Here is a 121,453-nt window from a genome sequence, read left to right as displayed (position 1 = left end):
CATTGTTAATAGTAAGATCCTGGGCATGATACTAAAAGGATTAATAACAAATCCTAGCATGTCACTAACAATCAAATCAAAGCGTTATTCTAAACATGATACTAGAAATCATAAAGAATTCTAACATGATACTGGCAATTAAAATAACGTTGTAAGCATGATTTCTACTCCAAAATCAAAAGAATAAGTAAGAGGGTAATTGAATTACTCACTTCGATGCCTCAACCTTCTTGCTATTAAAACAATGCACACGTTAGTAAATTTTAAGAAAGTTAAATCAATAAAGTAAATAAATCAAATATGAATTGAAATATAGATTTGGGACCAAACCCTCAGAACTATTAACCTTTTACGTCGAGGTCGAAGGCAATGTCGAATATGGCTAGGAGTATTCGAATCTCGCAAAGGAGGTATTATGTTTGATTGGGTTGTATCGAGGATGTATTTAGGCTAAGGCTAAGAATATGGATATTTGATGATTTGATCAATGATGATGATTGGAGCTAGGTGGTTATAGCTTATGATTGATGGTTCCAGCTGATTTGAAAATGGGGAAAACGACCTGTATTTGTAAGGGGAAAAAAAAGAGTCTGGACGATTAGAAATGATTAGAATTCGAACGGAATAAAACAGGTTTCATCGCGGGACGACAAGAGTATCGTGGCGCGACAGAGTCCATCGCGGCGTGATGGTTCTATCTTTCTGCGATGGTTTCAAAGATGATTAAGCTGTACGGAGTTTTATTTGTAATAGAATTGGGTTAACGAAATACATCCGTGCGTCTTTGAATTTGATCGGGACAAGGACTATTAAAAGAGAAGTTTTATTCGATTTCGAACTCTTTTGATCTTTATCTTTTTCGGAAAGGATATATTTGAATCTTCTAGAGACCTAGAAGCTCCTAAACAATCCTAATGGGTTTAGGATTGGGAATAAGGTATTTGGACCCTCACATGATCATTGGGTCATAGGTAAGGTGGACCTAGGCTTGGTTTAGTATTTTGGCCATAACCTATTTGCTATAAGTTGGATTTGGACTTATAATATATCGTTGCAAAGCTTTTTTCAAGCCCCATCCAACTAAACAATAATTAGACCAAGATAATTTGATTTGGACGTTTTTATGAATTGGACACGAAATGAATTATTTTGGGTCTAAATACACGAAATGAATGGTTTTGGATTTAAGGACATGAAATAAATAATTTTGATTTAAAACATTTTAAGAAAGGTTAGAAACACAGTCAAGGCTTAAGGAACTTCCACGAGACTCAGCTCTTCACCGAACTCGTTAATCAAAGGCGTGAAAGGTACTCATCACTAGGTTTGGTTTTTGGGGAGACACAATCAGGTGTCTACAGAGATCTTTATGGAATCTTCTTAATGTGAATTTAAAAATATTAACTTTTATAATTAGAGATATTTACGACTGAATTTATGCATTGGCAAATGCGATGATAAAAGAATCGTGTCATTTAATTTGAAACTAAAGAAATACTATTTTAGAAAATATTTTAAATGGTTATCCTAAACTCTGGGTTTGTCCATGTTATAGAGTATAATTGCTAATTTGTATAAAATTTTTGTTTTATTGAAGTACTCCCTTCGTATTTAAATAAGTGAAACATTTTGACTATTTACACTATTCATCGAGCTAATTCACTTTTACTAGTGTTTATGATTTAAACATAAGAATAAATATAGTTGTGTGGGTTTTCATTGAAATAGTCTCAATAAATAATTTAATTCAACTGTTATAATTTTACTTACTGATATTTAAAGATATTATCAGTCAAAATTTTACATTAACATATGTGCACAAGAAAAATGTTTCACTTTAAAATACAAATTGAGTACAACATTACAAATTTGCAATAATTGTTGTAAGATAGTTTTGGTTTACCTTTTGAAGTCATCAACCACCAAATGTGATATTGACTTTGCAAAAGGCCAATAAATATCAATATCATTCTCCGTATCATAGTTGAAAGAAGAATGGAATGGAGAGAAGAGCATTTAATTGTACGTAGTATTTACTAGAGTTGAGTCAATGGATTGATGTCCATTCATTTCGAGAATTGGCGTATTCCACGGGCTACGAATCTTGTCTTTCTATCAAAGAAAAATCCACCCCCATTATAAATAATATCCACCATCTCAAAAAAATTACCCATTTAATTTTAAAATACAAACTAATTTATATACGTAATTATCAAGAATTATACTACATCTATTTTATATTATTTACAACGATTAAAACACTTTTTATTGACATTTTACGACTAATGATTCAGAGATATCAATAATTGATGACACAAATCAAGAAACGTGAAAAGTCAAATGGACTAATTGATTCCATAAGTGGACGAAGGTTATAAATAAAAAACAATGACTATTCAACGCATATGCCACATGGAATAATAGAGATGAGAACAAAAAAGTCAAACTTAGCATTTAATAACATCCCCCACCATTACAATTACAATTACTGAGAATCAATTGACCAATTTCCACCTACTAACCTAACCCCACCACACTCCTCATTTCACGTCTCTCTTTTTTGTCTTTTACCAAATTTACATCAATACCCTCACTGTCCTATCCCAATTTTACCCCTACACTGACTATATCACAGAACCTAACCTCATTGGTCATAGCAGTAATTTACACATCCACTACTACAACAAATTTTAAATCAATTAAATTCCTTTTTCTTTATTAATTAATCAGACAAAGTCAAAATAGGGTGATGAGCCTGAAACCATGCCGGTGCAGCGGTGGTGGGGACCAGCGGCAAGTTGTGATGATGTGAGCTATTATCCTGTGTTGCGGGTGTAGGAGAATGACGGTGTTCTCCTTCGTAAGTTACAATCAACATCGTCGGATCATCTGTTGCCCTTTCTACATGCTTCCTCGCCGGACATCCTCTTACTGTACTGCACTTGTAATATCCCCTGTTCATCCAGTTTCCATCATTAGTAACTAATCAATTTGACGTTTTTTAAAACAAAACAAAAATATCTATATTTTTATTAATTAAGGTTGATTAAGAAATAATACCGTGGGTAAGGAGATCCTTTGACGGGTTTCTGGCCGTATTTTCTCCAAGAGTAATCATCGGAAGGAATATCGGCGGTTTTAGAACTAATCGCCGGAACTCTCATTGTCTTTTTCACCCTCAACTTCTTACGCTTTGACGAGCAGTGACACCGAGTTGACCCGCATGCTTTACCGGAAATCTCATCGGAAAATTCATTGTGTTGGTGGCGATGATGATGGCAGCTCTTGTTATGATGAGAACACGATGAGGTGGAAAGCGGAGGCTTTCCAGATGACGAAGGTGGTACAAACATAGATCGAGCACCGCTTCCGAACTGCTTACCATTTGACACAGTTTCTTCTCCGGTTATTGAAGACAAAAACGACGACGAATTCGCCGACGATGATATGCTAAACGACGCCGATTTCGAAACCGATCCACACTGTTTCGGGTTTGGGTTTGGGTTCGGGTTAGGTTTGGAGAAATCTAGAGTAACAGGGTGGTGACGAATGACCCTCAAGGGAATGGGTTTTTCTGGCTGTTGTAGTTGACAAACAGGTGGTGGAGTAGGAGTAGGAGTAGGAGTGAGATTAGGTGTAGGAGTAGAAGGTTTGGTGAATTGGAAGGTAGAAGAAGGAGGAGAGTCAGAGGAGTTGGAGGAATCAGAGGAGAGAGAAAGAGTAGGAGCACGGCGAAAACGAGCATGACCAGTACGATTAAGGACAGAGATGAGTCTCTTAAACTTACCAACGGTAGCTTCGGTAGCTTCTCTACACTCGAATTCCTGTTGTTGTTGTTGTTGTTGAGGTTGTTGTGTTAAGAGGCGCAGGAAATGTTCCATGGATTTCACCCCAGCTGATGCCGCCTCTTCGATTGCTACTTCTTCTTCCACCTTCCTCGATCTATAATTGTAAACCTCCATTTTTTTTTGATGATTTAGAACAATTTCTGGGCTAAGGGAATTTAGGAGGGAGAAAGAGAGAGAGTAAGGAATGAAGAAGGGGGAAGGAGGAGAAATTACAGATATAGAGGGAGGAAGAAAGGGTGTGACCGGGTGAGCCGGTAATACACACACCCCGACACATCATAAAAAGCCGTGTGCTGGGGCCCACATTGCTATTACTCTACTTTATTTCTTTTGTAAGTCAAATTGTTGAGATTGCCATTTTGATTTTTTTCTCTTTTTAAAAGTAGATGCCTCTCTGCTTCGCTATTTTCACTTATTGACTAATGTATATATATATATTTTTTTATTCAACAATTTTTCAATATGTTTATTTACTCAGAACAGTTAATTTGACAAATTACACTGTCTTCTCGAACCTTTATTTTTATTTTTTCCTATGAAAGTCTTCTCGAAGTTTTGAAGCATTTGTTCCTTTTAACTTTTTTTTTTTAATACAAATTATTATTTTTTAATTATTTAATACGTTTCTTTAGTCACGTTTATCAATGCATGCATTTCATTATTAATATCTTTAATTATCAATAACCAAAAAAATTTAAAAATTGATATTTTAAAAATATGTATCGTGATGAATCTAATAAGATTTCACATAACTATATTTTTCATTACATATAAATCACAAAGCACAATAAAAGGAAAGTGTGTGAATAATTCTTAGTCATAATGTGTCGACTAAATAAACATAGAAAGTATTTCTGTAACGAAATTTGAATTTAAAGGTAATGTTTAATCATGCGTAACTTTTACTTTAATTAGATTATGTATATTGAATTGGGAAAAGGATAATTTGCTCCTTTTACTTTTGAATTATGGAGTAGTTACATATGGTATACTTCCTTTATTCCACATTTGATGACCCAATTTGAATTTATGCCCTATACACAAAGCTTTGACTTTGTTTTGTAATTTCGTGTTGAAAAAAATATAATTGTTAGGAAATATAGACGAGTATCGATTGAATTAGGTTATGTGTTTGATATGTGCGGAACATAGACAACAATATATAAAAAGTAAATTTGAGAAATAGAGTAAAATATAGATGGGATAAACACATAGATATACGTGATTCGGTCAACATGAATTACGTTAACAGGTTTCTTTAGGATTAACTAAGTTTGGGTTAACAAAATTCTTAGGGCTGGACTTTTTTTTTTCTTTTTTTCTTTCTTCTTGACGGGCTTTAGGGCTAAGCCTTGAAAGATCTTTCACTGACCTAAACTATATGCACAAAAGAAAAATAATATAAATAAAAGCCTAAATTAAGAATAAAAAATAAAAAATAGAAAAAATAAAAAGAAAGTAAAATAATTAAAGTAAGCTGACCAGAAAAAAGTGGCGTTCACGTTGAGTCATTAATTTTCTATTCTCCAAAACTGTTGACCAACTTTAAAAAACTTTGGGTCATGGATTCAGGAAACCTGTATAATCGGTAGCTCTTCACTCAATCGTTGGATCACCCCAATGTAATCCTACGGTTGTTATGTAGTGGACATGGTTGACTATGCTTTTTATTTTTTATGCAGAATCTCAATGTGGTAGGACCCACGTATTCGCTGCCACTCTTGGCATGACCTGGTTCCCAATATTAATTAACCATTAATTAATAAGTAATCAATCACTAACTCTTCTCTCTTTGGGAACTTTATAAAAAGACAGTATTAACAAGATGATTCTTTAAATTTACAAATACCAAGTACAGTACTACACTAGAATGAGAGTATGAGTGGTATCATCTCTCGTTATTATCTTGCACGTAATGGAATTAAGGGAATTGCATTTATATGGGAGCTTTATGTCTAGAGTACTACCTATTTTTTTCATTACACAAATATTCGTGGAGAAAATTTGTGTAAAACTCTCTTATTCTTGTGAGTTCATTTTTGCGAGCCGCTAAAAATATGTGATCCTATACCCTTTTTCTTTACGTTTAGCCCAATTCACATACAATGTGTGCTTATTATGACGATAAGACGACACTTTCTCTATTTTTTTAAGTCTCCCATTGGATCTTTATAGATATGTTGATGCAGAGCTTTGACCGATAATATCTTTAATTACCAATAATTATAAATTATAACAATTGAAATTTAATAATGTATTCATTGAAATGATTTTAACAAGTACTCACAAGTCTTTCATTTTTCTTAGGTATAATTCAACAACATTGGTCAAAGTGGGTCAAGTGAATAATGCAAAAAGTCCCAATAAGGTATTTAAAACAATGAAGGGAGTATTATTTGAAAATTTTTGCGCTTCAGAATATTTTGACCATGTTTACTTCACCTTATAAAATAATATTATATTTGTCAATTTAATTTCAGTTCAATAAACATAATCCCAATTCAATAAATAATAAGCGCAGTTCAACAAAAATAATTTCACTTCAGTAGAAATCAGTTACTTTTAAAAGCAAATCATAGTGAATCTGTAAAATGAGTTTTAACCAACAAAGTAATTTCCATTTTGTAAAAATAATTTAAGTTCAAAAAAAAGAATTCCAATTCATTATAAATAATTCAATTTATCAAAATTAAGGTGAATAGAACAAGGCCTTAGCATTACAAAATTTTAGAGATGATCACGGGTGAACTTAGCTTCGGCCGAAAAAAAAGGTGGCCCATTTTAGGCCAAGGCTTAATTTAGGAAGCTTAATTTTAAGCTGCATAAAACCCAAATCGTTTTGCATGTGTTACGCAAATTGAGGTATTTTTTAATAGGCAATACGATGCATTTGCGATATTTTTTTTGTCAATTCTGACCTCAAATCGGATTCAAAAGGGCTAAAATGGCTCTCAAACACATTAAAGAGCATTTTTTGGCACAAAAAATCGAAGAATTTTTTTATTTTCGTTTGATTTAATGATTATTTTGACGGCAAGTGATGAAAAATAATTTTTGATTTTTATTTGTTGGTAAAATAAAACTTTTAGAAGTTTTGGTGACAAAAAATAATTTCTTTTTTTTTATTTTTTTTTTGGTTTGTGGTAAAAGTCAAAATTTCCTACAATAAATGAAAAATGTTTTGTTGGTATCACAAAGATGGTTAGAGTTAATAATGACTCAAATTATTAGAGGCATTATCAAACAAGAGTGTATAAATAAATAAATAATACTCCTTAAGACTTTGTTCTTTTTACCTTATATTTGCTTAATTGAAATTTCTCTAAGCTAAAATTAGCATTGTTGAAATTGAATTATTTTTTTGAACTTGAATTATTTTTATTGATTTTAAATATTTATTTATTTATTTTATTAATATTTGAAGTTACCAATTTTTATTGATTAAATCTTATTTTTACAAAAGTGAAATTTTATTTAATTAAATTATTGTTATTGAATATGATCCGTATAAGAAGAAAAGAACAAGGCTTAAACAATGTAAGGCTTTGCTATCTTCACTTGTTTTTTAACTTAAATAATTTTTACTGAACTTTAACTAATAAACCAATATTTTTTTTTATTGATTCTCTATTATACCCACTCCGTTTTAAATAATTGTTGCATTTCCCATTCTCAACTATTGTTTAATAAGTACCTCATTCCTATTTTCGGAAAGTTGTAATATATTTTAATTCTTCCTCCACACTAATGCCCCCCACCAATGCAATTTCATTTTAAATAATCTTCACCCTTTTTCCTCCCCACAATAACCCACCAATGTGTTTTCCTGTTTTATTTTTCAACATACCTCACTTGAATAATAAATTAATGGATTCAACTCTTTCTCCTAGGATTTCTTGAAAGTCCAAGCAGAACACTTATTAAAAAATAACGGGAGTATTCGTTCTTTGTAATTACTGATTTATATTGATTAATTTTTTTTTTTAACGAATTAAAATTATTTTTAATGAACTAAAATTATCATTGAACTGAATTAAACTGGAGATTTTTTCTAATCTTATCTTACTTCATTTGGAAAAAAAAAAGAAAAAAAGAAAAAAGAAAACTAAACTCATAGAAAACATAGCCTAAAGCTCTAAAGATTTTAACATTTATGGAAGAAAGAATAATACACTTCTATGAAAGGCTACACGCAAATTTAGCATTGGTACAAGATTTCGCACGACGAGGTCAAATGTTTGACCCTTCTCTGTGGCCACCGTGGGACTTATCGGACAATGTTATTGGGCTTTTAGCCTTCATCCGTCTAATAGTGCTCTAATTTTTATCTAAGGGACTTAAAAGTGTTAAGATCTTATTTTAAATTCATGTTAAAAACTTTAGTAGGTCCACAACATATAACCCTAGTTGCTTTCATTGATTTGTTCTACGAGTAAAGCATTTAGCAACACATGAAATTATAATTACTGATAAATTTACATGTGTTATTCCTCACCTTTTAAGTGAAAATTAAACGGACAGTCTTAAAGCATGCACTTTAGGAAATAGATTTAGAAATCTAAATGGACAAATTCATTAAAATGATTTTCACACATGTTCTTTAAAAAAAAAAAAAAAAGATTTACACATATAGTACCTAACTCTTCCCTATTTCTGATGTTAAAATTACTTTGATAAACCGTTTGTTTATCTTCTCTAACCACCTACTTAAATTACATGCCATGAAGGTGTGTTGCATGAAAAAGAAAGAAGTGTGAGTTGGTTTTCAAATCAACCCAAATATTTAAATTTTTATAACCTAACATCCATTAAAAATTGAATGGGTAATCAAAAAATGGTAAAGTAAAAGTGTAAAACATATTAGTATAATCAAGGCAAAATAATATATTAATGATTAGGCATAACCCAAATTTATGGAAAAACACCACTCTGCATTCTCGACCCATCTTATTATCATGAATAGTAACGCCCCGTTTGGTTTGATGTAAAACACTTTTAATGAAGAATTAGTTTTTAGGAAAAACATATTTTCAAGGAAAACCAAACCACAATTGCAAATTAGCTTTCCTTTGTTTGGTTCCATCAAGATAAATCATAGAGAAATTAAAAATAGGGGTGGGAATGTGAGGATGGAGAAGAGGAAAGTTAAAAAGGTGGTGAGGAGGAGAGAAGGAAAATGTGGCCTCACTTGTTTTATGAAGGAAAATGTTTTCCGTCCCTTCACAAGCCAAACAAAGAAAATAAAAAAAAAAAATTTTTATATGAAAACATTTTACATTTAATCAAACGGGACCTAAGAGTTGATTGTAATGACTCGAGATCATAAACTAAATTTTTTTCAACACCGAGTACATGCTAGAAATGCACAAAAGTGGACTGCGAATTATCTTAAAAGTTAAAAGGGTTGACATGGAGTTGGGCTAGTGTTGTATACAATCATACATCCCATAAATAATATTGTCATTTTACAGTAGTATTAGCCCAATACATCTGGGCCAAAACAAGCATGTAATATTGTAATCCAAACAAACCAAACGACTCAAATCCATCTCCTCGTTTTTCATGTTGATGACCAACTAACAACATTTGCACATCAAATTTTGGTTGCATCTTTCGTCTTCGTCTTCTTCTTCTTCTTCTTTGATGTATACCAGAATTTGTTCATTTGCGTCAGATCTAAGACACACACCTTAAGCAACCGACATCCAACACCAACCTTACAACTCATTCATCTTTATTCCTACACTAGATCTCCTCTTACTCCTTTAATTCAATCCAGGTTTTCTCTACTTTCTCTCTCTTCGATTTCTTTGCAATTTTAGGTTTTCCATCTTCAATTTTTCACTTTCGCCAATTCAACTACTTACTATGTACATTTTGTTTATAGTTCGATTAATTTGTTGAATTAGATTGCAAGGAATTATTCGACGATTGATTGCGTTTGAGTTTGACTATTCAATTGAAATTGATTTTGAATTTGTGATTGCTAGTGATTGGATGTTGCTGATTGAGCCCTGTTCTTAGACCTAAGCCCGGTTCGGAATGGACAAAAAGCCGAACCGGACCGATCTTCTTACTGCTGGCCGCAAAAAGGTTCCATTTCCTTTCCTTTCTCTCTTTTTACTTGTGTAATTTCATTTTATTTCAGCTTATTTAAGCAATTTGGCTAGGAATTATATATAATTTTCGAATCTCGATATTTGTTGTTCCTAATATTTGATAGTATATAGCCCTAGAATTAAATCAAACATACTGCTTAAACCAAATCAAAGAACTTGGAAGATGGGATGCGAAATCTGTGCGGGGAGAACCAACTACCTCAGCTCATGGAATTGTATGATGTAAGAAAACAGCATTTATCGATATCGAAAATGAGCTTTACCGGAATTAGCATTTGAAGCTTAACGACCATAACAAGCTTGTCTAAGAATGTGATTATACGCTAATTGATTATAGTTATGGGAGGGAGATCTTGTGCTATTTTTAAGAAAAAAATTGTTATCTTTGAAATTCATCCAACTATTTGAGATATTTATTCTTAGCCAATGGTTGAATTAATGTCCAATTCCAAGGATCATGAGTTAACCATCATATTGATTGTTATATCAGAAACCATACGGAACTTCTGACTTTTGTTTAGTTTTTAATATTATATTTTTAACGAATTTCAATAATATCAACAGAAATAGAATAATGTGGTTATCTTGGATATTTTATCCCTTAATTATTTTTAATATACATCAGCTAAGCTGTTTGATAACAAAGTTTGGCTCATAGCTGAGTGTATCGGTGTGAGAACACATAAATTGAGGACTTGAGCGTTTATTTCTTTAAGCATGGTTTCTTAAATTTGATTCACAACCCTTAAACGGACCTAAGTGTGTATTTTTTTAACTGACTAGTGGTATATTAGGTTTGCTTCCTCCGCACTTTTCTAGAAACCTAGCAGTTTTCTGATTTTTGTGGAAACTTATACTTCTGTTATCTTAACAAGTATACTTAAGCATGTGCTACTTAACTTTTGTCTTGGGGATATTAATTGGATTTTTATTTTGTATGTATTTTTCCAGCTACAACAATACCGTCAAAAAAAGGATAATAAAGGGAAGGATGGGAAAGGAAAAGATGGAAAAACCAGTAATAGGTCCACCAGTAAAGTTGCTAAATCCGAACAAAATGATGTTGATGCCAACTTGAACTCTGTTGCTAATACGACAGATGCAGAATCATCACAAGTTCCTGGAGCGGAAGTAGAATCATCAGCGCATTCTTTAGATTCTACCATTGATACTCGGAAGCCTTTGGAGAATTCACAGGGCACATCTGCTGATTCCCAGAATTATGAGGACTCACCAGGCTTTGTATCTGCAGAGACTGCATTGGATCACGAACTTGGCTTTAATACTCCAAATGAAGGAGAGGTTGAGATGACTTGTGAGGCTGAAGGGTCTGGGACATCAAGCTCTACTGAATCCAACGTTGTGCATGTTGATGTTTTGGCTCCCAGTTCTGATTCTGCCCCTAAAGCAGCATCTGATCCTGAAATGGTTGCTGTTGGTTCTGTTGAAGTGAAGGGCTTGCTTGAGGGAGATCAGGTATCAGTTGTAGGTTGTGCCTTCTCTCTTATTTTTCCTGTTGTTTTTTTTATTCCCATCTTCATAGTTTTATTATGATTATCGCCATCATCGTCATTATCATTATGCCCCTTTACATTTCTAATAATCTATTGACACATTAATATCTTGCAAATTTGATGTATAATTTTATTCTCGTTTGTTCCTGGGTAGGGGCAATGCAGGAAGCTGAGAATTTTGATCTGAAGCATTCTGATAGAAATGTTGAGCTGGAGGTGGGAAGAGATGAGATTCCACCAGCATCAAATGCCATCTCAGAAAAGTTGATTACTCCTAATCCTGAAGCGGAGCTTGGTATTTCTACTGCTGCAGTCAGTGGGTTCAGAGGAGATCATGAAACTATTGAAGTTTCTGTTCCTGCTGAGACAGTCAAACTCAATTCACTTGATATGCAATCTGCTAGTGATTCAAGACATTTTGAAAGCAAAGAAAATCAAAGTCATTTTGATCAGATAGCTGTTGAAGGGTGTGATGAGACCAACTCACTGGAAGGATATAGTGTGATGGATGGTAAAAGTCACAAAGATGTTGTTGAGAACAACCTTGGAGACTCTTCTGGGGACCGATCTTTTTGCTCAGGTGTACAAGGCAACTTCTTGGACCTGGTTCAACTTGCTGAGGTGCTGAAGGGGCTCTCTGAAGGTGACTTTAGGTACTTGATCAAGTCAAGAGAAATAGCACATCATGACAATCTAGCTGTGCCCAAAAATGAGATTGTTGTTCTTTCTGAGACAATCCAGGAGCAGCTTTACCTAGCAAACATTTCAAAAGACTTTTTATACTTGCAAATTCATGAGCAGAATGAACAACAAACTGATCGTGATCTTAATGAAGCACCTGCTGATACTGCATTGCTTAGAGATGTTCAAGAAAGCAATAAAAGCCTCAGTCTGGAGCTTGCTCAGTGTAAATCTGAATTGGAGGTTGTTATCAGCGAGAAATTGAACTTTCAGAACATGTATCATCATGCCAAAGAAGAGAGAGTGGAATTTTCTGCCAAAGTTGATGAGCTGGAGATAAAATTGGACGAGTCTGTCACGCAAATCTCCAGTCTTTCTGCAGACTTGGCCAATTCTAAGGTTTTATTTGAAGCTTCACAGGTAGAGAATGAAAAGCTATTGAAAAGTTTAGAATTAGTGTCTGAGCAACGAAATAAATTTGAGGAGGCGATGGAACAATATTCTCATGAAAATCAAAAGCTCTCACTGGATATTTCTAGTAGTAGTACTCAATTGGATGTACTAGAGCAGGAAATTACCAACTTGAAAATCACCCTTGCTTCTGTGACTGATGAGAGGAAGAAGTTTGAAGAAAAAAAGGAAGTTCTTTTTCATGAGAAGGAGATGCTTTCAGGAGATTTGGCAGATTGTAGGGGAGTCATTGCAACTTTGCAGCATGAAAATTCTGGTTTGAACACAAGCCTTGCCGTCTTAATTGAAGAGAACAAGGAGCTAAAAGACCATGATGATTTCCTTGTCCAGGAGTTTGGAAAACTCTCCACTGAACTTGTTGTTTACCAAGAAAAGGTGTCAATGCAACATCAGGAGCATGTGCAGCTTGAGGCTGAACTGAGAGAAGCAGTTTCACGTCTTGAACTAATGGCTGAAGAAAACATTGCTCTCCATAGCAGCTTGAACATTCATAAAGCTAGAATAGATGAGACTGATACCAGGGAAGTTCAGCTTTCTTCCGTGGGGATTGGTTCCAGGCCTCCTTTACAAACAGCCGATACTGATAGTTCTGCTGAAAATTTTGCAAAAGAAGACCCTGAAGCTGCATCACCGTCAGTTGCTCCTGCAGCTGGAGACGTGTCTGATGCATCTCTTTGTGAGATACAATCTGGGTTCCGCGAGGATGCTATAACCATAAAGGGATATCTGGAGGAGGCTGAAAAAATGATGCAAAAACTTGAAAAGGAAGTTGACAGCATGCATTCTCATTCAGTATCCCTTAGTCGGTCATCTGGTAAAAATGCAGCTCCTGGAGTTTCAAAATTGATTCAAGCTTTTGAGACCAAAGCTAGTGTTGATGACCAAGGGCCTGAGGAAAGCCCCTCAACTGAAAGTATAGGGCTTTTTGATCCCTATTTTGCTGCAAAGAAGCAAATAAGTTCCTTGGCAGGTATATTTCAGGCCCTTGCTCAGAATGTTGAACATGTGGATGCTCTGATCATGGAAGAAAGTAGTCGATGTAAAGCTGCTGTCGTAGCCCGTGGTGAGCTTGAGGATGAAGTTGAAGCTCTGAAGGCTATCAGTTTTAATCTTGAAGCAAGAAACATTGAGCTGGAAGTATTTTGCGAAGTTATGAATCAACATGCACATGATACTGAAGCAAAGAAAACTCAGCTTGAAGATTTATGTGAAGTTCTGGAAAGACAGTACGCAGATTCCCAGTCGCAGAATGTCAAACTTGATAAGAAGTTGACAGACACTCAATCTACAATTAATGTATTGCATGTTCAGCTGAAGGAACTACGAAAAAGGTCTGTTGAGGTGACTTCTATGGTTCTCAATGAAGTTGAAATGATAAAGAGGGAAATGAAAGAGAATATATTATCAGTTGAGAAGGAATGGAATTCTGCCTTTGCTGAGCTTGTCCCGATGGTTCAGAAGCTAGATACAGTTGTTAGATCTGCAGCTGCTTACCCTCTTCTGTATAAGGTGAGCAATGACATGAACATTTTTGACCGATTCTCTATCTCTCTAAGCGCTGCCTGTGACGTGATTCAGAACTGCAAGTCGAGGCTTGATGCTCATGATAAACTTTCTAGCTCATATACAGAATTAGAGGAAAAGTTGCGTGCTGTTAATGAAGAACGCAGTGTGGCTATTGGTCTGTTGCAGAAATTTTCTGCTGATGTGGCTAATTTGCTAAATGTCAGTGTTGAACAATTTGAAGATAGTAACATTTTTCACCAAGAGAACAACCAACAGGATCCGATGGATGTTAGTTATTATGAGGCCCTTGTAGCTAAATTGGGAAATTTGCTTGGTGACATACTTCAGCTTAAGGAGTCAAACAACAAATTGTCCTCTGACTTGTTGAAGAAAGTGCATGACATTGAGGAACTGAACAAAAGATGTTTGGACACAGATGCATTACCGAAGCTTATTTTGGATGTCAAAGAATTGCTGAAGGTTAATGATACAGAGGTGAACTTAGATGAATCACCTGTTTTAAGCCTGCAGTCTTTAGTCTTGTTGCTTATTCAGAAATTTAAGGAGCTAGAAAAGCAGGCCAGCTTATCAATTAATGAAGCCAACTTTAGGGCAGTGGAGGTTGATGAGCTGCAGAGCCATGTAGAGTCGTTGAACTCTTTGATTATTCAGCAGCAAAATGACGTCCTTGTTCTCAGGGCGAGCTTGGTTCAGGCAAAGGACGGCTTTGATGTTATGCAAGCTGACTTACTGCAGAAAGTGAAGGAGCTTGAGCAGTCAGAGCAGCGGGTTGCTTCTGTTAGAGAAAAGCTTAGTATTGCTGTCGCGAAGGGAAAAGGCTTGGTTGTGCAGCGTGACAGTCTTAAACAGTCTCTGGCAGAGATGTCAAGTGAACTTGATAAGTACTCGCAGGAGTTGCAGTTGAAAGATTCTAGGCTTCTTGAGGTCGAAGAGAAACTGAAGGACTATTCAGAGGCTGGTGAACGTATGGAAGCTCTGGAATCTGAGCTGACATATATTCGTAACTCGGCAACGGCGCTGAGAGAGTCTTTTCTTCTAAAAGATTCTACCCTTCAGAGGATCGAGGAGATTTTGGAAGATCTTGAGCTGCCTGACCATTTTCACTCTAAAGACATCTTAGAGAAGGTTGAGTGGCTGGCCAAGACAGTTGCTGGCAATTCATTGCCGCCAGCTGATTGGGACCAAAGGAGCTCTGTCGGAGGAGGGTCATACTCAGATACTGGCTTTGTTGTTGCAGATGGAGGCAAGGATGATGGGCAACCTACCTCAAATCTGGATGATGATTCAAGAAGGAAATATGAAGAGTTGCAGGCAAAATATTATGAATTGGCTGAACAAAATGACATGCTGGAGCAATCACTGATGGAAAGAAATATTTTGGTGCAGAGATGGGAGGAGGTTTTGGATAGAATAAATACACCTACTCAGATAAGATCTATGGAACCTGAAGAAAGGATTCACTGGTTGGGGACTGCTGTGTCAGAAGCCGACCACCACATGAGGTCTCTTCAGCAGAAAATTGAAAACCTTGAGAATTATTGTGAATCACTGTCGTCTGATCTAGAAGAATCACAGAGAAGAACATATGAACTCGAAACAATTCTTCATGAGAAGGAAAGTGCGTTGTCTGTAGCTGATGTCCACACAAAATCTCTTCAGCAGAAGATTGATGAGTTTGAAAGTTGCCGTATTTCACTGTCAACTGACCTAGAAGAATCTCAAAGAAGAATATCTGAGCTTGAATTCTCTCTGCAAGCAGTAATTCAAGACAAGGAGACTCTTTCAAGTAGATTGGCGACTTCGACTTCTGATCGTGAAATAGCTTTGCATACCATTGAGCAATATGAGCTTGAGCTGGACAGTTTAAGGAAAGAAGTCAGCGTTTTGCAGGGGAACTTGGCAAAGAACCTTGAAAATGTGGATCAAATGAACCAGATTGAGAGTACCTTAAAGAGATTACAGGGCTTGATTCTTGATGCGCTTCAGGATTCTGGAATTGAAGAAGAGTCTTCTGATGTCAGTAGTATTCAGGTCTTGGAAAGATTGATTGTAAAACTTTTGAATCATGACAGAGAAGTTGATGTAGAAGGTCATGATCATAAAGTTGGGGTACAGGAACACACTTCGGCGCATACTGCAAAAGCATTAATGGTGACAGATATGGAGAATGAGCATCTCTATGAAAAGGATGTCATTGATTTGGATGATTCCATGTCCAGGAGCAGAGTCCATGAGGGGCAGAAGGTTGCAGATCTGAATCGAGAGCTTGCTGAGGCTTTAGATGAAATTGTAAGGCTCAGGGAGGAGATTAATTTATACATGCAGAAGAATCAATCTGTGGTGAGTGAACTGGAAGAAGTAGATAAGAGACAGAAGGAACTTCTGGAGCTTGTTAATCAGGAAGAGCAGAAGTCAGCCTCTCTTCGTGAGAAGCTAAATCTTGCTGTTAGAAAAGGCAAGTCACTAGTCCAGCAAAGAGATGGTCTGAAACAGAACATTGAGGAGATGACTGCCGAAATAATTCGATTGAAATCGACAATAAATAGCCATGAATCTTCTCTTGCAGAGTCTAGTCAGAAGATAAGCGACTTTTGTCTCCAAATAGAAACTTACAAAGCATTTGAAGCTGAAAATTTATCTTTGAAAGATCGTCTCTTAGAAGTTGAGCAACATTTACAGCAAAATAGCAATACTTTAAGCTTGCTGCTTAGCAAACTAGGTGAGATCAGTGCTTTTGGAGGAACTATTGTTGATGATCCACTACAAAAGTTGGAAGAAATTGTAAAATCGTACTCTGATCTACAAAACTCCACTGCTTCTTTTGAGCTGGAGGCAAAGAAATCCAAAAGATCAGCTGAGCTTCTGTTGGCTGAGTTGAATGAAGTTCAGGAAAGGAATGATGGTCTGCAAGAAGAGTTGGAAAGAGCTCATGTTGAGATTATAAATCTCTCAAAGGAAAGGGATCTTGCGAATTCAGCCAAAATTGAAGCTCTTTCTCATGTAGATAAATTGTCTGATGAGAGAGAGAAGCAACTTGCTGAACTGGAGAGGTTAAAGTCCAGTGTCAATGGAGTGAAGAAAGTCTTCTTTGATATATCTACTCTCAGTGATGATGTGTTCGCAAAGGATTTAGAGCTTTTGCACAATGTGAGGGCTCAAATGGAGTCTAACATGGATGTTGGCACAAATCCAGTATCTGCTAAAGATCATGCTGGCCTGGTCTCTGTTAATTCCAGATTCAAGGTACTACATTTCAAGCATTTATTGTTGTCTAATGATGAAAATTCTAGGCATTTGTTTTTGTTTATTATTTCTTTCCTCGGATAATAATTTGGTTATCGTAGCTTTTATTTTTAGAGAAATCATAAGGTCTGCCTTCATATTCCCTTATCCTCTCTCTGCATTTCCTGCTTTATTGGTGATTGGAATGTTGACATAGGTTAATGCAGTGTTGTTGGAATCTGGATTCCTGCTATTTCATGACATATGACCTTATATTGTCAATAATTTTGAATTACAGTTTTTATATAGCTGCATTGCATGCTTCAACCGAGATTTAGGAAGCAAAAACTTGTTAGAAGAGAGTATAGGAACTAGGAAGATACCTTATGTTTTAGACTCTGTATCTTTACTTATTGCTGTGACTCTTTCTGGCAGTAGATGAGTTATTTAATTCACTTAAGTTTCCATTTGTTATTTGCTGGTAACGATGATCGTTTGAGCAAAGATTGATACTTGTGGTGTTGGTATTGGTGTTGTCCGTCTCTTTTAGTTTCTAAGTTGAGGCTTTCCTGTTACAGGATTTCTGGTCAAGAACTTCGTGGGGCAATAAGATCCCTGATTCTATGGATGAGAGTGCTGGCTTTAAAGTCTGTGAGGTTATTGAACAGCATCTTCAGCAGCTAACAGAAACTATTGGTGATTTTAAGGAGAGATTACAAAGTCATTCTATGTTGTTGAGAACAGAGGCTGAGTGGTTATCTGCTGTTGTTGGCACCATGCTAAGAGAAATTGCTTCTCAAAGAAACTCCTTGGAATCCATCAAGGGTGACAACATCCGTTTAGAATCAGTCGGGAAAGAAAAAGACATGGAGGGAGTTGTATTCCGTAGAATCTTATCTCTTCTATACGAAGCATGCATTAGCTCCATTATGGAGATTGAAAATAGAAAAGCCCAATTGATTGGAGAAAATTTTTCTGCTGAGGATCTGAGAATCAACTTGCCGGCTTTGCCTACAGCTGATGGCGTTAACTTCAGTGGGGTTGCTGTTTCGTCTTCTGAGGAATCTGTAAAATTTCTGGCTGATAAGCTTTTGGGGTCTGTGAAAGATTTTGTTGATTTTGGAATCAAGGGTATTGAAGGTCAAAGCAAAGAGATGAAAACTACAATATTTGATTTGCAAAAGGAGCTTCAAGAGAAGGATGTCCAAAGGGAACGGATATGCATGGAGCTTGTAAGCCAAATTAAGGAAGCCGAAGCTACTGCTGCACATTGTTCCCGGGATCTGCAATCAATGACGAATTATGCTCATGATTTGGAGAACAAGTTGGATGCTTTAGGTAAAGACAGGAGCTTGTTGGAACGAAGGGTGGCCGAACTACAGGAGGACTGTCTCAGTTCAACTGAGTTAGGGGAAAAGGTTAAGTCACTGACTGGTGTGGTGGCTGCCAAAGAACAAGGTTTAGCATTTTATCATTTCAATCTTGATATATTTTCTGTATTTAGTGACTCTGCCGAATCGACCATGAGTTTCCCTGTAAATGTGTTTTTTTTGTTTGGCAGAAATTGAGGTTCTGATGCAAGCACTAGAGGAGGAAGAGAATCAGATGGAAGCCCTGAGAAGTGAGATTGAAAAGCTGGAAAAAGCAGTAGAACAGAAGAATATAGATTTGGATAATGTAGAAGCTTCTCGTGCCAAGGCCCTTAAAAAGCTCTCTGTTACTGTGAGCAAGTTTGATGAGCTGCACCATATGTCTGAAGGTCTTCTCTCTGAAATTGAAAATCTTCAAACGCAGTTGCAGGACCGAGATGCAGAAATTTCCTTCTTAAGGCAAGAGGTCACTAGATGCACTAATGACGTCTTAGAAGTGACAAAGATGTCAAAAGAGCGATCTTCTAGTGAGCTTCAAGATTTTTTAACGTGGTTGAATACTAGCTTTTCTGGTGTTCTGAAGCGCAATGTCCATGCTGTTGATGGCAATGTTAGTCCTCATCCTGAGTACAAGGAACATGTTCAGAGGGACATAACATCCATTATATCCGAATTGGAAGACTTGAGGCTTGCAGCACAAAGTAAGGATACACTTCTACAAGCAGAACGAAATAAGATGGAAGAATTGTTACACACAAAAGCAGCACTTGAAGCTTCACTGCATGAGAAGGAGCTACATCTAAAATCACTCCAGGGTGTTGGGGTCTCTGGTTTAGGAACCTCTGAAATCGTTGAGGTTGAACCAGCGGTATGTGTTTTCTATTTTTATATATGTCAATATCTTGTAGTTTTGCAAAAGAGCAACTAGTATCCTGTGTCTCTCTGTTTAAGTTTTTTCTGTGATACATGTCTTGCAGGTAAACAAATGGATATCACCAGCTCCTTCTCAAGTTCGGAGTTTACGCAAAGTGAACAATGACCAAGTTTCTATAGCTATTGATACAGATGCTGAAAATTCTGGTAGAATTGAGGATGAAGATGATGATAAAGGTAGTATTTCTCCATTTTTTGTGCTTCTTATTTCTGAGTATTGGATTGCCTATTCCCCTTGCTGAGCACATTTGTTTTTCTTCTTCGCTGATTCTTTTCTTCAGTCCATGGCTTCAAATCACTTACAACGTCGAGATTCATCCCAAGGTTCACAAGGCCTGTCAGCGATATGATTGATGGCCTATGGTGCGTTGCTTGGTATTTTCTCCTGCAATGTTATTTCACCAATTTGTATTCTCTTAATGTTTGATTGTTTCCCTCTTTGCTTCTTGCCAGGGTATCTTGTGACCGAGCACTAATGCGCCAACCTGCGTTTCGCCTTGGCATCATGATTTATTGGGCTGTATTGCATGCATTACTAGCCTCACTCATAGTTTGAAAAGGTAGCTGCTTTATGGATGGTAATTACTCTTTTGTTACAAATACTTTTTAGATTTTATAAAAATTTGCTAGAGATAGTATGACACCATTGCCATCAATCATCATCTGGATTGTTTCACTGTGAGTTTGTCTTTTGTTAGCTTGCATTCCTTATTAAGGAGTATAATATTCTGTATCCAAGAGTATGCAACATTGGGAGTTTTGATTGGCAAGGGAGATATAGTGTTACGCCTGTTAGAGTGTTAGCTACAGGTTAATGTTTTATTTGGAGTAAATTGACTATCGTTGATGAACTCAAATCAATTTGTGATGCCATTCACTTTCCTAAGTGGCCTGGTTTCATTTGATTCTTTGAGCTTTGTCCATTCTTGCTAGATCTTTAATGTAAGGCGAACTAGTTAACCTTTTTTGCTTTTACATGAATAAAGCTCCATCTTGATGTATGTAATTTTTTTTTACTTTAGCGAGTCACTGAGTTGTGCTTATGCTTGTCTTGTTGATGAAATGCAGTATCAGAATTAATGTGAAGTGAACTAGTTGAGGGATGCTCTAGCTGTAATGATGATTCTTATTAGATTTCTCCCAGCATACTGAGGTTATACTGCTTCAATATTTAACTTAATGCTAGGTTGGGGAAACTGAGATTTGCTGCTGTTTTTAGTTCTGGTGAATCTCAGTCAGCTTCACATTCAATAAGGAGACGGAGGTTTACTGTAGAATGGATATGATGGTTAAGGATACAGCATTTTTGTTACATGGAGTACAGCTAAAAATTTGTGGGTTTTGCACACTTACAACTTAAAAGGGTTTCTGTAGGCTTGGAGCCGTGTACAATGTACAAATGTATTTAGTTAGCACATGCGGTTCATGTTTTTTTTGGGGAATTTTAATTGTTTGATACACCAATTACATTTGGAATAGAAAAATACTGACATTTATATTTGTCAGGGAGTTCTTTCTAGTCCTGAATACTAGTTTGTAGCGACAGTGTATGTCGGGAAGTCCTTCCGAGTCCTCAATACTGAATTTGTTTTGTATAGGAAATGGGAATGTTTTGGAGTACCCCCTTACGGCCAACTGTCCATAATTTTATGTCATCGCTTTGAAAAGTAGAACTAAAAAGGGCTTGAAATTTACGTTAACAGTTAAACCGATGATTTTTCAGACTCAAATTTTATCTATTTGTAGGATTCTTTCATATTTTTGAACGAAAAGATAGTTCATATGCCCACAAAGCCACAACAAATAGACAAGTACTTGAAGGCTCAGACAATACATTTAAGCAACCGTTTGCCTTGTCTTGACTTCAGATCTAAAGGAAATGAAATCAAACACACACACCTTAAGCCTAGTACTAGGGTCTAAAGGAAATGAAATCAAATACATCATCAACTCATAGCTTGGAAGTGCCCACTTGTACTGCAAACTCCTTGATGTTACCTTTAGGATTCTTGTCGAACCTGGCTAGCTTGAAGTGCTCCATCTCTACCCCTTTGGCTTCTCCTTGGAGCACCAAGTCTGCCACCACCCTCCCTATCACCGGACCCATCTTGAATCCATGTCCGGAAAACCCCCCTGCAATTACCACATTTTTCCCAAACTCGCCTCCTAAGAAGTCTATCACATAATCTTCGTCTGGGGTCATCGAGTACATGCAGGATTGTGATGAGACTGGACGATCATGCTCAACTCGACCCCCAAATCTCTCTTTGACCCACAACTTCAGAAGGTCCATTAATTCCGGATCTGGGATCCATGTTTGTTTATCTGGGTCGCAGAATTGTCCTCCGTGTACCCCGACCTTGATTAAACCAGGATACTCCAAAGAAGGGGTACCATAGATATAAGGGCTCCCATATCCAGCAAAGGAAGGAAATCTCCCATCTATTGAAAAGTCCCTTTCATACTCTTCCTTAATCCTCCAGTAGCATATAGTAGTTTCCAAAGGCTGAATGGGAACCTCACGCCCCGTAACTGCCTTCACTAACTTGTTCATCCATGCACCAGCAGCGACCACACATTTTCTGCCATAAAATTTCTCCCCTGTGGCTGTGGAAACCACTATGCAATCACGACTCGTGTCTCTGCTTATGTTAACGACCTTCATGTTGTCTTTGAGAATGGCGCCGTTAAGGAGGGCAAGGGTTTGAAACATACACACAGCTTTGGTAGGCTTGATCACACCCGCCCCTCTACTAACAACCCCAATCCAATCCTCAGGCACAGTCACCCCTCCAGAGAACTCCCGAGTGACTTGGTTGTGGTCAAGCACCCGGAAATCAACTGAGTTGGACTGACAACTACGAATGACAGCCTGAAGAGAGCGATCATTGGCTTTACCAATGTCAAGCTGGTTAGTAGGGTAAAGGACCCTATATCCAACCTGTGATTGAGCCTCCTCCCAGAGCTTGGAAGACTCGAGGACCATGGCAGAGTAATAAGGCTCAGGGTAGGTGACCCGAATGGTTCGGGACTCACCATGGGAGGAACCCCTGTTGTGCAGAAAGTCAAATTGGTCTAGCAGAAGTGTGGAGTAGCCCCTCATTGAAGTTTGGTATGCAGTGCAACTCCCCATAATCCCTCCTCCCACAACAATCACGTCTAGAACTTGCTCAATTCCTGTTGTTCTGCTATCCATTTCACTCTATACAAATAGGCAAATTGATCACCAGTTGATTGAAATGCAATTGACAAGACAAAGGATATATGATTCAAACAGAAGAACATAAAATTAATTTACATCCCAATTTTAAATAAAAATATCACCTTGATTAAGTAATGGTAGTTTTGTGATTAAAATAACAAAAATACTTGTAATCAACTCAAAATAGTAGTAAAATCAACTACTAAATAATAACCATGAATATTAGTCTATACAATAGAAAAACACCATAAATACATAATAAAAACCAACCGTTTATTTACACTTATATCACTTGATTTACGACTTTGGTTCATCTAGATGATGACAAAAATGAGGATTGCTCTTTTCATTAATATTTTTTCCGAAATCAGTAAACATGAATCAAATAAATCATTGATGGGGCGAAAATAACAGAAACAAATTCACAAAGAGGGAGTAGTAGTATAATATTCTGAGTAGCATCGAAAACTGAAAGCATAAAACAATACCAGAAAGAAGAAAACACAAATTTGAAGGTGAGAAAAGAAAAGGAGTGAGAAAGAAGAGTAGTTGGTTAAATCTTACCAGAGTAACAAGGGTGGATTGTAAGAAGAAAGAAGGAGCACCGTCCAGTTGGATTATATGAAGCTGAAATCTGGAGAATGAAGAATGAAAGAGAGGAGACAACTAAGTTTGATATTGACAATTGTATGAGTCAGTCAATGATATCATATCATTCACTATTATTGGATTCATACTAATTAGGAGTAATAAATACTGTACAATAATAGTCCCTCCTTTTTCACGAGCTAAACTTACTAAGTATTACATACATCCCACGTCACATCCAGCTATGATATTTATCATAGGTTCTATCCACCACCATCATAGTACATGTTTTGGATTTCGGTTTTTGCTTTCTTTCCTTTCATTTGGATTAGATATTTAGATTTTGAGAGTACTGCAACCTCCTTTTCACCACCCTAACTCCGTCACATGTTATCATGTGAGATTTTATATCTATATATCCTTATGTAAATAATTTAAATAATACATTATGGCAAATTGGCAATTCATTTAGATTTATAAATGGCTTAATAGCAACACAAAACATCATAAGATATTACTTTGTGAATCTAAATTTAGTAGAATTGAATGGTAAATATAATTGTGGATCGTGTTGGGACAGATCTTTATTCTTTTGGGATTAGTCAGGCTCATTTCATGGTGAAGCATACTCGCTACATGTTGTGTTGAAATATTCGAAAGGGTGACTTAAGGCTTAAAGCTCCACCATGTTTGTGCTCAAATGCTTAAGTCAGATGCAACTTATTTTAGCATGATTTGTCGTGGTTACGGAGTAACGTTTAGCTAGGGGCAACTAAAGGTGTCAAAACCACACTCGATCCAACCCGATTCGAAAAATATCCGATTCAGGTTTCGACTTGCGTGAACACAATAATTTAGCATGAGTCAATTTTAAAAATTAACCCGATCCAACCAAACCTCACCAAACCCGATCCGATCATCAGAATTGACACATAACACCTAGGGGCAAGGGGTAAAAAGGAGGAGGGCATAAACGGAAATAAAGAAGGGACTTGGACTGGAAATACAAGTAGATAGAATCCTCCAAAACTACTGGGATTTGTTAAACGTCGCCCGCAAATCTCCACATAAAGCCCACAAATATTTTTACTTTGACTCTTTTGCCCTTTTTCTAATTTTTACCGAAACCGTAATTCACTCTCACGAAGAATGTGGAGCTGGAGTGGATCGCCGAGGGACACCGAAGAGCCGTCATCGTCCCCGGAAAGCGAGATAATCCGGGGGAAAAATTACGAAAAGTAGGGGTGGCGTCTGGTCAGGACGCCGCCACCATGGCTGTGGCGTCCTGGCCAGACGCCGCCACCATGGCTGTGGCGTCCTGGCCAGACGCCACCCCTACTTTTTGTAATTTTTTTTTTTTTTTTTTTTTTTTTTTTGTAATTTTATTTAAACTTTTTGTATTTTTTTTTTAAATTTTATTTAAAGTTTTTGTTTTTTTTTAATTAAACATTAACACAAAAAATTAAACATTAACACAAAAAATTCTGATTTTAAAAAAAATATATACATTAGAAATAAAAACATTAACACATAAAACAAAAATATTAAACATTAACAAAAGAATTCTGATTTTCCAAAAAAAAAATATTAGACAAAAAAAAAAAAAAAAAAAAAGTGGTAGGGCGCCTGGCCAGGACGCCCAGCCCCTGGTGGTGGCGTCTGCTCCGGCCGCCGGGACCAGGGGGCTGGCGTCTGACCTGGACGCCCAGCCACGGCGGTGGCGCCTCTGGAAAATGCCACAACCGTGGCTAGGCGTCCAGGTCAGACGCCAGCCCCCTGGTTCCGGCGGCCGGAGCAGACGCCACCACCAGGGGCTGGGCGTCCTGGCCAGGCGCCCCACCTCTTCTGTTTTTTTTTTTAAATTTTTTTTTAAAAAAAAACCCTGCCACCGTGAGCCGTCCTTCCCTCCGCCGCTGTGGCCGCCAAGTCCTTGCCTTGCCGCCTCAACATTGCCGTATTTTCGGGTGATTAGAGTGTGGGTATGGGTTAGATTTTTTTATTTTAGGTTTAGGGCAATAAGGTAAATTCAATATAGATTTGTGGGCTTTATGTGGAAATTTACGAGCCATATTTAGCAATCCACAAACTGAACCCTAAAACTGTAGGTTTCATTCTCTTCTGGGTTTCAAATTTTCTTCGGAGAATACTGGACCTTTGTTTTCGCCTCAGAATTTCTCTTCACTCAGGTACCTCTCTCTCTCTTTCTCTCTCTCTCTATCCTCTCCTTCACTGTCGTTGATTTTATTTGTTGAATTTTATCTTTCCGCCAGATCCAATTCCAAGGTTTTCTCAAACCCTAATTCGTCGTTTTAATTAATTTTGCTGAATTCTTAATCTTTGCAATTCAATTGATCTGAATGTATCGTACATGTTTTTGTTAGGTGTTTAATTCTGCACAATGTCGCGTGTATATGTTGGAAACTTGGATCCACGGGTCACTGAGCGAGAACTCGAAGACGAGTTTCGCATTTTCGGAGTTATTCGAAGGTCAGCCTTCTTCAATTGGATCTTTAATTCCGATTTAGTTTTTTATTCGGATTTCTTTTATTGATTTTGAGTGACATCAGCTAGTTGTTTTCTAATTCCTTGAAAATTGGGTTGATTTGCAGTGTTTGGGTTGCTCGGAGACCTCCAGGCTATGCTTTCATTGATTTCGATGATACCAGGGATGCCAAAGATGCCATTCATTCTTTGGATGGTATTTTCTTTACTTTGTATTTTCTTTTGATGCTTATAAAGAGTATGGTTTTTTTGTTTAATGTATGGTGTTTCCGTGCACTCGAGTATGGTGTTGGACTGTTGGTGGTCTTTCATTATAGCCTTCTTTCGTGTTGCCGTCCTGTCCTTCTGTCCTTCATTGCTTCAATAGATGCGTGCGATTGTATTCCCAATTTTTTTGCAGCAATTATGAGATGGAATTTGCCAGAGAAATTTAAAAGATATTAACTTTTTACCCTCTCTTCACTCCTTAAAAAAAAAAAAGAGAAAGAATCAAGAGATTTAAGTATTATAAAGTATTGATCATTTGACTGTTAAGTGTTAAGGGTCAAATAAAGTTTAAACAAAAAAGTGAAATTTATTGGAAGATAGCCTTTTTCCATTGCTCATCTCTTGGAGGTTATTTTCTCAAGGTTTAGAATACATTTAGTTTTAAATGATTTATTTTGTCACAAGAATCACTGCTGCATCGAATATTGACTATTGATTAGTATTGTCATGTGTACAGCACCGTAACAAAGCTTGTGGTGTGTGTATGAATCTTTATGTAAATCTTTGCGGAGGCCTTTTAGCTTGTTGATGAAGTACATGTTAACCTTTTCTGAATGAAATTGCCCGGTGTCTTTGTAATGAGTATTAGAGTATTGGTTTATACTTTGCGGATAGTTTTCGTGCTATAGTTTGTTTTAAACGTTGTAGGTAACTTGATTTAGCTTAGTGATTTAGTTGCTATTACTATGTAAGCGTGTTCTCTTCTTTGCTTACCTTGCTCTTTTTCTTCCCTCTTTTTTCCAGGTAAGAATGGCTGGAGAGTTGAGCTTTCCCATAATTCTAGAGGTGGGGGTGGCGGCCGTGGTGGTGGGAGAGGTGGGGAAGAGGTGGATCTGATTTGAAGTGCTATGAGTGTGGTGAGCCTGGTCACTTTGCTCGTGAATGTCGTTTGCGTGTTGGTGGTGGAGCAGGGGGGAGGCGACGCAGCCGCAGTCCAAGATACAGGAGGAGCCCAAGTTATGGCAGGAGGTATGGTCATCACAAATTCAAAATTACCAGTATAAATCACTAGGCTGCCCTCCCATCTACTGCAATGATTTTTATTTAATTATGTTTTTATTTTTGGGATGGGGTCATCACTTTATTGATTGAGATAGTATTGCCGGTTACAAATTGTACTACTTTTTTTTTCCACAGGAGCTACAGCCCACGTGGTAGGTCTCCACCTCCACGCCGTCGCAGTCCCTCACCTCGTGGAAGAAGCTACAGCAGGTCACCACCTCCTTATCGTGCTCGTGAAGAATTGCCTTATGCAAACGGGTAAAAGTCCTATATGTTACTTGTTTTGAAGAGTTGGCTTCTTTCTGCTTTTGTATGCTGGCTAGCTGCTACATTTTTTTTCTTTAGAGTTCAGATCCTAACCTATCTCATTCTGTCATGCAATATTTTAAAAATTATTGGACATACCTGTGTTCTATAATTTTACCTTTATTCTCTGTTATTAAGGAATAGATTGTATTTACCATTTAGGTTTACCCTTGTTGTTTTGGCCTGTGACGTGTTGTGGTATGTCATAATGGTTTTGGTAGATCGTGTATAAGAGCAAAGTTAGGCACTTTTTACTAAATATAGAAGATTAAGGCTAAATTTATGTCTACTAACACCTTATTTCTTCATGCAGAAATGGTGTCAGGGAGCGACGTCGGAGCAGGAGCTGATTGGGGTAGTTTACTTTGAAAATACTGATATTATGTCTTTAGTATGCTTGGACATCATTCAACTCTGTTTAAAGCTGGGTGCTGCCTGCAACCACAAATCTTGGATTTGGTTAAGTTCTTATCTTACTGTGTTAATTAGTATTTTTTATGTTGCGTATAGAGGCAATCTGTTTCAAACTCAATGATTGGTGCTTGTTACTGTTAACAATTTGCTCTTCAGTACATTGCAAAATTGGCTAAGTTTTGTACTGTTTTCTTGTGTCGAGGTTGTCTTCATGGTTCTGCTACATTGGTAGTGTGCCTCTTCTGCTTCTGCGTCATTGGTTTTCTGCTTCTGCATCATTGGTTTTCTGCTTCTACACTTCCCTGTGGTTTTGTTGCTCGATGCCTTCCCCAGGATCTTCAATTTTGAATTATTGTGGATCCCGGCTGGCTTCATCACTTGGAAAAGCCTGCTTAATTGAATCTCGGCAGCCTGATGCATCTCCCTCCCTTGGTTTTGTTCCTTGCTGTCTTCCCTAGGATCTTCAATTTTGAATAGTTGTGGATCCCAGCTGCCTTCATCAAAAGCTTACTTGATTGAGTCTCACCAGCATGATGCATCTCCCTCATACGTTATTACGACTTCTTTTTTTGTTTTTGCCTGGATACTTGGATAGACAAGCTGCTTGTTACTCTTCTGGCAGGTACAAGCATTTAAGAACTTGAGGCTTTTCAGGACCTAATTTTTCGCTTGTCCTTATTAGTTGGGTTTCCATGAGTAGGTTATTAAAGTACAACGACCAACTTGTGGAGCAAGTGGCAACTTCGGGGTTCTGTTGCTTCGTAGGCTCATTGCTTCAGTTTTTTTCCTTTGTTTGGGTTGGGTCTAGAGGAGGGAGGGTTGATGCATGGGAGTTTCTGTTTCCACTCCACAAAAGTGTATAGACTCCCATATGCATGCACAATATGCATATTGTGCTATGAAAAGAAGTAACTGCAAGAATTAATGGGAGTTCAAAATAACTATTTTTTTTTTCCCCAATAGATTTGAGGCATGAATATCCTACAGATTTTAGTAATATACCTGGATCTTTCCTATCCTTTTAGTTTAAAGGCCATGATATTGGGCTGGCGGCTAGTTTAAGGGTATTTTTGGGTCAGATTTGATGGATTTCAACTGGAGCTGCTTAGTGGTTTTGTTGAGAAAGAGCTCTTATTGCATTTTGGTTTTGTTTCCTTGTCTCTAATTGTTGGAAAACACTCCAAAATGTAGCTGGTTAGTGGTTTTGTTGTGAAAGAGCTCTTATTGCATTTTGGTTTTGTTTCCTTGTCTCTAATTGTTGGAAAACACTCCAAAATGTAGCTTTAATACTACATTTCAGTTGTATATCTCGAATTTTATGTGGACATGCTTTTAATTGATATTCTGGGAGCGATATTTCACTATTTGATGATCACAGTGTTTGAAATGGTTAGCAATGTTGATGTTTTAACATTAGTTCCTCATGAGATGCTAAGGGTATGTGCAGTGTCCATAAGCTTTTATGTTTAGTGTAATGTTGTGTTGCTTGGGTATTTTGGATGTGGTTGGTTTCTTGGATGGTGTTCATTAATCATTCATTATACAATAATTGTTGTATATGTTTTACATAGCAATCGAAGACAATTGCTGCTGTTGTATTTTATTATTAGTTTTTAAATTTTTTAATTGCAATGGCGCTTTTGACCCAGAAGTTGCTTATGTGTGATCCAAACTGTGTGAAAAGGGATTTCTATTGTTCGTGTCAGTAGTGCAGATGGACATTTTTGTATTGTGAAGGGAAATGCCTTGTATCACGCGATGCTGAGACTGTTTAGGTTATCTTGTGCTCTCCATAACTTGAAATTTGATTATTTTTTTGGGAACTACTATAAGCAGCAATATCCTGCTGGCTGTAATGTCTGGCTGAAAGCTCTGCTTTTGGTGGTCCTAGTCCTATCTTGGCCGAATGCTCGATTACCATAATAGGTGTTTAATAATTCATACTCGTATGTTATAATACTTTGACAAGCTGGTTTGAGCATGACATCAAACGTCTTATTCTGGATTGAGGCAACTGGTGGCTTAGTTTGTTCAATACGTGTATTTATTGCCAATTACGATTTGTAATCTGGTTTCCGTTACATCTTTGGGTTATTATTATTATTATTATTATTATTATTATTATTATTATTATTATTATTATTATTATTATTATTATTATTATTCCACTATATATTCTATTTATCTAAATCTTACATTGAGTCCATCTTTTCATTTAAGATTAGGAATATACCCATCCTTCAAAAAAAAGAATTTGCTTTGTCATGAACTCATGATTGCCGTGTAGGTGTATTCAGGGTGGATATAATGAATCAACATTATATTAACTTTTGTGAGTTGTAACTTGTAAGGGTATCCTAAGAAGAAGCTCTGCTGGATGTGATTAGGAAATTCTTGAATTGAGTTTTTCACCATTTTTTTGACGGAAATACTTTTCAAATACTATTAAAGCTTCTATAATTGCTATTCACTCTCAGCCCGTCTTGTGTGTGGCTGATTACACCGTGTGACCACTAACGAAGTAATCCTTATAATACTGATCAAGTAAACCATGTAATATTGACTGAGTAACCCTTCTAATACTGACCAAGTAACCCCTATAATACTAGCCGAGTAACCCTATAACGTTCAACACTAACGAAGTAACCCCTTTGAAACTAACGAATTTGGCCACACCGCATATAAGAATTTGTGATTCTTTTTTTATTGGTGTGACCAGACACATATAAGAATTTATGATCCTCTTTTTATCACTAGACTATATTTTAATGACATGATAGAAATATTAGTTATAACTTTCAAGTATAAACCATTATTCTACAAAGATTAATTACATTTTGTGTATTTTTGGCACATCTTACAATAGTATTCGTGATATTAAACTTAAGATGAAGTATGACTTGTATGAGTACTACATTAAAACACTTTATAGAACTAAAATGGATTATTATTCGTGATAAACCCAATACAATGAGCTGTGTGGGTATTGTGAGCACGTGATTACATTGAATTCCAATAATGTCAAGTGATATATTTATCAAATCAAATCATCGTACTCTGAAATTAGAAATTTAGGGAATTCATGTGTATTTTATATTTACTGCCTTATCTCCTTGGACATATTCAATCACTTCATGCTTTTGTTTGTTGTAATCCTAGTACGAGTATTAATCATCATTAATCCTTATTATCTTTTTTTTTTTGAAAAAAAAAACCTTGTGAAACCACTCTTATTGAATAATAGAAGCCGTGTCGTCTTGTTAGTGTGACTAAGTGTAATTTGTTGACCACTTTTTATTTATAAAGTCACAATTAAGTTCGGGATCTGATCCACCTATCTCAAGTATATAAGCATGTACTTTTTACAAGCTCGATTTGTGAACCAACGCACATGTGCTAGCGAGGTACTCAAACCAATTAAACACAATACTATTATGCTCTAAGATTTCTCTTTAGAGTAGAAAGTAGAATCGATCCATCTGGACCATGGCTTACCTAGTCCTCACGTTCATTATCATAATTTTATAGTCTATTAATTAATATATTTAATTTGGGTATTGAAATAGTCAAATATTGACTTGTTAAGATTTAGAAACTTTGGGTAATTAATTATTTTTAAATTTATTTTACCAATATACATCAAATATTATTCGGAGTACAATCAAAGTAGCACATTGAAGACCGTAAAATAACAAATGATGCAACTAGCCAACTACGAGTATTTAATCACGGATGAATTATAACACTATTATTGGTGTTCACGTCTTCAACCAGTAGTTCCCCATCTTTCTTTCAACAACTAACCAAGAACAGGTAACAGCCATCTGAGCTGTACTCAGTCTCTTCTTTGTTTCGTGTGTGTGAATGTGAGTTTTTTTTAATTAAAATTTAAATTATTCTTCTGACTTAGTTGCCAGCTTTCCGCTAGCTGATTGTAGTCATAAACTCATACTATTGTTCCTTAAAAAAACTTTGGTGTTTTTTTGTTTTCTTGAAGAAAGTCAACTGATGCAAAATCTCAAATCAAAAACAAATCCTCCTAATCTTGTTTCATTTCATCCCCATTTTTATTTTTGGCCTTTTCTACAAGAATTTCTTACCAAAAGAAGTTAATTTTGATTTAATCCTGTTTGAGTTTCCATGAATTTGACTCATATAATCATCTCAAGTAATAAGCATGGATTCCAAAAGGCATAAGCAAGTAAGGTAATCAATTAATGCTTCTATCTAATTTATGTCAAATCAATGTAGTTTAATCTGTGTCAATTACCTTATAGATTGATTTCATGTTTTTTTTGGCAGTTTTTATGAAAATGGAAAGCAGAGCTTCAATAATAGTTATTCTTCTTGGGGAAGAAATGACTCATTCAGATCAGAAAAATCATCAAATACAGCAGCTTCATCAACATACATACAGACTACTCCTTTACTTAGCAGCCGTGGCGGGTTTGGAAGCATAAACAGAATAGGAAGTGGCATAAACAGAATAGGGGGAGCTTTCAAGCTGCCTACATTCAGAGCTTTTTCGAGAAATGGCGGTGATGGACCTTGGAAACAAGATGAATCATGGTGGAACAGGACCTTGGATCCCTCAAGTGAGGTGGTCTTAATATGGAACCGTATTTTCCTGGTTGCGTGTCTTGTGGCACTCTTTGTTGATCCCTTGTTCTTTTACCTTCCCGAAGTTGATAAACCCAATGGTTCCTTCTGTATGTCAAGGAATGTGCCCTTGGGTGCTGTTGTCACCTTTGTTCGTACTGTCGCCGACATTCTATACATGTTACATGTGGTTGTGAGGTTCCGCACAGCTTTCGTAGCACCTAGCTCTCGGGTCTTTGGAAGAGGGGAACTTGTAAGAGATAGAAAGGAAATATCAAGGAGGTATATCAGATCAGGTTTCTTCATCGATCTCATCGCAGCATTGCCTCTTCCGCAGGTAGTATATCTTGATTAGATCAATTTTTTGTCTGTCCAGTAAATACTGAAAGGATGGTGGAATGGTAAAAGGCTTTGTGTGAAATTATACGAGTTTTTAGATACCTTAATGTAAGAGCTTTTTTGAGGAAAACTATATTTTTTTTTCCTGCAGATTGTGATATGGTTCGTTATACCAGCAATTAAGCTCTCTAAATCAAGAAGCACCTATAATGCGCTTCAATTGATTGTTTTCATCCAATATATTCCGCGATTTTATCTGATTTTCCCTCTGAGTGCTGAGATTATCAAGTCTGCTGGTGATGTCACCAAAACAGCTTGGGCTGGAGCCGCTTATAATCTGATGTTCTACATGTTGGCTAGTCATGTAAGAAACTGATCCCTTTAAGCTAAAGACAAGTTATAGCCTCAAATCTTAAGGAAATGCTTGTGGATAGTTTTGATTTTTGAAATGGTTGATTTCTTTCCTGTAGATCCTGGGGGCAGCTTGGTATCTTGTGTCTGTAGAAAGGTATTCAGCATGTTGGAAATCAGCCTGTAGACATGAAAAAGCTCCTGCTGAATGTCGTCTAAAATACTTGGATTGCAGTACTAAAGATGATAGAGATCGTATCGTTTGGGCAAATAGCACACAAGTGTTTTCTCTGTGTGATCCCAACAACGCGAATAGTACTTTTGAATATGGGATATTCATTAATGCAATGCTAAAAGATGTTGTCTCTGATAATTTCATGGACAAGTATTTCTATTGTTTGTGGTGGGGCTTACAACAGTTGAGGTAACTAAAATGCATTCATGTTATTGTTATGTACTCCGTATATTATTTCCTTGTCAATAAACCGAAGTAAGAGTGCAGCTTAACTTCAATTAACATGGATGTATTATATCTATGTTTCGCAGTTCATATGGCCAGAATTTGGAATCAAGCACATTCGCCTGGGAAACCACATTTTGCATATTGATTTCCATAGTTGGTCTGGTTCTGTTTTCCCTCTTAATCGGTAACATGCAGGTAAGGAACCTAGGTTTACCGGTTACCAGTCATAAAAGAAGCTTAGTCTTCCTTGCAATTGTTCCACGGACCAGTTTAGGGGAATTCACGGCCTTGGGCAAGGGAAATGACCATTAAGTGCTTCTCTTGTGAAACAGAAGAGAATTTGATGCTTAAAAATTAAAATGTTATAGAAGTAAATCAAGATCAATCTCACATAGCTGCTCGTTTTTAAGCATTTCTTTTCTTACCCTTAATTTATCCATCTAGTCCTTTTAGTGAATAACACGGATCAGAGTTACCCTGATATATATGATATGTGTGGCCTTTGACTTCCATTACTTATGCTTGGGAAATTGCAATTTACTTTGTAGACCTATCTGCAATCCATCACCTTGAGGCTTGAGGAATGGAGGCTTAAGAGGCGTGACACTGAAGAGTGGATGAAACATCGACAGCTCCCTCAGCATCTGCGAGTTAGAGTGAGGCGGTTTGTTCAGTACAAGTGGATGGCAACCCGAGGGGTCAATGAGGAAGCTATTCTGACTTCCTTGCCAATAGATCTACGACGTGATATCCAAAGCCATCTGTGCTTGGATCTTGTTCGACGAGTAAGTTTATCTCTTACTTCTCAATTATCTATCTAACATTAAAACTGTATTTCGGATGATTTATAGATCAGTGAAAAATGCTGTTTGAACATGCAAACCAATGCAGGGATATGATTGCTCAGAATTGACCCTTAAACATTTATGGTGCATATCCTCATACTAAGGCTGTTTGGTATCATTGCCAATTTTTTTATTTTTTTTTGGCTTTGTTCATTTAACAGTTGAATTATATGAGTTGTATAATATACTCAAAATTGGTCATACCTACACTATTTTGGTTAATTCTGTAAACTGAACAAAAGTTTAAAACACTGGAAACTACTATTTCAAGTTTCCAAAACTAGTCGTGTACTAAAAATGCATTTCCTTTTTTCAGGTCCCTTTTTTTGCTTCAATGGATCATCAATTACTTGATGCCATATGTGAGAGACTGAGATCTTCTCTAAATACAGCAGGCACTTTCATTGTTCGCGAGGGTGATCCTGTTACAGAAATGCTCTTTATTATAAGAGGGAAACTAGACAGCTCGACTACAAATGGAGGGCGTTCAGGGTTTTTCAATTCCATCTTATTAAGACCAGGGGACTTCTGTGGTGAAGAGCTTCTTGCTTGGGCCTTACTTCCAAATGCTTCTAATTTTCCGTCTTCCACTAGAACTGTTAAAGCACTAGAGGAAGTAGAAGCTTTTTCATTGCAAGCAGAAGACCTCAAATTCGTGGCAAACCAGTTTAGGCGTCTGCATAGTAAAAAGCTACAGCACACTTTCCGCTACTATTCTCATCACTGGCGAACATGGGGAGCCTGCTTTATTCAAGCTGCTTGGAGACGGTTTAAGAAGAGGAAGCTAGCTCAAAGCTTAAGCTCAAGGGAGTCATTCTCAGGTTCTTTAACTGCATCAAGTTCATTTTCCCAATATGATAATGTTGAGTTTGAAAGCCAAGAACAAGCTCCTGATGACAATAGTGGTGAAACAGCGACGCCATCTCAGGCTATACAACAGCTTGGAGTCACTCTTTTGGCAAAGAGATTCGCAGGCAATGCACGAAAAGGTGCACAAAGAAACAGGGATATTGATTTACCTAAGATGATGAAGCCTCAAGATCCTGACTTCTTTTCTGAGCCTTGAATACCAGTAATCCAGATGTAATATAGGTCATGCAATCATTGCTCCTTAGTCCTTGCTGTCCAAAAAGCCGAAATATGTAGATGAACTTTACTTTTACCCCTCCTTTTTTGGGTGATATGTTACATGACTATAGCTGTACATTTACATGAATTGTCCTAGTAAACCAAATTCGTAATTTTGACAGAACTTTCATTGAAGCAATCATTCTGCTCATTGACAACATGTACACAGAAGACGACGTTTTGCGCAATTGAATACTGAATTACACATTAACAAAAGTTCTAAAATTTGCAGTCTAATTTCCTGTATTGCTCTTGTGTTTTTTTACATGTTTTGATTCTTTGTTGGAGCTAATACGCTGGCTTTTGTAAAGTTATGCTGGAGCACAATTGATCTTTGCCATCCTAGTAGTCGTACATTGAGGTTTTTCCAAATCACTTGTTTCCAGAGAAACTAAAAAACACATACCGTTGATACCGGTGATTTTCATGATAGCAAAGTGATTCATACCGTTGATCCAACACCTTTCAGAACTCTAACATTAGTGGTCGTCAGAGCAGAGTTGATTATCGTACAAAGGAACATGGTGAAGTTGAGAGCAATGCCCATGATTAGAGAAGCAGCAAGGATCACCAAAAATGACATTCACAGTACAGAAATAACCAAGGATTAGGCAGTCAGATGCACTCAGCCTTGCCCCATGCTTACACACAGTTCCCAACTTGAGCACTGATTAACTAACTAAAAAAGGTCCCTGCATATACACCTAGCTCTATCTTTTAAGACTAACTCATATCATAATGCAGAAACATTTGGGGCTTGACATCTTCGCACACCAAAACTGCGACGAATACATTTTTATTTTTTAACAAATGTTATCGAATATATCCCATACGAAGGCTTTAAAAGACATGCTGCAGCAAGTTCACATTTGGCACCATAACATAGTTTCATTTCCAGTTTGTTCATACAGTAGCATTAAATGATAAGTACACAAATCCAAGCTTTTTGCAAAAAAATTGCAACTCTGCTGACAAAATGTGAATTCTTTTAGAATGGATTCATTTTTCATCTCTTGCCTTAGCACATGTCCATTAACATCAGAATATCAGACTAGAGTAGCCTACAAAAAAAACTCAGACAAGAAGAATAGGTAGTGGACATTCCAAATGAAGAGGAGGAAAAATTTTATATTCGTAGTGGCATATATCATCAGTAAACTCGAGCTTTTTAGGCCTTAGCAGCTTCTGCAGGAGTTGCAGACCTGTTGGCAACAATCTGCTTGAACAGGTCTCTGATCTTCAATCCAATGATTGTTTGGAAGAAACAAGTTCCATTGTTATTTCCAGGAAAATCTTGGTGATTCAACATTTGTTGGGTGACTTCACCATAAAACTTGGTTGATAGATTGTTTAAGTGGTTCTCGACGTAGATTTGTTCATCTAATCTGTCAAATTGCCCGTCCATCTCTACCACAGTCACCTGCAAAATCAAACAGAAGGTGTCATGGAGATTATATCAATCCTTTACCAATAAGTCTATAATATTGATAGAAGAGGATGATAGATAACTCATCGTGTACGATTATTATTTTCAATTGTAATTAGAATATAAATTATATATCAAGCGTTAGTATATTATCAAGCGTTAGTATTAACAATTGAATATTAATTATATATATTAGTCTATAAACATTTTCAATTATAATTAGAATATATACTCAGAAGTCTTTTTTTGTTCCCTCATAAAATAATTGCATGCTATTTTGATTTTGATTTTGACCCATGCTTGTGTCCTTCTCAAGTACATGCATGCTCTTGTAATGTATGGAAAACATATTCAAGTTAAATATACCATGCTTCGTATATATTACCAAGTAATCAAAGTAGTAGTCAATTTTTTTATTTTTTATTATTATTTTTATTTTTTATTTGTACATCTACGAATCTACAATAAAATGATCAGTTTTTGTACAGTGAAATATTAATAACTGAAATATTAGTGGAATACTAATACATGTAACTAATATACCCTATCCGTCTATTCACTTTATACGGAATACTTTCTATTTAATGTTTTAAATTACATTAATTTTTTATATCCTAGCAAATCGATCTTTGGCGGGCAAGTAGGCAGGTATGAGTACATAAGTCATACCCAACGTGGGTAACAGGTAAGCGATGGATTTGACGTCATACCCATCTATAACCCACCTACCCGCTCAATTACCTGCCAACTTATTACTATCACTAATTTTCTTACATAATTCTTTTTGAATTTGTAATGATGAAGGATTACTTTTTATACAAATAAATTGACTACTTATTACTTGTATTATCTATTTACAACAATTTAGATAGCATAATGACATATTCTATAGGAAATTATCAAACAAATATAATATTATAAAACTTTATATGCATGATCTTTCATAATAATACTCAAAGTAATAATTCTAAAATTTTCAAAGTATATACGGAGAATACATTAGTCCAAATATATATGTATGATTTATTCTAAATATGTGCAGTGGTTAGCATGTATGTAGGTGAATAAATAATTATGTTGATATTGCCAAGGCAAAAAATCTACATCCAAGGCCAAATTATCTACCCCTACCCAATATTTATGAGAATCTATATATATCAAACTTACACTACTAGAAATAGGCCGATTTTTGACGGAAAAATTCCGTCAGAAATACCCTGTTTTCGATGGAATTTCCGACGGAAAACACGTTTTCGACGGAATTTCCGTCGAAAGCGGTTGTCGAAAAAGGTTTTGTAGGAAAAACGACCTTTTCCGCCGGAAATTCCGTCGAAACTAGTTCTCCGACGGAATTTCCGATGGAATTCAGGCATCAGAAGAGATTTTCCGGAAAATGGTGCAATCAAATTTAAAAAAAAAACAGGTTGCACCACCATCGACACGGTCTGTCACCACCTTCAACCACCCAAAAATCCATTGTCAACCCCACCCTCACCCCACCTAACCCTAACGCACCCAAACTAAACCCTAACGCACCCAAACTAAACCCTAACGCACCCAAACTAAACCCTAACACATCACCACCACCACAACAACCCTAACCACACCGCTACCACCCTCACTGAACCACCCTACCACCCACCTAAACCGAACCAGACCCACCTCCTAAGTCCTAACCCTAACCAAACTGAACCCACCCCACCTAACCTTAATGCACCCAGCTAAACCCGTATTCTTCCCGAAAAACCCACCCACCACCCTAACCCGTATCCTTCCCCACCATCCTAACCCTAACCGTAATGCCCCATATTTTTATATGTATTTTAATTTAAATAAGTATTTCCTAAAGTATTTAAATAATTCGAAATGAATTATTTATGGTGTTTTTATTAATTTAAAAAGAATTATTTTAATTAAAGTTTATTTTTAATTATTTAATAATCTTGAAAATATTTTATTTCATGATTTAAAAATATTGGGGCATATTATTTTATAAAAAGTTAATTTTTAAAGTCAATGGTATTTAAGGAAAGTCAAAATACTATTTTGATTAGGAAAGGGATCATTAAGGGTAGTAAAGGAATTTTAAGAATGAGGAATTTGAGAGAGGGTATAAATACCCATTATATGCCTAAGGTGGAGTGCACCCAAAAGTAAACTCTCTCTCTCTCCTCTTATTTTCTTTTCTCCTTAATTTTTCCCCTTCCCCTTTAATTTATTTTATTTTAGTTTAATCACCACCCACACACACACCACACACGCCGGCCAGCCACCACCACCAGCACTCGCCGGCAGCAGCAGCCACCAGGCGGCGGCGGCAACCAGCCTTGGTGGTTTTAAAAAAAAAATTATTATTATTGTTTTTGTTTCTAATTTAATCTAGCCTAAATCTAATTATTGTTTTTGGGTTTGGTGATGATTTTAGGATGTTTAATAATAAGTCTTTTGTATATAAATTTTCAGATTTGGTTTTGAATTAAAAAGCCCCAAATTGAAAACCCAAGGTTTCTAAATTAATGTTTATTGATGGAATTTGATTGTGGGTGATTTAAATTATTGAAATAGGTGTTTTAAAACATAATTACAACAATTTAAGATGTTTTAATAATGCTAGAATTTTTATATATAAGTTATAATTAAGTTTCTTGAAAGAATTTTTATTTACCCATTAATTGGGAATAAAAGTAAGGGTTTTAAATTAAATTTCAGATTATTTTAGAGGGTTTATGAGTGATTTAAAGAGTAAATATATTGTTGGAAATTTGTGTGGAAGAGGTATTAATACTTCTTTGTAATGTTGGTTTGTAGGAGACTTCCAAGTGAGTGATTTTATTTAGTAGTGGCGATTTTGAGATCATATTCAAGGTACGTTCGTGTACTTAGTAATAATTTGAATATGTAGAAGCATGCTAGGCTTTGTTTAATTAATTCCAAGTAGTATCATGATAGGTGTTGGTTGGAATTTTGTTGATTGGATTGATGTTGGTGAATGATTTGTGATGTATGAATTATTTATGATGATTTGGTGATCGGAATTGATTATGTTGGCATGTTGATATGAACCACACTTTTATTATTGGCATGATAGAGAGCATGCTTAATTAAACTAAATGTTTAATTTGGTTTGGAATATGACAAAGGAATTTTATTATGGTTCATATAATTTTTATCGATGCTGTAATCATGAGGAAGGAGCTATTTAAGTGTCTATGTATACGAGGATTAAATTATATTTGGTGCCTATGTGCACTTAAGGTGTTTTAAACACTGAGGGATAAGATTTGTGGCGCATTATACTACTAGAATTAGGCCATTTTCCGACGGAATCGTTCCGACGAACCTAAATTTTCGTCGAAATATTCGAATTTTCCGACGGAATTAGCATCCGTCAGAAAATTCCGTCAGAAAAAGGTACGTTACGACGGAAAGTCCCTCAAACTTCTTGCGACGGAATTAAATTCCGTCGGAACAGGTTATAATACAACATAACATAGGATGCTCAGCCTTGTTATTCAAGAAATTTCAGCAAAAGCAACAGAGGAGAGAGAAAAAAAGAACTAGAAAGAGAAAGAGAAAGAGGAAGAGGAAGAAAGAGGAAGAGTTGTCTCAAATCCGCCGCCACCACCGGGTTCCACGCACCGCCTTGGCCGCCGTTTGGTAAGTGGAGTTAGTTTTGTGATGTTTTTTTTTTCCGGATGTCTAACCCTCACCAGCGCCGTTTCCGCAGCTATCACCGACCACCGTTGCCACCAAAGCAAGGTTCTGCCGCCCTTGACGCCGCCGGTGGTTAGTGTTGTTGTTGGTTTTTTTTTATTCATTTTTAATTTTTTAAATAAAACCCATGAAGCCCTAACTGTAGAAGTTCTTCGCAGCCACCACCGACGCCACCTCTGACCTCCTCCCCTCCGTCGCTGCGACCAGAACCACCACAAATTCCGGTAAGTCCTCCTAACCTCCGACCTCCTCCCCTCCATTGCTTTGGTGTTTGGTGATTTATGTTTAAGCTTAGATGTTTGAGTGAAAGACATTTTTTTTATCTTTAATTTTTGTGTAGGATTTGTACAATTAGTAGGTTGAAAACGTCACATTACAAACCCTAATACAATGCATGTTAGATTATTTAGGGTATTTTAATATAATGTAGTTTAATTTAGTTTAGTTTTATGTAATGTATGTTAGTTTAGTTTAATATTATGATATGTTAGTTTGGTTTGGTTTAGTTTAATATGATGTATGTTAGATTACTTTAGTTTAATATAATGTTGTTTAGTTTTGTTTAGTTTAATATAATGTAGTTTGGTTTGTTTTAGTTTAATATGATGTATGTTAGATTACTTTAGTTTAACATAATGTAGTTTAGTTTTGTTTAGTTTTATATAATGTAGCTTAGTTTAATTTAGTTTTATATAATGTATGTTATTTGGTTTAATATTATGATATTTGATTTGGTTTATTTGAATACTATGATATGTTAGTTTTGTTTAGATTAATTATGATATATTTGTTTAATATAATATATGTTAGTTTAGTTTATATATTTTTAAATAAATCATTTGCATAATCATATGCCTAGATACCCGTACAAGGCATATACAGTAGGAGTATGTCTTGAATAGTACCCGGTTGGAACTGTCCTTATACGCTTATTCTCACTTAGGTGGTGAATGTGCCTTGTTATTGATTCTAGGTAATATCCTCACTACTACAAATACCTTATTTTCTAGACAAGGTTGGCTCGACGCTGTATATGAGGCGTCAACGTAAAAATCAATGTCCGCTTTTGTCCGACGCTTTTTGTGTCGAATTAGTTTCTTGACAAGGGAAAGCGTCGAAAATATTGTATGACTTGCACGTGACTTAAAGCAACCCACAAAGCGGTGTATAACGAAATTTAAAAAAAAAAAAAAAAAAACAATTCATGAACCGCTCCCAAATACCCAAACGCAAAATCGAACCCTCTCTCTCTCCTCTTTCTTCAGCTTTCAGATCTGAAAACTTCATATACTAAACCTAATTGTTCATCACTATCCTTTATTCTTGTACAATCTAAGCTATCTTTTGAAACTGCCTGAAATTTAGCGAGTTGAGTCGAAATCGTGGTAATGTTTTTCCGCTCCTTGTTAATTTTTTCAATTGACGGTAATTTCGTTCTTTTTCTCATCAATTTCCTTACTTGTGTGCTTAAATATCATTCAGATAGACTTTGTTATATTGAGTTGTTGTGAATTTACATTGAATTTTTAGTTATTGTGTAGTAGAAAGCCATTGTATTTAAATCTAGGGTTTGACTGTATGGCGTGTTGGGTGTAGGGGATTTAGTGAGCGTTTTAGCTTATATACGCTTCAATTATTTAAGGTTTTGGTCTAACTAAGAATCTCAGTTGTTGCAGAATTTCATTCGGTTTTGTTTTACTACTCAGATATACCCTTTTCATTTTCTGGGCTGGGTGTTACGCTATGAACTCAGAAATTGTGTAAATCGGGTTTCAAATTCATGGGATTTCACCAATTAGGTAGAATATAAATACAATACCATTTTACATGATTGTTTAGATTTAGAGATATACCGTATATAATACAACAAATGGAGTATTATAGTGGTGATTAATTGGTTTTAGATATCTGAGAAAACAGAGAAGTTGCATACATTTCACCATTCCAGCTTTTATCACAATTTTCTTTATTTTTTATTTAATTGGACTAATCAATCATTTGATGTTGCAGAAGAAAAAAGAACGACGAGCTTTAAAAGCTTTATAAGTTTGCATTGACTTATTATCAACATTATCTGAATTCTGAACCAACTTTGATCTTATTACTTTGGTTAAATAACACAATTATTATAAGTTATTTTCAATTTTCATCCAAATAAGTTAAGATACCAAGCTAAATATCTCAAAATTCTCATAAAAGATGTGTTAGCATTCCTGTTTTGGCAAGGTGATGAATTGCTTGGTTTTGTTGTGTAGTTGACGGTGGCTGGGAACACTTGAGCTTTATTACCTTAATGTTTAAGCTGTAGCTCGGGATTACAAGCTCAGTAAAATAAGAAGTCAAAATGACACTGTAGGAGAAGTGGCCCCTGTGACGAATAAGAAATTTAGTCTTAAAGAGAGAGTAAGAAGACCCCGGGATTGAATAGCCGAGCTTGCTAAGTGTGAAATAGTACTAATTATCCTCTCTAAACAAATTCATCATCAATGAGGTCTGCTGCTCTCTTTTACACATGTTTGGTTTCTCACCTGTCTTTGTTTCCCTATTATTCTGCCTGAAAGTCTGAAACCAAGGTCCTTATGGTGCTTAATAGTAAAATATTCTAAGAAATTTATTGAATCAAGAATGTATTGTTTGGTTCTGTAAATGTGCTGGAAACATTTGTATCCTGTGAAATCTACCAAATCAGAAATATATAATACTTAGTAGCTGTTATGTTCTTATTTTGGGGCTTCTTGAAAATCAGCTGAGTGATTGGCAGCACTCATTTAGAAAACCATACTCTGCTATTCCTGGATGGGAATTTTATTAGGAAGGGAACGATTAATTTGTTAGATATTCATACTATCCGTATTGCTTGATTGCTTGCTACATTGCATCTCTATAACTGTGCTATTGTACTTGAATGACTGATTAGGTCATTTGAACATGATTTAGTGTGATATTTGGTGCCTCTTGATAAAACATATGGACTAGAATTTGCATCCACAAAAAATTTACTGAAGTAGTTTTATTCACAAAAGAAGGCATTGGAGCTCCCCGAAGGATAGAGAGAACCGTATTCGACACCGAAGCACCAACAATATGCCAATAAGATTTAAAGAACAAAGGGCACATACCATCCGGTCCCGGGGCCTTAATCGGATGCATTTGATTTAGTGCAAATTCAACCTCCTCTTTTGTATACTCGGCCCTAAGGATCAAATTCATCTCATCAGTGACCCTATTCTGAAACAGTTGCAATGCTTGGTCTATCATCGAAGGATTTAAAGTACCAAACAAGCTCTTGTTTATATTTAAATTAGGGATTGTTTATTTTTGTCATCCCTATTTTTGATAGGACTTGATGGGTTATTACTTATCTGTTTGTTTCTTGGATGTTTTGTTAGCAATTGCTAATAAGTTATCAAACTCACTTGCTTCTTACATGACAAGTCAGCAGTAGTGTCGTACCAAAAGTAAAGGCTTTTTTTTATTAGTATTAGCACAATTTGTCTGGGAATATATAGAGATTTCATGCCTTATTTATTTAAGTTTTAAAATCGCAGTGGGTGGAAGCCTAAATGGAAGGTGAAGCGGCTGATGCCAAAGGGGGGACAGAAAGCTTTCCATCAATGGTGTATGGTGATGGTGTATCTGTGGAAGAGTGTCAAAAGATGATCCAGAGAAGCTTGCGAACTCCCATGGTGAGATTTCTGATGGAGAATTTGGAAAAATCAGGGTGTAGCATTGGAGATAACTTCATAAAAGCTGTTGATTGTAAGCAGAAAATTAGTGGTGGTTATGTTTGTGGTGGAGGGATAATGGTATGTAGCAATTATATGAACATGCAAGATGAGGTTAACCAAGTTCTGATTCATGAGCTCATTCATGCTTATGATGATTGTACAGCGAAAAACTTAAATTGGGCTAATTGTGCTCATCATGCTTGTAGTGAGATTCGCGCTGGCCATTTGAGTGGTGATTGCCACTTCAAACGAGAGCTATTGCGTGGCTATATGAAGCTCCGAGGTCATGAACAAGATTGTGTGAAGAGAAGAGTAATGAAATCAGTGATGGCCAATCCTCACTGCTCTGAAACAGCTGCCAAGGATGCAATGGAAGCTGTATGGGAGACTTGTTACAATGATACACGACCTTTCGATAGAGCTCCTTGAGATACACCAGTTTTCTTATAAATGGCTTATGTGTAATGTTTGAAGCAAGTTACACAATATTTTGTTTCCATAACTTTATAACAGTTGATTACTTTTCTCTGAAACAATCTTGATTGTTGCATCACTTTATAGTGGATCTCTTTGATAGGCAGTTCAATTCGAAACAATTGTACTGGAATTTGTACGGGCATGAATCAAACAAATAAATCTGGATTTTTTTTTAGCATGATTTCAATCTTTCATCCCTTTGCTTCTCTCCTCCCTTCAAATTTCAATGAGACAGAATCTGCAGCTGGTGCCACTTGTGGTGTCTCACCTCTTTCGGAACAAAGATTTTGGCAGCTGTGAAGGATGAAACAAGGAGTCAGTCATGATCAGGTGAAGTTACCCAATTCATGCTTAATCTGAAACAGAGGGATTTTGATTGCTCTTATGTTGCTTAGGGACCTAAGTCATGGTATCAGATAAAGTGTGGACTGCGAAGATGTTAGGAATGCAAGCTATGCTATATATCGACATAAGATGTGATATGTTAAGCAGAACAAGCATACCTCACGTACAAGGCAGTAGAAGATGAAAAGCAGCAGAAGCAGGAAGATCCGAAAGAAAAAAGGAGGTAATTTTGATGCGCTGCTGAATATGAAACTGAGTGAAGAAGACCTGTTCGACGACGACGGATCGGACTGCGGGCTTTGTTATTTCTTTAAAGCAGGGGGTTGCAAGAAGGAAGTGAATCCCTATTCTAAGGTTTAAAAGCGGAGGAAGATTTCCAAAAGTGCCATGAATAGAAAAGGATTTGGCCAATTGCATGCTCACTAACCCAGCCTATTACGCACCTCTTATGCAAGCGCTACATGCTATGGGTCAGCGTAATCTTTCTTTTTAGTTTAAGTAGTGGCTAATTCACCCTCACTTCTTAGCCCCGGTTTATGTATTCTTAGCCCCTGTCAATGGATAAGGCTAAATCACTCTGAATTCTTAGCCTCGGTTAATTATATTAATAAATTATCTTAACAATGTTTTAATTACCGTACAGTAGATTAGTTTTTCTTATATTGTTTGGCAGTAGAGTACTTGTTTTGGTCGAATTTACTAAAACAAAACATTTTCTTAAAAGATATTGCAGTGGGCCCTTTATCACTTTGATATCCAACTCAGTGTTACGTAATACTAATAAGCTCAAATGCTTTTTAATTAGACAGCTTAGTCGTACAGCATAGTATCATTTCTCCATACAACACACATACCCACAACTGACATAAATCTATAATTTATGTTTTATCAAACATAAACTATAAATACGAAACTAAACCGAAGGCACTCCTTCATTAACATTAACTACTAACATAATTTATTCTCAAACATTAACTAAAATACTACGGAGTACTACTCCATTACATACTATGATACTACTACTTCATTACTGTCATTTTAATTACTTCCTACTTTTTTTCATTTCCTTTCTCATTTTTCTCCTTCTCCTTGTTGGAGGACTCACCCTTGGGTTTTTCTTTGTTTGATGACATCAGTGCTTTCCACTTGTCTAAACAGCCTGGTTCCCAGAGAACAGGTACAAAGACTCAAAGAGCAAATGAGATAGCTAGACAATACCGAACCAATCTATCGGTTCCGTAGTTTTATCTGCTTAGTTTTGCTATTGTCAAAAAAAAAAAAAAACAGCCTGGTGGGCACTTGTGGTTGTTGAAATCAAAATCTTCTGGTTTTGGTGGTGCCATAACTTTTGTTTTTTTTCCTCTAATAATTTGCTTTTTAATTGTGTGAATTTAAACTGATTTTTTGCCTCAATTTATAGAGATTTTTATTGCTAAATTTGACCAACTTTACACTTATATCTCATATACTTATTCCAGTAATTTTTTAAAATAAAATTTATATGTACAAACTATTGTTTGGGGGACTTGCGAATTTTTGGTGAATTTTGATTTTTGTTTATCTATCTCTCTGTAATTTTTTTGTTTTCTTGACACTTAGACCACTTTCAATGGTGAGCAAAAAAAATGTCCACCCACTATCTCTCTACCCACTTTCTCTCTCAACAAATTTGTTTTGCTTAGGGTAAATTTTTTTCACAATTTTTCTCCCAATGGTGAACAAAAAAAATGCTTGCCCACTACTCTCTTTCTCTTACTTTTTCAATACCCCACCATTACTTTCTCTCTCCTACACAACACTTCTTTATTTATTAATTTCATTTATATTTTAACAATATTACTCCAAATAAATAACAACTAGTCTAAATTTGTGTAACTTATTTTTTTTTTATTTGTGTCGTTTTTATCGTTAAAATAAAGAATATGGAGGATTTATGGTATTTCTGAAATTATACCAAAATATACCAAAATGCATGTTTATTTATAGAGAATTAAATTTTATGACCGTTGGTAATTTTAATTTTTTTTTAATAAATATTTATTTCAGAATTTGCATTACAAAAAATATAGCCATTGCAAATTGTGGAGCCCACCAAAGCACTATTCATCTTCAAAAATGCTCAAGTCTTGGGCATTTTCAGAGATGCTCATGAGCATTTTTTGGCTTTTTCTCATTTGCTCACCATTGTAATGCATGAGCAAATTTTATGCCCACCCAAAATGCCCATGAGCAAGTTTTTAGCTCACCATTGGTAGTGCTCTTACATGCATCTTTCTCGATTTAACTTCTATTTATGCATTTACTTGCCACAGTATATTAAAAAAAAAAAAAGGATGACAACATTGGCTATCAGTGGAATCAACTACTACTTCTATGAAATAATTGTTACTAAGAAAAAAATCTATTGAACTTGCAACCTTGCAAGTGACTACTATGTAGAGCTGATCATATGCAGCTCGACCCGATTTTGGGTGGGTTTTGGCAGCCTTTTCTGGCCCGAAATTAGGTTGGGCCCACTCCGGCTTGATTTTTCAAAAAAAAAAAAAAAAAAAAAAGGGCAAACTTGGGAAAGCATTTTTACGCAAATTTAGTTGATTTTTTAGTCCGGCCCAAAAATAACCCGAAAAGCCTACATGGTCCAACCATTTTGGACACGAATATTATTTTTAAAAAAACATTTCATGATACTCTGTATAAATTTGTGAATTTCTCTATCATGGTCAGACTTAGGGTGAGTTTATCCCCAAACTCGAACCCAAACTTCATACTCTGTTACTTCAGCTATCCACTAATTTTAAAATACTTTTTTATTATTCAATTTCATACAAAACTTTCTCTAAATTTACACATTATCTCAAGACTCACTTCAAACTCACTTAATCCTCTTAAAAAAATATATATTTTTTTTGTAAAGAATCTTTAATTATTTTTAAAAAATTATTGTAAACTTTTGGTTGATGAGGTGACCAATTTTCATTAACAACCAACCAAAATATGACAACATTTGTTCCCTTGCAAAGTCTTGACATGAATTTGGATTTTCCAAACTCCATACAAGACTCACATGAGTCTTGACTCTTGAGGGAGTTTATTGCAAGAATCTTGAGCAAGATTCATGTTGAAACTTTGCTCAAGACTTGTTATAAACTTACCCTTAGCCTTGTAACCCTTCTGACAACATGGCTCTGTAACTTTTATTTATTTTTATAATTTTTTTAACGTAGTACTTCACACTCACATGCATTTTCTCTTTTTACTGTAACTTCTATTTATGCATTTTATTGCCACAGTGAAAAAACCTACTAAAACAAGATTAGTAAAAGCAAAAAAATAAAATAATATGGGTGACGGCATTGGCTATCACTGGAATCAACTACTACTACTATGACATAATTGTTACTAATTTTAGAAGAAAAAATATTGAACTTGCAGGTGACTAATATGGCCAATGTTCAGGGTGAGGTCCCTATATTTTTTGCACAAGTAGTTTTATTGAGATAAATAAATGTACTTCGTAGTATATTACGGAGTAAATCTTGAAACATGTTAGATTTATCCAACACATTATACAGTATATTCAATTATTATTACAAATTAAAAAAGTGAGCAAATCACACTAATATAGTGGTCAGAATTTGTAGTGTAATAATTTTTATTTCAAGCAACCATCATTCTTAGGGTATAAAGTCATTTTTTTTTATTTTTTTTTTTTATTTTTACGTTCACACCCTTTTTTATATCCCGTCTCTTGTACTTTTTTTGTTTTTTTTTTTTCCTCTAAACATTCAACTTCCCTCTTTAATTATAGAAGCAAGAGTATACAAGGTAAGCTAGTTCAAGATTTCTAAATAGAGGGAGTATATAAGATTGTTATTATGACTACACCTTCTGATGTTGCTATATACCTACTGTTGGCATCTTATACTTATGAAACTATTTTTTATAAACTCCATGTTATTTTTCTTATAAAAATATTTCATGATCAATTTGTGTTTGTAAAAATAAAAAAAATACCGGATATTATTGCTAAGGTTTTTCTCTATTATAGGATTATTATGGCAAAAAATTATCAATGACTTCACTAGCCTTGTGACCCTTCTGACAAACACGGCTCTACTTAAATTGTCCAATAAATTATTATTGTTATTATTGCATTTTCTCTTTCTTTTTCTCTCCACCAGCCCTTGATCCCCTGACCTTGAGCATACCATTATTACACATGGATCTTTCTCTTTCTACCTTCTACTTATGCTATCAAATTTAAATCTTTAATTCTCAATTTATTTTTATTTTTGTCACATAAAAACTTTAAAAGTATAAAAATAAAGGGCAATTTCACTTTGCTACCACCGAAACACATGCACCTCACTTATGCTATCCCTTTAACATTTTTTTTTTATTTTACTACTACCTAAAATCACATTTGTTAAATTTCACTACCACTTAACGGAATCCGTTAGGGTTCCGTTAAGTTTATTAAAAAAATAAATTAAAATGTTTTTTTAAAAAAAGAAAAACCCAGCCACCCCTCCATTTCCTCCACCTACGCAGCCCACCACCCCTCCCGTCAGCCAGCCTCAATCCCCCCCTGCCGGTGACCGGCGCCTAATGCTTTAGTCGACGCCGACGACCCTACCTCACTGCCTTTCCCCCACCAACGTAGCCCACCCCCCTCCTTTTTCCCCTTCTTGCTGCCCCGAACCCCACCCCGAACCAGAAACCACCCCCTCCCCATTCGCCCCGTCGGAATCGCCCCCCCTCCCCATTCCACCACCAAAATCGTCCCCCCTTCCCCTACCCTTTTCGGTCACCCCTAACCCTAAACCACCACCCCTAAAATACCATAAGCGAAACCCTAAAACCCGTTTAGGGTAGTTTCGAGCTGGTGGTTTAAGGTTAGAGGTGCCGGTTTTTGGGTGGGGGAAGGGGAGGGGGTGTCAATTTCGGTGGGGGAATGGGGAGGGGGGCCGATTCCGGTGGGGCGAATGGGGAGAGGGGTGGTTTCCGGTTCGCGGTGGGGGTCAGGGTAGCAATAAGGAGAAAAGGGAGGGGGGGTGGTTGCGTAGGTGGGGGAAAGGGATTAGGGTGGGGTCGGCCCAAGTTATCGCTCGCTCGCTATAGCTCGGCCTTGTCGCAACCTCGTGTGCAATCAAACTATCGCTCGCTCGCTTACGAGCTATAACTCAGCCTTGTTTTCGTGTGCCGTCACCAAGAGTACGATAGCACTTTAGGTAGCTCGATAATAACTTCCTCTGATTTGCATTATTAATGTCATAACTCCAGCACGAAGGGGGTACATGAGCTTACCGGGTCAGGTCATGGGCCGAATTTTCACTGACCCGAAAAGCGGGTACTCAAATACCCGGGTACCCGTGTTTGAACACCCCTACTTGTGACTTTGTGAGGAAGATATGGTCTTATGACTTGGCTTTAAAATACCTACCCAGTACAGAAGTTAATTACTTAATGCTAGATTTATAATTACACTAACGAATTAGATAATAGCATTTTTGGGTAGAAACGTCCAATTTTTTCGATAAAAATTTACACTAACCTCGAAATTTCTGATCGTTTCACCCCAAATACCCGGACTTTTTTTTTTTTTTTTTTAATTTATAATTACCCTAACAAATATTTTTGTAAAGTTACGACCATCTCAATTCATCAGCATAATAGTATTATGATGTCCTCACTTTCACAAGTTCTAAATTATGTTGGAATCAAGGAAAGAAATGCAAAGTCGACTATAGCCATAAGCCTGATCGAGCTAGCTGTGCCGATCATGCGTGAGAGAAAGATGGATTGCGAGCTGGAAGCTCATCTGATCGGGCGAGTGCTGCTAGAAACAACATTGTTCTCTTTCGCCTTGTCGGGAGAGCCTCGTCCGATCAGGCATGTGTGATGCCCAGTCTTGTGTGGCTACGTATTTGATGCCTATTTGTTTCCTCTTCTTACCTTGGATTCTTCATTTTGTAACCTCCTCTTAACTCCCATTTAATGGGTTGTTTAAGGACCTTAATTTCTGATTAATGTTTTATCTTTTGAGCTTTTTTATCTCTTCACTTACCTTGTTGATTTTTATATAATCTCTTGGTAAGAATAATAAAAAATATATATACATGCTACACATACAAGAAAACACATAAGCCAAACACATTCTCTCTATCTTTGGGCATAAGTTACTTGACTGATTGACTCCAACCTGACCACCCTAAAGTGCCTTTGTGTGAAAGTGGTGTATTAATCTTAGAGAACGTGCTGGCAAATACAATTGAGTACCATGGTTGCGCCGGAATTTCGTTTTCAAGTTAGTGATTTACATCATTGACACACCATTCTTGTTCCATTGTTATAAGATCAACTTTTTGATCTTATTGTTAACTACTTTTGTAGTCAACAAAAAGAAAGATAAAATAAACCAAAAATGGACCTTGTTCATAATCCTGGACTCTGCGCTCCACCTCTTCAACATCTGCAGACTGTCGTAAAATTCCTTCCACTTTATTCCCTGCCACAAAATAGGACACCTTGAGATAAAGCCTTCACCACGACACAACTACAAATACATTCCATTAATATTACAACCAAATGATAAGATGTGCCTTCAACAAACAAAAGCAATCACATTGAACTAGAACATGTTGCAACACTGTTCATATTATGAAGAAGAATTTAAAAATAGAAAAGAACTGGAATTTGGAAGATGATGGGGAATGAAAATGCAATGTTAACAAAATCAGACAAAGCCTCATTCACTCACAAAAAAGTGCCATTAAATTTCCCGAAAGGAATGACCAGTCCTTTATATATATATATATATAATACTCACCATAAGTTTCAAGAAATCGAAGAGCTTCTCCAAAAAAGAGGGTCCACCATCTATATCCTCCAAAGCAAGCAGGATTGGCTGTCCAACGACCAAAGACTTAACTGGGCGCTTGTCCCTCCCTGGAAAAAATTGAAAGGATCCATAGATCAAATGATCCATCAATCATTTTAAAAAAGGATAACTCCCCTCTTGAAGGAAATACCTCAAAATAAATAGGAAGAAACACAGAAAACATATTGATTTTCCAATTACACTAAACAGAAATAACAAATACACACATTGATTAAATGATCCATCAATCGCATCACTTGTGTCATTTCGAAATATGCCATTATGACCCATCAGAAGGGCAGCACTTGGTGCCTGTGCAAGAGCTTGCTCCAAGGCTGTCTGGCTAGGATAGTGCGTTAGTGCCCAATTACCTACTGACCAGGGGAGCGGAGCCTGGCCATTTGCTATAGCCACTCCTGCAAGCTGCTGTCAGATTTCAGGTGTAATGGTTATGACTTGTAAGGTTTCTCATTATGATTTATCCGTAATCAGGTATACCGACAACTAAGTACTGGTTTTCAGATTTTCAGCCTGATATATTCTCTATACTTGCTTGATCTATGATTTAAAAATAAACAAAATGACCTGGTGTAAGAGTTCAGCAATTCATGCTTCTTTTATTAGAAATGTGAAATAGGTATGGTAGAACTGTTGCTGATTTTAATTTCTGGTTTTACCTGTCACAGTTGTATGATGTGGTGCGGAAAGAGATATGGTACCATCCAGACATGTTCTTCTACAGGGACATGCTCATGATGCTTGCAAGGAACAAAAAGGTAGATGAAGCAAAGCGGGTTTGGGAAGACTTGAAGAGGGAAGAAGTCCTATTTGATCAGCACACATTCGGTGACATTATGAGGGCCTTTTTGGACAATGAACTGCCAGATGAGGCAATGGAAATGTATGCTGAAATGAGGCAATCCCCCGATCCCCCTCTTTCACTTCCTTTTCGAGTCATTCTGAAAGGGCTTATTCCATATCCTGAATTGAGGGAGAAGATCAAAGCACTTTGGAGAGCTATTTCCTGGATACTCTGTCTACGACCCTCCTGAAGACCTCTTTGAAGACCAAGACTGGAAAACAGAGAGTGATTTGGATTAGTAAGGCAAGTTTACCAACCTTAGTTCTTTTAGAGAGAGAGGAGATTTTTGAGTCTTTGGGACAGTGAGTATTTATCTTCTTAAGAAAAAAAAAGAAGAAAAAGTTTTTTTGATTGGATGAAACCTCAACTGGAAAATTTTGTATCTATGTTTTAAATGAGAAAATTTAAGCTTAAAAAGCACTTTGTATATTCCAAACAATTGAGACTGTTGTAATCCCACCAGTGTGTAAGTTTGATAATACAATTGAGACTCTCATTTCACATAGATAGAAATTTGGAGTTTTGCTTGCGCTGAAGGGAATTTCATCAGAACCTTCATTCATGTTTTTTGCTTTATGTATACTTCTCTTGATACAATTATGCAAATGTTCTCATCATCAAAGAAAAGAAGGTTCATTTTCATAAGGCTCATGAATATCTTCCTTGTCATATATTTGAAAATCAGATGTCCTTTCGTTGGCTCTCCTTCCTTTCCTATGCCTGTGATGCCGAATCAAATCAACCTGATTATCCAAATGCTGAATTGCACCAGTGCTACTTCGATGCTTGCCGTGTTTGTGCTTGTCTTTATGGACATGATGCAAATACTGATTATAATCGCTTGATCGATGTGCTGCATGGTGATGATCTTGTTCATTGTTATTCTTCCAGTTCCTATGCTTTACTTCATGCACGTTGTGATGATGATGTGCTCGGTGATGGTGAGGTCGGTGTCTCTTGTGATGAATTCGGTGATGGTCATGCTGAATTCTATGCCTCGGAATTTTCTTGTGCCTCGGCGTACCTTCCCAGCAATGATCTTCCCACCAGTCGTAGAGAGGATCAAACAGTCCTTTTTGATGTAAAAGCCATAGAAGCACAAGCGCTAAATGTCAACAGAAAAAGTTGCAATCAAGGTTAATTGTTATTGCATTCAAATGCTGAATAAATGATGCAGAAAAAAAATAATTTGGTTACCTGTGGGAAAGATGGACAAAAATAATCCAAACATGATGACCCAACTCATGCACACATATTGAATGTGACAAAGGAAGTCGAAGAACCCAGAACACTTGCTTCTATTCAGAACAACAATGTAATGGTTATATTCATTAGAACAAGACATGAGAAAGCAGAATCCAACACTTTTGCCTACTGCTACTTTATTTAGTTCATAAAATGAAGCCATCACATTAATTATATGTTCTGAGATAAAGTTTAGCAGGTGAAGTCTACAGACATGCGTTACAGTAGTTGAAGTTGGCAGAACTGTCAACATTTTTCGACCCTCATAGTTCGAAGGTGTGCACAGCTCAAGAATGCTGATACAATTTAGTCTGAAGTTTAAACTCACAGGAGTCTCTTATAAGGACTTTTAGGCTTGCTTTGTATACTTTCTGATGATATTATTTTTGTTTAATGTTAATCAGTCTATGCCGAAGCTTTAGAATCTGAAGTTTTAACTCATAGAGAACCTCCAATATTATTTTTAGGCATTTTCTTGGCTTTCTAACAAAAACTACTAGTATCAACATTTTCATGTAGTGAAGTGTATTCAGTTTGGTTACTCTTTTTTAACATAGGAAACGAAACAACAAACAACTACTACAAAATTATGCAAAATCAGCAAAAATTTAATGGACTCCATACAAATACCTGCAATTCTCTCCTGTGATGAAGTCTAATAAACCAGCCCAAAACTTGTTCCATAAGTCTTTGATAATTCCAAATAAGCTTGCTGTCTCAGACTTTGGTGGCTGAAAGGGGGCTCCCTGTAGTATATTATGTTGCATCAGTTATAATGCAGACACAAACGGTCTATAATGTGTAAACGTAAGTGTGAGTACATAAAATTGGTATTCTAAAGTCATCCTCTTAAAGTGCAGTGTGGAAACATTTACCTGTGTTCCATTGTCAAGCACAGTGGCTGTGGTGGTGAACTGGCATTCAGCTCTATCGACTTCATTAAATTCCGAATCTTTTAAAATTGCTGCATTCAGGGAAACATTTATCTGAAATCATATGTACTACAAATCTAAATCAAAAAACAGCAAAAACTTAAAAGCAAAGCCAATTTAAATCAGCAAAAAAAAAATCTGTACCAGAACATGCATATTTTGAAGCTTGATCAGAAGTTAGATAGATTTTGAATGATCGATTACCAACCTCTTCAGGCTTCATGATAAAAAATTGTTCCTGCAATCATATGTTTGTGAACATCAAATTCTGGAACTCAGGGTAGTCATGAAAATGTAAGATCAATAATCACAATGAAGATTTCGAATCAAGTACCTCCATCATTGTCACACCTTTTGAGCATTTAAACTGTATAAAATGTACAAAAATTAATTTACAAACTGTCTAATGAAGTATGAGAATCCAAAGAGGAAAATTTGGGAACACAAATTATAGCATCATTGGCATACCGTCAAGCTGTATGATGCTTCCACTTTCCCGGTGTTCTTTGTTTTTATATCTGCAGTCCCATATTGCGCAAGTGCTTCAAATGTAGGGACAGTAACACCTAAAATCTTCCCAGGGCTCCTACAATTACATAAGAAATAAACTTTAGAACATTGCAGTAGAAAATTATCATATCAGAATATAGCAGCATAAGACATCAGAACAAACTTTCAAATGTAGCAAGCATATTTAGTAAAAACATATACTAACCTCTGATAAACATATTCTATGTCATCAGCTGCTAATTCTATCACAAGATTAGTGTTGATAGCTTCAGAAATCCCAAAGGAAAACGTACGAGGCCCTGCACCCTGTATGCCTTTTCAGTTAATGACAGACTGACAATATTTTTATAGGTGAATAATGTAATGCAAAATCTGTAAACTTAACCGGGTGCTCATTTATCCTTTCAAACCTTCCTACCACACCATACAAAGGTGGTTGATGCCTAGCAATTCGATTCTGGTCAGCCTGGAAACAATTAGTCAGAACGCTTTCAGTCCCACCAGACAATTTTGAGTTAAAACATGCCAAAATATAGAGAAGAGTATAGATAGAGGAGCACAAAATGGGGAAAAAAAAAAAAAACAAAAACAAAAAAACAAAAAACAAAACAGCTTTGTGCAAACATATTGCCTATATTAACTCAATCAAATCGGAAAAACTCGGGAATAAAGGACATAAGATGAAAAAACAGTATTACAGTTAATTCTATTTCTCAGCTATAGGTACTAACTTCATAAAAATTCCACAGCTGGTTGTGCAAACAGCTCCAGTACGGGGAGGTGCAGAAATCTGGTTGACCGTTAAAAGCCTCATAACCGACTCCAATTTTATTGCATTCAAGGCCATCCAATGTGAATCTCACTCTCTCAAGTAGCATATACATAGAAAAATTACGTCCTAGGTCTGGAGGCTGGCCTGGTCCATGCTTCAGACACCACAAAAAATAAAAAAATAAGGTTGGCACTCTGAGTCGGTCCAAATTCATTGGCAGCATAGCCAAAACTAAGGTTGCACAATGGCAAGCAACATACCACCCTCGGTATCACTAGGTAGAATTCCTCAAATGATGGAATATTAGTGTAACCACCAAAATCACCAACAAGATTCACTCTGAGAAAGCTGTCACTGGACAAAGCTGTTCGGTTATCAGGACCAACGATCACTTCCTGAAGATGAGTCAAGAATCCAACATATAGGACATATGATTACCAATAAGGAGGAGAAAAAAATCAACACATTCACATAACACAAACTTGTTATGATGTGACTTACTGATACTTTAGATCCAGTCTTGACTTCAATCCGAACACTAAATCCTATAATTCTCTGTCCAATGCCAAATACATGGAACCTAAAAACATTAAAAAGTTCATCATGTTATCCAGCTAATTGATTAGGCTCAAAAAAAAGAAAAGTACAACTAGATCACTCTTTTTAGCACATAAATCCAAGACTATAAGATTATAGAAAATAGAAAAACTTGATCTTGAAGCAATTCAGGCTCATCAGCAGGCGACAAGGAGTCAGTTGGCTTACCAATCACCAGGAAATCGTAGACAATGTGCAGTATTCGCTTTCCCCTTTACCAGCTTGTCAACTGATAAACAACACAAATAATAACACAAAAATTTAGAGTCAACAACCCCTATGGACACGAATACTGAATTTGTTTGATTAGTTTAGGAAGCTTACAAAAGTTTCCACATGAAGAAGGTACTCGTCGTCTATCACCACAAGGACAGCAAACCGGCTGGTGTTGGGCATTAAGATACAATTAAAACCAGGACAATAATTTGATTACAAATTTGAAAATTGTATATAAATTTACACATTGGAGCGTTCAAGATCAACAAATAACTATACCTGAGAGGCTTCAATAACGTGACCTTGATCATCCTTCAACCTATAAATCGAATGACAAAATGAAGGAGTCATCAAACTCACATAGACTAAGCAGCTGCATATATTTGTATTTCATAAATTTACCTAAGGAAACAAATACATAAAAATATATATCTACAAGCCACTACATAATCAAAGCTCGAATTATGGGATTAAGGGCAAACACCCCCAGAGTAAGTACGGGGACAAAAGAGGGAGAGAAATTGCCTCTCACAAATCTTCACAACATGAGCATCAGCATCCGGCTCACACTTTCGTGTCTTGACATAATACTCTTGGGGTTTATATGGGACATCCTGAAAATTTAATGCTGAAACATGTCAATTACCATCAAATTTTTCAACAGAAAAACACAAGAAACAAACTTAACATTCCTAATTATACAAGAAAGTTACTTAAAGTTTCAACACAAATAATGTTAGGCCATTGTAAACATAGACTACACTCCATGCCAAAACACACATCAGCAATGACACATGTTATTTCCGAACATCAAGATTATGACAATAACAATGTCATATCAATTTCCTTAAAACAAAACAAAGAAAAGTCAAATACTAGTTATCCATACTCGTATATAAGTAAGATCAAACACGGCATAAGCAACAGATTTGTTGACAGTAATCACAGGGGGCAATCGCAAAGTCTGCATCTTATTCGTCGAGTTTTCCTCCACCTCTGCAACCTCTGCCACCATTGACGCTTCTCCTCCACTCTAAAAAACCATTATTATGTTTCAACAAGACCTATAATATCAACTAGTAAATGTAGGAAATAAACACGACAACAAGTCAACAACTGAAACAACCAACTTACAGAGTTGCTAGGAACAACCATGTTAATGATGATCTTGCGAGTACAATTAAGATTACCATTATCATTAGAACCATTTGCTTCTGTAGGAGAAGTCTTTTCACATTTTTCGAGTTTCGATTTCGAAAGTATCTGAATTGCCTCTCCATATACAAATCCATATCCAAATCTTCCTCCATCACCGCGATTACTTACAAAAAGTGGAAAAATATTAAACAAAAGCAACGTTAACAACATAACCTTACAAACCCTTTGCATTGTTATACCATACACCAAAATTTTCCAAAACTTAAGTAGATTTTCAAGTGTTTTTAATATACATTCAGTTTCTCCTGCAATTTTCAACAAAATCAAGGTAATTAGTATTAGCAATCATCTGCAAAACAATTAAAATAAGCAATATAGTAATGAAATTTAGTATTAAGCAATAAACAAAATCATGAACTAAACAAACACAATCAATGAATTACAAAAAAAGAAAAGAAAGTAAAACTTAAGTGTTAGTAATTCTGAAGTAAACATACATTGGTGAATGATGGGAGGAAAGGAAGGAGATGGAAATAACTAACTGCCAATTTATTTATTAATTAATTACTTCAGTTTTTTTTTTTGGAAAAAGAAAGTGCAATGGTTTTTTTTACAAAATACTTATGTACCCATGTTAATACACCGGATATATCCTAATATGGAAGTTAATCGTAGTAAAAGAAGATATAGGGGGAATTATTTGGTGTTAAATACCTGAAAAGACCTAAAACCTCACTTTGACACAACAATCCAGACACTATTTTGCGGTTTTAGGCACGTGACTTTATACTTATGGGCCGATTTTTTATCCACCGAAAATGGATAAATAACTCATTTAGTAAAACATATACCTTAAATCTTATAAATTTAGGGTTCAATTTTAATTACCCAAAATTTGATTTTAATCACCCAAAAATTCAATTTACAACTAATCTAATACATTCAGATGAGTTTAGATCATCACTTCAATTAAACAAGTTCATTTTAGTAAAAAAAGTTACTCCATACAAAAGTTCGACTTTCAATCCAATCTGATATATGGTTTTAATTTTTTTTTTATCTGATCTAATTCCAACGATGTAGTAATTACATAATAATTTACAAGTATAATAAGTTTAAGATTTTGGATCAATTTTCACTAAATTTAAGTAGCAAAGATTAATAAGTGAACAAATAGATTCCCCAAATAAATCACTCATTACGTCATCATCATATTCATCAAATGTATAAATTAGAAAGCCGCCAAACATCTCAATTCATTTTTCTCCTCTCTTTCCCAATCAATTAATATATTCTCAATTAAAGTGTTTTCGATCTCTTTTGTTTTTATCCATTAAATTAAATTCCCACTTTTTCTTTTTCATTTTTTTTTCTCTATAAATATCTACACTTCTCCTCATTTTTCTTCAATTCCCAAAAAAAAAAAAAGTGAACTATGTCGGCGATTTCCCGACGACTATCCGCCGGCGCCGGAATACCACCACCGGAATACCAGCGATTCAACATGCCATTCCGACAACCTGTAACAACTCTTCGATTATCACGAAATTCGACGACATCAAATGATAATACTGTCAATAAAACCTTGTATTCACCCACACTCTTCTAAACACGGTCCACTTCTACATCAGAATCTTCATTCACACCATATTATTTGTCTTGCTGTATGTTAAGTGTTAACCTTAAACATTCAGCTAAGTCATACTACACTCGATCACACCAAATTAGACCATATTCAAAATGTCGAAAATTACTTGTGAACATGACAAATAACCTCTTAAACCTCTTCAAATTATACCAAAATTATACAAAATTCATGAGAATATACCTCAAACTATGGACTTTCATAAAGCATGGCAAGAAAGATACACTTAAATACTCATCTTCTACTCTTAACTTCTTAAGAGAAACATCAATGAAAATTTTGCCAAAAATCTCTTAATTTACATCTAAAATTCCAGAGAGCTAACATGCATACAAATGGATAGTTTATAAATTCAATAAATTCATCATCTTCAAAAACCCAAAAACCTCACATAAAGAAACCCACTTCAATTATTCATCAATTCTCACCTAATTTCTAAAAATCAACTAATGGGTTATTGAAAAAATGGATTGGAAAAAAAAAACCAATTAATCCTCTTATATTTCTCTTGAATTACCTATTCAACAAGACACATAATTCAAATCCTAGAAGGGATGTAAACCCCAAATTTCAAAAGCATTCATTCAATAAATCCCAGGAAATTTACAGCAAAATTAACATTAAAAATACGCGAAATCACGTAACTCAAAATATATAAATGGAAGAGACTTACATGGGCAATTGGGTACTCAAAATTATCATAGAAATCGTAATCAAAAGAGCAACCAGAATCAGCGAGAATGTTCGAGAGGAGAGAAAGCGACAATCAAAGGAAGAAGAAGACAAGAAGTAAATATGGGAATTTTGTTTTCAAAGGATTAAATGGTGGATATTCGATTTCATTCAATCTTCAATTTTCCAATTACAAATTGAATTTGAAGATCATCCGCCCCGCCCTTTTTATTGGGCATTGCGGTTTGTTTTTATGTTGCTTAACATTTTGTACCACTTCATTTTTGTAATATTGTACTCCGTATTGACTGTATATATGTATTGCATTATCGAGTACGGAGTATTTAAGGGGTTAATGTAGTTACACAAACTAGGTTAGGTCCCGTGTCATGCACAGTAATTCTTAATAACTATATTTAACATTAATAATGAATTTTCTAAAATATTATACAGAGTAATGAATTTATTATAAAAGAGCCTATAATGCATTTAGTTATTATAAAAGAGTTTATTAGCTAGATAGCTATTTTTAAAATGCATTTGAGAATATGTGTTGTTCATACTTTTTTTTTTTTTGATCAGTTGTTCATACATTTTTCATCAACAAATTGGTATAGTTTTCTTGTTGTTAACCAAATGAATTTCTTAAAAACGTTGTACATTGCACTCTGCAGTCCATATGTATGTCACAAATTATGTAAAGAACCTATTTTTTTTTCCCTTAAATTTATAGTTGTTACTTGTTAATATTTATTTGTAGAAGGATACATCAAATCTTTTATATTAACTACTTTTTTTATATTTGAAATTCAAATTACTTTCTTAGAGGTTTTTAACACATAATTAAATAAAAAAAATAATAGGTAGTACATAACATTCTAGCACAATTATGTTAAAAATCTGATTTAATATTTATTTCTTTTTACCTAATTTTATATTTTTCTCAAAAAAAAAAAAAAAATATATATATATATATATATATAGTTGTCAATGAATATATTATGGAAAGATATATCAAATCTTTTATTTATGTATTATTTTGCAATCTTTTTCATTTATGTATAAGATTTGTCAAATATTTTATTTATGTTTATTTTGCTATCTTTTTATTTATGTATAAGATTTGTTTCTAAAGATTATTTAAAAAAAAAAGTAAAATAAGAGACACACCAAAAAATGACACGTGTCATTGCTGGTGTGTCTTTTAGTATATAGTTATTGATTCTCGTATGAATTTGAGATGATATTCTTGGTTGTACCATGTACAGTAGTATTGTACACATGGTAAGCTTTGGGTTTCGGATATTTATAGATTGTGTTTGGATGGAATGTATTTATGTAGGCTTGTAACGCACATTTAGTTGCAATCTCCGTAGATGCTTATTATTGATGCATCATTGAAGAGGCAAATTAGATGATTGTTTGAAGATTTAATTTCAATTAGGTTGTGAGAATAAGAGGCTCATTTAAAAATGTTGCTTATTAAAGCAATTATTATTAGGGTGAGCAAACCGAGTACCCGGTCAAAATATTAGGAACCGAACTTGAAATTGGTTGGGATCGAGTCCTAAAATTCGGAACCGAAATTGGAATTGGTTCAAGTGGGTCCTAAAATTTAAGAATTGGAATTGGAACCACTGGGTACTGGTTCCAGGTACCCACTTATGTATGTAATTGTTAAAATATAATACAAATTATAATACTTATTTTGGTCTATTTTCATTTTTAGCGTTTAATTCTTATATTTATTTATACATTAAGTGTATTTATGTTAGGTATTAATAATACTTTTTCATTATACTAACTAGATACATTCAACACATTTTATTATTTAAAATTTATTTAGTATATCGGGTACCCAACCGGTTCCGGTTCCAAAAAGTTGAAAATTGAAATTGAAACCGGTTGTAACCGGATCCTTAGTTTATTGCCCGAAATTGGAACCACCGGGTCCAATTTTGATTCCGAACCCGCCGATTCTTAACCAGTTCCGGTTCTAATTCCGGGTACCTAGAGTTTTTGCTCACCCCTAATTATTATCATAAAAATGAGAATACAAGCTTTTATTTAGCCAAGAACAAATAAATTCATGCTAACCAGAGTTCGCACAAGGCGATCAAACTACAGTACCAAAGATTGACAAGTACTTCTATACTTCAAATTACTTTGATTACAAAGATAAAAGATACACGGACATAATTATAAACAGAATTATAGCATACTACTCCCGAGCAGTGGCGTCTTCAGGATTTCTAAATAGGGGGTTCGAAATTTCGAAAGTCTAGAATCGTAATTAACAATGGAATGAAAATATAATAATTAAATATTCAGTACATAAGTTTCAATCATGGATTGCAAATAAAATACATAATACAAATAGAAAAAAATAATAATTAAATATTCAATACATAAGTTCCAAAAGGACTCTAAACTCATGGTATATACTCCACAATGGCACAATCTACAATTTTACATTATATATCATTAATTCATTATATCTCAAATTCCCACAACAAACATACATTATCAAGAATTAATGGTATATTCATTGATAATTTGATATTGATTTGAATAACATATATTCTATTTAACCCTATTTCGTTTTTTTGTTTTTTTTTTAAAAAAAAAACTTTTCAATTTTTTTAAAAAAATCAGGGGGTGAACCCCTACTAGATCTGCCCCTGCTCCCGAGTACTCTGTAATAAACTGCAACATTTCCAAAAGCTTTGTATAAAGAGGACCACACAATGAAGAGTTGCATACAACAAATTGTAAGAGAACCATTCTACAATACTTACTAAAATACTAGATACATCGCTCAAGGTCTATTTTTTTCCCTCTTTTTTTGAGTCATTTTTCCATACTTTGATACAAAACAATGATATACATACAATACAAGCTACCATTCTACATATTTTAGAATCAGAAGAAATTGAAGGGGAGAAAAGAAAGAGATACTATCCTTATCTGCGATTCCACGGCCAAAAACTAAAGAACACAAAACTCTCTAAATCAAAGAAAGAGCAAATGCAGAGATCATTTGAGTAGAGCACAAAAAAATTACAGGAGAAGTATATGCAATCAGTAAAAGGATGTACAAATTATAAACACCAGGTTGTGAACATGTGGACAGTGAGCTCCATGACGGCGAAGATGGTCTGTACAAATAGTCTTGGGAGTTCGCCACCCCATAATTCAAATCCAGGTTGTGAAGCTGCTCCATCAGTTGAGATCGCCGCTCCTTGAAAAAGTCAAGCCGGGTTGTTAACTCTACTAGTGTTGATGATGCTGCTGATGGATGTCGGGGAAAATCCAATACCTGCAAGTTTAACAAATGCGATTAAATTAATGTCAGCAAAGTCTAGCTGATAATGGGTCAGGCCGGAAAATTTAAGAAGCATAAAAGCGAAAGAGAATCAGAGGTACAACAGAAGCCTTACCTCCGGTATTCTTGAAGTGGATGGCATAGAAGCAGAATCAACACCACCAAATTCATCAAAAGACATGTTGGCAGATGTTTCAGTGCTTTTTGAATCACTTAAACTAGTCGGTTCTAGGAACTGCTTGCGAGGCTGCCGGCTACTGCTCCCAGCAGCTGATATTTGTCCCTTGACGTGATTGGCAGCGATCCCTCCTGAAGCATAACATTGCAAGACACTTATTGACAAGGTGGAAATAAGTTCTCTGCCAACAGCGTGGAATCAAAACCGAACAAGTACTGGGATTGTCCCATAGGGCTATTTGTGTTCACTCCTTAAGGAGGGACAGATGCTACAGAGCAGAGAAAACACAATCTGCAAGCTTTGAGATCACATTTATTCAAAAGCACTATACCAAACATATGGTGTGATGACCATACTGTTGTAAAAGAAAAGGCTAGTGCAATTAATTAAATCCATTTCAATTCTACCATATAAAGACCTAGATCCAACTATCTGTCTGCTTTACCAGCCATCGCTGAAGGTAAGGCCAATATTGTAAAGGAAGAAGTGTAACCAAGGGTGAAAAAATCAACATAAAAAAAAAGGGAAGATTTAAGAAGCATAAAAGCGAAATAGACGAACAAAAACAAAGAAGGAATAAGATCTTTAAAGGCTCCTAAAAACTAGCAAAGGATCATGTCAGGGAGAATATACCTCACATCGTTGTTTCCCCATGATTACAGAAAGCAAGGGTACTATCAAAGTCTTGCTGAAGAAATCTCCTGCACATAGCATGATTACAGTAAGACTTCTCACTTTTAGATCAGGAAGGAATTGACAGTAAGTCAAATTACACAGCATACAAGTAATTAATAAATCAGACTCTCAATCAATGGGGTAATGTTGACCTTCTTGGTATTTTGATGATTGATAAACAAACAAACTCTGACTAATGGAGTTTGATAGTCAATAATGTATACTGTATTGCTTTTTGAACGTTTTGGCTTTTGGGGGTTCAATTCCTAACTTTGCAAAATTACTCATGATTTAATATGGAGTCCTCTGAAGAATTTTTATAGGGAGACCTTTTATTACACTGAACAGGCGAACGTCGCTTGATTTGTCTTGAATTCCCAAAGCCTTTGGAAATGTATTTAAATGCTGTGGAGTAATACATAGCCCTTCATGCTGGAGCATAATGAAGTATGAGTAGATGTTTATTTTTACGAGAGCATAATGTATGTGTCTTATATGTGGCCATGTGGGGACTAGGGAGAGAGTGTGCAAAAGCAACAGTAGGAATTATTTAGAAAGTGGAAAGTGTAAGCTTTATAAAAACAATGCCTCCGCATTGGGCGAGTGCTGCTAGAAACAACATTGTTCTCTCTCGCCCTGTTGGGAGAGCCTCGTCCGATCAGGCACATGTGATGCCCAGTCTTGTGTGGCTACGTATTTGATGCCTATTTGTTTCCTCTTCTTACCTTGGATTCTTCATTTTGTAACCTCCTCTTAACTCTCATTTAATGGGTTGTTTAAGGACCTTAATTTCTAATTAATGTTTTATCTTTTGAGCTTTTTTATCACTTCACTTACCTTGTTGATTATTATATAATCTCTTGGTGAGAGTAATCAGAAATATAGATACATGCTACACATACAAGAAAACACATAAGCCAAACACATTCTCTAGATCTTTGGGCACAAGTTACTTGACTGATTGACTCCAACCTGACCACCCTAAACTGCCTTTGTGTGCAAGTGGTGTGTTAACCTTAGAGAACGTGCTGGCAAATACAATTGAGTACCATGGTTGCGCCGGAATTTCGTTTTCAAGTTAGTGATTTACATCATTGACACACCATTCTTGTTCCATTGTTATAAGATCAACTTTTTGATCTTATTGTTAACTACTTTTGTAGTCTTGAAAACACATTATTTTACAACAAATTATACAAAGTATTTTTATACAAGTATAATTCAAATAGAAATCATCTTCAAATTTCAAATTCAGCACGAGAATGCTGGAACACACTTGATCTTTGCCATCCAAGTAGTCATACATTGATACATGGAGGTTTTTCCAAATATTGTTTCCAGAGAAACTAAAAACACGCAAGGTAAATCATTTATTCATTTGATTTCAACATCTTATATTTCTTTCGGAGCAATGTGTAACAAATATATCTCTATTGCTGAGGTTCACATGGACGTATACATTAATGAAAATAAATGATGCATGCCATCACCAAACAAAATAGTATCAAATGAAGGCAGAAAAAAAATAAAAAATAAAAAAAATAAATAAAAAATAAAAAAAGATATAATCCTATTATTTTCGATATGCCTCCGCATCAGGAATTGTCTTAGGTAGCTTATTTTTCTTCTCCTGGTATTTGGCGTAAGAATACCAAACGCCTCCTACAGTGTTGATGACCAATCCAGTCACATTCAGAGCATGTATTTCTACTCCTCCCAGCAAGACAAATCCAAGGGTCTAACAGCAGAGAAAGAAGTTATATAAGCATACAGCAGTATTTTAACCATCCAAATAAGCATAGATTACCCTTGGATCATGCAACAACCAAGCACCCCCACCGGGAAAAAGGTAACCAAGTATTGCATTTTCATAATCACAAAGGGAAGTGATTCATACCGTTGATCCAACACCTTTCAGAACTCCAACAATAGTGGTCGTCAGAGCAGAGTTGACTATCGTACAAAGGAACATGGTGAAGTTGAGGGCAATGCCCATGATTAGAGAAGCAGCAAGGATCACCAAAAATGACATGGAGGAACTCTGATTCATAGTACAAAAATGTATTAATATAATCATTCTCATGGATTAAAAGCATTATACAGATACCATCACCAAGAAGGCAAGAAACAAAGAAATTTTTAATATATGCCATTACCAAAAACGATAAGCATGTCTGGGAATTTGCAGATTAGTGATTGGTGGTGTAGAAGTTCACAATATACTCAATGATAATTGCTACGTGCTACTTACATTATACTCTTTTTCCCTCTTATGACTGCTTAAAGTTGAAAAGAACATTCAGATCCAAACAAATTGAAGTTTCATGGTACTAATCTGGCTTTTAATTAGCTACAAAAATGACTTCAAAGACAAGGACGAGATCACAAGATTGAGTATTTACCTTGCCAAACAACAAAGATAGTGAATCAGGAAACTCTTTTGTAGCTAGAATAAGAAACACAAGAACTGGAAGTGACAAAAAGCTGTTATAGAACATTATCTCCACTGATGAGAGTCCATCTTCTGCACCAGACTTCTCAACTAAGACTAGGTACATTGTCTGCATCCAGAAATAGCATTCTATTACCCTCCAAACAAAAATGATGAAACTCACACAACAGTATGCATCTAAACATAGCATTGTCCATTAAGGAAAATATTACCTGAAAAAAGACAGAAGTTAATGCCATGCTGTAACCAAAAAGGTCAAAGGAAAAATCTCCAAGTGCTGCAATAAGTACCCCAACAGCTGTTAGGATCACTGAAAGACTCACCTGAACGAAAACAAACGCCAAATAACTGTTAACATACATGATTATGTAGGGGAGTAGAGCATACATCAAAAGAAGTTAAACTTATGTTTTCATCCCAATGATAAAACCAATCATCACAGGGTGCAAGAGTCAAGAGGTTCATATAGTTATCCCCCCCCCCTCCCCCCACACACACACACCCAAAAAGAAAAACTTTCTCCCAATAAAAACGAGGTCAAAGCCTAAACTCAATGTTACCCAAATTGGTTGGATACAATCCATATAGCCGAGGGTTTGGCAGTCTAATGCACTCAGCCTTACCCTTATGTGCAGAAAGACACAGTTTCTTAGTTGAGCACAACTTCCTAAAAAAGGTCCTTCATACCTAACTATGTCTTGTAATAACTCATATCTTAACACAGAAACATTTGGAGCTTGACACCTTTGCACAATTTTAGCTCTATTGGCATGCCTAAACATCAACAAGCAACTGTCATTTTCTCACTCCCACTAACCAGTAGCAATGTAGATCAGTGAAAAAAAATGCAGAATCCTGATCTAGGATATTTCCCCATTTGTGATGGGAAGAATCATTAGTTAAAAGTTAAAACCCATGAACCAAAGGTTATTCTCTAATCACTATAATTTGCAGTTTCACAATAGAGCATGATTTTAAATTGACTGAAGGCAAATAAAGGACTATGCCTCCTCTTTCCAAACTCCAGTGCTCTGTCCAAAGATACGCATTGCATATTTTTTTATTTTTTATTTTACAAAACTCACTACTACGTAAAATATTTTTATTGTATTTCCCTAGCAGTTAAGACTTCATATTAGTGCTGAGGAACAAAAACGCATGTCATGACTCATCTTCAGTTACAACATTTTGCACAGAAGAATTTTGATAGATCTTTGCTGTGGAACTAGAATGGTAAGTGCAAACCTGTCTTGAAGGTCTTTTCTTCCCTGAAAAGAATCCAGCCACCAACACAGCGAGTGGTGTAAGTCGTTTGATCGCAATGTACATGGGTATATTAACTCCTTTCAAGCTTGCTAAAGCAAAGGCTACATTGGCATTGTAGAAAAGTGACACCCAAAGAAGCTTCTTAGCAGTATCCATGTTCAAAGCCTTGGCCTTTGTGTATCCCATCACACGACCGATGTGAATAAGCAGAGCAGTTGCCAATTGCTAGACATGAAACAAGCAAAAAAATCAATTTGAATGAAATAAAACAAGGCAAACTATTAGCTACTAACACTATGCTAAGGTTAAAAATTACAAGTTTGAAAATTTCATCACGTACCTGGACTGTGAGGAGAGTCATTGAGTACGAGTATTCCATGAGGATTGCCTTGTTGAGGAAGACCATAGCCATAGAAGTAGCTCCATAAGATAAGGCAGCAATTAAACTGTAGGCAAGAGACACCAGTTGGCCAATTGTAAACACAAAGAAATATAACACACAGTAATTTACTGATCGATCCCCAACAAACTTACTCCAAAACCTTAGCTACAACAAGATAATCTTCCTTACATACGAAGCATAATTTTAGTACAGTAGACGCACATTATAGTGGAAACATCTGCTTGAACAAACTTGCAAACCCAGTACTCCACATATAATCAAAATTATAAGTGAAATGTTTATGTGCACTGCTCCAAGCCAAAAGGTTTGCTCACTCCCTAAATTTACTAATTTATCAAAATAATCAACAAGATGTACTCAAATGAGTGGCTTAGTCCAATTCACTCACTAGATCACTATAATAAATTCGACGAATATTTCTTTCTTTTCTTTCTTTTAACAATTTTTATCGAATACGAAGTATATCCTGTACAAAGGCCTTAAAAGACATGCCGCAGCTAAATTCACATTTGTCACCAATCACCATGACATAATTTCATTTCCCATTTGATCGTACAGTAGCATTAAATGAAGAGTACACAAGTCCAAGCTTTTGCAAATTGCAACTTTCTGACAAAATATTGTTGATTTTGCAGCTTTTACCGTCCTATGACACAATCTACATGACAATCAACCTCACTTCTTATTCTTTTACTTAGTTTGGTATTGATTAGTGACTGACTGACAGTCTGACAGGTTCCCCTCTGACTCCGATTCTGGGGGCCCACCATAAGTCCATAACCACTTACCACCGCCCCAACATTATAATGTGAATTAAAGGACAATGCATCTAATCACATACAATACCACTACAGTCTACAGTAGTTAATCATAATTCACAATGTTAGGTACAACAACACAACTATATCACCGCCAATTTAACAAAATAGTATTTGAAAGATTTTGATCCGATAATCTATGATTAACACTTAATCATCTTTTAACATAACATGCATCACTTGTGAACTACAAATATATCCAAACAAAAAAACAGAAATATATCAAATAAGGCTGATCAAGTGACACCCAGATATCAAATAACCCCGAAATAACAAAAGAAATCAAAAGAAGAAATCATACGAACCTCAAATATTGAGTGGCCTCAATATCTGGAAGAACTTCCATTGTTAATGGTGGATTAACCAAATCAATTAATTAAGCTTTCTTCTTAATTAATTGTAAGAGTGATCTCAATAGTTGATCTGACATGCAACTTCACAAATTGATCTGAGAAAACCCAGGAATTGATTTACATGCTTTAATAAAATGTCACAAAACCCAGACTTTAATTTACATATTTGAATAGAATAAAAAATGTAAGATTGAATGAAAACACAGAATTTAGTTTACATGAAATGTGTAGATATTTGGAGGATAGAATAAAACCCAGAAAAAAAGTGAAGATTTTTGTAGGATTAAATGAGTCAAATAGGATTGGAAAATGTAGGGAGTGATGGTGTGAAGAAGGGAAGAACATAGATAATAAAGATAGAAAAAAGAGAATAAAAGAGATACAGGGGTCCTGAAATAATGGGTTCACAAATGATATAAAATTCCAAATCCCGATCTCAATGAACAAAATTGCGTAAAGAAAAATAGCAGAGTGAGTAAACCGCGTTGATTCCTTCTCAAGTGTCAGCGTACTTCAACAGTTAACGGATCCGGGACCCTACGTTAAGGTGGTCAGTCTTCTCACGAGTTGGGGTAATACCAATGGGGTTGCTTGTCACGAGAAATTATAGACGGATGTGGGCCATGTCGGGCCATGTCTTAGACCTGGCTATGCTAATGTACATAGACAATCGTCTCATAGTGTAGAAATTTGAAAGGATGGTCCAAACACAACATAAGGAGCATACTGCACGTAATTAGAGGCGGCTAGTGGGACGAGTTGTGCACAACCCACTCTGACCTGCATGGCTGGTGGATCAACCCAGCACCAACCAACACGACCCAATTTTGGCTGGGGTGTGTGTTGTGTGTCCAGTTTTCTCAACCCAGCCCATTTTGATTTGTAAAACCTGACTTATTTTGCACAATCTACCTGACACAGCCCATTAACACACCAATCTAGCCCACCATACATATGAATCAATCCACTTATTTAACTAAACTTGAACTTGTCGGTGATATAGTTGTGTTGTGCATGAGCTTCATTTTGGAAAGATCGATATGAGTTCGGCATGACCTGACTATTTCATGTCCGTTTGTAGACATGACTACTTGAGCACGAGGCACGCTGGCATGACATGACTCGAGCCTATCTTTTCTATCCAGCCTATGGAGGGAACCTTTACATGCAATGTAATCGTGTTATTTTGTGTATTAAGCATGTATATTAGTGTGATTTATCATGTCGGGTCATGTCAAGGTAAAGTTTTTTAATATCTTCCAAAAATATGTGGCACAACATGGATGATAACAGGTCACGTCTTTGTGCGTTTTTTAGTGTTGGCTCATGCTGTGTCGCAAATTGGACATGCCAATGCCATCTTTATTGTCACCTATTTTGATTTCACTTTAATACATTATTGCTTAAAATAATGTTTTACAAGTTAATCCATATGTCTTGTCTAGAATGAGGGTGTTTGGACTTACAAATTTAATGGATTGTTGCAGAACCATATGTGTGAAAAGTGGTTATATTTTTTTTTACTCGTAGTAAGTGTAATTGTTAACTTTTGAAGAATTCTGACAAAATGTTGTTGATTGGTAGTAACTTTTATATGAAACAATCTACGAAATTAAATCGTCCACTTTGCTTCATTTTGTTTTACTCATTTTGGCATTGATAAGTGATTGGATGATTGACAAGTGCTATTCAACACCAATTAGCGACTACCAAGTGTCATTACACTCTTGTTTGATGATTGACAAATGCCACTAAGAGACAACCATAACCATTTCGTCACTTTCCAACTCAATAGGGTTATGTAATTTTCATGAGTTTGGAGATTCGAAATTATTATTTAAGAAAATAAAAATAATTGAAAGTGAATCGAATATTTGATGAGCTTTATATTGTAATTATAGGATCACTTGAAGTTTTTGCTATATACCAACTCAGGGGCATTTTGTCATTGCTATTGCCTATAATTAATCATGGAGTGATTAAAATACAACACAACCCATGAATCAATTCATCACTTTAAGTGACGGGGAGCTAAAGTATTATGGAAATATTATAAATTCAATATATACCAAATGAAGGAACATGACTTTATTTATTAATACTCTATACAAGTATTAATCGTATTTATAAAGAGTCCCAATTCGCTTACACCCCTCTATCTCAGGTTGGTAGCACAAAGGACTTGTTTTCTTCAATTTGTTTCACATACTTATTACTTAATTCTTAATAAATTCAGATCAGATCAAAACAGGCCAAAGCAGAAACATTAAAATCAAGTCAGATCAAAACTTTAATTATCATTTACTTATTGCTAAATATCGTTAATTGCGAATTAAAATGAATTATGAAAATTACATATTTGAAAATCATAATAAAACGAATCTAACAAGATTCATTTTGATAAGTTAGATTCGTTTTGATAATGTTTTTCTTTATAGATTAGTATTAAAATGAGGTCTATATTTAGTTAAATTATTAAATCAGATTAGATCAGATAATAAAAAATCAGATAAGACTAAATTACACCTTAATAAAATCAGACCAAATCTCCATGTTTCTAAGGAAGAGAACACGCTCTTTAGTCCGATCCATTTCGTTCCCACGAGGCGCATACACTTGCAACCACCAACTAGTCGCACGTAGGATTGACCTGCAGATTTTAATTGAACCATTTCACGATTCCTTTCTTCCCCAAAACTCGAAAACGTGCCTCACTTTCATCGCCTAAACTACTCACAAATTCACAATAATCCCTCATTTCAAAATTCAGATTAACTATACTTCTAATAATCCAGAATTTTGTTCATTTCATCAATCTCTCTTCCCTAATTTTGATTTCGACGATTCGATTGATCAGTTAGCGTTTGGTTTGGGGCCATAGGTGGTTCTCTCTCCTATGGCCTCCGATTCCACTTCTTCCGACTCCGCCTACGATTCCGCCGCCGATATCCAAAATCCTAATCCCTTTCCCGATACTCCAACCAACGATTCCGCCATTGATGATCACCTCAGCTCACTCACATTGACTCCTCTTGTTGATGATGACCTAGCTCCTCCAATCAACGATCAAGCGTCATCGCAATCACATCCCCAAATTGATTTAAGTGAAATTGAGGAGAGTCATCGAACTCCAATACCGGAAATCGATGTTGCACAGGTAGAGGAGGAGGTTAGCATTGAAGTGGTGGTGGAGGAAGATGAAGAAGAGGAGAGAGAAAGTAATTCAGTGAGTGCGAGTGGCGGTACCGGCGTGGCGTGGAGAGAAGTGGAAGGGGAAGCTCCTACAAGCCCTGGAAGTAGTGGGTATGCTGGGGAAAGAGGTAGCAGTAATGCCAGTAGTGCATCTGGGATTGAAGAGATTGGAGAGAGTGATGGAGGTTTAGTCAATGGCATAGCTGATTCTCAACCGCCTTGGGTTCCCGGCAAGCGACATGTTAATGAGGTTTCCCTCCTTAACTGCCCTTTCAGTTACTTCATCATCATACTATTTACTTACTTACAGTATAAAGTATATAATCATATCATTTCAAATAAGAATTTTTCAATGACTATGCATTTGGATTAAGAAGTAGTTATTATGAACCCTTGTGTTGTTCAATAATTGTGGGTATTGGTTAACGTAGGGAATAGTATCAAGTATGGGAAGAAATTCATTGATTGCACTCGTTAATGTTTTGGCTGTGTTAATTAATCTGTTGAGTTATAGGGTTTTCTTATGTGAAACCGTTGATACCAATTGCGGTATGAATATGCAGGACGATGCCTCTGTTTCATGGAGGAAAAGGAAAAAGCACTTCTTCATTCTTAGTAATTCTGGGAAACCTATATATTCCAGGTCTATCTTCTGCCTTCAAGTTGTTATATTGTGATTTACTTATTACTCCGTACTACTTTGGTGGATTTGACAATCATATGTAGGAATCATCGTTTGTATCCGTATACTTTTTTTAAAATGACTTTTGCTGTCTTGTAATAGGTATGGTGATGAACATAAGCTTGCTGGATTTTCAGCAACGTTGCAAGCTATAATTTCCTTTGTTGAAAATGGGTAGGTCACTTGAGTAAATTGCAAATTTTACAGTGTTTTCTAGTATGCAAGCTTGTTATCTAAACAATATGCTATCCAAACTATTCTCACAGGGGTGATCGTGTCAAGTTAGTTCGGGCAGGAAAGCATCAGGTTATTGTTTCATTTTGCTAAGATTGTTGCTCACTCACTTTTCTTTCATTTCCGATTATTGTGATTTCACTGTTAATTGCCTTTCACTCCCAAATGGTTAGTTTAACTGAGAGTTTATTGACTATTGTGGTTTACTATTTTTTAGATCTTATTATTATGCATATTTTGAGAACTAAAAACTGTCATGGTGAAACAAAGGGAGTTATTAATGTACATTGCACCTTTTTTTTTTTTTTTTTTTTTAAATCATTTATATATAGAGCAAACCTTTCCGTTAATTTGGTATATCAATGTCTTCATGTTCTTATTATAGCTATGTCTAGTGTTTATTATGCATGGACTCAGACACTAGTGTTGCGCTTGTGCATGGGTATATCTGACATGGAAACTTTTAAACTTGAGATGTCCGGACATGTTTTCAAGTACCAAAGCTATGTTCGCGACATGTGAATAAGGATGCTTTTAATTGTTATTCATGTATGCATAAGTGAAAAGCATTAAGTTTTTCGTTTTATGCCAAAATCAAAGCATCCAATTATCTATATTTATTTGGAATATCAAGTGTCAGACATGGATATTTGAACTGCAATATAGAGTCCGAGTATCATAGATTACTGTTAGAATATGAATTTTGTTGTTCAGTTGTATTGATAATAAAACCCTCTTTCCTCTATGCTCAGGCTAATGATCACCTCTTGTATGCTAAATTGGCAGAAAAGGCTTATTTTTCTTAATATTGGGGATAGGGTGTATATTACATGATACAATTTATCTTTTGGTATTTCTTTTACTTTCTTCTCAATTGTAGTGGATGTAGCCTAAGAGGGTGGAGAAGGTTAAGGGATATTTTTTTTTTCAGTTGGTTTGGAGAAAGGGAGGAGATCGCTTTGTAAGTTGGAAGTGTCTGCAACCTGAAAACTGCAGTTTGGAGCTTGGTGTTCAAGAACTTGATGGAAAAATGGTTATGAAGCTCCATCAAGATCCAAGCTCTCTTTGGATTGGATCCACTGAAAGCTGGTATTTTGTTTGGGAAATGGATGGGATGTGTCAGCGGGTACTCATAAATCATATCCTGCATAGGCTCATAAAAGCTATCTCACAGAACTATATGCCATTAGTTAGGTACGGCTGAGGTAGGTAGGAAGGATCATATTGAATTTGGGAAGCCTGTTTGTTGTGAACCAATATACTTTCATGGGCAATATTGGGGGCTAGCCTCTAGTGGAAGTTCAGTGAGCTAGCAAGATTTGAGGCTGCTCTTCAGTTGATTCAGTTTATATCATTGACAGATTCCTAGGACAATAAGGACTAGTTTGCTGAGTTTGGCGTTTGCATTTATCATTTGTTCTATGACGGGATACAAATAACACCATTTTCACAACAATTTCAAGTTTCCAGTTTTTTTGGAAGGCTAAGGTTTCAAAGTGTGTGAAGCCATTTGTGTGAGCAGCAAAATCGGAGAGACTAAGTAGTCAATATTAGTTAAACTACTGGTTTAGAGTTTAAATAAAGTGTTTCTCTCACTTGTGCATCTTCTAGTGGAGAGGCAGTTAGTAGGCATTTGAATTTCTTTTGTAAGCTGTCTCCTTTTATGACAGAAGCTGTTAAATGGTGTCAGCATAAGGTGGGTTAGCTAAGAAACTTATTTGATCATTTGCAGATAGGCATAAGGGACATAGGATTTTGTGGCAGTGGCTAGCGTTTTAAGATCATGGTAGGTGTCATGGGATAATTTGTGGACTAGTTTTTTTATATTTTTTTTCTAAAATAGGAACTTAGAAGGTTCTCGTGATGGCGCCTAGACCGAGTCTAGACCAGCCTAACACTCAAGCAATAAGAACATACGCACACAAACAAGAGACAACGCACCAATAGTAGTAAGAACACTTTATTATTTTGTGGCTTACAAATACAAGGAGTTTCTCTCTAGAATCTCTCTCTAGAGCTCCTAAAATTCGCTGCCAAGCAAATGAACGCCTTGGGCTATTTATAGGCACTAACTACATCTCAGGTAGGATTACTACCCACTACGCCCATGATTTAGTAATTGCCCATTACTTGTATGTTTACTTTGATGCATCTAGCCTTGTCCACGTGCTAGGGGGAGTTACCCACATTCAGCATGATCCCATAATTGCTTGGTAACCGTCAAGCCTCACTATGCCATGCTCCTAGATTTCAGGAGACATGCACCAGTGTGCTTATGTGGCGTTCAACCGCCTGATGTGTAACCGCCCACTCTCCCTTAGTGTTCCTATTTTCTAGGACCACTAAGTGAGTGGTGTAACTACCAAGTGACGTGGCATCATCCTCTCATAACAACTACCCACGATCTAGGCCACACCCCACTACTTTGGTGTTCCTATTTTATAGGAACCACCTCCGTAGTGGCTTAACCGCATTCCCGTTTGACTTCGGTCAAAGATCCGATCAAGATAACCGTTAGTCAACCCACTAACATCATGGTCCTATATTTTAGGAATCATACTTAGTCATGCCACTTCAGCATCACCGTCCCTACTTTTTAGGGAGAGTGGTGCAACGTGGGTGGTTATCTTAACCGCCCACTAGCCCCACTACTTAGCCAATCCCTAAAATCAAGGCAACCGCATGCTAGCCACGATGACTAAGCTTAACCGTCAAGGAGTTCCTACTATAAATAGTCCACTAGGGGAAGCTTTAATTAGACCAATTTACAAGCCAAGGCTTTTCCTTAGCATCCATCACATGGCCACGCAAGTCCATGGTTCCAACGTAGGCACCATAGTCATCGTTGACCAGGGCCGCGCTTGATCCTCCATGCTGGAGCCACCATGTTCTCCACCATAGTAGTGGACCATAGAGACGCCTTATCATGATTACAAGAGCAACCCTTTGTCAAACCACGCACCATCGAGCTAGCATGCACCGTACTAAGCCATAGGCCCCTACTGGTCACCCCGCGTCCGCCCTAATCGGGACTACCGAGTCGGTTTGTCCTATTTAGTGTCCACCATAGCCATTCATGTGTGCTATAGTCCCCATAGGCCATCCTATGTCCAAGACTATGCCCAAGGCTCCTACCATAGGGCCACCCTTAGGTCAGACCCTTGAGTGAGCACTCGCCCCCTATAGAGTAATACTAGTGAACACCCTACTGACAGTAACACAATAATGGGCTCTCAAGTCCGATTCTTGAACCCAACCTTGGCCCTATGGCCATGTATGATCTATTAGGGTCCTAATAAGCCCCCTCAATCAATACCAAAGGTTGTTATGGAGTTTTGCTCATCCAAACAATCCAAGGTTCTTTTGGTGCGCGCGCGCGCATGCTTGCACTAGGCCCAAGGCCTAGCTAATCAAGTTCCTGATAACCTCTAAGCACTTGGGGCTATCCCTGATAACCTCACAAGCCTTAGACATGGTTGTGAGCTACCTTAGCCTCACTTGGCTCGTTCTTCTCGAATCGAGCATGCACTTACTCACGTAGACAAGCGAGCTCCCGAAGGCCTTGCGCGCCTATGCGGGGTGGTCGATGGCTTTGCCTAGGTTGGCCCAAATTGACTGTTACAGTAGGCTTGTATTGGAGATAAAATCTTGGTTCATGTAGCCGATCCTATCTTTGGGATTAAGGCTTCTATTCTTGTTGCTTACTATCTTTACTTTTTTGTGGGTGCTTTGGGGAAAGGAATTTTGGCATTGAGTAGGAATGATGTTTGTTCGTGAGTGTTGTGGTTTAAGTATTTTGTGGGTCTTAGCTAATGCGCACTTTAAATTGAGTATCCGAGACGAGTTCAGGTGCCGTACCATGGCTGGACCGGAAAGTAGGAGGACTTGCATCTTTCATTCTCTTTGGACCTCTGGTTCTCCCTGTTTGTACTCTTTACTTCCATTGCTATAGTATTTTCATTTACGAAGCTTTCCGCTCACAAATTGTAGAATTTGTAGCCTTTTGCTTCTGTGTTTCTTACTTTAACAAATCTGTTGCAGTGTAAACTACAGACTATTCTTTTCTAAATAGCTTCTATTGACTACTCTGTAGTATCTTGGCACATGAAAGAAAGTATACGAAGAATTGAACACTGCTTCTGACCATGAATATAAACGGGTAAAAGATCCAGTGGCAAGACTAATGAAAAGTGGAGGGAGTAGAAGTAGAGGGTGAAAAGATTATATATTCACAAAATTTATAGGATGGATTAAGGATTTTGAATCAAAGATGGAGGTCACTGCTGGGGGAATTGAGTTGTGGAAGGTGGAAGCAGCATGAAGAGAAATGGGAGGAAGTAGGATGAATAAGGGGAAGAGACTCCTGATATCTGGCATCGTTGGATTAAAGATCACGTGTATTACAATATTATTTCTTCTAGAGCTCTGGTATTATGGTCAATAGTGCATGGAGCTTTTTTTTTTTTTGTTTTGGGGGGGGGGGTTCTTTTTTCAGTTTGGGCCTCCCTCAGCCTTGGGCTGTGTACAGTGAACCCTCCAGAGTCCAGACTATGGTCAGGGCTTGGCTTGTTTCTGAGTTACCATACATGTAGAGTTGCGTCTTGACCATGGTACTAGAAGTCACAATGTGTCCATGAAATGGTAATTTAATAATAAAATTCAAACATGGAAAATATGTGTAGCTAGAATTGGCACCAATTTGTCATGTAAAGTAATTACTTGTATCCTGTCATCTTTAAGGCACTAAAACTTTATGTTAAATTGGAGTTAAAACTGCTATGCGATTTATCCGTAGGTCGTGAGATCCACTTGGGTTAACATAAACCATGTTAATTTGGTGGCGAGGTTGTAGGGAACGGGATCCTACGTACTAATATGAATTATGGAGGTGTTCTTAGCATTGTAATCCTACTTACTACATCCTTTCCTGTTTTCCTTTTGTGGTTTTTGAATACAAATTTATATATTTTTTATTAGAACTTTGAAAACAAACCTTGTATATATACTCCATTTCATCAACACCTTAACTAGTTTTGTAACAACAGAAGCCAAGGAAAGGAGGGGAGAGAGTGTGAAAGTGGGTACTCTTTTACTTTTCAAATAGGGGATAGAATGTGATTGTAACTTTGTAAGAGAAGGGGGATTTGAGTGGGTCTGACAAGTGAGGCATGGGAGCGTAATAAGGAAAAAACATTTACCAAATTATGAATTAAATAAGGAACAAAGAAACAATAGGCCAGACTTTTTTGAATAGACTGAAACGGAAAGATTGAAGGTCTTTTTGAAATGGAGAAAATATATATATAAAATATTCTAAATTATTATATTAAAAATTAAGTACAACTGTATTCATTATATTTTCTTATTGTGGATCTATATACTTTTCTTGATATAATGATGGTCACAGTTCATAAACTTTGGACAAAGGTGACTTTTATTAAGAAATAAGGGTTGTTGAAGTCAAATTATTCGTACTCAGTATGAGCGTATATTTATGATACTTTTGCTAGCTTATCTATATTTTTTGTTCCCGTAGACGTTCCTTATGACGGTTCATGCTAGCCAACTCTGGATCATGTTTGGACTAAGGCTTTGTTGTTTTTATTGTATGAGCTGACATATATGAATTAGATTTCATATTAGATAGATATTAAGCTCATAAGGTCATATTACTATTCCCTTTACCATTCTTTTTTGTCATTTGTACTAATGAAGGCATAAATAGATATGATTTTAATCAATATAACTTCTAGATTTCAAGAAGTTGACCAGGAGCTTGACACTCATCCATGATGTAGATGTATTGCTGCTTGATGTGGTTGTTGTTTAATGGATTTAATAACACATGCTATCGTACTTGGAGAATTATTGAAAGAATCTGCTGGTTTATAGCATGTTTTTCTTTTTACGCCATCGTTCAGTCACGCATTTACTTCCGCATAACTTCATACCCTGTTAACCTCTACTTTGATTTCAGGTGGTATTTCTTGTGAAGGGACCTATATATTTGGTCTGTATTAGCTGTACAGAGGAACCTTATGAGTCTTTAAGAGGACAGTTGGAGCTGCTTTATGGTCAGGTAGCTTCCTTTTTCTTGGGTTCTCTGCGTATTATTGGTTGATGAATGGAACTTTAATTTTGACTTGTGCACCGTGACATTTTGTATGCAGATGATCCTTATTTTGACAAAGTCTGTGAATAGATGCTTTGAGAAGAATTCAAAGTTTGATATGACACCATTGCTTGGTGGAACAGATGCTGTTTTTTCATCTCTCATCCATTCCTTCAGCTGGTCTGTCTTACTCGTCCCTGTTATTCTATTACTTTTACAGATCTTAATAATTCACATCCTTACTTTATGTGCATTTTGTGCTGATTCTTATTGGTGTCTGGTTAGCAATTTGCAACTTTTTGGAGAGAATGATGACAGTTTGGCTAATGTTTATGTACTTGAAGCATCAGTATACATAGTACATGACAACAATATTTTTTTGCTTAAATATTTTAATCTCTCTTTTTTGAGGCTTTGTTATAATCGGAGACAGTGTTGCACTTCAAGCAGCAATTATCTTTCTCATGATTTATAAGATATACTTCCCCTTTTTATGTTATAGACGAAAACCTTTGAATATTACTATGAAACACTGACTTGAGGTAAAACATAGCCATATGGATTTTGTTAGATTCTTCTCAATGTCTATTTCAAATTTTTATTTATATTTGTTAATAAAAAATGTTTGCTCGTTGATAGCAAAGGTTGAAGTTTGCATTAGCAATTGTGAAAATAAAAGTTATTCATCTAAAAAAGAAATAAAGAAAAAAAACGGAGGAAGTTCATGGTGGTATGAGGTCACGTTAGTTTTATTTTATTTTATTTTATTTTTGGTTGACATTTCCTTTATATCTTCTTCTTTTCTTAATGTAAATTTCATAGACCTATCTAATAGTTTGCCTATTATTCTGAAATTAGACTTTTTTTCAATATTCTGTTAAAGTATGTCTATTCAGCTTACTAATTATCGTTGTTCAATTTGCGTTTTGTACTATGTTATTTAATTCAATTGGTGGATAGTATGATCTTCATTGTGGCTTGGCATAAATATAAACCTTTGTTTCAACTATTATCAGGAACCCAGCTACTTTTCTACATGCCTATACATGCCTACCTCTTGCTTATCCAACAAGGCAAGCTGCAGGTGCCATATTGCAAGATGTTGCTGATTCAGGGGTCTTATTTGCGATATTGATGTGTAAACACAAGGTTTTGCTATATCTTTGAATGCTTCCCTTTTTGTTATTGAATTTACTCCAGATATCTTACTCTGTGAAGCTGCAGGTTGTTAGTCTTGTTGGGGCGCAAAAGGCTTCTCTTCATCCAGATGATATGCTACTGTTGTCAAACTTTGTTATGTCATCAGAGTCATTCAGGCAAGCTTGCTAATATTTTTCCACATTTGTAATCTGTTGACATTAGGGTGGATTCTTATACCAGTTATTGCTAGACTGAGGCTTTAACATGTTTCAATTCCCTTGTCATGCTGTGGTATAGGGGTATATATATGTTACTTGAGGTTTGGCAGATTGTTTTCCAGGGAGTTGAAACTATGTTTGTTTGTAAAAATCTAGTACCAAGTAGCTCGTCAGTAATCTCCAACCCCCCCCCCCCCCCTCAACACACACACACACAATCCATTTTAATAACACATGTAGTTGGAAACTTGAAGTGTAAATCACGGTTAAGGATACCTTGTTTTATTTATTTATAATTCAGTTTTAGTGCTGTAATATTTTCATGGTATATTTTAGTGAAGAACCTTAACCCATCACAAAAATAATATTAATAACCCCAATTTCATTGTATTGATCTTGTTGAAGGTGGCATCGGATTTATGCAATCTCACCTCCAAGCAGTTGAGATTTGAGACCATCACTGCTTTGGAAGGACAAGAGTTATATGTCTTCTTATTTTGTTGAATCATGGACTGAGAAATACACTACTTACTAGGTAAATAGAGATTTAAAGACAAATTTCTAATACGACTTCTCCAATTTGAGCATGATCCAGCTCTGTTTGACGTGTTAAGCTCCTACCTTCCTCTTGACTTTATAAATGACTGGTCTTGGCTGATCTATCCTCGTCTTTTGATCTGTTTCCATTATTCCTTTGTGCCTTTTGGCTATGAAGGTTTCCCTGTTAGTCCATGGTCTACCCAATGTTGTGTCTTGGCTAGAGATTTTGTCCCAGCTGGAACTGAGGGAGATTGGCCAGAGCTCTCTCACTGAACACCCGGTTATGAGGATGACATTTAATATTTGGAAATTGTGGATGGGACTTGGGAGGGTGGGCAGCTCTTACTAACTAATCTCACCTCATTTACGTTTGCATCTTTACTTGCGTGTTGTGTGGGAAGCAAGGACTAACATTGTTTAAGAGAAACTCTTGTGAGTTGTGACTTATTTAGAGCTCAAATCTCAGGGACTACTTAATTAGGTGATCTGGTCTGGTATGTAGGTCCTATGTGTATTGGAAGTTTACACAGTAGAAAAAATCGGAGTCACCAAAAGTGATACTTGATTGAAGATATTCTTGTCTAGGAAATATTTTGGCATTCACTACTCGATAGATTGAATGTCGCTGCTTTCTCATGATGTCAAAGAGCTAATTTGGTCCTTTTGTTGGAGGTGAGATATAAAACTCGAGGGTTAGTATGTTGCTGATATTCTGGCCTGATAGTATTACGGTGCTGGCAGACTGGATGGCTTCCATAGTGTAGAGTTTCAGTCCAGGCCATGAGATGATTCTCTATCTTGTTTGTTACATTGATACCATCACCTTCAATGGCCTTTCTTCTCCTCCCTGCCCAACAAACTAATAGCCTGAATGGTGAAATTTTTTCAAATTCTAGGGTACAGAAAGATGAAATCTGGATTGGATTATCAGTAAACTATAATTCCTCCTTTCTCGTAATATTGCAACAATAACTGTTTAGGAAGTTTCACAAATATTGCAACATTACCATATTTGCACATCTTTTTCTCTCTCTCTCTCCTCATCTTTGTTTTCCCTCCTGTTGCAATATTAGGTGAACCGAGGAAGTATAATGGTCTGTTTTGTGTATGCATCCTTTGTCAACCTGCTATTGCACTTTACTTCACTGCGTCTTGCTAAGATGTCTATATGTGTGTCACAAAACAACCCCTTGGGGATAGCCGTTGATTGGCTACATTTTGTGAATAGAAGTAATCACAGTTAAAAAAACGTTCTATTTAGTCAATTGTGATCTATATATTATTAACTGTCTAATATGGGTATACACATATACTATGATTTTTTCTGCTCAATTATCTGCAAGGACTTATTATGTGTGCTCTCCCTTGCCGATAGCAGCACCCCCCCCCCTGATATTATTATTATTATTATTATTATTATTATTATCTTCCATTTTTTGATTCAGTACAGGCAATTTTTTTTTGTCAATGAATTGCATATGTAACATATTCTGCTTACGATTACGTATAATGCTGCTTCTGCTGCACTAAAATAACTCCTTGTTACTTTTCATGTTGTCTACATGCAGGACATCTGAGTCTTTCTCACCAATATGCTTGCCAAAATATAATCCCATGGCTTTTTTATACGCATATGTTCAATATCTGGATGTAAGTGACATTGCTCCTGCTTTAGAAGTCCAGATTCACTGTTTGGTTTTCTTTGTGCTTTGGATTAGTCCAGATTCACTGTTTGGTTTTCTTTGTGCTTTTGATTAGTCCAGATTTTCACTGCTTGGTTTTCTTTATTTGATTATTATGTTAAGGTCTAGTTTCTACTTTCAGAATAACTTTATCTATGACATAAAAATCTGTTTACTCCCTTTTTGTTGATTTTATGAATTTTAATAGATGCAATAAAACTTACAGATATCAAATATGAGTTTGTCAAAACTTTTAGCATAGTGACATGTTGATTGTGCGTTATGTTTAGACAATTCTGATGCATTGGGTCGTTGCAGGCTGATACATACTTGATGTTGCTCACTACTCGCTCTGATGCTTTTTACCATCTCAAGGAGTGCAGGTACCACTAATGTTTGTCTTTGAATTTAAAGCCATACACGAAGGTCAGTAAGGTGTAATTTTTTGCATGGCTTTTGGGTTTCAGCCAGCTGAGTATGTAAAGAAATCACTATTATGGAAATCAGCTTGAACAGATGGCTTTCTTCTTCTGGATTGCTGTCTTGCGAAATTGGACTTCTTTTCTTCACTTCTGTTTACTTTGATTTAACTTTACTAAATATAAATATTTTGACAAGGAAAAAGGACTATTGCTCCTCCAGTAAAATTTTTGTTTGAACTTTGAAGTACTTTTATGTTTAATTCCAAACCATCCTTGAGTATTTCTAAAAGCATGCACACTGTTTTCCTTTGTAATTTTTGTTTCCTTTTTTCATGGGAGAATTTGATTGCTACAGGGCAAGTATCGAGGCTGTTTTTCTGAAGTCAAATGTGCTTAGTGAGGTCCAAAGATCTATGCTAGATGGCGGGATGCATATTGAGGATTTACCTGTGGATCCATCTTCTCGATCTGGTTCTGCATCTTCCCATTTAGGCCAACATTCTCCAGAGAGATTCAGGGATACATACACTGGTATTGGTGGTCCTTGTGGACTCTGGCATTTTATATACTGCAGCATATACTTGGATCAGTATGTATCTTCAGAGTTCTCATCCCCAATCAATACACCACAGCAGCAGAAAAGGTAAAAACTGTAATCAGATGCATAGAGTTGTTTTCTCCACTGAACCTGAAATGCAGTAATTATTAACTCCAATTTACTATTGAGACAGATTATTTAGAGCGTACCAGAAGATCTATGCTTCCATGCATGATAAAGGATTTGGTCCCCACAAGACCCAGTTTCGGCGAGATGAAAATTATGGTAAATATTGTCTGCATTCTCTGTAGTATTGTCATAGTATACATGAAGGCCAAGAATTACTCAACTGTGTTTATTTTTTGATTAATTTATTTACGAATTTTAATTTAATGCAGTCCTACTTTGCTGGGTGACTCAAGATTTTGAGCTATATGCTGCATTTGACCCCCTTGCTGACAAGGTATAACTGTGTTGTAACATATGTAATATGCTCATCAAATAGTTGGGGTGATTTATTGGTCAATTGTATGTTTATGCAAGTAGTTATTGATAGATTGAAGAGGAAAACAGTTTTGTTACTATGGGGTTGGATTTTTTTTTTTTTTTTTTTTTTTTTTTTTTTTTTTTCTCTTTGGGGGGGAGGGGGGGGGGGTGTTACCCTTAGAAATGGAGTTGTTATTATACCTTTCATACCAAAAAAGTTGGTAGGGGAAATGATTAATTGATCTTATTTCTACCACTTAAAAACACTATATCAAACATGCTGTAAATTTATGCTCCCATGTGGACTAACTAATGTATGCTAAGAAAAAATTTGGTAGAAAACATTGGTTACAGGTCATTTTAGCTGGAGCTTAGAAAAGAATAAGGTGGTTTCGATTATTCTAAAAAAACTCATAAGGTAGCGTCTTAAAATAACTCAAAGGTGGATTCTAACACTATACTCTTATGTGTCTTTCTATACTTTACTATGAAAGTGGGAAGATTATAAAGTTTTTGAGCTGCTGCTTTATTCCTAATGATGTAAAATTTTAGTTAGGCCCTTTTACCAAAAGCTGTCCCTATAATTTGCTCTGATGTTCTACAGGGAGGGAAAAGGGGTAATTAGATAAGTGTTGAGTCTAGTGTGTACTTTTAATTTAGCTGGCAATGACCAAAATCTTCTTCTGCCAACCAACTCAACAAGTAGCTATAATTTAATTTTGTTGGTGATTGGTGTAACCAGCAATAGAAATAATCTTTGTTCTGCCAACATGTTTCACAAAGTTTGCATATTATGTACTGCAACTTCTGCATTTAGTACCATGTCGGGAGCTAAAGATCTATAATTTCATCACCATGTATTGTTTTTAGTTGATGGGACTCATGGGATTATGGTTATACAATGATGAACTCCTATCTCACTGCCTTGCAAACCAAGCAGTCCAGCACAATTCATTCGTTACTTGAGCGTTATTATACTTTTATTAATATTTCTTCATACCTTTGCTGTTTAAAGATAATTTTCATGAATTATATAGTATCATCATACTTTTTGGTGCTAATTTCATTAAGCCTTTTTTTTAAAAAAAAATATTATGATGTGAATCTGCAGGCTTTGGCAATCAAGACTTGCAATCGTGTTTGTCAGTGGGTAAAAGATGTAGAGAATGAGATCTTCTTGCTGGGTGCTAGCCCTTTCTCTTGGTGAAATTTGCCTTGGCATTTTTTTTTTTTTTTTTTTAATCTTTGGGTAACATATCCTCTTCCATATTCTCCCCATCTTGTGGCAGATTTCTTTAGTATATAAATCCCATAGGATATTGTTTCTTTGTTTTCTTTTTAATTTTGTCTCAGCTGTTGTATCTATTGGATGTAGTATTCCTTTTTTGAGCTTATAGTGCGAAGCCAGCGTAGTTCATTAGTAGGGGAGCTAATTGAGTTGAGCAGCTCGTGAGCAATTCGGACTTGACTCGGTCAAAGCTCTGTCAAAACTCGGCTCGAGTTGGCTCGACTCGAAATGTTAACGAGCACGAGTTGAGCAATTTTTAACTCGATAAGCTCGTGAGCAACTCGATAATATATTTTATTAGTATAGAATTTACAAATAAAGTTATTACTATAAACAAATTTGACACTTAATAAGAGTTAATTTATATTATCAAAAAAGAAAGAGTAAATCTTTAATAATAAATAAAATAAATAAAAGAAAACTATATAATTTGAAAAAAAACAATAAAGGCCTATAGTTTTAGAAGGACCAAAACTTTAACAAGCATATCGTGAGTTACTCGACTCGAAACTTTAAACGAGCACGAGTCGAGCAGGTTTTATTGGCTCGAAACTTTAATGAGTATGAGTTCAGCACATGAAAAAAGTTTTCGAGTTGAGCACCCCTTAGCTCGTGATTGACTCGCTTGATTAGCACCCCTATTCATTTGTTAGCAAATGATGTATACTTGTAATTCCAATTTGTAGCTTTCTAGATATGAGATCAATGATGTAATGAGGTAGCTCTTCTTACATAAAGCGGATTTTGTTTTGTTTATTGAGCTGCAGCCAGCTACCTATTTGCTTTAGGCAGCATCCTACATCTCAATTTATAACTATTTCCAAATTCCATATGATTATTGGTACTGTACTATTTTTTTTTTTTTCTTCTGCAGGTGCCCGCTCCAATGAAACTTGATATGCATTTGTTTGTGTTTGATGAATTGTTTTTTTTTTGACACAGATGAATTGTTTTTGGTGTATTATTAAATTGTTATTCTATATGGAATTTATTTTACCCTTGTTTTTTGATAGTCGATAGGGTAAGCAAAAGGTTAACTTGACGAACTCCACTCCCTATTACAACTCGCACGCACTGGTAGACCTGGTCGGGTTTGGTTTAACCCACATATTTACGGTTTAAATTGGTTTTGGGTTAAAAACTTTTGTTCAAAACCCACAAATAACAGGCTGGGTCCAGTTGGGTTTTTGGGTCAGGTAAAAAATTAATGGGTCTAGTCGCACCCTCTCTTGCAGTATAATTTTTTTTTTAAAAAAAAATGAAAAGAAAACTGAGATAGCATGTCAAAAGGCGAAATGGGCTGTGTTATATAGAATATGGTCCATGTCAAAGTGTCTGAGAATATAAACTAAGCGGACACGAAGAGAACGTAGGAAGTAGGCTTGTACAAAACTATTCGAGAATTCGAAAATTCGATAATTCGATTTGTAATTGATCCGAATTTTTGGATATCCAATCCGAGTTTTCATTTTGGATCGGATATTCGATCCGAAAAAATGGATATCGGATGCAGATTATATTGATTTTTAAAATTTTGGATATATGATATCCGAAATATAAAGGTTGAAATAATGAAATATATATAAAGTTTTTAAATTGTTCATATAAAACTGACCCTGTATTATTAACTTATTATAATATTCTTAATATATTTGATGATAATTTTTATTGCAAAAAGACTACTATTTTGTTAAAATATGTTTTACAATTTAACGATAAAAAAGCGGTAAAATGAGTGGATTTTAAAAAATAATCATAATTAATTTTACTTAATATTGGATAATGGATATCCGAAACATCCGATCCGAAAATTTTGGATATCCGAATATCGAATATCCAAAATTTTCAAATTGAATTTGAATATCAGTTTTTGATATCCGAGTATTCGGATATCCGATCCGAAATTAACAGTAATTCAACTAAAAAGTAATTCAAGTGAAGTAACAGTAAAATTAGACATGACGATATGTCATATCAAAGGGTTTTCCCGCGCATCCCAACTCCCAAAGTCCCAAGAAGAACAAACTAGAAACCCACTTACTAGTTACTACTCCATCAATCCATCATCTCTGAAAGAGAGATATAAGTAAGTAAATAGTTTGAGCTTAAGCTTTTACAATTAGTATGATGGAAAGCTCTTCCAAACTCATCCACAATGCTCGTTTTATGCAGCCTCTCCTCTCTGATTTCCTCTACTCCTTTGTTAGTCTCTTTTTAACTCCCTTTCTTTTTATATAAACATTGCTCATTTCTTTGGTTTTAGTATAATTAATGTCAATCATGTTATTATTCATTTTTCATGCACAGTCACTCCCAATGGCATTTGTGAAGCTCTTGGAGAAGGAATTGAAGGTGAAATCAATGGAGAGTATGCCAAGTGTGGTGCTAACAACGGACGATGAGCCTGCCTGTCATTGGTTCGTCAAACTCGAAGGTGGACGTCGTTTCAGGGATGGTTGGACGGAATTCTGTCACCACCATGGTTTAAAAGTGGGTGACTTTCTGGTGTTTTCTCATCAACTTAACTTGATCTTCCAAGTCTCTGTCTTTGATCCTGTCACTTACTGTCAGCGCTATTTTATTGGTCTGTTCTTTTCTGTCATTTTTTTTTTGCAATTTCGTGTTTATATCTAGTCCTAATAATATAACTAAGAGGAATTAAGTACAAGTCTATCCTAGGATTACTCAAAGTTGACCTATGTTTGCATGATTATTTATTCATTAGGGTCAAAGACAAAGAGTACCTGTGTGTCCAAGCTTAACTCTAATGACCAAATGAGTGGAAAAAGAAGATCATCGGATGCTCGAGTACATGACAATTCGTCTGTTGAAGGCCGACAATTGAGCTGTCGGATTACTCTCACTTCCTTTTCCTTTACATCTACAATAGTTGTATGTCTTTCTTTCAAAATTCCTCTAGCTCTTAGCCATTTGTTAGTATATAATTGCTGTTGGTAATGTTTATTATATTGTGTACTTCGAACCTCGTTGGTAGAAAACTCGAGGCTCTTCTGCTTGACTCAACTTAATGGAAGTATTTTTACATAGTGCTAGTTTTACACTAGTACTACTTAGCCTCTTTCAGCAGTGAATTTTGTTCAAGTAAAGGGCTTTTTAGAAGATTGTTCAATAAGGAGGTGAAGATCTTGAACTCCTAAGAATTTGTTCAATAAGGAGGGTAGTTTGAAATAAAACACTTGAGATTAGATTAAACATCAAAGATTAGGATCAGCTTGGAATTCCTGATAGGCTTGCAGCATATAGGTTGAATCAATTTAGTCTATATGAGTCTCTTTGTAATTGTACAAGTAGATGGCATGCACCTAATTAAACATCCTCGATCCCTCAAGTCTGTCCTGCACAGGATTTTTGCCGGCGGTTAGACATAATTGGACTGGTGCCATCATGTTAAGGTTGGAATTGAATAGCCACTTGTAAGCTGTATTGCCTGTATATGCCTACTCCATCAGATTCTTGTGGTGTTGTGTCTTGGTTGAACTATTAAGAACAGATACGTAGCTGCAATTAATTGTAAAAAGAAATTTCCAATGTAGTATGAAAATAGCCTGCAGGTCACTCTTGTAAGGAAAGCAAGATGATATGTAACAGCTTATAGGTTTGACATCCCAATATTTTTAGAGCTATAATCCACTCTCCATGGTTGCTCGCCTGTCACTTCCGTCCACAAGGCCTAAGATTAGCCACGGAAAAGCATAAGCCATGCACACGGAGTAGGATCAAGAGCCCACTCCAATTCCACCCCCATATATCTGCAAAATTGTGCATGGACTCGTGCAGAATGTCATTCATCCTTTGATTAGCCACTACTGATGATATCAATAACTAACATCAAGTAATATGATGTATGCTAAATTGTTAGTTTACTAATGAGCATTGAAACTTGTGCAGTACCTTCCTAAAAAATTTGTTAGATCGAGTGGTCTAGAATATAGATGCTGTGACATGAAGCTTATAAATGGAGAAGGTAAGGCTTGGAAAGTACAGCTGAATCACAGAAAATATGATGGCCAAGCCTATATCAGGGGAGGGTGGAAACAATTCCAGGCTGCTAATTCTTTCAGACCTCAAGATAGCATCTGTTTTCGGCTCCTTGAGTGTGGAAGGTGGCCTATCATGAAATGCTACAGTATGTAGTAATCTTCCCTTCAACAGATCTTATTTTAGTTCTTCCTACTTTACTCTAGATTACATAAATATCTTTAAAATAAACACAAGTATGAATAATGGATTTTTGAGCAGGGCTAAGCAGCGGAAGCAAATCCTGATTTCGCAAAGGATGATGTCTTGGGCAACATGACTTATTTTGGCAGTGGATATGGATCTTGCTTGTTTTTGCTTCCAACGATCCAACTAGTACTTTGGTGTATAAAAAATTAGGAAGTTTTTAAATTAGGTGTAAAATACAAATGAAATGTGTGTGTGTAATGTGTGCGATGGTTGTGCAACTATCTATCTATCTAAGCTAATGTATAAGTTTTGCATCTTGGTATCCCAAATGTAAGAATATAATAAAACAATCAAGTAACATGACTAATTATTTAATAGTTATATTTGAGTTCAATAAACTGTATATGCTTAATTACAGCAAATTCCTAGAGATATATTATCCTCTTAAAGTCTCTTTCTTTTACTTTCAAATGTAAATGGGATGGGTACACAAAAAATTTGTAAGAGAATACATGAACATGATGTACAGCACAATTGTGAGGGAAAGGTGAGAATTATTTGTTACATCTTAAATTCATATCAAAAGGATTATTTAGATGGTCCTGGGATCCAAATAGGCCTTTCGGGTTCTTTGGGAAGTTCGTTATGATCCCAAGCCTACTTTTATGAACCTTGAGCATTTACTTCATTTTTCATAGAAATTTCTTGAAATTGAACTGAAAGTGTGGATCATATCCTTCGTTTTTGAGCAAATTTCAGCTTTTCCAAGCAAGAAAAGGAAAGAGGTTGGGGAGCTTTCCATGGACCCCACTAGACCTCAAGATGGCATTGTCTGGAACAATATATTGTAGCTCCTGATTGCCAAGGCAATGAGATTCAATCGTAGTCGCAAATCTTAACCGAGCTCATTCATGGGGTTCAGAAACCTATTGGAAGGCCTATTATGGTCCCAACACAACTTTTGTGACTCTGAGATATGCCCCACGCGTTCACTTTATTTTTCGCATAAATTTCTCAAAAATAGCTCAAAAGCGGGGATTATAGTCTTCAATTTTGGGCATTTTTTGACTTTTCCAAGCAAGGAAAGATAAGAGGCCGAGAAGCTTCCAATGGACCTCGTGAGACCTCAGGGGCACATTCTGGTATCAGGAACAATTGTTTGCAGCTCCCAACTACTAATGCGACAAGATTATGTTGTAGCCGCAAGATTGAATCAAACTTGTACTCCGAGCTTCATAGACCAACTGAAAGGCATATGGTCTCAAGCCAACTTTTATGACCTTGGGGATGCACCACAAACTAATTTTAGTTTCAAAGGAATAACCCAAAAGCGTGAATTATAGTATATAATATATATCTCTTCTTTTAACTCAAAATATTCCAGGGTATTATTCATTAAATGGCTATGTTACTTAATAATTAGAATCATGTTAGTATTAAGATCATCCTAACATAACTATGATACTTAATCCACACTTTATTTCCCTATTCAATATGCTTGTATGCAAAATGTCTATCCTCTTAAGTTCTTTCAATTGTAGAGGGATCGGAAATTTTTATATACACCTAGGTGCAAGGTGCAACCAAGGGTATTTCTTGCTCATTTTGATAATTATTGCTCAATTATACATCAAATGAGCAAAAAATAAAATTGGGTGCACCTTACGCTCAAGTGTATATGATAATTTTCATGGACGATTTTTTTGACCTATCAATCCAAGTCTGAGTCTTACCAGATGTCATTATTGTGATCCCTAGTCATGGAGACTGGAAGGTGTTTGTTGTTATCATAGTTTGAGGCAGTAAAAAGTTGAGTAGGCCAAGTGTTGTGTGTTTTGGCCTTGTTTTCGGCATGAATACTGCTACAAGAATAGTTACTTCAGTTGTCAGAAACAGTTAAATTTTCAAAAACACTGTTTATTTTTAAGAAATCAAAATATAAAAACTTGTAATGAAGACGTAAAGCTTATTGTTTCCAAAATTCTAGATGCAAAATTTTTCAAGACATGGAAAATTCAACACATGCTCGATTCATGCAGCCCCTCATTGATGGTTTCCTAAATTCCTTCGTCTGTCTTCCTTCTTCTGCATCTTATACTCCCTTTGTTTCTTAAAGTTGTTTCCACTTGTATATTATGTGTCGTCGATGCATATGTTTAACCATTAAATTCCTTATTTGCAAAAACTAAAACAAAATTAACAATATCTATGTTCAAATTTTTGATATATTCATTTTCCAGCACTGATAGTTCTACCTGTATATCATGCAGTCAATTCCAGTGTCATTTCTGAGGTACTTGGAGGAGGAATTGCAAGGTCAGCCACTCAAGAGTGTGGTGCTAATGACTGAGTCTCAACGTCATTGGGATGTGAAAATCGAAGGCGGTCGCTATTTCAAAGATGGATGGCAAGAATTCTGTCTCTACAATCAACTAGGAATGGATGATTTTTTGGTGTTTATACATCAAAGCCAACTCCTCTTCCATGTCGAGGTCTTTGATCCCACTACTGCTTGTCAGCGCCTATACTTCCCTACCTTCCACCGCCACCGTAATTGCGAAGGTTACTACTTCTTCCGTCTCATATATATCTTCTTGTTCGATTTTATTTTCACTAGAAAAAAAAAAAAAAAAGGTTGATGTGATGAATACATGATGATATCCGTAAGCGGATTGTGGGACAAAGGGATTAGTTTTTGCCAATTGCAAAACATAGTGTTACTTGAAATTGTTAGCCGACCTCAAATTATTTGGGAGTAAGGCTTTATTGTTGTTGTTGCTACTTAAATTTTTTTTTATTTTTTTTTTAATTTTTAATAATGTATTTAGGTTCCGAAAAGAGGAAGGTATTGAAGATCAAGTCTACTTCCAAAAGAAAATCATTAGATTTTGTTGTTGGCCTTGCTGCTGCTGCTGCTGGAGAAACACCATCTGTAGTGGAATACAAGTATCAAACTTCACGTTGTCATGTGACTCTCACTTCCCACTGCTTTAAAATGAAATTTATTGTAAGTGAACCTCGTATTTTAAATTCCTAGGCTCTGTTCTCAATTAAATTCACGAGTACTTGTGATGAAGAAAAGCATTAATAAATTATTAAAAAAAAAAAAAAAAAGGAAAATCTGTAATTGCAATATTTAATCTCAGCCATCAATGTTAACATCCTACTGTCCTTATTGCTTCTCTCCCTCATCATAAGTAGGCTACTCATATGAGCCTAACATTTGTGATGAAGGTATATATATATATATATATCAGAAAATGTTTTACCTGACAATTTTGTGATGGATTCTTATGCAGTATCTTCCTATGCGCTTTTCAAGATCAAATGGTTTTGTAAACATAAATTATGACATGACACTAGTAGATGTAGATGATATGTCTTGGAGAGTGAGGCTGACTTTCAATAGAAATAGACGTCAATGCTACATTAAAAGAGGATGGAGTTCTTTTCAGGCTGCAAACAATCTTAATCCTGGAGATATACTAAGCTTTCAGCTCCTTAGAACTGGGAAAAGGCCTATCTTGAAATGCTACAGTAAGTGATCTTCCCCTTGATACATCTGCTAATATATCGTAATCATTTTGTACTTTCCCTTATAAGCATGAAAGAACTAAGATTTAAAGTACCAGAAGCTATATATTTTCATGGAATAAAATCATAGGATGATCAGCTGAAGTTTGAATTGATCATCTTATTTGATCCTGGGAACCACCATCAGAATTTGACAGATAAGCTAGTTGGCATCCGAAGTAAGTAACTCATAATATGGAGATAAACATAAGGATATTCAATCTTTTGTTTACCACCTAAATGATTGAGAACTAGTGCTTGATTATAAAGGGTGACAAATGCAGAAAATTGAATATGCAATTACATTATATCAAGTAATTCAATTGATAATTTTTGGCAGGAATTCAGAAGCGGAATAATAGCATAATTCATGAAGAATAATGTTTTGGTCCATATTGCTGGCTCCATTCTCCAGAGTCAACGGTGACGCACATTAAGTCTCAGAGAATCACTGGTCTGGATTCTGGCAGATCAGAGAACTGCTATTATTAGAAAGGTAAAATGAATAAGGTGGGTAGTACCTACAATTCTACAATGCTTTTGTTGCGTTTAGGAGACTACAGGTTCGCTGTATAAAAAAGTAAACAGAAGTCTTATCTGCCTGAAGTAATGTAAGCTTAACTAAATAGGTCTTTGCAAACTTGTACACTCCTATACTCTGTACTAGAGATTGCATTCAAATTTGAAATCTTGATCACAAGGATCGGTATTCATGCATTAGTTTCGCCACTCTTATGAAAAAACAAACAGAATGACAGATATTGATGTTAAGAATTCAACAAGAAAAGCACAAGTTTCTTTCAGGTGACCACTTTATCAAAGAAAGATTATGATAGAAAAACAAGCAGATTATCAAGCAACATTAACAGTTATCTGGTGTGAAAAAGAGAAGAGTCACCTCATTCATGTTTTTACTGCTAGGACCAATGGAAATCAAAGTTCTACCAGTATGATAAAAATTGGAAATGCAGCTTTTATATTCAGCACTCATGAACAAAGCAACCACTTAGCTACTGACAGTTGATTGTACTAGAAAACTGCAACCTTTTCTTTTATCCTCAATCGACATCCATATTGTCTGTTCAAAAAGCACAAGTCGATGTCTGCCCACTATTTTAAGACACGATGCCACTGGTTAGAGATGCTGAAATTTATCCCACTTCCAACACCCAAAGCTTTTACCGAACCAAGGTGGCGGAGAAGATACAGAAAAATGTCCTGCTCAACTGCCTAAGGCTCCACTCAGCTGTGATCCTCAAAATCATTCCCCATGTGAAGTATTTAAGTATTTTTATGCAGCTCCTCATGAATGGCTGGATGCAGGGAATATGAAGCTCAAAAGGAGATTACAGCTAAAACCGTTGGAAACCATCTAAACACCATACTGCCTTCATTTTCTTGTCCCATGCATAATAATCGCTTGAAGACGGTAAAACCCAGGTCTCCAGCAACCTAGTATAACATGTTCCCTTCATCACAATCTGAAACCTTCTTCATTTGCCTAAAAATAAAATTTATCATCATAACAATCTCTGCTGAATTTGGATGCCATCTATCGTGTGCTTTAAACATCTCAAGGGCCCCTGAAATTTCCACACAACTGAAGCCAGGAAACTTCTTCATCCCTGTGATGTCCATAGTTTGCCTCATCATCTTTGCCTCATCCCAGCGTCTTATCGCAGCATACACATTAGACAAGCCCACATATCTGCCATCATGGTGAGGGTCAACTTCAACAAGCTTCTTCCCTAGTTGTTCTGCAAGGTCTAACCTTCCGTGGCTCATACAACCACTAAGGAGTGCACCCAGTGTGGCAGGGGTTGGCTCCAAAGGCATTTTGTTCATAAAGTCATAAGCCTCTACCACCTGACCTGCCCTTGCCAAAACATCTATCATACAAGCATAATGCTCAGACTTGGGTTTCATGCCACTTCTCTCGAGAGAATCAAGAAACTCCCAAGCTTCCTTCACCAATCCTCTATGAGCACAAGCAGATAAGAGACACAAGTAAGTTATTTCATTAGGCACAACTTGTACCATTAACATTTCTGCAAATAAATCTAACGACTCTTGCACATAGCCATGGCTTGCAAGCCCTCCAATAATTGCATTCCATAGCAAAACATCGGTCTTATCCTTCGGTATCCCTCTAAACAAAACCAAGGCCTCCTCTATTGCTCCACATTTGGCATACATATCAACAAGAGAAGTTAACAGCACAAGATTTAAAGGCAGTTTATTCTCAATTATGTAACGATGCATCGATCTACCCTGCTCAAGGGCACCTAAATGAGAGCATGCACCCAAAACACTCACCATAGTCACCTCATTAGCCTTTATATCCCCCTCTACTTCCATCCTCTCAAAGACCTTCATAGCTTCTCCATACTCACCCCCTTTAACATACCCATCAATAAGAGAGCTCCACGACACGATATCCTTAACAGGAGCAAACTCAAACACTTCTTGTGCCCTCTCCAAGTCCCCACACTTAGCATACCCATCCAACATTGAATTCCATGTTACAGTCGTCCTTTGAGGCATTTCATCAAACACCTTACGTGCATACAAAATCTCCCCACATGAAGCATACATATGAATGAGAGAATTCTGAATAAATACATCCAATTCATACCCACTCTTGAACACAACACAATGCAAAGACACCCCATGCTCAATCGAACCAAGGCGGGCCGAGGCCTTAGCTAAAGAAGGGAAAGTAAAGTAATCAGGAACAACCCCAAATCGCTGCATTTCAACAAAAACATTGATGGAATTATAGGGAGTTGGGGTGTTACAGAAAAGCCTGATAACTCTGTTCCAATGCACAACAGAGTTGCTGGGGTTGTGCAGCAGTAATCTGTGAGTGTAATCAGCATTGCCAGAATCTGCAACGAAAGAGAAGAGTTTGGAGGCAAAAGGGTGGCGCTTTGAAAGTCCAGAAGATATTAATAAAGCATGGATTTGGCTGAGTAATGGAAATGAAACGGTGGGGTGATCGAGTAAAGTGATCAAAGTTTGATGTAAGCTGCCAGTGTTAATGCACTTTGCCAACATTCAACGATACAATACAAAACAAGCCAGCAGACTAAGGAAGTGAGGGTAGACTGGTACAGGTCACTTTTATCTCCAAAGAGTGACACATTGATGAATCCTTCTCGGACGTAGACCTTATAAACTAGTTATTAGCTCGAGCAATATATGAATAATACTCGTATGATATTGTGTTTGTTGTTTAAGTGGAAACAATTACAAATCTACAAGCTTAGTTGATACGAAGTAGTGTCCAGCATTTAAGATCAAATTCTATTTACATCATTTGTTCTTTATGGCTCTAATAATACAGTGAGCCGATCAAATGTAAAGTAAGCTTAATTATCTCTCTAGTTTAATTCCACATTTTAATGCAGTACTTTCTCACAAGATCCCATGATTTGCTATCTATGATTTCAGAGACAAAACTCGCAAGAACTACCTAAATGACAGAAGACAATAACAGCAGCAAAAAATAAACATTGCCTGGGAAAAGAGATTATAGGGTTTTCAAACTTCCCAGTAAGATAAATTTTGTTTAATCCTCTGTAGAATACATGGAAGAAATTATTACTAATAAAAAAGATCCAAAATTTGTTACTCGTATTGTAACCTTATAGATACTCCCATCGTTCATATAAAAAAAAAAAATACGATTGCAAGACCAATTAATAAATTTAGATCCAAAAGTTTTTGGCCAAAACAAATTTTATATCAACATAATTAAAAGCCTGTGATTGCCTAATCAAAAAGAAATTCATAGCATATCCAAGTGCTCGATGTACTTGTCCAAATGCCAAGTAACCAACACATTCAAGAAATTTGAAGGTTAGCATCCAAGATTCCTTCTAATACTGAAATCCAGGACTTTGCCCTAAATCAGTTCCTAAACGAGGATTATCAGCTAAATAATGATCCCTAAAACTCGGGTGGGGGGGGGGAATCAATGGGGAAAAAAAAAAAAAAAAGTTCTATCTGAACTATTTCTTGCTTCAACTCTTATACTAAATCTAATTGTATGATAATCTTAGAAATCGAACAGTTTGTTAATTAACCACGCAATGGAGGTTCCTCCGCTGTTGCTGCTTGGATTTGTCCTCTGCAACAGGAAAAAAATAGATAATTACAGGCCTAACTTGCTCCAAGTAAAACTTTCCAAACTGCCTTCCAGCAACAGTCATACATCCTATAACAGAGGTATGCAGAAGTTCCAATCTACTGATGGCTTCCCAATGACCTAGCCATGCACGCAAAAAGGCTTTTCTTTATCTAGTAGCAGGACCTAACAAGAATTAACAGGACTTTCATCAATTATAATGTCGTGGATGTCACCATTAGAACAGTTATCAGGCTCATTAAGCTCCACACTGTCCAAATCCATGTCATCTGGAGATACCTCACTTTCTTCCTTGTCAAGAAGGCCAAGATAACCCATCTCACTATTCTTCCTCTCGTCAACTCTCTGGTAAGGATATCCTGCAACAGATCCATTACTGAAGCAGTTCATCTCACAAGGGACAGTTGGGTCAGAGGTGACAGGAACAAAATTTTCAGAAATGCCAGCTACATGGGAATTGATTTCATCCTTAAACCTTAGCTCTTCAGGTTTTCCAGTGGAACCCGAGAAATCAGCTGGAAAACGAACAGCTTCTTCATCAGACACTGAGATAGCAGCTACAGCTAAAGCTGCTAAACCCTCACGTGAGGCAGCACTCAATACATTCCCACCCATAGCAGATGATCCAGGGGTATCTGAAACTTCACCAGGTAATTCTGCACTTGAACACGACGGAGAGCTGGAAACCGTTTGGGCAGCAACAGCTGTGAGTGTATTCAAAGAACAACTTCCATTCTCCGACACTTCAACTGAAACTGGTAGACCTGACACAGAATTGACAGTCTGAAAGTCCTCCAAGTCGTTGTCAATCAGTTTCAATTGTTCTGCTGGAGTATGAGTGTGGTCCAACTGCCTGTCCACATCAGAATCTAGATGATTGGCCGAACTGCAATTGGAATTGGACGCTTCCAAAGAATTTAACGAATCAGCCTGTCGGGTTGAGCTACTATGCTCTGCCTCAGTGGACAACTTCCTCCCATCCTGCTGCTGATTTATTGCAGGTTCAGATGTCTTTAGACTTTTTGGTCGAGCAGAAATCCTGTCCCACGAGGAGCAATTTCAGAAATACAGTTTCCATGCACTAAGCTGATAATAAACAGAAAACTATGCAAGCCAATTTCAGAAGCACACAGGTACAAGATACTCAAAAATCTTTAACAAATGGATTAATCAGACGGCAGGCAGCACAAAACAAGACATTACTACCTAGTACCTACTTTCAAATTAGATGCCAAACAAAATTCACATGGTATTATAAGATAGGACAGCTCAAGCAATATGTGCCTCATCTGATTACTGGTAAGATAGAAAGTTTACATTGTATCAATTTTTTAATAATTATGAAAGAAAATAATAAGATAGAACATACTTTGTATTACATTAGCAAGTGAGCACTTCAAAGATGTCATGTTCCCATTAGCCCAGTCAGTAAGTGACCATAAGCTAGAAAGGGGATGAATTTAGGTGTCAAAGAATACTAACAAACTAAGGCTTCACTTAGTAGTTAATACAATCACTTCTCAACACCACCACGACCAACTCGCCATGAACAAAAGTGTTCTACTTTGCCAACTAACATCAGTATTAGTAGCTACACTGACTCTCCATCAACGATACATATTTGCGCATTTGGGTTCAGCCAAGGGCCTTCTAGCACAATTACCACTATATTTAATAGGTACCTAACTTCCTTCACAAGCATTTGTGTCCACATATCTCTCTATATACGCAAGTACAGGATATTGACAGCCAATTTTTAACAAAGACCAGGCTCCAAAATCGTGTAGTCTATATTAGAAAAAAAAAAAAAAAAAAAAAAAAAAAAAAAAAAAAGTAAACACATGTACCATTACATAAACTATGGACATATGACAATCAAACAAATCATTTTTCATATAATTCCATAACCTGAACATTATACCGTAAAAAAATGGCATGGTAATAATCTAGAATACGTTGAAGTAAAGAAGTACAATAACAATTATGTTTATTAGTCACCCACACAAACACGTCTATCTAGAAATAACTATGAGAAAGTGAGGAAACAGATAAAATAAATATTGACTATTTCTTGATAAAAATTACAAGGATTCTTTTCACATTTGGCAAAATTTCCAAGCCTTGGTGGGACAGGAGTTAAATCTTGTTCTCTTCAATTTATTTCATCTTGTAATATTCTTATCAGAATCAAATCAGACCAACTATATTCAGATCAAATCGAATAATAACTTTAAACATGCATTTACTTATTACTAAATATCTTTAATTATGAATTACTAAAAAAAAAATTATAGAAATTACATATTTGGAATGTACACATTGAGATGAATCGCCAATTTACCACTATAATGTTTTTCTTATACATTAGTGCAGAAATACAGTCGAAGCTTAGTTAGACCAGTACATTGGACCAAACCAATCAAGGAATTCAGACCATATACACCAGGCCTTAATAGATCACACCTAAACCCTTACAAGCTCTTACTTCTTCATCACATATAGTCAATTTCGTGTCATTTCCAGAAATCTTTGCATACCCCCAAGGGTGAATCTTATAAGTAAAAGCAAGACTAAAATAGAAACATAGTGCAAGAGATGGAGGGGCATTGGCAGTAGAGTCAGTTCCTGAAAAAATAAGGTGTCCATTGGCCAATTTTGGCTACTATACAACCACAAGCATGACAAGCATATGGTTCACTGATTTTAGTTTTAAATGCAGGGTGGTTGACAAGCTGGATTACATCATGTCAGCCATCAGTGCAAGCTAGGTCAGCTAGGTAGTAGAAGCAAATCAAATAGGGATGACAGATGAAATGTAAGGATGGAATAAGTCAACCTATCATACTTTCCCCTTTCACGGCCAATTGTATGTTTATTTAGTAGCTTAGATTCATTTGCTAAAAATACAATTTCAGGCCTAGAGTAAAGGCCCAAGCGGCCTTAAATAATATCAAGCAGCACTGATAGGCTACTGAAATTGTTATACTGGACTGGACGGTACTAATTTCTTACTGTAGAATTCTGGAGATCAAAGAATTCTAGCATTTTAAATCCAGGGACATCAACCTTCCTCCCCAATTGTATACTTGAGAGAAATAGTATGATTGACATCCTCAAACAAATGCTTGGAGGAGAAATGTATACCTTCTGTATAAAAGCATATAAGCTCCCTGTGAAAGAACTTCATCTAATTCAACCCTCGCCACCTGGAAATTAAGGATCATTAAGCGTTTTTTTAAGAGAAATCAGATAAAAGAACAATCTATACATAGACTCATCACGGATGCATTTGGTCACACAAAATGCACAAACATCACAAGGTAAAGTCAAAACATAGAAACACAAATGAGCAAACATAAAGAAAGAAAAGATTCTCAATCTTGCATTAGTAGATATGTTCCAAAAAACATGGATATCCTTCTCAAAAACAAAGATTAAAAAAATTCCTCTGAAAACATCATATTTTGTTACTGATTGGGACTCAACAGGGGTAAAATGGTTCAGGGAAAAGCTTCATAAATTACACAAAGCTAATCAATAAGTATAGTTGGATGTACAGTGTTACCTTGCAGTCATCAATTCTGTACCAGTCTCCCTGGAAACCTTTTGTGTAACAGATATAGTGGCCAAAAAAAGATGCATTTAACATGTCCACGTGGACCACAACTGCATACAGCTTGTATTTATCTGTGCCATCTCTCCCCTCACTCATATATGGGCTAAGATCCAGACTTTCAGGAAAAATAATTTTCTTATTAATTTTACCAAATCTCCCACTCTGCAACAGAAACAATAAGCTATATGATCCAATATTTGAAGATAGCCAGGATAACAGTCAGAAAGATAAAAGATATTCAAATCTACCAGCAATAAATATAAAATTTTACCTGGAATCTTTTTAAAGCAATTGTAAGTACGTTTGGAGCTTGGTGAATAGTTAAACGCTTCCATGCCCTGACATAATCATTACATCTGCAAACAGAACAAAAAAATAATTTTTTACAGATGTCAATAAGGATCCCATGGTCTATTTCTAAAGGAGGCCAAGATATTCACAATCGTAGCCATTTCAAACTTCAAAAAAAGCAATTTCACAAACTAATGAGGTACTATTTATTTAGCTACAGAAGTGGTAAATCAGCTATTCAAAAAACATGCACCCAAGTAAAGCAACTCAGTGTTCCACATCTCTAACAAGCCATCAAGATATAAAAAGGGATACTTCTGTCAACAAAATAAAGTTCAATTTGACCAGCTGTAATCTTCAAGGTAAATCTCCAACCGCTCACATTAATACCTATCATTAGAAAGTATAGATTACTTCTATAATGGTACTTTTTAAAATAAACCAACAATAGTAAATCACCATATACATTAAAATAATAAATTTAACAAATTGATGTAAGGCCATGTTCACTTCACCTTATTTGATAATATCTACTTAAAATAATTTCAGTTCATAAAAATAAGTTAGGTTCAGTCAAAATAAGCTAAGTTGAGTACAATAAATAACTTCAAAGAACAAATATAAAAGACAATTGTTAAGAATAACAAGTTTAATAAAAATAATTTAAGTTAAGCAAAAATAATTTAATTTCAATAAAGATAATTTCAGGTTCAGCTAATATAAATTCAATTCAGCAAAACAAGGTGAAGAGAACAAGGCCTAAGAATTCATAAAATTAAATCTTTAATCAAAATAAGGAGTATAGTTTGTAACTTGTCAAGTAGACATACATTTTCTTATGATGGAGACTCATGATTGAACATTATAAATAACTTTCTTGTAGGCATTTCAAAAACTCAAGGGACAAGGGTTCTGCGAATCTCAATATCAAATGCTACAGATCGACCAAACTTGAGACAAGTTGCAAGGTCATTTTCCAACACTCAAATTTTCCATAATCTATAATCATGTGCGCATATCAAAGAAGGACAAGTTGGGACTCGCAATTCAAATCTTAGAATCTTACTATTTTATGATTAACGTATGACCATACAATTCGATTTATGATTCTATTCGATTTACAAATTTTTCTTAACTAGTGAAAACCTTACAAATTCAAAACATGCCTACAATTTTACTGATAAACATATATCGTCACTCATAGGTTGCTTAGTGGGTACACAACTATTTTCTATCAAATTATGTTTATACCTTATAATATAAACACATTCAATGAAATTTGAGTACGTCTTGAACATCTATGTTCGTAGAATCTTACGACGATTCTAAAAGTCCCTTTCAATTAAAAGTAGAATTTCGATTTTAATAACTATGGGACCAAGTTAAATCATGATTTGCAGTTGCAAACTTGCAATCATAATAATGGTCATGCATTATAGAACCATACTACATTGCACTAATTGCAGTGCTGCATCAAGGATCACAGTTGACATGGCATACTTTTTCATCAGCTTGTATTAACATTTTATTAAAGCCTCCTATTGGTTTATACTCGCTAATGTGATAAAATCCTTCACGATTCAGTAAATCTTGGTTGCGAAGCTCAAAAACTAAAGGTACTTCAAGTAATTGTATATCTACCGATATTTAATGCTGTGGTTAGAAAGATGATAGAATCAGATCAACATCATCCTGGCCCAATCAAAAGACTACCCCAGTTTAAAATGTCTTTCTTCATGGTCCATTCCAATTTTTTTAAATAGGCACGAAGCCTTAAATGACTAAATCTAACTAGCTTCATCTAACAAATCTAATTAGTTTCTGATTCTTTAGAATAAGGTTGACAATCTGTTAGAATAATGTCAAGTGCCAACATGGCCCAACAAGACAACAAACAGACAAATGTCAACATTCTGGAATGCAAGGGTAGTGGTTCCAACAACATACGGTGAAGGTCTGAAGTATGCCAATTTTAAATTAGATTTTTTTTTTCAAAAATATTTCATACTGGCAGTTGATGGGCCATCTGTACAAATTTGTCAATTCTCAGAGACTTAAGCCTTGGAATGCAGATCAGAAAGCAAAATATATCCCACTAAAGTAATTGCACAGGAGAGGCCAATCTGATTATCAGACCATAACTGTGGAACATATGTTCAAGTGTATTCAGAACCAGGAAACCAGAAAATAACATGCTATCAAAATAATTCTATTCCAAAAACCAAATCAACATCTGATCTATGTATGAAGTAAAAAATTTACCACAATCATTAAAATAAGACTATATGACCAACGAAACCAAAGTAAAACCCAATCTAATGGGTTTTATCATATTGGTTACTACATAGAACAGTTAAATATAGTCAGCTTATCAAATTAAATCAAGATTATTCCAGAGGCTAGGAACATTTATGAGAGATCAAGGTAATTTTGTAAATAAAAATCGAAAATAAATAAGACTTCAAAGACAGTACATTTGAGAAGCAGCGTCGCATAAACAATGGAGGAATCACATACTAAACTATGCAATACATCTCAAATATAGAAATAGAAAAGAAAAAGAAAAAGAAAATTTTCAAGGCTCTTCACTTTAATTATTACTCTAATAAGAAAAAAAAATCAAGGCTTTTAGTAATTACGTTACGGAGATACACCACCTACAAATAATTTTATTTACAAAAAAATTTAAAAAAAATAAAAAAAAAAAGAATGTGATCCTGATGCATAAGTCAATTATGGACAGCTAAATTTCAAAAGTTCTTACAATCAGTTGTGATACATAAGGCATCTACATGTTACGGAATTCTATCTGACAAAGTGACAAATGCAAAGAAACCATAGACAAGAAGAAAACTCATACCCATCACATTTATACAAGTTTTCTCCATGAAGCCACTCTTTTGCAGTAAATTGATCAAGACACTCCTGCAAAGATGTAGCATCTCCTTGAATTTCAACCGTCAGATCCATCATATTCTCATACTGATTAGACACTTGATTGCATGTGGTACATATAACCTGTAAAATAAGATAGACATGTTGAAAAAAGAAAGATATACAACAGTAAGTCATATACCTCATGAATGTACACACCACAAGGATTTTAGTGCGAAGTATTTATTGAAAAGGACATTCAAAATGAAAAGATGTCAGAAAGTTCAGTGAAATGAGATCCCTCAAGTCTAGATTCACATTGTCAGTTTGGAAAGGGACATGTCACAATCAAACCAACATATCATTAAAACATACTCGTAATATGCTAGTGCAGATCTTGCTCAGCTTTTGAAGCATACACTGATCATCTAGGTCCATAAAAGCGACAAAGTCTATAACACAAAATTAGGAAAAAGAAATCTAATTTGATTCTATATAAAATAACTAATTTGGCATATAATCAGTAGACAAAAGATAAAAATTGCAAGTCACACTAACCTGGGATCGAAGCTGACCACCGAATATATGTTGTATAAGGGTAGTCTCTTGGGATTTGGGATCAATGACTTTCTCTCCACCATGTTCATCAAGGCAGACAGATTGCATTGTATCAATGGCAAACCTACCAATCCACATAAAAATCATCAATTACCTATAGGCAATATGTATGTGCCAGAGAATACATGCACATGATGTCAATACAAATAGATATAGGTCAAGGTTCATACAATCTCAGGGCCAAAATGCACTAGGACTCCACTCAACAGCAGATCATTAGCCATTAGAAAAGATACAGCAGAATGCACTAAAAGACTCCAAAATTGAAACAACAGCAAAAACTAAGAGATTCTAAACCAACCAAATCTGACCCCTTAAATACTCAGTTAAAATATCTGACAAAACAGATTTAGCTTTGTCCAGGAAACAAATAAGGTTTGGAAGCACCACGAGTATATAGTACATAATTAACAAGTTTACCTCATGAACTCATGAGCATCCTCTTGTTTTCCATGACCAAGATTACCTCCAATGCTAGGTAATCGCGATAGGATATTAATTGGTGAAAAAGGTTGCTGACTCCTACTAGCTTTTGTCATGTGCATTTCAAGTTCACACAGGAAGCACCACTCATTCCTCCTACCTAAAGAAACAAATATATAAGTATCACTACATCATACATAACAGACACAAAATTAGTTCAAGAGGTCATCACTTACAATTTCTCCTATGGCCTTTTTCAAGCAGATATGCTACAAGTGGTCGGGTGTGCGCAAGGCATTGTAGAACCACATTTGCAAAACAACTGCAAAAACAGACAAAAAAAAATACAAGTCAATAAAAATAAAAATCAGCGTAAAAGGCAGGGAATTTTATGGATAGCAATGCGGTAAAATTATTCAGGAAGAAGTGTTATAAGATAATTGACCTTTAATTAATTAGTTAAAACTTTATTTCTTTTAACTCAAGCATTGTTAGACTCCAGCAGATTTATTTTAGCAAACTGATAGGTAGTGAATAATGTAATAACCACCTAAACATTTAGTCTTAGGGACAGATGGAAGTGAATGGGAGAAATGATTAGTTCAGGAAAAGGGTGTGGGGGTAGGGATGAGCCATACTAAAATCACTACACAGATAACAAACCTGTTTCCACAGTTCAAAAGCCCACAAGGTGGAAAGATGGATTTGTCCCAGTCGTAAAGTTTGACAAATTCATCATATGGAAAGAGAACCTGGAAAAATAGAATTCAAGAAATCGGAATCTAGGAACTGGAGCAACAGATGTAGAGATCACTGAAAGTCGCAACAAGAAAACAACAGTGTAAGAAATATCGCCAACTGACCTTGTCCACAACCTTCTGTATCTTGACAGATCCACTTGAAGGGACCAAAGCAATAGACATATTGCGCTTTCCACCTGTTTGCTGTGGTGACTTTGAACATTTTTTCTTGTGCTCTGATTGCCAGTGTTGTTTTTGGCACGTCGCGGAGCTTGAAAGGAACAAAAGACAAATACAGACTTAAATTCAAGAAAATAAATATCCAAAATTCAAGGGGCAAGGAGCTCCAACACAGTCAACTATTGAGATACAAATTCTAAAATAGAAGTAGGTGAGGAATTATAAACTGCGACGACATTGGTTTTCACCAAAAAGAGAGGGTGGGTCATAGAAAGGTGCAATAATTGACAACAAGATATTAACAACAGATATCAGTGACAACAGAAGAGTTTTGTTAAAGAAGAGTCAACAATAAAGTGAAAATTAAAAAAGAAAGAAACTTTTCTCCTAAACAATCAAAATTCAAACATCCTCAACTACAATATACAATGATTATTTACAGCAGTATCTATCCACAATAATATCCTTGTGCGGCACAGCCATTCACAATTCACACATCATCATAATGTTTTCTCATTGTATGCTCTCTTGCTTGACTAAACTAAGTAGGCATCCACCACAAACATCTATCCAGTTCTTATATAGAGTGTATTAAATATAAAAAGGAAAAACATCACTTCCTATGAATTAAACAGCAAGCAGACCAAGCACCAACTCCACTGCCTCTTCGTTGTTTCATGGAACCACCTAGTAAAAAGTCCAAAGTTGCTGCATCAAAGATCGGTTACATTCACTCCCTGTTAGCAGTTCTATTACACAGCAAGTTTCTTGACACTTCCCTCAAATTTCTCCACAGCCAAACCATTCAAATTTCTTCTAAGTAGATATCAATGCTTACCTAGATCACACCTGATCAGCTTTTTGACATAATGGATGATAAAGAAGTATCAACTGAACAAAGAAAACATCCCTTAGCTCGGAAATCAAAGAGAAACCTAGTAATCTTTCCACTTTCCTGCACTTATTTAAATTATCCCACTTCATCCTAAACAAAGAACCCTTTCCCGTTGTTATTCTCACTTCTTATAGTACCTCAATCAATATAACCGTATCAATTCGATAACCTCGCAATTCATTCTAATCCAGGTCGTGAAAAAGCACATATAACAATTCTTGTTGCTCAACACTTCCCCAGAAATCATATCGAATTGCTCAACACTTCCCCAGAAATCCCCATACCCATCACAATTCTTGTTGATCTTCGACATATTACTGAATAACTAATCTTACATCACAACTGAATAAGGAATTTAATTACTTTAACCATCTTTAATAAAACCATGTAAAAATTAAAATTAAAAAAATTAGCATGTAAATTTATTCATCATTATGTCTTCATTATTAAAAAAATTAATAACAAATACAGCTCAATTATCAAAATTCCAAACAAAAACCCAATAATGATCATTACAACCAAAGTTTCAAAATCCCCCAACCTCCCCAATAATTCAATTTTCCAAAAATTTAATAACAACAATTATAATTACAATTAATATACTTCAACGAACAATGCAACAACATTAAAATGAAATTAAAAATAATCAAATAAAACATAATGTATTTCCAAAATTTAAAGAAATTAATTAAAACCATACCAATATCTAACAATCTTACAACCGGTGCAAAGCTTAGAAGCAGGCTTGCCACAAGAAGCACAAGAATGGACGACGGAAGCAGCCATATCAGGAAACGACGTCGTTGAAGAATTAGAATTAGAATTAGAATTAAAATTAGAATCGACAACAAAATATTTAGATGCTGTAGAACGAAGCAAGCAAAGAAACCCTAATGCAAGAAAGAAGGCAGTGATGAAAAACTGGAGCACCCAATTCCAATTCCAAAACGGGTTCGGGTTTGGGCTCGGATTCGGGTTCGGATCCAAAGACAGTGTCTGGGTGAAAGAGGAGACATGCATCTATTTTTATACCCTTCTTCCTTCTACAAATTCATCGAACTTTCCTTTTTTGATTTTAATTTGGAAAATTAGGGTTTCTAAATTGGGGTAATTTAGCTCAAGCTTTTTTTTTTTGTTCTACTGGGTTCTCTGAGTTTTATTTTCTCTCTCTTCGTCTCTGCTGTTTGTTGACGAGATGAATTTTATTTTATTTTTTAAAAAAAGAGAAAGAAAATAGTTCAAAAAAGAAAAAAAGGAAAATGGTGGGAGTAATAAGAGCCGTCCGATTAGAGTGTTAATGATGTGGGGAAGATGTTCAAAGGCGGTGTGATTAGATACTTTATTAGGAAAGGGAAAAGGGAGAAGGGGGTAAGTTAGGTTATGGTTATGGTTATGGTTATGGTTAATTGGTTATGAATTATGATTAATGAATGGACTTGTTTGTACTTGAAGAATGAGTGACCATTTGTGGGGGTTGAGGAATATTCTTTCTGATTATTCTTTTTCATTTTTGGCCTCCCTCGATTTTTAGATTACTATATGGGAAATGTAGATTTTGGTCGGGTTCATCTCTCTTAAATTTTATTCGGTGGTCTATTGATAGATAATTTTAATGTTTTTGTTATTCCATATACACATAACGAGTATATTTTTAAAATAACAATATGTTAAATGCATCTAGTAAGTACAAACAAAAGGTGTTATTAAAGCCTAATACATATAAAATAGCTTAATGCAATATAAGAATGTAAGTATTAGAAGCTTAAAATAAAATAAACCAATATAAATTTTAAAATTTATATTATTTTTCAACAATTATATAAATAACTTGATAATCATTACCGAGATTGGCACCGATGATTTCAAGTATGGTTCCAAAATTCTCCCTCTGTTTTTTTAAATACAACAGTTTGACCAGCACATTTGTAGAAGCGCAACTTTAACCATTAATATCTTTAATTGGCTATTAGTAAAAATTATAATTAGACATTATGACTAATCTAATGATATATTGTATAATAATATTTATTTATTTTATAGAGGTGAAAAAATTAAGTCAACCATTGTATGTGAATAGTGGGAAAGTCAAAGTGATGCATATAAAAAACGAAGCGAGTATTAGGTATTAGCTGAATGGCTGGATTGATTCCAATTTCGGTGCCAAATTTTAAGAATCAGTCCCAACTAATTTTCGATTAAGTTCCTAAAATATGATGCTCACTCTTTATCACAACATGTTAGGAATGTGAGTTTCTATCAAGTTCCTCAATGAACTCATGATTGTTCTAAAACTTCCTCAATGAACTCATGATTGTTCTAAAACATCCATCAAAACACTTTCTAATAACTTCACTCAAAGCCTTTTCTTTTTTCTTTTACTAAGTAATTATTTCCATCTCTCTAAAACTTACTCAAAGCATCTAATAAACACAATGAACTTAAGTTTTTAAAAATATCAATAGACTATCATCACACTGACTTACCAATGTGAGTTTCCCTGGGCAGGGACAAAAATAATGAGTTTGCTCATTATCATGCTGTATAAATTTACAGTATTTTCATTTGCACGTTCTTCGATTTAAGATAGACCTTTGACAGTCAGTATCTTCAATTGCTTATTAACAAGGTATATAAAATGTTGATATTATAAAATTAAGGGTAATGTTATATGTAGCCCTAAGGGCTATATATAACCATTAAATACACTCTTGAAAATTGTATAAATTAAAATTAGGAAATCATAACAAAAACACGCGTAAATCAGTGTAATTAGTGTTTACATTTTTATGATTTCCTAAATTTATACGATTTTCTGGTGTGTATTTAATGTTTATATGTAGTCTAAGGGTTATGTATAGCATTTCCTAAAATTTAATCATTGAGTCGAATTTAACAATATCACAAATGACCATATTTTATTTTTGTAAATATCAATGAGAATTATTGGTTAAAGTTAAAGGATGAAGATAGCAAAAAGAGATAGAGCAAATCAGAGGATGAGGGCATAGTAATCCTTAGTCTAGTCTTATATGAAAAGGTGTTACGTATATCCCTTCTTCCACTAGTGTTGCAAACTAAAATAGACACTCGTACAAAGATGTTTGAACACCAAAATAAATAAATACAAGTATTAGAATGTAGAATATATAAAAACAAAAAAATCTAAAATTATTATTGTTTTATTTTGGTGAAGCCAAAATAATCTATTGTTATCATAGTACTTCGTATTATAATATATGCTCACTATAAAAAAAATTAAGAAGTATGTTAAAGTGTGTAAGATTAAAAGAAAATCATTCAAACTGTACTAATAAAAGGCAATATTAAGGGCTTTAAGGCATGCAACATATAATGAGCATGTCCTTGCTTGCTAGTCCGTAGACTTATACCTATCCTTGAAGCTAATAAGGAATCCCAATAAGTTGATTCGAGTTCTCATCGCTATCAACTTCTTAACCTAAAAAAAAAGTAATTAATTTTTCCTGACCAATGAGTAGTTCTTAAACTTGAAGTTTTTTATCGCAATCTTAATGCCTAGATCAACGGTATAGATGCCACCACAGGTAAGGGTAGCGAGCGAGGCAGAACGAAGGCCACGAGGTGCCCACATGATAGCTCCAGCAGTGGCAAGTGAGATTGCTTTATCGGTCCAAACAGTCTTCTGACCACGGTATCCATAAAAGAGATAAGACGGAATGTCAAATGCTTAACAAAAACAAGCAAATAATCCCTCAGTGCGTAGGATGTTAACACGCATCGCATTGGTGCCAAACCCTTGAAGAAGTGGCAGAAACTCCCGCCCAAGGTGCCGAACAAGAACCCTGAGCCAACACTTTCAGCAAAGAATTCATAGTCATACTCTTGTATTTCTACCATAAACTCCATGTAGCTTAGAAGTATTCTATCATCATCCATACCTTTTGTTTAGGGTAAAAACAATGGAACCTTCGGCAAGGTCCTTTTCTGTGGGCTGAAGACTGATCTCGGTCCACGTGATGACTGGGCCAAGAATTTCCTACACAACAAACACACATAAACTGGCCTCGGGGGTTGTGTCGAGGAAGGCTTCTTCGATGCCGAAGTCAATACAATGTTTAGAGAGAGAAAGCTATGCAAGAGTATTAATTGCTTGAGGCTTGATGTGAATGAATGTAGAGAGAGAGGATTGAAGACTTTTATACCTTTTCTCAATAGATTAGTGGGCCGTGAATCAAGTGGACTTGCCACATTGACCGGGCCTTGACTGACTTGGCAATTGTTTAGAGAGTTGAACCTTGCTTTGGGCTTGGTAATTAGAACATTTATGGATCGACCCAATTGGAGTAAATTGGGCCCAAACAACTTGCCCCCCAGACCCGATTTTTGGAAGTATGACGGATTGGGTTTTGACTTGCAAAATGGAGGGAAGTAAATGGTTTAATTAGCATTTAAACTTGGAGGTTATTGAGGCAATAATGGTTATTTCTTGAAGTAGTGGGGAAGTTGGATAGTTTAGTGGGCAGTTAATTAGAGGAGAATATGAACAGTTGAACGTTGAAGCTAAGTGGAATTAGTGGGGATTTTAGTGGCACGGACTCCCGAAATTCCCTTTTTTGGAAGGTATTTAAGCCACTCATCCCACATTTCTCTTCATTTCCTTTCGCTAATTCACATTTGCTTCTCGCTAATCCTTGCTACTAACCCGATTTCCTTTTTTCGCTTATACTCAGCAATCCGAAGCTTTAAACCAAAATTTGTTGCTTCGAATTCATAGATCCCTATCGGCAAATTCCGCATCTGACAAAAATAATTTTCTTCAAAGTTTCTTCGGTTTTCTTTGCTTTTTCAAGTACCCCCTTTTTTTGCTTTCTCGCACTTCCACCGCTCAAAGATGGCCGATGACCGGGGAAAGAGGCCCATAGAGGTCGAACAGGATATTGAGGAAGAGGAGGAGGAGACGCCGCAATTGATTCCGCGGTGGAATCGCCCTTTGGCAATGATGCCACCTCTCATTGGCCAGGCTGGGGCTGTTGTTACCCCGAGTGGGGCTGCAATCAGGGCTGTGCTGATCTCTAGCATTCCCCCCCAAGGCTTCGGAGGGTGCTAGCACCTTTGGCCGAGGCGCGGCCATGGCATCTAGGCCATTAACTTCCGAGGAAAGGGAATGGACTGATGTGGATGAAAATGAGGGCATCATGACGGCTGATCCTTATTCATGGTGGGTCGAAAATAATGCCACCTATCGTTTTGCCGAACAAATTGAAATCTTCTACGGCATAATGGAAGAGGATGGGTACTGGTGCCGTATGCCTACCGCCGAGGACAGAATCCATCGCCCCCTGTAATACCCCGTATTTTTGAAAGGTATTTTAGTCTCGTATTTTGACGTATTTTTCTAAATTAATTATTTTCTAAAGAGTATTTTAGTTTTGGAGCCAAAATGATATTTAAATTTTGGCGCCTAAATCATTATTTTACAAAACTAATTAAATTGGATAATCCAATAAATGAAACTATTTTATACTTATGTTATAAATAGTATTTTTGATTTCTCAAAATTTAAATAGCTAAACCGAAATTATATTAATTCGGTAGATTAATTAAAATGTATTTTCGGTTTTCATAGAATAAAAATCTAAATTGTTTTAATATTTTTCTAAATTAATTATTTTCATGAAATATATTAATTTTCGGATTTTATACAATAAAAATCTGATTTAATTAATTATTATATGTCAATATTTTTGGCCACTCATGAATTTTCTAAATGGGTTTAATTTATTTTATTAAAAATAAAAATCCTTTAAAATTCCTTATTTCTATTCTTAAATCTAAAATCTCTTGATCTAATTCTATACTTGCACTCCAAGCTCAAAACCTACTAAATATATTTCATGACCAAATAAAATCTAATATCCTTCCATACATTTAAAACCCTAATTTCTATTCTTTAAAATTTCCATAAATTATACAACCCTAAATTTCTATAAACTCATCACCTAAACACCTATAAATACCCCCTCATAACTCTCATATTCTTCACACCAAAAACTCAATTCCCTTCTTTTCTTTTACTCTTCTTTTCCCTCAAACTTTTCCTATTTTTCTTTTCCTCTTTTCTAAAAGAAAATCTGCCCGTATATTTTTGGAGCCAATTTTCGGGCACTTCTGGTCATTTTTTGGATTTTTCTATTTCACAGAAAATTATTCCTTTCGAAAAATCCTTGAGGTTAGGCTCAAGAATCACCCAATTCGAAGTTATATCAAAGGAGTTATGACCTCTGAAAGTTCTGCCTATCCTTTCCAACGCAAATTCAATTTCCTTTAATCCTATTCCTTTATTTTCTTCATGGTTAGTTTTCTAAAATATAATTACCTATTTCACAATTATAATTTTATATTAAAGTATTATTTTTAAAAGAGTTTTATAGTCCATGCACATTAGATTTGGGTTTATGTCTAAAGATGTTGTGATAATCGTATGGTTATGTTAATTGCAAGGTGTATTCGTGATTGAACTTTGAAAGTGCGAAGTGTTGATTGATATTCGGAATTAAGGTACGTTATGTGGTTTGATACCTTCGAAAGTTGACTATTTAATATAGTTCTTAAATTATGTGCCGTATGAAATTATGTTTTACTATATGAAATTGTGTTTTATGATGGCTTGAAATTAATGATTTTGGTTAATCAAAGAGGCTTTGAATTGCGATTAAAATTATTAAAAGGACTGGATTAGAAATGATTTACAAGTTTATTGATGTCCAAGTATAACGGGTTTTTTTTTAAAAGGTGCTTTTAAGCAATCAATCGATATGGTTATGAATCTCACTTAGGGAATGGATTAGAGAAGGCTATGGACTTTGCATGACCTAGCCTTTCCTCAAGATTGGCCTTTGTTCATAAAGTAAACCACTTGGGGGGTGTGCACACTTAGTGAGGAATTGGTTTTGGAACGTAATCGATTGAGTTTTTAAATTTGTCTTGAAAGAATTGAATTGGAAAAACTCTTACTTGAGTACGGCATTGGAATTCTTATGAATTAAATCTAAATGATTTAAATTATGTTTTACTTATCTTACACATAATCTACTTAGCATAATTTGCTAATACGTGCTTTTGTTTTGGTTTTGCCCTGTTTACCATTTATGGTAAGCAGGTGAATGTTTCAGGTGGAAGTTGATTGATGCATACGGGAGTCCATGGGAATTTCACCTAGCTTAGGAAAAGTTGGAGTCGTTTTTGTGTCACAAATTATGAACAAGTTTTATTTGGAGTTTTATTAATAAGAATAAAGATTTTCCGCTGCAAAAGTATTTTAAAGTATAAGCCTTGCGTTATCACGCGGCGGTAATACGCCCCAGTCTATCTCTACGATATTTATACGTATTTTCTACATATTCCGTAGAGGGAGATTTGGGGGTGTTACACCCCCCACTTAGATATATTGGAGTTTATACTCGGCAGCTGCAGTACGGGCTTCGATTTTCTACCCATTCTGCCTTTGTAATCAAAGTGCTGAATGGGTACAACATTTCGTTGTCTCAGCTGACCCCTGTTAGCATCCGAAGAATAATGACCTATCTTTGGGTCTGCCTTGTTTTACAGGTTTGAGCTGAGTGTGCACTGCTTCCACTGCATACACAAGTTGATGCCGAATAAGCAGTCCAACAAATGGCACGACCCTGATTGGTGGCAAATTGAAGATGAGAGGGGGGTTCCTTTCTACTTATCCAAATGATACTTTAGATAAGGACTGGAGAGGCCAATGGATCTGGGTTCGGGCACCTTCAGACGAGGATCATCCAAATTTCTTCGGTGGCCCCTGATACTTGAGGAAGCCCGATCCTAAGATGTTCAGCATCGGGCCTGATGAGTTCTCCGACACCGATCTGAAACATATAGAGCTCTTCGGCAGGAGCCACGTGCCTGGAGCCACAGACCGAATGGAAAATGTGCCTACCATCTGGGTGCCTTGCTGCCACTATATCTTTCAGGAGAAGATACTAGCCGTTGTCGGCCTCAACCGAAGGTACCAAGGCGGTAAGGGACTCGGCTGGGGCCGAGAAATTTATTATATTCGGTTATTTTCTACTTTCTGATGCTTATTTCCCTCGGCCAAGCTAACCGTTGTCTTTTGGTTTTCCAGAGCTGTACGAAGAGAACTCGGGCGTTGATTACGAAGTGCTCAGGATTAGCCAGGAGAGGAACCTGATCACCAACGCCCCCAAAATCACTGATTCCAAGGATCGGGCCCTAACCTGCCCCATGGGTCAAATTCGTCCAATAAATAAATAAGCTCGGTCATTATACGATCGCTCAATTATGGATCCTTAATGGGACGTGGTCGCGTTGGCTTTTATAATGAATTAAAATTAAGCAAACCTTTTAAAAAAAATAAAAATAAACCTATTAATATATTTCTATATGCAAGCTTTCTTTAGAAATTTGTTTATTTTAAAAAGAAGAGAGTTAAAAAAAAAGGCAATATTAATAGTCAAATAACTCAATTTTCATCCTCTAATCATATCATTACTTCACTAATAAATAAAGCCGATCTTGTAGTCAGGCCACAAGAGAGCGACATTTGTCATTCTAACTTTTCGCCAAGTGTCTCACGTAAGCGATAAATTATTATTAAACTAGTTTAGAACTCGTTCCATGCACGGTCTATTTATGTAGATCGTATGAAATATTATAATAACTAAATTAGTGCTCGTGCGATGCACGGTAGTAATAATCTTTTTCACATAATTAATTATGATATAATATAAAAATGAGGCAACTCATGTGAAATAAACAAATGCAATGCATATAGAAAAATAAAATAATAAGGCAAAATTTATAAAAACTACAATTAAGAAAAAAAAACATATTTTTGATTAGTTGTATTGAAAATATTTTAAAGTAGTATATATACAATATATTTTTGATTAGTTGTATTGAAAATATTTTAAAGTAGTATATATACATTATATTATATTAATGATGCATATTATTCCCAATAAAACTATACAATCTGGTGACTATATGACTAGAGACTTATTTATACATGTCTTTCAATAAACTTGAAAATATTAATCAAACAACGAAGATATTTTAGGTAAATGTGTATGGAAGAATATAATTAAGAACACGGAATAAAAAGAAATACATTTTATGTAAAGATAATATATAAGATTTGGAATAATATTATTATAGTTGTATTATACAAATATTCCAAAAATAAAAGATTATTATTTGCTAAAAGGGGAGGGGGAGTTTTGGAGGGAAAAAACAACACTAGAAAATGACACGTGTCATTCCTAGTGTTTGTTTTAGTATTATGTTATTGATTATAAATAAATTATGTATACCTTTAAAAAGTATATATATTGCTATAATATTTTTATGTTTGCTTTTTTTGGAAGGATATTATTTACATGTTTGCGTTTTTGGAAAATTATATAAAATCTTCTAGAATACCGAGTAAGTATATTGCTATTTTTATTTATATATGCAAAATATTTGCTTCTTAAATAATTTATTTTAAAAGAAAAAAAAAACACTAAGGACATACACGTGTTTTCTGGTGTGTCTTTTACTATACTGTTATTGATATCATATCATATCACTAATATATAAAGCCGATTTCGTAGCCAGGCCACGAGACAACCACACTTGACATTCCAGTTTTTCGCCAAGTGTCGAGCCATGTAGGCGAAAAATAGGAATTATTGTGACACATAAGATGCTAAGTAAGCGAATTTTGGATAGATTTTTGTAAGATAAAAATATTGTATAGTGTTTTATTATCGATATATTTCTAATATTTCATATATAAAAAATTAATTGTAACTTTTAATAAATATCTTATATCTCAGTATTATTTCCATCATAAAATTCGTTTCCAAAAGTTCTTTAAAATGAGATACATTTATAATATGTTTTAATAAAAAATAGAAAATTAGTAAAAATAAGCTTTAATCAGAAAAAATAATTTTAGTTTGGTAAACTAATAACATAGATATCTATTTACAAATAAAACTACAAAAAATACACTATAATATAAATAAGCGATATGATATCGTATGTTTAAATATTTTACATTATTAAAAGGGGTTATATGATCGTATTTAACATTCTTACATTATCAAAAGGGGTTATATGATCGTATTTAACATTCAAGTTAAAAGGTTTAGGACAATCCGGGCATTGCCTGGGCACAAAACTAGTATATCATATAATAGGATAGATAAAAATTAGTTAAGAATTTTTTGGATATATTTGCTTAAGATAAAAAACTTATATATTTATTAACAATATGCTTATAACGTGTTATGTATATAAAATTAATTATAACTTTAGATAAATATATATTCTATAACTTATATTATTACTTTTGAAATGATAAAAATACATCTAGACAAAAATATTGACATCTACATTGAGTTTCCAATTAACGATAAAATTTTACTCATATCAACACCCACATAATATATTATATTTAATATAATTATTATTATCTAATTAAAAATAGAATTTTAGTCATACACAAATACACCATTTAATCATAATTATAAATAAGGTCAAGTATCATTATAACTAGATTTAAATCCGTGTGATGCATGGATTTTATTCATAGTTAAACTTAACATTTAATTAATATTTAATCAAAATAACAAAATATTAATACATAATATTACTATTTTTTAATCTTATAAAATTAAGGTTTACACATATATACAAACAAATTTTTAATCTTCCAGGCTTCCATCATCCTTTGTAAATCAATCGTTGATCGTGCCAATTGATAAGTTGCGTAATTAAACCGCCCCCTTGAATTGCAAATTCTAGAAGTTTATGATCACTGTTCATTGCATTCAAGAATTTCATGGTGTTTAAATTCTAAAGTTTTACGTTTATTTGTGTGGAACATTAGATGATTTATATAGGATTGCAAAAAATATTGGATTTAAAGTGGTGATAAAGTTTATTAGATATGATAAGTTTTATTAACGTAGAACTTAATCTTTTAGCCGAATAAATGATAAATGATGAACATTTTTTTTTTTTTTGCTGGAAAAAGAGAAAGGATATATTTTTAGTTTCAACGATTTTTTTCTTATTTTTTGTATCAAATTCAAAAACTAATATTTTTTATTAGTATTTTTTTAAAAAAAAATATTTTATTATAATCACTTCTCATATTTCATTATTTTTTTTATTTAATTTAAGAAAAAAATCAATTGAAGATTTTATCTTAATTTTTTATCTAATTCAAAACTGATATTTTTTATTAGCATTTTTTTAAGAAAATATTTTATTACAATCACTTCTCATATTTCATTTTTTTATTTAATCCAATTTTTTTAAAAAGATCAATTGAACATGAATTTCATTTTTTAAGTTTAATAGTATTTTTGTATAATACGAAATAAAATAAATTGCTTATTTTCTCTTAGATAAAATTTTTAATTTTAAAAGATAATATTTTATTTTTAAAATAAATTTAAACTTTTAATTTTAATCCTACCTGACGCTTTAAAATAATAATCCTATGTGACATAATCCTATACGTAACGCTCTAAGACTAATCCTACATGGCGCTCTAATAATTTTTAATAAATTAAAATCCTACATGGCTGTCTAAAATATTGGAAAAAAAAAAATTCCCCTTTATATATATACTAGTTTTGTGCCCGGGCGATACCCGAATTGTTGATAAAATTTTAGGATACTTTTTAGTTTGAATGTTCATTAATATGGTCATGTAATCCCTTTTGATAATGCAGGATATCCTATCGCTTATTTATAAAATAATGTACTTTTTGTAGTTTTATTTGTAAATAGATATTTATATTATTATTGAATTGAAATTATTGTTATTGAAGTTAAATTATTTTTACTACACTGAAAGTATTTTTTACCAAACTAAAATTACTTTTACTGATTAAAACTTATTTTTACTAATTCTCTATTATTTTTTTTTAACTAAATTAAATATATTATAAATGGATCTTATTTTAAAGAACTTTTTAAAACGAATTTTATGATGGAATAAAACCGAGCTATAGGATATTTATTAAAAGTTATGATTAATTTTGTATATATGAAATATTAGAAGTATAGTGATAATAAAACTCTATACAAAATTAAATTTTTATCTTACAAAATCTATCCAAAAATCGCTTACTTAGCATCATATGTGTCACAATAATTCTATTTGTTGTCTACTGGCGCGACACTTGGCGAAAAATTGGAATGTCAAGTGTCGCTATCTCGTGGCTTGGCTGTGAGACCGACTTTATTTCTTAGTGATATGATATTAGATTCTTATAAAAAACTTGGTGCTCTACTTAAGGGAGTTTTTCAAGAGTTTTGGGGAGAGCCACGTAAGAATTTAATGTTATTGTATCGCCGTGTAAGAAAATAGAAGATTTTAGGCAATGAAAAAAAAGATTTGCAATATGTTCAGCGTATTTTGTGTACGATTGGCCACATCGTGTGACCATTTATGGAATAAAGTAACTTCTATAAGACCTACTAAGATAGCCCTATGATACTAACCAAATAAGCCCTAAATGAGTAACCGTATAACACTAACCAAGTAACCCTCATAACATTGACGAAGTAACCCCGGCCACACCCATATGACCAACCATATATAAAACTTTGTGTAGTTAAAAAACTAGTATAATGCACGATATACTAATCATAATAGTAGTCTCATAGGAAAAAAAGTTACGGAGTAATTCAATGAATAAAAATGAACTAATTTACATTAACAAATAAATTATTAAAATGGGTGTGTAATTGCCAATACAATACAAAATTTAAGATTGTATCACCATGGCCTGGCCTGCTAGTCCCTAGACCTATTTCTTGAAGCTAAGGAATCCCATATACTCCTCATGACTTGGATGGGAACGAGGCTAGCGATGGCTTCTCTTGTCATTATACTCAGGCTCGATATTTTTGAGCGCAATCTTAATGCCTTGATTAACAGTATAGATGCCACCAGACGTGAGGGCAGCGATTGAGGCAGAACGAAGACGACGAGGTGCCCACAT

General features: G+C 35.4%; 14 protein-coding genes, 1 long non-coding RNA gene and 1 pseudogene across 23 annotated transcripts; 8 read left to right on the top strand and 8 right to left on the bottom strand.

The window, feature by feature from the left end:
• Positions 1-2,424: 2,424 nt before the first annotated feature.
• LOC110726911 (WRKY transcription factor WRKY51-like) lies at positions 2,425-4,039 on the bottom strand. Its single transcript, XM_021906441.1, has 2 exons — positions 3,061-4,039; positions 2,425-2,954 (listed from the first exon to the last, which is right to left on the bottom strand). Exons 1-2 carry the CDS (start codon positions 3,960-3,962, stop codon positions 2,723-2,725), a joined length of 1,134 nt encoding a protein of 377 aa, XP_021762133.1. The 5' UTR covers positions 3,963-4,039; the 3' UTR covers positions 2,425-2,722.
• A 5,360-nt stretch (positions 4,040-9,399) lies between these two features.
• Positions 9,400-21,305, top strand: LOC110726908 (golgin subfamily A member 4-like). Of its 5 annotated transcripts, none has more exons than XM_021906438.1 (10): positions 9,400-9,627; positions 9,839-9,941; positions 10,919-11,443; positions 11,647-17,403; positions 17,961-18,840; positions 18,944-19,620; positions 19,730-19,862; positions 19,967-20,048; positions 20,139-20,245; positions 20,754-21,305. In XM_021906438.1, the coding sequence occupies exons 2-9, from the start codon at positions 9,891-9,893 to the stop codon at positions 20,239-20,241; spliced, it is 8,208 nt and encodes a 2,735-aa protein (XP_021762130.1). In that variant the 5' UTR covers positions 9,400-9,627; positions 9,839-9,890; the 3' UTR covers positions 20,242-20,245; positions 20,754-21,305. The 5 variants fall into 5 exon arrangements, with proteins under 5 accessions (XP_021762130.1, XP_021762129.1, XP_021762127.1 ...); XM_021906437.1 differs by having other exon boundaries at positions 10,919-11,456; positions 11,636-17,403; positions 20,872-21,305; XM_021906435.1 differs by having other exon boundaries at positions 10,919-11,456; positions 11,636-17,403.
• Positions 21,306-21,400: 95 nt separating this feature from the next.
• On the bottom strand, positions 21,401-23,626 carry LOC110726910 (probable sarcosine oxidase). The gene is made up of 2 exons (XM_021906440.1): positions 23,452-23,626; positions 21,401-22,887 (listed from the first exon to the last, which is right to left on the bottom strand). The coding sequence occupies exon 2, from the start codon at positions 22,879-22,881 to the stop codon at positions 21,637-21,639; it is 1,245 nt and encodes a 414-aa protein (XP_021762132.1). The 5' UTR covers positions 22,882-22,887; positions 23,452-23,626; the 3' UTR covers positions 21,401-21,636.
• A 1,798-nt stretch (positions 23,627-25,424) lies between these two features.
• Positions 25,425-29,335, top strand: LOC110726907 (serine/arginine-rich splicing factor RSZ22A-like). The gene is given in 7 exon segments (XM_021906434.1): positions 25,425-25,661; positions 25,857-25,962; positions 26,085-26,173; positions 26,989-27,062; positions 27,065-27,213; positions 27,382-27,504; positions 27,866-29,335. Coding segments are annotated over 6 exon segments (561 nt in total). The 5' UTR covers positions 25,425-25,661; positions 25,857-25,873; the 3' UTR covers positions 27,903-29,335.
• Positions 29,336-31,647: 2,312 nt separating this feature from the next.
• LOC110726906 (probable cyclic nucleotide-gated ion channel 14) lies at positions 31,648-35,916 on the top strand. The gene is made up of 7 exons (XM_021906433.1): positions 31,648-32,172; positions 32,269-32,902; positions 33,056-33,268; positions 33,375-33,679; positions 33,802-33,913; positions 34,267-34,503; positions 34,880-35,916. Exons 1-7 carry the CDS (start codon positions 32,144-32,146, stop codon positions 35,627-35,629), a joined length of 2,280 nt encoding a protein of 759 aa, XP_021762125.1. The 5' UTR covers positions 31,648-32,143; the 3' UTR covers positions 35,630-35,916.
• A 4,485-nt stretch (positions 35,917-40,401) lies between these two features.
• Positions 40,402-41,209, top strand: LOC110726868. Its single transcript, XR_002512413.1, has 3 exons — positions 40,402-40,774; positions 40,845-40,903; positions 40,990-41,209. It is a non-coding gene; the product is annotated as an uncharacterized LOC110726868 (long non-coding RNA).
• Positions 41,210-41,931: 722 nt separating this feature from the next.
• LOC110726905 (mitochondrial inner membrane protease ATP23-like) lies at positions 41,932-45,217 on the top strand. 4 transcript variants are annotated; one of them, XM_021906431.1, is made up of 3 exons: positions 41,935-42,216; positions 43,087-43,322; positions 44,380-45,217. In XM_021906431.1, exon 3 carries the CDS (start codon positions 44,395-44,397, stop codon positions 44,986-44,988), a length of 594 nt encoding a protein of 197 aa, XP_021762123.1. In that variant the 5' UTR covers positions 41,935-42,216; positions 43,087-43,322; positions 44,380-44,394; the 3' UTR covers positions 44,989-45,217. The 4 variants fall into 4 exon arrangements, with proteins under 4 accessions (XP_021762124.1, XP_021762123.1, XP_021762121.1 ...); XM_021906429.1 differs by having other exon boundaries at positions 41,935-42,256; XM_021906432.1 differs by lacking the exon at positions 43,087-43,322 and having other exon boundaries at positions 41,932-42,256.
• A 6,096-nt stretch (positions 45,218-51,313) lies between these two features.
• LOC110726904 (rho GTPase-activating protein 6-like) lies at positions 51,314-52,914 on the bottom strand. Its single transcript, XM_021906427.1, has 3 exons — positions 52,489-52,914; positions 52,211-52,329; positions 51,314-51,889 (listed from the first exon to the last, which is right to left on the bottom strand). Exons 1-3 carry the CDS (start codon positions 52,550-52,552, stop codon positions 51,731-51,733), a joined length of 342 nt encoding a protein of 113 aa, XP_021762119.1. The 5' UTR covers positions 52,553-52,914; the 3' UTR covers positions 51,314-51,730.
• On the top strand, positions 52,707-53,479 carry LOC110726952 (annotated as a pseudogene).
• A 47-nt stretch (positions 53,480-53,526) lies between these two features.
• Positions 53,527-61,134, bottom strand: LOC110726903 (protein HAPLESS 2-like). 2 transcript variants are annotated; one of them, XM_021906425.1, is made up of 19 exons: positions 60,872-61,134; positions 58,530-58,858; positions 58,285-58,428; positions 57,921-58,009; positions 57,675-57,714; positions 57,504-57,561; positions 57,348-57,408; positions 57,084-57,162; positions 56,843-56,977; positions 56,542-56,736; positions 56,196-56,276; positions 56,016-56,116; positions 55,769-55,886; positions 55,635-55,667; positions 55,445-55,538; positions 55,244-55,332; positions 54,999-55,114; positions 54,321-54,421; positions 53,527-54,228 (listed from the first exon to the last, which is right to left on the bottom strand). In XM_021906425.1, exons 2-19 carry the CDS (start codon positions 58,782-58,784, stop codon positions 53,741-53,743), a joined length of 2,277 nt encoding a protein of 758 aa, XP_021762117.1. In that variant the 5' UTR covers positions 58,785-58,858; positions 60,872-61,134; the 3' UTR covers positions 53,527-53,740. The 2 variants fall into 2 exon arrangements, with proteins under 2 accessions (XP_021762117.1, XP_021762118.1); XM_021906426.1 differs by having other exon boundaries at positions 58,530-58,716.
• A 2,473-nt stretch (positions 61,135-63,607) lies between these two features.
• On the bottom strand, positions 63,608-65,126 carry LOC110726867 (rho GTPase-activating protein 7-like). Its single transcript, XM_021906386.1, has 2 exons — positions 64,311-65,126; positions 63,608-64,189 (listed from the first exon to the last, which is right to left on the bottom strand). Exons 1-2 carry the CDS (start codon positions 64,374-64,376, stop codon positions 63,878-63,880), a joined length of 378 nt encoding a protein of 125 aa, XP_021762078.1. The 5' UTR covers positions 64,377-65,126; the 3' UTR covers positions 63,608-63,877.
• A 1,277-nt stretch (positions 65,127-66,403) lies between these two features.
• On the bottom strand, positions 66,404-70,854 carry LOC110726902 (UDP-galactose/UDP-glucose transporter 7-like). Its single transcript, XM_021906424.1, has 7 exons — positions 70,293-70,854; positions 69,107-69,212; positions 68,746-68,991; positions 67,713-67,823; positions 67,451-67,609; positions 66,946-67,089; positions 66,404-66,786 (listed from the first exon to the last, which is right to left on the bottom strand). The coding sequence occupies exons 1-7, from the start codon at positions 70,331-70,333 to the stop codon at positions 66,622-66,624; spliced, it is 972 nt and encodes a 323-aa protein (XP_021762116.1). The 5' UTR covers positions 70,334-70,854; the 3' UTR covers positions 66,404-66,621.
• A 2,113-nt stretch (positions 70,855-72,967) lies between these two features.
• On the top strand, positions 72,968-87,630 carry LOC110726901 (vacuolar fusion protein MON1 homolog). Its single transcript, XM_021906423.1, has 14 exons — positions 72,968-73,782; positions 74,096-74,175; positions 74,317-74,388; positions 74,481-74,520; positions 80,426-80,527; positions 80,619-80,740; positions 81,577-81,709; positions 81,785-81,876; positions 84,027-84,108; positions 84,459-84,523; positions 84,918-85,205; positions 85,294-85,385; positions 85,499-85,563; positions 86,698-87,630. The coding sequence occupies exons 1-14, from the start codon at positions 73,237-73,239 to the stop codon at positions 86,791-86,793; spliced, it is 1,875 nt and encodes a 624-aa protein (XP_021762115.1). The 5' UTR covers positions 72,968-73,236; the 3' UTR covers positions 86,794-87,630.
• Positions 87,631-89,190: 1,560 nt separating this feature from the next.
• Positions 89,191-95,016, top strand: LOC110726951 (B3 domain-containing protein REM10-like). The gene is made up of 6 exons (XM_021906494.1): positions 89,191-89,458; positions 89,600-89,766; positions 93,333-93,576; positions 93,891-94,069; positions 94,362-94,599; positions 94,976-95,016. The coding sequence occupies exons 1-6, from the start codon at positions 89,191-89,193 to the stop codon at positions 95,014-95,016; spliced, it is 1,137 nt and encodes a 378-aa protein (XP_021762186.1).
• Positions 95,017-95,433: 417 nt separating this feature from the next.
• LOC110726899 (pentatricopeptide repeat-containing protein At5g08305-like) lies at positions 95,434-98,297 on the bottom strand. Its single transcript, XM_021906422.1, has one exon. The coding sequence runs from the start codon at positions 97,690-97,692 to the stop codon at positions 96,088-96,090; it is 1,605 nt and encodes a 534-aa protein (XP_021762114.1). The 5' UTR covers positions 97,693-98,297; the 3' UTR covers positions 95,434-96,087.
• Positions 98,298-98,402: 105 nt separating this feature from the next.
• On the bottom strand, positions 98,403-110,069 carry LOC110726898 (ubiquitin carboxyl-terminal hydrolase 18-like). The gene is made up of 11 exons (XM_021906420.1): positions 109,123-110,069; positions 107,471-107,618; positions 107,271-107,359; positions 106,844-106,929; positions 106,605-106,767; positions 106,125-106,248; positions 105,553-105,710; positions 102,673-102,757; positions 102,351-102,563; positions 101,930-101,991; positions 98,403-99,824 (listed from the first exon to the last, which is right to left on the bottom strand). Exons 1-11 carry the CDS (start codon positions 109,440-109,442, stop codon positions 98,951-98,953), a joined length of 2,322 nt encoding a protein of 773 aa, XP_021762112.1. The 5' UTR covers positions 109,443-110,069; the 3' UTR covers positions 98,403-98,950.
• Between the last annotated feature and the right edge of the window lie 11,384 nt (positions 110,070-121,453).

The sequence above is a fragment of the Chenopodium quinoa genome, unplaced genomic scaffold (genome assembly GCF_001683475.1).
Source record: "Chenopodium quinoa cultivar QQ74 unplaced genomic scaffold, ASM168347v1, whole genome shotgun sequence".
Taxonomy (NCBI): domain Eukaryota; kingdom Viridiplantae; phylum Streptophyta; class Magnoliopsida; order Caryophyllales; family Amaranthaceae; genus Chenopodium; species Chenopodium quinoa.
This window is presented reverse-complemented; position numbering and strand designations above follow the sequence as displayed.

What these genes read in the sequence shown, in the direction of transcription:
- LOC110726911 (XM_021906441.1), bottom strand. Translation starts at nt 3,962, where the DNA reads ATGGAGGTTTACAATTATAGATCGAGGAAGGTGGAAGAAGAAGTAGCA. An exon ending in AAAGGATCTCCTTACCCACG is followed by an intron (nt 2,955 to 3,060) that starts GTATTATTTCTT and finishes CTGGATGAACAG; the next exon opens with GGGATATTACAAGTGCAGTA.
- LOC110726908 (XM_021906437.1), top strand. Translation starts at nt 9,891, where the DNA reads ATGGACAAAAAGCCGAACCGGACCGATCTTCTTACTGCTGGCCGCAAA. An exon ending in AGATCAGGTATCAGTTGTAG is followed by an intron (nt 11,457 to 11,635) that starts GTTGTGCCTTCT and finishes GTTCCTGGGTAG; the next exon opens with GGGCAATGCAGGAAGCTGAG. An exon ending in TCGTTGAGGTTGAACCAGCG is followed by an intron (nt 19,621 to 19,729) that starts GTATGTGTTTTC and finishes CATGTCTTGCAG; the next exon opens with GTAAACAAATGGATATCACC.
- LOC110726910 (XM_021906440.1), bottom strand. Translation starts at nt 22,881, where the DNA reads ATGGATAGCAGAACAACAGGAATTGAGCAAGTTCTAGACGTGATTGTT.
- LOC110726906 (XM_021906433.1), top strand. Translation starts at nt 32,144, where the DNA reads ATGGATTCCAAAAGGCATAAGCAAGTAAG. An exon ending in CAGCATTGCCTCTTCCGCAG is followed by an intron (nt 32,903 to 33,055) that starts GTAGTATATCTT and finishes TTTTTCCTGCAG; the next exon opens with ATTGTGATATGGTTCGTTAT. An exon ending in TGGGGCTTACAACAGTTGAG is followed by an intron (nt 33,680 to 33,801) that starts GTAACTAAAATG and finishes TATGTTTCGCAG; the next exon opens with TTCATATGGCCAGAATTTGG.
- LOC110726905 (XM_021906432.1), top strand. Translation starts at nt 44,395, where the DNA reads ATGGAAGGTGAAGCGGCTGATGCCAAAGGGGGGACAGAAAGCTTTCCA.
- LOC110726904 (XM_021906427.1), bottom strand. Translation starts at nt 52,552, where the DNA reads ATGGGTCATAATGGCATATTTCGAAATGACACAAGTGATGCGATTGAT. An exon ending in TGATGGATCATTTAATCAAT is followed by an intron (nt 52,330 to 52,488) that starts GTGTGTATTTGT and finishes AATTTTTTCCAG; the next exon opens with GGAGGGACAAGCGCCCAGTT. An exon ending in TCGATTTCTTGAAACTTATG is followed by an intron (nt 51,890 to 52,210) that starts GTGAGTATTATA and finishes ATTTTGTGGCAG; the next exon opens with GGAATAAAGTGGAAGGAATT.
- LOC110726903 (XM_021906425.1), bottom strand. Translation starts at nt 58,784, where the DNA reads ATGCAAAGGGTTTGTAAGGTTATGTTGTTAACGTTGCTTTTGTTTAAT. An exon ending in TTGATCTTACTTATATACGA is followed by an intron (nt 58,010 to 58,284) that starts GTATGGATAACT and finishes TTAAATTTTCAG; the next exon opens with GATGTCCCATATAAACCCCA. An exon ending in GTTGTGAAGATTTGTGAGAG is followed by an intron (nt 57,715 to 57,920) that starts GCAATTTCTCTC and finishes TTCGATTTATAG; the next exon opens with GTTGAAGGATGATCAAGGTC.
- LOC110726867 (XM_021906386.1), bottom strand. Translation starts at nt 64,376, where the DNA reads ATGTCTTTTGATGAATTTGGTGGTGTTGATTCTGCTTCTATGCCATCC. An exon ending in CCACTTCAAGAATACCGGAG is followed by an intron (nt 64,190 to 64,310) that starts GTAAGGCTTCTG and finishes TTAAACTTGCAG; the next exon opens with GTATTGGATTTTCCCCGACA.
- LOC110726902 (XM_021906424.1), bottom strand. Translation starts at nt 70,333, where the DNA reads ATGGAAGTTCTTCCAGATATTGAGGCCACTCAATATTTGAG. An exon ending in TAACTTCTGTCTTTTTTCAG is followed by an intron (nt 67,610 to 67,712) that starts GTAATATTTTCC and finishes TTCTGGATGCAG; the next exon opens with ACAATGTACCTAGTCTTAGT. An exon ending in TGAAAGGTGTTGGATCAACG is followed by an intron (nt 66,787 to 66,945) that starts GTATGAATCACT and finishes CTCTGCTGTTAG; the next exon opens with ACCCTTGGATTTGTCTTGCT.
- LOC110726901 (XM_021906423.1), top strand. Translation starts at nt 73,237, where the DNA reads ATGGCCTCCGATTCCACTTCTTCCGACTCCGCCTACGATTCCGCCGCC. An exon ending in TGGAGCTGCTTTATGGTCAG is followed by an intron (nt 80,528 to 80,618) that starts GTAGCTTCCTTT and finishes TTTTGTATGCAG; the next exon opens with ATGATCCTTATTTTGACAAA. An exon ending in TACCATCTCAAGGAGTGCAG is followed by an intron (nt 84,524 to 84,917) that starts GTACCACTAATG and finishes TGATTGCTACAG; the next exon opens with GGCAAGTATCGAGGCTGTTT.
- LOC110726951 (XM_021906494.1), top strand. Translation starts at nt 89,191, where the DNA reads ATGGCATTTGTGAAGCTCTTGGAGAAGGAATTGAAGGTGAAATCAATG. An exon ending in CCTTTACATCTACAATAGTT is followed by an intron (nt 89,767 to 93,332) that starts GTATGTCTTTCT and finishes TATATCATGCAG; the next exon opens with TCAATTCCAGTGTCATTTCT. An exon ending in GCTTTAAAATGAAATTTATT is followed by an intron (nt 94,070 to 94,361) that starts GTAAGTGAACCT and finishes ATTCTTATGCAG; the next exon opens with TATCTTCCTATGCGCTTTTC.
- LOC110726899 (XM_021906422.1), bottom strand. Translation starts at nt 97,692, where the DNA reads ATGTTGGCAAAGTGCATTAACACTGGCAGCTTACATCAAACTTTGATC.
- LOC110726898 (XM_021906420.1), bottom strand. Translation starts at nt 109,442, where the DNA reads ATGCATGTCTCCTCTTTCACCCAGACACTGTCTTTGGATCCGAACCCG. An exon ending in TGTAAGATTGTTAGATATTG is followed by an intron (nt 107,619 to 109,122) that starts GTATGGTTTTAA and finishes GTTCCTTTCAAG; the next exon opens with CTCCGCGACGTGCCAAAAAC. An exon ending in CTTTTGAACTGTGGAAACAG is followed by an intron (nt 106,930 to 107,270) that starts GTTTGTTATCTG and finishes CTGTTTTTGCAG; the next exon opens with TTGTTTTGCAAATGTGGTTC.